The sequence below is a fragment of the Adiantum capillus-veneris genome, chromosome 5, assembly GCF_014529385.1.
Source record: "Adiantum capillus-veneris isolate H3 chromosome 5, ASM1452938v2, whole genome shotgun sequence".
Lineage (NCBI taxonomy): Eukaryota > Viridiplantae > Streptophyta > Polypodiopsida > Polypodiales > Pteridaceae > Adiantum > Adiantum capillus-veneris.
In genome coordinates this window covers 43321415-43465593 of record NC_140935.1, presented here as the reverse complement: position 1 = coordinate 43465593, position 144179 = coordinate 43321415, and the positions used below count along the sequence as shown (strand labels likewise).

The following is a 144179-nucleotide window of genomic DNA, read 5'->3' as shown; positions in this document are numbered from 1 at the left end:
AGAGAGTTTTCTAATGCTTTGATCATTTACTAAAGAGAAAAATTTCAACATCAAGTTTTGCTTTAGAAAAGAATACCTTAGTGGGAAAGTTCCTAGAGAAATTAAACTTATACTATCTCTTGTTTTTGTAAAGCAGAGACCTCATGGCAGCTAAAGTGTCTGTTGAATGCTTTGTTCATGGGTTTGAAGCATAGGAGATAGTATTTGATCATATAATGATCCATTACTCTCCATAGAAGAAAGATGATTTTTACCAAATCATTGTTCGAGGTTTCTTTCCAGGCGTTACTATAGAGGAAGCTTGGAGAACCTATGATCGTACATCTATGACTCGAGATGGCATACCCTTTCACCAGGTTTTTGTCAGAATTCAAAATGATCCCAGTCAATGGTTTTGTAACCTATGCCTATTACAGTTACGAGAAAAGTTGGGGTACTCGGATTCTCTCTACCTTGATTCCAAGTTAGGTTGTTGCTCTATTTGTGAAGATTACTGTAAAATCAATGCTTTAAAGAGCGTTGCGGGCTCTAAAAATATACAAAATCACAAAGAGCTTGCTTTCAAGCATCTGAGTGCGAAACAATCTTTCCAAATAATCAAATGTAGACTCGGGATTGATCATGTAATGGTCAAAAACAATTTTATTTGATTGTACTATGTGAAGAGTAACTTAGGTTGATGGCAAATTTCCATGTAATTTTTCACTATACCTCATAGCTTATTGTCTCTCTAGTATGGTTGTAGATAGTAAGCTAGATAGAGATTGTCTATTTTCATTGTTTTTTTAAATCAAGAGTACTTCTAATCTACATGGCTAGGTATTAGAGATGTACAAATAAAAGAGCATTAAACCTTTTCTATTTAATTGTCACATTTTATCTGTCGAACCACTATACTTTTTTGTAGACATTGAAATGGAGATTACTCATGCTATACCTTATGTTATTGCAACCAATGGGGTGCCAACTCCTCAAATAGTGTTAGTATCTACATTACCAAATGAAGAGGATATATTATCGTCTCCTCCTATTTGTGATGTATGTGCGGAAAAAAGAGCAGCTCAAAATATCGAGAGGATTTCAAAAAGGCAGATTATTGACAACCTTGAGGAGATCAAAGCCCCCTGCACTAGAGTTGATACAATGCAAACCAATGTCTCTGGCATGATTGAAACACTTGGCTCTATGTTGGATATTGAAAGCAAAATTCTATGGAAATTGAGAGAAGAGGCAAAAGTAGTGCGTGTAGAGATTGGAGAGTGAGGCATACATGCCAGAGAAACTTTCAAAAGTTGAAGAAACTCAAAAGATGATATTAGCATCTATTGAGAATCTGCACAAAGAGGTTTCAAGAAGTCAATGTGGACCAAAAGGTAGAAATCAAGATAATACTTTGCAACACATATGACAGAATTCAAGAGTATTGTCAACAAGTTGGGTGCCTTGACAAAGGTCTAAGATTCAAAACTTTCAGAAATCCGACATACTTCAAATCAATTAAGTGCTTTAGGTAGATTGTGTCTACATAAGCCACATCAAGTTTCTTAACGTCCTAATCCACACAATGCCACAAATATATAATGCTATGTTGTATCCTCATGAAACTTTGTTTTCAGGTATTTGTACGCTAGCAATGCATCTATTGTATTCAATTCTATGTAGAAGAGAGACTTTGATATTCTAATGTTTATTAATTGTTTGCCATGTTTCTTGTTGATTTATGTATAAAAATATATATAGATTATTATTAAGCAAAGTAGCTTATGTGACGTATCTATTTGCATGTGAATTCTTAGATGGTATCTAGACCACATATATTATTAGTTGGTCATGTACGACATAGTCGACTATGTGATGAATCTCGAAGGGCAAGATGTCAAATAGCACGAGAGGGAATGAGGCATTCACCTAAAAATACTATTGGTACTTTACTAGGGTGCACTGAAGGACAATTTACCTAATGTACATGGAAGAAACTCTAAATCCATGGATATCGATATAACTGAGAACATAATAGTTCGATGTAATGAGGAGACCATAAATCCTATTGTTATATTTGAAGAGGGAAACTATTCTAAAGTGACAAAGTATTGTTTGTCAACCCGCTTTGATTACCCTACTTTGCCTCTTCTACATCACAATACTTTAGCATCTGTTCTTTTCAAAAAGTGTGTGTTACACAACTTGGGAAGCTTAGATTTTGTTTACTCTAAATGTGGAGCAAAGGCTTGGAAGGATGAACGAAAGACTATCCAAACATTTGTTGGCAAATATTGTTGCTCTGATGGAAGAGTTAGGCTACTTCCATTGAATGAACCACCAGTGGAATTGAGAGATTTGATGAGTTCAACCTCAATAAGAAGTAGACAGTTTTTACAGAATGTTCGGGGATATAATAATGTATTGGCATTTGCATCTCTTGGTGCCCATATTGACGACACTATTAATTATGGTGGGAGAGGTATATACACTTTTAAGGTGCACGGCTCAATTTATCATAATATTGGTTCTTTGGCACTAGTTGAAGGTTGCAATGAGGTCCCACGCTTTGCCCAATTATAATTTTTTGATAATGAACATGAGTTGAATAACAGATTGCATCATGTTCCAAATTTAGATCGTAGTGTTCTAGACTATTTACAATCTCTGATGCACATAGTAAATCCCTATGCCAATGCTCTACAGTGTGCTGCTTCTATGTGTGGAGATGTTATTGCTCTCAACATTAGGATGGTTATTGAAGAGCACCGATGTAATGTTTGGCAATATCTTGCTCGAAAGGGTTCTGAAGTTGCTGCCATTGTGTGCCTGGAGAAGGGGATGATAGGAATATTGGCCATCACAACATTGTGTTGAATTTTCAACATGGAGGCTTGAAAAGAGTCTCCAGTATGCATAGAGCATATATGTCTTTATTGCATGTTTTGTTGCTTCCAAGTGGAGAAGATGGGTGGCATCCTTATTTAGAGACTAGCAATGGATAAAAGGTGAGTCAAAAGCAATATTATACTTTTCGCTTACAAATAAGAGATGATATAATGAAATGTTTTCTTCGAGGGGATAGGCTACTACAAAAATATATTGTTGATGCCTTTAGTACTATGGAGGAGTCACGACTATTGTGGATGAGAAGTAATCAAACAACACTTCGTGCTAAAGTGTACCAAGGATTGGTTGACATGGTTGAAGCTAGAGATGGCTTAGAGAGGGCTGAAGGTCAAAATTTTGGCCGGAGAATTGTATTGCCTTCTTCTTTTGTTGGAGGTCCAAGGTATATGTGTCAATTATACCAAGATGCAATGGCAATTGTTTGTAGTAAAGGTAAACCATATCTCTTTATTACATTCACATGTAACCCACGATGGAAGGAAATTGATGATGCTATACTACCTGGGCAAATCAATCCTCTTGATATCATTGCACATGTGTTTTATCAGAAGTTTCAAGATATGATGCATTTACTCATCAAGCAAGTTTGGGGAGGTCATTGGGCATGTCTCAGTTATAGAGTTCAAAAGTGAGGTCTCCCTCATACTCATATATTGTTGATATTTGCATCAGAATACAAGCCTGTAGATACAAGTCACTATGATAAATTGGTTTTTGTGTTGAGCTCCCTGATAAGAATGTGTTCCAAAATTATTTAATTGATATAGTGAGCCACTGTAATGTTCATTGACCATGTGGTCCTTTGAACCAAAATTCTCCATGCATGGTTGATGTAAAATGTAGATTCAAGTTTCCACATACATTTAGTACGTCTACGACTGTAAATGAAAGTGGATATCCAGTGTATCTAAGACAAGATGATGGAAGGTTTGTTCCATCAAAAGATTACAATTTGGATAATTGTTGGGTTGTTCCTTATGGCCCTCTCTTATGATTGAGGTACAAAGCCCACATTAATGTTGAGATTTTCTCAACTATCACTACTGTAAAATAACTTTATTAGTATGTTTATAAGGGACATGATCGGGCCGCTGTTGTTTTTCAAGATTCTGAAGGAGTTATTGATGAAATCAATAGTTATCTCAATGCACATTATGTTTCTACATCCGAGGCTATGTGGAGAATATTTGGCTTTGACATGCACAATGAAAAGCCATCTATTCAACGACTCCAAGTACACCTTCCATCACAGAATATGGTTACATTCCAAGATTGTGATGATATATTAGACTTGATGAATAATGAGCAAAATAAAATAACTACCTTGACAGAAAGGTTTGTTGCAAATCAAAACTATCCAAAAGAAAATAGCCTCACATATGAAGATTTTACAAGTGCTTGGGTTTGGAATAAAATGAAAAAGATATGGTCTCCAAAACAACATGGAGTTTCTATTGGAAGAATGTATAATATCATCCCAGCTGCTCGTGAAGTTTATTACCTGCAAATGCTACTGAATATTTGCTAGTGATGTGAATTCTTTGAAGACTTATAGACATATGATGGTCATTTTTATGCTACATATAAGGAGACATGTATAGCTAGAGGATTATTGCAAGATGATGAAGAATAGTTACTTTGCCTCCAGGAGGCCTCTTTTTTTCAAAATGGAATGCAATTGAGATAGCTCTTTGCAATCATATTGGTCTTTTGTGAGCCACTACATCCAAGTGCTCTATGGGACTGATTTTGTAACAATGGGGATAACAATGAGACTGCTTTTTCAAAGGACGAGCAATACTTGCTCCTCAAAACAAAGAGGTTAATTCAATCAATGACTATGGATTGCAAAAAATGTATGAAGACTCAAAAGGGTATCTTAGTGCAGATTCAATTTGCATGTCTGAGGAAAACACACGTTTGTATACAGTGGAATACTTGAATAGCCTTACACTTAGTGGTGGTTTTCCACCTCATGCTTTGGTCTTGAATGTAAATGCTCCTATCATGCTATTGTGGAATTTAGATCCAAGACGTGGATTATATAATGGAACTAGAATGATATGCAAATAGTTCAATCGCGAGGTAATTGAGGTAGAGATAATAACAAGATCAAATATTGAGAGAGAGTCTTTATCCCAAGGATAGATTTTGTTGTCGGAACTCATCAGGGACTTCCATTCCAAATGAAGCGTCATCAACTCCAATCAAGCTAGCTTTTGGAATGACCATCAACAAAGCACAAGGACAAACACTGGGAACTCTTAGTCTATATCTTGCATCATCAGTCTTCTCTCATGGACAACTATATGTTGCAATGTCATGTGTGCGAAGTGTAGCTGCTGTGAGAATTATTGTTAACACTAAAGACACTCAAGCGGAATCATGCTATACTCCAAACATTGTATTCAAGGAAGTATTGCAACTAGCAAATTCATAATATCAAGTATAATATTGACATATTGGCTTTCACTTACATCAAAGTATTTTCCACAAATAAATCCTCAACACAATGCATTGTACATATTGGGACATATCACTGAATTTATTCAAGGTATTTCTCTTTTTTTTTCTAGGTGGCCTATTATTTTCTTAAGAAGAATGGTTTACACATTGAATTATTTTATTGAAGATCCACCACAGTGGAGGGGAAGAGTTCAAGCTATGTTTTTTGTGACCTTATTCGATACCACCCATATTATATTGTAAGAGTTTTTATATGGAAAAATTGTATTTCTAAGTTTTCATACGGTGCTACATAATATTGGATGTGTTTGCAGAGATCATTATTATCGAGGATTTTTCATTGTAGGAGTTTATGAAATGCTATATTTACATAGAGATATTGATATGGCTATGGAAGCTCTCGGATACTACCATGTAACCACTTCTTTAGATCAAGAGATTCAACAAATTCAAGTCAGTATTTGGTATGTGAATGATGAAAGACCAGTTAATACACAACAAGTGGGGGTTGCTGGAGACCGCACTACACCATATCGATTGAGAATATTCGTGCAAGTTGAAACACCCCCCCGTATCTTGCAGTATGTATATAACATAGGTCCTTGGACTTAGAATACCTAAGGTGGTCTCTCACAGACTACACTTTGGACGATAGCTTTTTTGTATTGTCTTTGTTACATTCTATATTTTATCGATGCATATTAGTGAAATTATATGATATTTCAAAGTATTTTCTCTCGCTCTCTCTCTCTCTCTCTCTCTCTCTCTCTCTCTCTCTCTCTCTCTCTCTCTCTCTCTCTCTCTCTCTCTCTCTCACACACACACACACTCACTTTGGCATGTCCAGAGTTATGGTCTATGGAGCACATAGAGTAGGGAAGCACAGAGCTCCTCGCTCGGGAGAACGGCCAATTGTATGCACCATGCCGGATGAGACCAAACGAAGGATTATCCTTGATAATAGTTGGATCTATTTGAGGGATACAAAATGTTTTGTATGTGAAGATTGCACTATTAAGCAGCAAAATATGCGTCGCAAGACATATGATGAAAAGAATAAGAAAAACAAGGAGATCTCTCACGAAGCAAATGTGATCAAGGAGGAGGCAAGTCTCTTGAGCAAATAGAGATGTGTGACCTATGAGACCAAGTTACAATTGAAAATATGATTTTGGAATTGTAATGGATACCCATGGAATGCGGGGGTTGGCATTGATGAACTAGCAAGCAAAACCGATGTTGTACTTCTTTTTTATACTTGGGAACATGATACACAAAGGATTACCGGTTTGGAGGATTAAAATGTACATTCATTGATGTGGTTAAAGAATCTCAAGCAACAAAGAGGACAAGGAGGGGTAGCATGTATGGTTAAGAAAGGACTTGAAGATTTTGTATCAATTGTGAAAGATGACAAGTACAAACGTTATGTATGGCTGAAAATTACAACACCAAAAAGAGCACCCATTTTTGTAGCCGGTCTCGCTACATTCCTCACCGTGATTCCCTCTTTTATGCTTGCATGGATAGAGATCGGCCATTTTTTGATCTAGAAGAGGACATTGCTTATTTCAAAGGCAAAGGTGATTTGGGGATATGAATGCTGGTACAAAAACATTGCAACATGATACTCAATAATTTGATATGCCATACTCAATAATTTGATATGCCATACATTTCAAGGGAGTTGGAGGAAGTTCACTTGTATGACTGTACTTCAATGGATGAGAAAGAGCTGGATCACTATGTATGGATTTCAAACGAGCACCAATGTACATTGAAATGGTTGAGCAAAAGTTATGGATGACAAAGCTTCAATATGATGCTCCATTGGAAACTAAGTGGGAAGCTTTCAAGAAAGTTATTTGTTCTTGTGCCGAAGAATACTTTGCCATAAAGCATCTCCATGGTATCAACAGATAGATCACACAAAAGGTGGTTTGATAAAGAATGTCAAGATGCTCAAAAATCCTTGATAAAGCTTGATGCAACTATGGACAAAGACAACTATCAAAGTCATTTGCATACATACAAGGCATTGATTCAAAAGAAGAGAAGAAGATAGAAGTAAAGCAACAAATTTTTCAAATCCAAGAAAAGGCACATGCATGTGGAAAATTTTGGAGAAACTTGAGAGGCAAGCGGGTTAAGAATTTTGGTAACTTGAGTCTTGTGGATATGTACACACATTGTAGGTAATTATATGAGCAAGCAAATGCTGAAAAAATACCATTTTATGGTTCACTCTCATGTATGCCCTCTTTTTTTTACTATTGAGGATGTATGTGGTGGGCTTGAAAAGTTGGCCACTCGCAAAGTAGGAGACCTTCAAGGTATCAATCCGGAGATGATCAAATGGACGGGAGATTCTACCCATGAGTGGATGTGTGATATGTTCAACCTTGCACTTCAACATGGTATGCCTTATTATTGGAATACTAATTGGGTTAAGCCTTAGCATAAAGGAGGGGATGTGAAGAATGTAAACAACTACCGGACTATAATGATTGGGTCTCTTATGGAAAAGTTATTTGGGTGCATAATGGAGATGAAATTGAGTGATTGGTCTGAAGAGAATGAAAAACGTGCAAAAGGACAAGCGGGTTTTTGTCGATGACATAGCACCATTGATCATCTTGTCACTCTTCATGTTCTCATGGAGGAAAGTTGGTTGAAAGGTAAGCAATTGTATTGTTGTTTTGTGGACTTTAAGAAATCCTTTGATATGATTCCACGTAACAATTTGTGGAGAAGGATGGAAGAACTCCAAGTGCCAAGTGAGTTTATGCTTGCAGTTTCTTGAATCTATGAGAAGGTGATTTGTCAATTGCACATGGGAAGAGAAATTTCATAAATGTTTATAAGCACTATTGGGGTTAAACAAGGATGTCTGTTACCACCAAGTCTCAGTTTGGTCTATGCATCGATCAATTACAACAAATGGTACTTGACTTTATGCAAGAAGAAGGCATTGAATAGATCACTATTTGCAATGCGGTAATCATGCTTTTGTTGTATGCATATGATGTGTAGTGCTTCTAGCACACACTTTAGAAGCTGCACAAAAGCTTACGATTGTCCTTGAGAACTTCTGCTTGCATAGTGGGCTGATTGTGAATGAATCCAAAACAAAGGAGAACTTTTGCTTGCATAGTGGGCTGATTGTAAATGAATCCAACCATAAGGAGAAGCCATGCATTGTGTACATCAATGAGACACTTGAAGTTGTTGAGAGCTTTAAGTACCTTGTCCTTGAGGTTTCGTCCAATCACAAATGGCATAAATGTGCCATGCATCATTTGGAAGTGGGAAAGAGAGCATATTATGCATTTGAGAACATGTGTAATGCGAGAAACATCAAGTGTTGGGTTCTCAAGAAGTATCTTTTTGATGCATTGGTGACACCGATTCTTCTTTATGGAGTTGAAGTGTGGGGCTGGAGTATCTCAAAATCTACTTGGAAAGAGTTTGAGAATTTCCAAAAGCATTTTCTTGCAAACTTTCTCCAAGTTAAGACACAAACACCATGTATGCTCCTACTTCTTGAGTCAGGATCTCTTCCAATTGAGGTTATGGGCATGGAAAGGGTTGTGGAGTACATGATGAAGATGTGTCAAAACCCCTCACGTCGACTTCTACAATTGCATGGAAAGCAAGTAAAAAAGTTCAAAATATGCATAAAAGCAAGATCTTGAGCACGGGATGAATGCAAGACTTAAAAAAGTGGTTTGAGATGGGATGCATTACACTTGCTACATGATGCTTCAATTGACTCCCAAGTGAATGAATCTTTTCTACAACGCCAATGTATTGCGGCTTGGGAGGAATCCAGTGGGTCATGCTTCATACATTACACGACTCATATTGCCCCCAACTACAAAACCATGTTCTTCGCTGAAAGAGAAAACCATACTCACACTTACATGCCTGAGCCTATCCCCTTGTCGGAGATTCGCACTATCGCAGCCATTCAGCTTATCTCTCATTTCCTTCATCCGAGATAGGGTGTTGGGGCAATGGAGAAGAGTCAAAATGACTGTGCACATTATGCTCACTGCATGTCTGAGAGTCTGAGTACCACACACTACTAGAGTGCTAAGCTTTTGGTCACATCCAAACTTGCTACTCTCACATTTTTAGCCATGACTTTGACCTACACACTTTCCTCTCCCAGCCACAGTGTGGTCTCTCCATTGCGACTCTCATCACCACAATTTTGGAGCATTGAGAGTCACTCATCATCCATACACATACTACATCACATGTCACTTTGGTCCCATAGGTCATATTTTACCTCCGAGGACGATAATAAAATCTCTCTCTCTCTCTCTCTCTCTCTCTCTCTCTCTCTCTCTCTCTCTCTCTCTCTCTCTCTCTCTCTCTCTCTCTCTCTCTCTCTCTCTCTCTCTCTCTATCTATCTATCTATCTATCTATCTATCTATCTATCTATCTATCTATCTCTATCTGTACATTGACTTGCAAACCCTAGCAGCAGCCTCCTCCTTTCTTTGCCAACATGCCCCTAGGCGAGGGGCTGCCCTACGGGGGGGGTCCCCGGCTCTATCTAGCACTACCCTGCTCCAAATCCAACTCCCGTAGCCCTCAGCACTTCCCCGTTCCGCCACTATAGCACCACCCCCTGCTCCAGCGGCACCCTCACGGGCCCCCTCCCATACCCTCACAGGCTTGCATCCCCCAATGGGCACTGTCTTGCATCCCCCACACACTCCACCCCGCCCTGCTTTTCAAATCTCTTCACCTTCAAGCTTTGACAGAGGCAAATTAAAAACTCCTTAGCGGCCTTTCCCACCCCGAGCATACGGACAACCCACCTTCGGGTCTCCTAAACAATAGCGATGGCCACCCCAGCTTCATCCTGCGGCAAGCTCACATTTGTAGAAGTCATAGCAACAACACTAAAGCAGGACAACATTTTTGGCCTTCAAACTAAAGTTGGAAATCTTCGCAAAGAGAATGAGGAGCTCAAGCAAATACTTGCTGCCATCGAGAGACAGTGATAGCCGTTTTTTCAGCTCTTAGTAATTGCCACAGTGAGTTACCTCACCCTACCAAAATCACCCAAACACTGTGGCTATCCCTACCATTTCACTGTACATAGGCGTGCGTGAGTCACGGGACTTTTCCCATATCTTCTTAAAAAACCCTCAATGAGCTAGTCATTGGGCTAGTTGAGCCAAAAAAATAAAAAATATAAAAAATATAAGTATATTATGGCCCATGCGTATGTAAATATTTCTTTGTATATAGGGCCTAAATAAAATATTTTTTCATAATTATTTTGGTATTTATTTAAATATTTCTACCTAGGTGTGTGTTATTTATGCTCTGTACATTGCCTCACCATTACCACAATTTTTCTTACCATTTTTCATACTCTTTATTCCATATAGAAATATTTTCATGTAAGCTTCTCTTATATTTGGTGTAACTCCACCCCAACAAAAATCCAAAAAAACTAGTTTTATTTATGTGTATATTTTTTCACTATTGTGATTTTTCCCTTCCTACATCTATTTTGTTTTTTTTTCTAAAAAATTAGAACACCAAAAATATTTATCTTTTTATGGTAGCCTCATAATGAGAGAGATTTCTTTTGACCCCTTTATATTTTTTTCCACTTATATTATTTATATTTGACATGTACATATTTTTTAGACCCCTCAATATTTGATTTTCTTAGTTGTACTATTCACTTATATCATAATCTCAACAATATCTTCAATTATAGACCTACCAAATAAGGTCAAGGGTAGGTGGCATGCATACATGCACTATGGAGGGCTCACTCTTGGAGGTATTCAAAAGAATCATCCAAAGAAGGACCCCACAAAGACCTTGTGCAGTGGAAAAAAACGGTCGGTTTTGCTGAATTTTTAAAGTTCACTTGCTCTCTGAATTTGAAAAGGTGATACAAACAAAAGTTGTAGCTCGTGGCCTGAACTTTTGCCTCAAATTTTTTCATATTTTTTTGAGCTACCAGCTGTGATCTATGATTTTATTAGTGGACCCCAGTTTTCCCATGCTATGCAGCCACACTCTCTCTTCCACTTTATCATTTTCCTCTTTCACATACACTTCTCCACTCATCATCCCCACCTCTCTCACCACTCCTCTCTGCACCCTACTCACCTTCTCCTCAACCTTGAAGAATAAGAGAAACCATGGTGAACTCATACCTCCCACACACAATTCCATTTCAAAATTGACCACCTAGTCTCATTTTTCCTCCTCCAATTTACCCATATCTATCAAAAAAACCACAAAATTCAGCCTCTTCTCTTAAAAGACAGCATCATGGTGGTTGATTACTCAGCTTCAATTACCTTGTCTCTCAAGGAAGGTCAAGAGTGGAGAAAAAATGTACCGTCAAAGCTAGTGGACCGTCAACAAGCATCAAAATTGGCCCTACTCAAGATACTTGGAGCATCAACCTTGTAAGAAATCCACCTTTTCTTACCTCTTAAGAGTTTTTCTTCCTTATTTGTATCCTACATGGATACTCCCATTGTAAATATCCAATTCCATTTGTAAATTAATACTAACTATACTAACACTAACCCACTATGAAAAGTCCTATCACCTCCATTTCTCTCCTCTCTCTTTCCCCACCAACTTCTTGATAATTCCAAGCAAAAGAAATTAGATAAATGGCTGAAAATCTAACCCAACCATGGTTAGAGGAGTAACCCTAGCCTTCAAAATTGCTATAAAAGGAGGGTGTGGCTAGCACAAAAGGGGGAGCCATAAGCAAGAGCACTATGCTATAGCTTGAGAAGCCAAGCTCAACCTCTCTAGAAGGAGCTCTTGAGTGGAAGCTCATTGTCTTATGCATGTGCATGTGTTGTAATAGGGGATTAGCAAGGGAACTCTATGCCATTTGTAAGAGAGAGAGTGTTCATTCAATTGAGAGTAGGAAATCTATCATTTCTTCTACTAGTGTAAGCCCAACATTTGCTGAATCAAGGAGGGTGGATTTGGACTAAGCTTGGATACTTTGTCTCCCTTCCAACGTGAAGTAATGGACAACAATGATGCGTAAGTGTCTTGGTGTTTTTTGTTAAGTTCTTGATAGCTTGTCTCTGGTGTTGTCATCAATCTAGCCATAAATCCCACATACTGTAAGAGGGCGACAGGGTGGAGAGGACTCCCCTGGCCTTAAGACAGTGATTGGGGTGGTTTTTTCTTGTGATGCGTTGTGGTGAAATTTACGCAAGCTATGTTGAACAAATACTAATCTCACTTTGATTTGTCATGGGAGATTTGTAAGAAGGTATTAATGCAACAAGCACCCTCTCCCCCTTTTTATCTCTTTCTTACATATATATATTTATGTTTGCTTGATCATTAACGATACACTTCAAAGCAGCCCGAGCACCATCTCTCTCTCTCTCTCTCTCTCTCTCTCTCTCTCTCTCTCTCTCTCTCTCTCTCTCTCTCTCTCTCTCTCTCTCTCTCTCTCTCTCTCTCTCGTGTTTTAGTGTGTGAGAGTATTCCATTTGTGTTAGGGTTAGTGTAAATTCCTTGCTTGTTTGTGGGTTGCTCTGACGATTCTCCTCTTTTGCGTCCTAGTTCGCTCTTAAACTAGGTGGTGCCCCTTGTGTAGTTGGGATTTGGCTGGGGGTTTGTTGTTTTGGTTTGTGTTGTGTTGTGCCCCAGCCCCATTGAGCAGCACGGGAGCCTTGAAGGGTGTCTAGAGGTTGCTCTTCTTGTTGCCCGCCTCGGACCGCTTCAAATTGGTGCCCCCACTGAGGACGGCTTGTGTATTTTTGTGTAGAATCAACCTTTAGCATAGTCAAGTAGTTTGCATGAATCACGAAAATTTGTATGATCCCTTCATTCCCATTGCAAGGCAAAAGGTACACATAATTGTTAGTACTAAGTTGCAATTTCAACGTGTCATTCGTAGAATTTTAGGTCCTCTTAGGTTGGCGGAGATAAACGCTTCAGTAAATCCTTTTATTTTGTCTCTCCTTAGGTACGACCTTAGTTTGGACGTGTATATTTTTGTTTTGTTTTAAGCATTAGGTCATGCATAGACCATGGATAATGGCCCAGGAATAGAGGTTTTCCCCTTCCATTTCACTCCACACATTAGAATAAACATTGCAATTAGTGGGAAAATCCATTTTCAACAACGTATGGTGTTCATGTTTGGTGCCCAAAGAGTAGGAGAAATTCTTGCATCACCAAACCCTGTCATTCTACCTCTCATCAACTACCACACTTCTTTTGATGTGCATGTGTTCATTTTATTTTAAAATGAAGTGCAGCCTGGCAAAATAGTGTGTATGTTTGTTTTTCTTTGTCCAAGTTGTTACAAGAAACAAAAAAACGATCATTTGTTCTAACTGGGAATGTGTGTGCAGTGAAAGTTCAATCCTTAGAGATCTAGCTCTATTACCAATTGAGTTGCAGGAGCAAGTAGTAAGGCGTCTTCCTCATAACAAGAGGGTGGTGAAGTTAAGACGGAAGGTCCTACGCGTGGATTCCATTTTCCTCTTGTTGTTGGGCACTAAGGAAGACCGCGCATTCATCCAACTAGTGTGTGCCCTAAGATTGGTAAATAGAGTGAAATTTGGCGTTTGGCGAGTGCATTTCACCATTGAGGAAGACTCTTCAGGAAACTTGCGGCCAGAGTTCATGCTTCATAGACTCACATTTGGTGAATTTTTCCCTCATTTGCGTCTTATTAATAGTCTTCCTTTCGCTTTCAACAAAGGAGATAGGGAGCTATTCAGAGCTTGTCTTAATAAAGAGAGCATAGAGAAGATTGCAAATTTGTATAAATTCTCATCCTTCTCTACTTTCTATGACACTTTGTTCATAGAGACATTGTAAATCTCTTTATGCTTTTGAATGATTTAACCATAATCCTAAGGAGTTTTTGTCCAGGAATTTTGTAACACAAGTGGAGTCTTTAAATCTTGCAAACTTGATTGGACTTGATGAGGATGTTCTTTATGAAATTGTGAGAAGGTTGCCTCACTCCGACTGTGTGGAACTCGAAGGAAAGGAGCTCCTAGTCAATTGCTACTTTCTCACGGCCTTCGACGAGCATGAAGATCTAGTTTTTATACAAATCGCTTGTGCGTTGGGAATTGTAGAACAAGTGCAATTTATCACTTGGGACGTGGTTGCTCTTTTGGATCCAGAAAATGAAGTTCTAGAGATTTCTGTTTATCGCCTTAGCTTTGAAGAATTTCAACCCTTCTTAGAGCTCATCAATAGTCTACCTTTTTGTTTTGATCAGACAAATCGAGACCTCATTGAAGCTTGGATAGCTGAAGAAGAAAACCTAGAGTGGTATTTTCTTACTTCTTCATTTGCAGGCGAGTGGTTCTAAATCTCTATTGTATCCCTTATTGTAACTCGTGTTGTAATCTTTCATAATAATGGAGAGCCAACGCCAAATGTCTGGATATCCTCTTTTCTTTGGAGAGCCTGGAGAGGATGCAGAATTATTTTTAGCAAATTTCAAGATGTCTTGCCGTATCAAGAGGATAGTAACCGATCAAGAACGTGTAGAAATGTTTGAGGTGGTCCTTAGGAAAGATGCTAGTACTTGGTTTGACTCTTTGCCTGAGGAAGTTAAGGGGAATTACACAGAAGTTTTGAATCGTTTTAAGAGATACTTCTTTGATCCCCAAAACACTCAAAAACTATGGCAAGACATTGTTTCTCATAAGCAAAAAGACTTCGATGACTACTACTTGTACAAGCAAGAGTTTCTACGTCTTTGGGCTCTATGGATACGAAATGTTGCTAACCCTGGTGATGGTGCAGAATTTTTAAAGAAGGAGAGGTTCATAGCCGGACTCTTTCCTGACCTTAAGGTAAAAGTTGAGGCGGGTGCACCTACTACTTTTGATGCAGCTAAAACTAGGGCTGCTGAGAAGTATAGGAAACTCAAGTGCTTAAGGGGAGAGGTTCCAATAGAAGGTCTTAGACCCAAAGGTAAGTCACAAGCATCAACATCTAGGGAGCTTCCTGAGGTAACGGCTGAAGTGATTGAGAAGTTAAATGAATCTTTAAGCAGCCTGTCAATTCACCTTGCACAAGATGTAGGTCCAAAGGGACAAGCAAAGAAGTCAGAAGAGAGAGAGCCACGAACTAGGAGAGTCTTGCAATGTTGGAATTGCGGAGAGTCTGGACATGGGATGTATAATTGTCCTTGGCCCCGTGGAGAGCCAGGGACACCTAACTTGAATTACCCAGTGATGAATGCAAGAGAAGGAGCTGGTCAACAACCAAGGCTTCTACAAAGGCCAAATGGACCAAGACCACCTCCACAAGGGGTAGAAGGAGTTCCACCTTTGCCAGATCCAAATGTGCATGTGGTAGAGGTGACAAATTCAAATGAGTTTGACATGGAAGCCAATGGCATTAAGCGTGGCCGAGGAAAAGGTAAAGAGAAAGAGGGTGTCCCATCACAGAGTGACCGTGGACAAGGCAAGAAGGCAAAGGAGACCAAGGAAGCTAAGAGGACTCGACATCGTATCAATCTCCAAGACTTCCCTCTTGGACATGGTATGGCTCCATACAACCTGTTGGAAGACATGCGAGGTAAGGGTCCTGATATCTCATGGCCTCAGTTTCTTGCATTATGCCCACAAGTTAGGAGGGATTTAACAAAGGCAGTTAGCACTAGGAGAAAGGTAAAAGAGAGTTTTCCTGTTGTCAAAATTGCACATGCTGAAATGAACGAGGATATTACACCTGTGCTAGATTGTTACATAAAAGGAAGATTGGTTAGGAAAGGTCTAGTGGATGGGGGTGCACAAATTTGCATCATGACAGAAGGGCTCATGCAAAGACTAGGCATGCACATCCATGAGACACCTGAAATCAAAGTGAAAATGGCAAACAATAGCAAGGCTAGGTGCGTAGGCATTTGTAAAAATGTTTTTGTGGAGGCCTTTGGCATTAAGAAGGTAGTGGATTTTTATGTTATGTCAACCAAGGGAAGTGGTTATCCATTTATCCTAGGAAGACCATGGCTAATGAAAATGCGAGCTTTGCAGGATTGGGAGAGTGGGAAATTAATTTGCAGGAATGACAATCATAAGAAGGTTGTCTTTGACATGAAGGAGCAACGCCAAGAGGAGCTCCATGAAGAATCATCTCAAAGTGAGACGGAAGAAGGTTGGACCGATAGCACTTCAGAAGAAGAAAGTAGCGGCAGCATTACTGAAGAGGAGTCTTACATCAAAGTCATGGGGGTAAGGTTTAAGCCAAGCAACCAAGAGACCTCTTGTCAAGGCTTGGAGGAGGTAGGTCCTCAAGAGAGCGAAGGTGTTCAAGATGAAGGGATGCTGGCAGGTATGCTATCAACAACACTTACAAAGGATGAAAGAGAGGAGTTCAAATGTGTGCTAAGGAAGTTTCCTAGGCTTTTTGCTAAAGACTACACCGACGTGCGTGGGGTAGATGTTGTTCAACACAAGATTGAGTTAAAGCCTGAGGCCACACCTAAAGCTCAGAAGCTACGAAGGCTAGGAGTTATAAAGGAACAGGCTCTACTCAAGGAGGTAAGGAAGCTTCTAGCAGCAGGTTTCATTTATCCAGTAGAGAATTCAGAGTGGGTCTCTCCTGTTGTTGTCACTCCTAAGAAAAATGGCAAGTGGAGGGTGTGTGTGGATTACCGTCCCCTCAATGAGGCAACAAAAAGAGATCACTTTCCCCTCCCATTTCAAGATGAGATACTAAATGAGGTAGCTGGTCATGAGAAGTACACTGTGTGTGATGGCTACTCAGGTTACTTTCAAATAGGGATTGCATTGGAGGATCAATTGAAAACAACCTTTATCACTCCTTGGGGTTGTTATGCTTTTAGAGTCATGCCATTTGGTCTGACAAATGCTCCTGCAACATTCCAACGTTTCATGAACATGGTGTTTCAAGCATTCTTTGGAAAGTCAATTAGGGTGTTCATTGATGATTTCTGTATTCATAGCTCAGAATCATTGCATCTACAAAGGGTAGAAGAAGGTTTAAAGAAGCTCTACGACATGGGAGGTCAACTCAACCCCGACAAGTGCCACATAGGTGAGGATGAAGTGATCTTGCTCGGTCACAAGGTTTCCTATAAAGGCATTGAGGTGGATCCTTCAAAGGCAAAGGCTCTTATTGAGCTCCCATCACCGAAGAGTCTTAAGGAGGTCATCTCTTTCATTCAGAAGGTGAAGTATATGTCACGCTTCATTCACTTAGCCTCGGAGTTGCTTCATCCTTTGCAAAAGTTGACACAACAAGTAGAATTTGCATGGTCTGATGAGCTTGAAGAGTATTTTTGTAACATTAAAGTCATTTTGTCAGAGCTACCAACACTCATGCCTCCTTGTTGGGAGTACACATTCTTTGTTAGCTCTAGTGTTGGAAGGGAAACAATTGGTGCTGTGTTGCTACAACAAGATCCCCACAGTACAAGGATGCGACCCATCTACTTTGCTAGTAGGGTCATAAATGCTTTGGAGAGAGACTACACAGAAGCAGAACTCATGATGCTTTCTCTCATGTTTGCGGTGAGAAAGTTTAGATCCTACCTGCTACCAAAACCTTTTGTAATTCTCACTACAGAGAATTTGTTCCCTTGGGTGTCATCTCAAATGAATCTTAGTACTAGGATCTCAAAGTGGATTATGGAGTTGCAAGAGTTTCAATACTCTTTTAAGGTAGAAGATAGTGTGCGTGCACAATTGGCAGGGATTCTCACTTATAGGGTGCATGAAAAGGAGATTAAGGTGCCTGAAGTAAAGACCCTACCATTACCACCACCAAAAAGTATTCCTAATGCTTTTACCTTGTTCTTTGATGGAGCTTTTCGTCGAGCCACAGGGAAAGCAGGAGGAGGGCTAGTGTTGCTCAACCCAAGTGGAGAGGTGGTCATGAAAGAGAAGTCCAATCTACCAAGTTCAGCTAGCAACAATGAAGCAGAATACGACACACTAATTCATGGTTTGAAGATGTGCATTGGCCAAGGGATAAAACGTCTCATGGTAAAGGGAGATGCACTTCTCATTGTTAAATAGATTTTAGGCATTTGGGCATGCAAGAATGAAAGCTTAAGGACAAAAGTTCATGCCATTCGTAAGATGTTTAATCAGTTTGAAGAAGTGCAACTATATCATATTCCGAGGAAACAAAATGAAAATGCCGATTTACTTGCACAACAAGCAGTTACATGTGTTGAGAGAGAAGTGCAGGTCATCATGGTGGCAGCAGCTGTCAAGCAACCGAGATACCAGGGATTGGAGTCATTGGCTCCCATTATTGGCTACATTTTGGAGGGTGAGTTTCCACAAGACTTCACGAAGGCTCAAAAGAGGAGACTCATGAAGAAGGCAAGCGCATATCTCTTCCTAGAAGGCTCCCTCTATCAAAGAGGGAGGGATCAAGTATGCAGAAGAGTACCAACTATTTAGGAAATTCCAGCCATTCTAAAAGGTTTGCATGAAGAAGCATGTGGTGGTCATTTTGCCCAAGAATTAACTGTGAAGAAGATTTTGCTTGTGAGGTATGTTTGGCCAAGTCTGCATGTGGATGTCCAACATTGGTGTAAAAGTTGTCACAATTGTCAGGTAAATGGGAATAGAAGATTGGTTTATGGTCCAAGGCAAATCGTGCTTGCAAATGGACCGTTTGAAAAGTGGGGCATTGATGCTATGGATCCTCTGCCTAGGACAAAAAATGGTAAACTCTACATTCTAGTGGCTGTAGACTATATGACTAGGTGGGTGGAAGCACAGAGTGTGGCAAAGGTAAATGAGAAAACAGTGAGCAAATTTGTCTACACTCACATTTATTGTAGATTTGGCACACCTTTGGAGATTGTTTCTGATAATGGTCCAGGGTTTAGAAAGGGATTGCTCACAGAAGTCTGTGAAGAACTTCACATTCTACATCGTCACAGTACACCCTACTATCCCCAATCAAATGGTTTGGTAGAAAAAGCTAATGGTGTCATTGCAGGCATCATTAGAAAGATGGTGAAAAACAAGACAAAGTTGTGGGATGACTTCTTGGATGGTGCCTTGTGGGCGTATCGAACCACATATAGGGAAGCCACGGAGTTCACACCATTTCACTTGGTCTATGGTCAAGAGGCTTTACAGCCAATTGAGCTAAACATTCCAACAATGCGACTTCATGGCAAATCAGCACAAGATGATCAAGAAGCATGGATGGATCGACTTCTTACCTTAGCTTGAGCTTGAGTGGAAAAGAGAAGCAGCATACGAGTGCTATAAGAGGAAAGCCACACAGACAAAGGAGAAGCTTGACAAGAAACTGAAGGACAAAGGCATCAATGAAGGAGATCTTGTGCTAAGGTATGACAATCGACTCGATAATCGTTTTGATGCCAAATTTGAAACAAGATGGCAAGGGCCATACATAGTCAAGAAGGCTTTCAATTCAAGTTACTATCAACTTATGGACTTGAATGGTAAAGAGCACTCCAGGAAAGTAAACGGGTATCGCTTGAAGCCCTATTTGAGTCGCCTTCTACCAAAGGATCTACCAAAGATCTGTCAAAAGGCCACTGTCTCATGTAAGTATTGTTCCATGAAGCATGAGTGTAACACAAACCAAAATTCCAAGGGGCCAAACAATGAAGATCTTGTCAAGGACTCTGAAGCACTCTCTTTGGAAAAGATTCTTTATGATGGTACATGAATATACCATCATCCTGGGGGAGGGCTAATGATAGCCGTTTTTTCGGCTCTTAGTAATTGCCACAGTGAGTTACCTCACCCTACCAAAATCACCCAAACACTGTGGCTATCCCTACCATTTCACTGTACATAGGCGTGCGTGAGTCACGGGACTTTTCCCATATCTTCTTAAAAAACCCTCAATTAGCTAGTCATTGGGCTAGTTGAGCCAAAAAAATAAAAAATATAAAAAATATAAGTATATTATGGTCCATGCGTATGTAAATATTTCTTTGTATATAGGGCCTAAATAAAATATTTTTTCATAATTATTTTGGTATTTATTTAAATATTTCTACCTAGGTGTGTGTTATTTATGCTCTGTACATTGCCTCACCATTACCACAATTTTTCTTACCATTTTTCATACTCTTTATTCCATATAGAAATATTTTCATGTAAGCTTCTCTTATATTTGGTGTAACTCCACCCCAACAAAAATCCAAAAAAACTAGTTTTATTTATGTGTATATTTTTTCACTATTGTGATTTTTCCCTTCCTACATCTATTTTGTTTTTTTTTCTAAAAAATTAGAACACCAAAAATATTTATCTTTTTATGGTAGCCTCATAATGAGAGAGATTTATTTTTACCCCTTTATATTTTTTTCCACTTATATTATTTATATTTGACATGTACATATTTTTTAGACCCCTCAATATTTGATTTTCTTAGTTGTACTATTCACTTATATCATAATCTCAACAATATCTTCAATTATAGACCTACCAAATAAGGTCAAGGGTAGGTGGCATGCATACATGCACTATGGAGGGCTCACTCTTGGAGGTATTCAAAAGAATCATCCAAAGAAGGACCCCACAAAGACCTTGTGCAGTGGAAAAAAACGATCGGTTTTGCTGAATTTTTAAAGTTCACTTGCTCTCTGAATTTGAAAAGGTGATACAAACAAACGTTGTAGCTCGTGGCCTGAACTTTTGCCTCAAATTTTTTCATATTGTTTTGAGCTACGAGCTGGGAGCTATGATTTTATTAGTGGACCCCAGTTTTCCCATGCTATGCAGCCACACTCTCTCTTCCACTTTATCATTTTCCTCTTTCACACACACTTCTCCACTCATCATCCCCACCTCTCTCACCACTCCTCTCTGCACCCTACTCACCTTCTCCTCAACCTTGAAGAATAAGAGAAACCATGGTGAACTCATACCTCCCACACACAATTCCATTTCAAAATTGACCACCTAGTCTCATTTTTCCTCCTCCACTTTACCCATATCTATCAAAAAAACCACAAAATTCAGCCTCTTCTCTTAAAAGACAGCATCATGGTGGTTGATTACTCAGCTTCAATTACCTTGTCTCTCAAGGAAGGTCAAGAGTGGAGAAAAAATGTACCGTCAAAGCTAGTGGACCGTCAACAAGCGTCAAAATTGGCCCTACTCAAGATACTTGGAGCATCAACCTTATAAGAAATCCACCTTTTCTTACCTCTTAAGAGTTTTTCTTCCTTATTTGTATCCTACATGGATACTCCCATTGTAAATATCCAATTCCATTTGTAAATTAATACTAACTATACTAACACTAACCCACTATGAAAAGTCCTATCACCTCCATTTCTCTCCTCTCTCTTTCCCCACCAACTTCTTGATAATTCCAAGCAAAAGAAATTAGATAAATGGCTGAAAATCTAACCCAACCATGGTTAGAGAAGTAACCCTAGCCTTCAAAATTGCTATAAAAGGAGGGTGTGGCTAGCACAAAAGGGGGAGCCATAAGCAAGAGCACTATGCTATAGCTTGAGAAGCCAAGCTCAACCTCTCTAGAAGGAGCTCTTGAGTGGAAGCTCATTGTCTTATGCATGTGCATGTGTTGTAATAGGGGATTAGCAAGGGAACTCTATGCCATTTGTAAGAGAGAGAGTGTTCATTCAATTGAGAGTAGGAAATCTATCATTTCTTCTACTAGTGTAAGCCCAACATTTGCTGAATCAAGGAGGGTGGATTTGGACTAAGCTTGGATACTTTGTCTCCCTTCCAACGTGAAGTAATGGACAACAATGATGCGTAAGTGTCTTGGTGTTTTTTGTTAAGTTCTTGATAGCTTGTCTCTGGTGTTGTCATCAATCTAGCCATAAATCCCACATACTGTAAGAGGGCGACAGGGTGGAGAGGACTCCCCTGGCCTTAAGACAGTGATTGGGGTGGTTTTTTCTTGTGATGCGTTGTGGTGAAATTTACGCAAGCTATGTTGAACAAATACTAATCTCACTTTGATTTGTCATGGGAGATTTGTAAGAAGGTATTAATGCAACAAGCACCCTCTCCCCCTTTTTATCTCTTTCTTACATATATATATTTATGTTTGCTTGATCATTAACGATACACTTCAAAGCAGCCCGAGCACCATCTCTCTCTCTCTCTCTCTCTCTCTCTCTCTCTCTCTCTCTCTCTCTCTCTCTCTCTCTCTCTCTCTCTCTCTCTCTCTCTCTCTCTCTCTCTCTCGTGTTTTAGTGTGTGAGAGTATTCCATTTGTGTTAGGGTTAGTGTAAATTCCTTGCTTGTTTGTGGGTTGCTCTGACGATTCTCCTCTTTTGCGTCCTAGTTCGCTCTTAAACTAGGTGGTGATATTCCATTGCAAAAGATATATCACAATCATAAGTCTTATATTTCACACGAAGAGTTTGAAGTTTTGAAATTAATTATAAAGTTTATTAATGAGATTTGTTGGAGTGATCCTCAACCATCCAACTCTAGAGTAGAATATGAGTCAGTGTAAACATAAACACTGAGATAATTGTAAACATTGACATGATGGAGCTCTTTATACTTTTTAACATTGTGCTTATGTTTTTTTCCAAGTATTTAAGTGTATGTTTTGCAAGTGGACATGTTAATAAATCTCAATCTCTCTCTCTCTCTCTCTCTCTCTCTCTCTCTCTCTCTCTCTCTCTCTCTCTCTCTCTCTCTCTCTCTCTCTCCACACTTTTCAGCTTTGAAATCTAATGTTGTCATCTTTTCTTGCAGCCAAAAAAATGGCTCACGAAATTGTGAATATTTTTCCAAGTGTAAAAACTCTTATTATTGATGCCTTTGAAGAAAGTTTGTTACCTACTAAGTGGGGAGGCAATGGGCATAGGAAGTGATCAAACACAATTGCTCTGCATGTGGGTCACATATAGATGAAGAGTTGGATACAATTTACATTAGGTTGCTTGATCTCCCTATTTCTTTCCCAATCTTAGGCTCATGGTCTTAAAACAAGAGCTTCGGTTGATTTGTCATTACAAGATTTACTTGAGTTGGATCCAAAAAATAGATCTAAGAGAAGTATGCCGAGCTTCATGTCAATATCTTGATCATGTTGAAATAGCATGACTAACAGTGCTATGTAGATAAATTCCAAAGCCTTTTTGGCAATGATGTAACTTTTGAAATCTTTTTGATCGAAAAGGTACAAAATCTTTTTTGGTTTGAAATCTCTCTTTCTCTCTCTCTCTCTCTCTCTCTCTCTCTCTCTCTCTCTCTCTCTCTCTCTCTCTCTCTCTCTCTCTCATTGAAGGTAGAGGGAGAAAGGGCAATCCATATGAAATGTTTGCAAGCATAAGTGAAAATGCACGACACAAATGCACAATAATCTTCTCTCTCCTCTCCCTCCTCTCTCTCTCTCTCTCACCCAACCTGGAGTAATTGGCATTTGACAGCATGTAAACAAGTATCATGTGAAAGCTAGTACTATATTAAAAAGAGAGGGGTGGCCTCCACGTGGCTACAAATTCCTACAACCACAGGTCTTCCCCTCCCTTTGGCAATGTGGCATTTTTATGAGTGTGCATGTTCACATTATTCAAGAGTGCCACTCAAGCTGCTACAGGTATGCACTGAGCGCAAGCCTCCTATTCTCAACCTGCAGCTATATATCAACTCCTCCTTAGTGGCGTCCGCAATTCAAGAGGTGCTCTCCTCAAAAGTTCTCACAAGTCAAGACGAAACCTCCTCCCTCCTTGAGAGGAGCACAATAAACCCGCTTCCTCCTCTCTTTTTTACCTTGGGCTCCATCTAACCCTTTCTTTTATTTCTCTCCAGCACTGTCAGCTTCAACCTTTCACATTGTTGATGTCGTAGATTGGTGTGTGGAGGCACTACAGAGCTACTGCAGGCAAGCCAGTAACACTAGCTATCTCCAAAAACAAACATTGTGCATGTTTCCAGTGCCACGTTGGAAGCCATTATGGCTTAATAAATGCATGGTATGCTAACCCTTTGAATTGCTTGAACAATGAAACATACACACAGACACACAAACATTGTGCATGTTGCCAGTGCCACGTTGGAAGCCATTATGGCTTAAGAAATGCATGGTATGCTAACCCTTTGAATTGCTTGAACAATGAAACATACACACACACAGCCACACACACATAGGCCTTTTAATTCCATTTCATCGTTCGTCTCCATTGCGGAGTGCAATCTTCCGTTTTTCTTCAATGAGTTTCAAGCACCTGCCTGAGGCGGCACCTTACATATGTGTTGGAATTAGGGTCGCAGAGAAACACACAGCTTGGAGAAGACGAAGGAAGCTCAAGGCACAAAATAGAGAGTTTGTTACTCAGTGTGCAATAGAAAGATAGATAGGCCTAGAGTGATGGGCGTATATACAATGCACAGGGGAAAAAACCTCCTAAAGAGGGAAAAAATGCCCCGGCGGTCCTAGTGTGTTCACACACATCACTACCACATGTATATGGTAACAAATCCCCCCTGGAGTGATGCGGTGAACGAGAGCTGGCACATGAGTAAAGGGAAGTTCCATGCCCTGAGGACAGGATCAGTCCACAAAGGGGAGTAAGCCCAAAGCTTTGCCGAAAGCTTCAAGCTTCTCATGAGACAATGCCTTTGTGAAAAGATCTGCAAGGCCGCCCTGTGTTGGCACATAAGCCAAGCTGATCTCTCATGTTGAGAGCCTCTCCCTGACATAGTGGTAATACACCTCAATGTGCTTTGTGCAAAAATGAAAAACTGGGTTCCTCGCAACTGCCAATGCGCTCTGACTGTCAGTGTAGATAGTGTTGGCAGTGTCCTATCCAACACCCAAATCAGCCATAAGGTGTCTGAGCCATACACACTCAAACGTAGCTGTGAAGACTGCCCTATACTCAGCCTCACAACTCGAAGTGGCCACAGTAGGTTGCTTCTTGCTCAACCATGATATACATGAACTGCCAAGCATGAAACAAAAACCACTTGTGGACACTCGCGTGTCAAAACAACCAGCCCAATCTGAGTCCGAAAAAGCATGTAAGTTTGGTGGCAATGATTCCCCCTTGGGATAAAACAAGCCAAGATTTAAAGTGCCACTAAGGTAGCGGAAAATCCTCTTAACAGCCTGCCAATGCTTAGACCCTGGGCTATGCATAAATCTACTGATCTGTGAGACTACAAACTGAATATCCAGCCTCGTGTTGCATACATAAATGAGGTAGCCAACAGCAGTTTGGTAAAGAGTGACATCAGTAGGATTGCTAGCATCATGTAGACTCAACTTCAAACCTGTTTCCATGGGAGTGGCAATAGGTTTGCAATCCTCAAGTCCAAACTTACATAGCAATGTCTCTATGTAACTTTTCTGACACAAGGCAATACCACCATCACATTACTTAAACTGTATACCCAAGTAATGATGCAACAGCCCGAAATCTTTCATCTTGAAAGTAGTATTCAAATCAGCCTTAAATTCAGCAATATGTCTCTCATTTGGTCCAGTGATCAGCAAATCATCAACATAAAGAACCACAATGAGAAGTACATCACCCTCACGCTTTACATACAATGTGCTTTCTGTTGGATTGTTACGAAAGCCTCGTTTAACCAAATGAGTGTCAGCTTTCTCATACCAAGCACGAGGAGATTGCTTCAACCCATACAAAGCCTTCTTACATCTGCACACTTTGTCTACTTGTCCTTTTATGACAAAACCGCAAGGCTGCGTTACATAAACTTCCTCAAATATGTCACCATTCAAGAAAGCAGTAACAATGTATGATTGATGTACACCCAAACCAAAATGAGCTGCCAATGCACATACAAAACGTACAGTAGTCATACAACAAGTGGGAGCAAAAGTCTCTTCATAATCTATACCTTTTTGTTGTGCATAACCTTTTGCAACAAGTCGAGCCTTATGGCAATCGATCTCACCATCCGGCTTGCGTTTCAACTTGTAAACCCACTTCGTACCAATGGCCTTTTTTCCAAGAGGCAAATCACATAAAGTCCATGTGTCATTTTCTATAAGTGCATCATATTCTGATTGCATGGCAGCCATCCAATTTTTTGAATTCTGTGCTTCATCAAAAGACAGAGGCTCCTCAACATCATGTAAGCTAGACACAGCCAAAGCATAACAATCTGATGCATAAGATGCATGGCGAGAGCCTGAACGAGTACGACTAGACAAAGGTGCATCCAATTTACTGTCACGCAAAGTGTGCACCAGCCATTTTGGCATACCTCTAGCCTGCTCATTTTCAGCCCTTTTCTCATCAAGTACATCATGTACTTCTACATCAGTAATAGGCTGATCTAAAACATTTTTAGAAACCCCCATAGGTTGTACATTTGCCTCATTGGAACTTACATTCGTATTTCCACCACTGAAAAGAGGCAACAAAGTGTCATAAATGTCCTGTGAGCTTACATTACTGTCTCTAGTACATGACAGCAAGGGCTGAACAGAATCTTCCTCAAACACTACATCCCGAGAAACTAGAATACGTTTTGTTTGCGGATGATACAACCTGTAACCTTTGCTTTCAGCACTATAACCAACAAAAATACATTTGACAGCCTTATCATCCAATTTTCTGCGCTGCACTTGTGGCACCAAAACATATGCCAAAACAACCAAAAACATGCATGTTCTCAATAGAAGGCTTTCTATCATGCCATGCTTCATATGGAGTACTAGACTGCAAAGCTTTCCAGGACACATGTTAAGTACGTAAGTGGCACACATGATGGCCTCAAGCCAAAAAGAATGGGGCAAAGCTTGACTTTTGACCATACATCGTGCCAGTTCCATCAGTAACCTATTTTTCCTCTCAGCAACACCATTTTGCTGAGGTGCATAAGGCACTATACATTGGTATTTTATCCCACGACTAGCTAGAAATGCATTAAATTCATGAGACATATACTCCCCCCCTCGATCGGAACAGAGGGTGCCCATAGTACATTTTGAGACATTTTCAGCCATACCAAAAATTGTTTGAAGCACATAAAAACTTCGGGCTTCGCTTTAAGCAGAAATACCCATGCATGCCTGGAGTAATCATACAATGAAAGTCACGAAGTACAGGTAATTGCCCAAGGACGGAGTTTGCATGGGCCCACAAACATCAGTATGCACAAGCTACAACCTGCATGTGGCCCAAACTGAACCATCCTTTGGAAATTTAGAACGCTGCATCTTACCCAAAATACAGCCTTCACAAACATGTTTGACAGGTGCTTCAAGAGGCGGCAAAGACGCAACCATATCAGATTTCTGCAAACGTAGCAAACTAGCAAAATTCAGATGACCAAAACGTGCATGCCAAAGTTTTGCATCTGAAATAGCCTTTGAATCTGAAACAACATTTGCAAAATTTTGTCCACACTTGTCATAGAAAGTGATCTTATACAGCCCACGGCACAAAAGCCCAGATGCAACAATTTCATCACCAAAACTGAGATCATGAACTGTACATCTGTCATCCACAAATTTGACTACAAGTCCAAGTCTAGCAAGTGCGGATACAGACAAGAGATTCTTCTTGATCCCAGGTACATAAAGTCCATCAACAAGTGTGAAGGAACTGCCATTAGCAGCAGTGAGCACAACTTTCCAACTCCCTGAGGTGGATAAGAGGCATTGTTGGCACATGTGACTGAATTCCCATGAGGGATAGACTCGAGAGAGGTAAAAAAATCACGATGTGAGGTAATGTGCTTTGTAGCACCACTATCAAAATACCACAAATGGGAATCTGTAGCAACTGAGAAGCATGCATCATGGACAGCAGGATTGTAAGTGCACTCTGCGCTAAAAGCACATTCTGCATCAACATCAGCAACACAGTCTCCTTTCACAGAAGACTCAACAATGGTTGCATTTGTAGTGGAACCAGCATTTTCAGTGGAACCACCCTCTTTCTTCTTAGCCTCTTTGGCCTTCAACTTAGGACACGACTTGATCAAGTGATCATTGGCTTCACAATAATGGCAACGCATTTTCTTTTTGCCCTTATCACCAGAATTTCCAGACGAATTGCTGCCAGCAGAAGCGTTAGGAATAGAATTTTTTCCACTCGGGCAGAACAACCATAAGAAGTGGCTGCATTGCTGTTACCACCCTTTTTTTGAGAAGCAATAAAAGCCTATTCAATTGCACGTTGTCTAGTCCTGTTTTTTTTGGAAAGTGACTCTTGCAATAGCAATGTGCATAATGCATCAAACTTGACAACTTCTGGATTTCCTTGGGTCATAAGTCTCCAAGTACTAGCAGAAGTCTGGTAAGAATCTGGTAAGGCATCAAGAGCAGTCTGCACAAGGGAACTGTCTGAAATAACTTCACCTGCATAAATAAGCTGCTCAATGATATCCTTGACACTAGCAAGGAAAGTGTCCATATCATCTTCCTCATGCATAATCTTCGACTCCAGCTCTTTACGCAGCAAAGCAATTTTAGCCTCATTGCGGCTTGCATAAAGACCTGCTAGAATATCCCAAACCTGTTTTGCAGATTTTACTGAACGGATGTGAGGAACAATGGTGCGCTTCACAGACAACGCAATCAATGCATAAGCATACGCATCCTTAACATCCCAACGAGCTTGTTCTGCCATAGGCAAAATAACTCTAACAGCTGCAATCCTTGCAGCAAGACCTGCAACATCCTCAACCTCACCTACATCCTCAGAACCAGGACGTACATCAATTTCCTGCACAATGTTCCAGACACCCTTTGACACAAGAACATGTTGCATCATATAAGCCCACATAGGGTAGTTGTCACCTGTCCTCAGCAGCAAACATCTTGAACACATCTGTGTTGTTGTTGTCAGCCATGGTAAATGCTACACTTGATGTGAAAACTGCCCGAAAATAGGAGAAACGGAGCGAGAACAACCTGTGCTATATAGCACAAACCGTAGAAGACTTTAAGGCACCTGTTATGCAAAAAACGGCACTGACAGAAATTCTGCACAAAATGACGAAATAGCGTGTGCAGTACTGCCTGTAGTGGAAATGGAGGCCCAAATGAGCTTGCCAAAGCTCACTGAAATCGGAGAAAGTGAGCAGGTGTGTGCTAGAGTAGCTGGCGACTAAGCCCGGGAGGACATGACCTGCTCTCATATCAATTGTTGGAATTAGGCTTGCAGAGAAACACACACAGCTTGGAGAAGACGAAGGAAGCTCAAGGCACACAATAGAGAGTTTTTTACTTAGTGTGCAATGGAAAGATAGATAGCCCTAGAGTGATGGGCGTATATACAATGCACGGGGGGAAAAACCTCCTAAAGAGGGAAAAAATGCCCCGGTGGTCCTAGTGTGTTCACACACATCACTACCACATGTATATGGTAACAATATGTTGAAGGGCCTCCTTTCTACGTTTTACACACATCACTACCACATGTATATGGTAACAATATGTTGAAGGGCCTCCTAGTGATGTGTTCACACACATCACTACCACATGTATATGGTAACAATATGTTGAAGGGCCTCCTTTCTACGTTTTACATTCAGTTCTAAGAAGAGAGACATCCAGCTTTGATGGTCGAGGCTCATCTATCTTTCACGCCCTCTTCTCAAAAGGTTCTGTAGGAAAGTCTTCAACAAGCTTGAGTTCCTCAAAATCAAGCATGCGGCTCCTTGAGGTGCCATTAGAATGGGTGCCATTAGAATGGATGCCATTCGCACCCTCAGAGAGAGAGAGAGGGGAATGGCATAAGCTAGACAGATGGGGCTGCTGCAAATGATATATTAACATCTTCAAAAGGCCAAAGTGACCTATGAGGGACAAAAGATTTTACAAATGGTGAATATGATACAATGTCTGTGAAAGACTAAAAAACTAAAAACTGAACTGAGCTAAAGTGAAATGAAAAGCCATCACAAAAATTACATTTTCACCTTGTCCTTTCCGTCTTCCACCATGTTGGAGTCATGCAGGGACTCATTCAATCTACGAGCCCAAGGCTACAAGTTATAGACTTTATATAATGAAATACCTATATTTGTACCTCCAAGCTTTGATGGCCACTAAAAGATGTTGCAAAACATTCTCACCCCATCCTACTTGAATTTGACTTCACACTGGTAGTCAAAAAGGGCACCACAACCAAAGAACAGATCATCACACGTTGAACACTTCCATAGGCCCTCTATCGAGCTCATGGCAGCATGGGATTATTATTTGGCATATTCCTTGTCCATGGATGCCCATTCCGTAGTGTATGTGAATCATGAATGTGTACATCTATATCTATATATTATATTTAAAAGAGAGGGGTGGCCTCCACATGGCTGCAAATGCCTGCAACCATGGATCTTCCTTTTTGCTGACCTTTCCCCTCCCTTTGCCAATGTGGCATTTTTTGAGTGCACACACTCACATTATTCAAGAGTGCCACTCAAGCTACGGGTATGCATGTGGTACAGAGGGCTTGGTCCTAATCATCCAAGAAATCATAGAGACTAGAGGTCTCTCCATGCACTTCCATCCATCAGCCCGGCTATGGCGGTCCATTGGTGGGCCCTAAATCTGCATTCCATAAAGCATAGATGATGTGACCAAAGTATCAAAAATCCATAGTTTTGTTCGAGGTTCCTAAAACTAAAACTGAACCACACAGAGAGAGAGAGAGAGAGAGAGAGAGAGAGAGAGAGAGAGAGAGAGAGAGAGAGAGAGAGAGAGAGAGAAGGGTGGGGAAAGGTCTGCTATGTAAATGAGCGTGGGGTGTGTGTCTGTGTCTTTGAGTGTGTACTGTGGATGGGTAATGGGTGTGTGGCACACACAAAAATCTACATCAACTACTAGATCACACACACACACACACACAGAAGGGTGGGGGAAATTAGTGATTTGTAAATTAGCATGGTGTGTGTGTGTGTGTGTGTGTGTGTGTGTGTGTGTGTGTGTGTGTGTGTGTGTGTGTGTGTGTGTGTGTGTGTGTGTGTGTGTGTGTGTGTGTGTGTGTGTGTGTGTGTGTGTGTGTGTGTGTGTGTGTGTGTGTGTACCATGGGTGGTTCATGGGTGTGTGGCACACACAACAATCTACACCAAGTACTAGATGAGAGAGAGAGAGAGTGCATACATGAGATGATCAATCGTGCATCCGATGGCAAAATGAACACATCCTATTGGTCGTCACTTTGCGCACATGAGCTTCTTCAACCAGTGTTCATTGCCAACGGACATATTATTGATCTTCAAGGTGCAGCGCAAGCAAGAACCAGCAAGCTCCACGTAATCTGTGTGCACCTTTTGCACACTTGCAAGTTATTTCATGCAAGCTCCCACCATGAAAACACAAGGAACATTTGTTGACTGTGATGAAGGGGGTGGGCTCGATTGCGGTACGAGCGGTGGAGACCCGTTTCTCGACATGTAGGGGTGTGGTGGGCCTTGCTGAGCTGGAGCGACCTCCTTCACCAAACAGCCTTTGCGAACTTTGCATGTGTGCAACATGAGAGAGAGAGAGAGAGAGAGAGAGCGTTATTAGAGGCAGGAGCTGGAAATGTTTACATGAGTGGTTGGTGGCACACCAACCTAGCTGTTGCAAAGAGCCTTCAAAGGAGTTTAAATGTTTTTTAAAAAATTACCTAGCTGTGGGGCGAACTTTGAAATTTTGAATGGAGAGAGAGAAAGAGAGAGAGAGAGAGAGAGAGAGAGAGAGAGAGAGAGAGAGAGAGAGAGAGAGATTGTATCGCTAGAGAGAGAATCTCATCGGTGAGCATTAAGAAACATGTAGGTAGAGAGAGGAGAGAAAATGATTTTGATACGTGGAAGAGGCCGTCCTAGGCAGGTGGCTCACCTCTTTTGGCATGGCTTGGGTGGGTGACATCAACAAAATGCACCCCGTTGACATTGCCTCTCTAGGCACTACATGTGGCCTAACGCATGCAAGGGTTCCTATGGAAATTTACACAATGGTGCTCAAGCCCATCGCCTGTCAGCTCATCTAGTCCACCTTCATCCATTCGAAACCCTTGCATGCTTATATCTCAATGGATGACGTAGTCCATGAAAAGCAACCGCTTAATGTAGCTATGTGGTCCAAACGGTAGGATCAAATGCAACATGCGGTCTCACTCTCACAAGGAGCATGCTTCAAATTTGACTTTTGCAAAAGTATCTACAGGACCAAGGACACGAGGTGGCCTTCAGAGAGAGGCATACAAGTAGTGGCACTCTTCCAAGCCTAGAGGAGTACATTTTGATGTGAAAAGTAACATACAGGTTTCTCTATAAGTGTAGCCATTGACTTGGGCATAGAGCTAGAGCAAGAGAAGCTTGAAGATTTGTATTTTAGAGATGAAGAGTGCGTGTGTGTGTGTGTGTGTGTGTGTATGCGTATGTTCGTGGTGCGGATGTGGTGAAGTGTGTGCACAAGAAGGGGAGAGGGAAAGAGTAGACCATTGTGTGGGTGGAGCAAGACTCAAATGAGGTACTCCTTATTGTTGTATATATGTACAACTAATAAGGTGGTCAGTGGGCAAACGCCCATAGCCTGGGCGATCGGGCAAGGCACGCCTTTACCCCAACAATCTCCCACTTAAAGGTGAATGCGCCGATAAGTGGGTCCTACTAGCAAAACTACTAGTATATACAAGAAAACAGGGGAGAAACTCTCTCAACCTATGCCCAATAGCTCGCTCAGTTGATCTACATGCAACCATATCGGCTCTAGAGATAGGCGAGCGTGAGTATCCATGCTAGAGCTTGATGTAAATCCCACTGACAACTACATATGTTCTGCAAAACTCCACTATGAATCATGCTAGTGTCATTCACTCTATGATTGACAATCCCTGTTGCAAATGCTTCCAATGCAGCTCCTAGGTCAGGCCTCAACACTAGTAGGTCATACATGAGATGCCTGAACACTGACAAAATCTGCACAAAATTGGTTGTCCTAGCCTCCCTTGTGCTATCTGCATGTACTACATCATCAGGACTACTCATCTCGTGTATGGATGTGCCAACACCTACACTGGGATGGCTACATCCCTCTCACCCATAGAAGGAATTGTGTGTCCTGGCACCAACTCATCAGCCTCTAGCATGAGCATATCAAATAACTCCATGTCCGTCATCTCTGCGTGTGTCTCTAGGGAGAAACTCCACTCTACCTCTCCCAGCACAGACTCTGACAACACCTATTGTGTCTCACTAGAGCACTATCGCTCTACATCTGTCTCTACAGAGTCTACTGGCACGTCCTACACATCTAAAATATTGTATCATGAGCATGGTAGAGCTCACCCATGAAGGAGGCATGTCTTCTCTCTTGCTTAAAGCATGCCAACAACAAAACCAAGACCATTCCATCTCCTATTTCACACACATCCTTTGGCAATCATTAATGTCACGTAATTAGGCTAATAACATTAATTATAGCGGAATTAAAATGATAGTAGTGAGCATTTCATTAAGAGAATTCCTAATGAAGATAGAGAGAAAAATCTTGATTGAAGATAGCAGTACAAACATTACACCTAGCTAGCTTGGCATAAACAATACTTGTAAAAGAGAGAGAAATAGAGAAATTAACAACAATTGAGGACCACATTTGTTTGGAACCAGTGATCCCCCCTCCAAAAGGCTCAGTGTATTATATGTTCTCCCCTGAAGAGAGACTTGGTACAATACAATCGTTGTGTTACTTAAGACATTCTCAATGCCATAAAGATGAAAAGCTTCATGCACCAATATTATGCTCAAAAAAACAATCGACTTACTTGCAATAAACAAGAACTCGTCCCCGATCTCAATCCCAAGACCTCAAACACCTTCAAACTTTGGAGAGAGTTGGCAGTTAGTGAGGGAGGTGAAGAGGAAGAAGATGTAACATACAAGAAAGAAGTATTATCCTCACATATTATCACTCTTAGAGCATAGCTTAGCATACTAATGGAGATTGAGGAGATGATGAGCATGCTTTGAAGCTTGACTCTTGCTTGGATTTGCACTCCATATCCAAGAGATGTAGGCTCTCTCCTTCTCAAGCTTGGAGAAGGAGATGACTTTTTGCTTAACACACAATGAGAGTGTGTGTGTGGGGACTTGTGATCTACAAATGAGAGAGAGAGAGAGAGAGAGAGAGAGAGAGAGAGAGAGATTGACCTAGCTTGAATACACGAGCTTAAAGCTCATTGGCTCAAGCTCGGGGCTAGCCAATGGGAGTCCCAGTTCATTTCAAGCAAGGGATGTAGCATTGTTACAAGTGTCCTTATTTCCCCCTTTGAGAGAGTGCTTAATTCATCAATTAAATGAAGCTAAATTCTTATTAGCTCTCATGGTCAACTGGGCAATAGGAATTAAGCTTGCACATGGTCTGCTCAATTCTCATTGGACCCCTTGGTACACTATCTAGTAGGAATAAAAGGAGATCATAATTCGTATTGGTTCATTTAATGGCCCATCCAATAAGGTTTAATCTTGTTATTATAAAGATTAATTCTCATTGGTCCTTCAAATTGTCCATCCAATTGGAATTAAGCTTCAGTGGGGGAAACATGGCTAGGAGATTAACAAGTGTCCTATATGCCTTATATGAAAAGTGGTGAGTGTGTGTGTGTGTGTTTGGAGAAAGAAATTCTACTTGCATTTGGTTAAAACAGTCAAGAGCTTTCTTGCAACAAGCATGTACATGTAGGAGAGGATTCACATCAAGAACTTTTTGTGCTTTCATGACAGTACCACATTTGACATGCATATCAACCAAGACACCACCAAGCATGACATCTTTCAGCAACAGTCCCTAAGCAACAATATTGGCAATAGATTTTGCATACATATCGACCAACACATTGCCAAGCACCACCTGTTTCTCCAACATCCCCTCACTAGAAATTTGATTGTGAATGCATACGTATCAATCAAAGCATTGAAGAGCACAACATGTTTCTTCAATAGTCCCTAACTAGCAATCGCATATTGACTTTGCTTCACTTATGTGAACTTCTTGGATAAGGCCACATGAATTCAAGGTGCAAGAATAGGTGATTTTATTTGGAAAAGGACATCTTGAAGACGATTCCCATCACTAACGTCATGTTTTTTCAATAGTCCCTGACTTGCAATCTCATATTGACCAAATCATTGCTAGGAACCATTAGGAAAAAATTGAACCCCCTTGGGGCCATGTAAGGATCCCTAATTTTAAGGGATTAAAGGTAATTTTGTAGGGGATGGAGGGAACAAAGACAATAAATAGGGCTACTTTTGTAGCTCTCTCTCTAACTTCTCTCTAGATAGGGGAGGGGGAGAAAGTAGGGAATGAGGGTGGTAAAGTAGGAGGAATAGGGGGGATAAAGTAGGAGAGAGAGGGGAGTAAAAAGAGAGAGAGGAATAAAGGTAGAGAGAAGAACCATTCTCTCTCTACCTATCACCAAACAAAGAGAGTAAGTAGTTATGACAAAAGCTACTTTTCAGTTCGTGCATCAATTTACCCCCAAAAAATGAATTTTTTATAAAATCTTCAAATGGATCTTTTAAGCTTTCAAAAGGTCCCTATATATATTTATTTATTTATTTATTTATATATATATATAATAGTATTTTTTTAGAAGAATCTAGCTTTTATAAGCTCCAAATCTAAAATTCCTTGGGTCCCTCTCTACATTAACTCCAAGAATAAATAGACAATGCCACATCATCAAAACGTCCATCTAATAAAGCCTAAAAATTGAAATTTTTAAAATTTAAAAATTTCCCTCCTTTGAGCTCAAAAATTGAACCTATATATGAAAAAATATATTTTTAAGTCTTTTTATCCCAAAAATTGTCTGTTTATCCCAAAAAGTATATCTTATCAAAAAAAATTCCCATCATAACTTTTCACCATGTCTCTTCGCGACATAACCAATGAATCACCTGCGCCCTCATCTACTAGGTCAACTAATGTCAGTCTGCGTCTACCAATCGAATTTGCTCCCACAAAAAAAAATGACGAGAAAGCATCTCAACCGGCATCCGTACGACGGTTTCGAGGAGAAACCAATGTTGACTTGTGGCTTGATGGAGGGTTGTATCCAAAAGATCCGCTCGTGGGTTGTCATCCGACATTCCGTACACTCCCAAGCTTAATCAAATATGTGGTAGAAGGAGAACGTGGTCTTCTTGGGTATTGTAAGAGATTGGACTCCAATCACGCACGTGCGTCGGCATATTTCCGACAACAATGTCAAGTGTTACACAATCATTCCACAAATCTCCAACAACAACTACATTCCACAGAGAAACAACTCAAAGATCTTAAAGAGGAGATGAAAGCTACAGAAACAGAGGTAACTAAGCTACAGATTGCAATGATGCACCTAAAAGCCACTCCATTTGGCATGCGTGAGCGTAAGAGGGAGTTCTCTTCCATTGAAAACTTAGCATCTAATGGAGGGGCACATAAGAAGCGGATCACGACAACCAGGTATTTTTTTAAATTCACAGTGTTTATAACTCTCAAATAATTTTCATCAATTTGTAACTCGGTTCACCTTTTGAAATAGGACATATATACAAGATGTGTGTGGAAGTTTTAGACAAGAGGACCGTTGCAACCTTCTCCTAGGATGCATCTCAAAGGAAGATATACTTTACATCATAGGTTGTGAAAAGGCCAAACACATGAAAGATGCCATCACAAACAAGATCCTAAAAAAGATCTCTAACCTTGTGTCTGAGGATGATGTCCAGAGAGCTTGTGATGAGGTTGGGATCAGCACAAATGCATACCATGCACTTCATGGATTGATGAAAGATGCATTACGAGAGCAAGGCATCACCGAGAATTTATTTCCTATTCCACAAAGGGTCCGACTTGCAAAAAAAGCAAACAATGATCTCGTTCGGGAATCCCTTGGCGAATACGAACACATTGAAGGATCCATGGTGTACTCTTCCACGAGTGCCAAGTCACGTGGTAATATAAAGGGAGGCAATACTATTCCTAATGGGACAAAGTCTTTTAGTTATCATCAATTCAACAATATTTTTGTTAACTTGAAACGACTACAACAAGCTATGGTTAAATTTTATGCTTTGTCTCCACAAGGTAATACAAGTTGTAATGTTGTTTTTTATTTGTATTGAATATCATTTAGTATAACAATTCAATTCTTGTGTTGTTTCGTACTTGGAGAGAAGCTCATATTTATTCTTAAGCTAGATGAATGTCAAATTGTCAAAGGACGGAGATTGGAACGTATGAGTGTGACACTCATGAATGAGGCAATGTTTTTTGCAAAAGTCGATGCTATCGGTGATCATTCTCAGAAACCATCATTTAGTGTACAATCGAAAAAAGAAATATGGTGGTTAGGAGCTTTTGAAGTTCCGAAGGAGACTCATGAGATGTTGGCATGGGTCTTCTCTATGATCCCGTGGATCACAGAGGTTATTAAGGCACAACTAGAGGGAGAAAAGCTAGAAGTAGATGGAGTAGGTACATTTGATGTTGAGTGGCACTTAGGAGGTGATCTAAAAACAATCAAATGTGTACTTGGGTGTAAACAAGGTGCTTCATCACTTCTTCCTTGTCCATATTGTGTACGAGGATACAAGAAGAGTACTTGTGGCTCCACGTCTTCAAAGAAAAATGTCAAGGGAAGTCAGGCAACAGGGTCAATGGATGATGATGCAAGGGATTGGGTGTGCTCGGTGTTGAAGTGTCCTATCATGGAGGTCCCCAATCGGTCGACAAAAGATAAAACATGGCATCCCATTATCAATTTTCCACTTACAAATTTACACTTTTGCACTTTGCATGCCTTTATGCGTATATTTGATCGCTTGTTAAAGCTTCACATAGAGTACGCTTTCACAATGAAACCACTTTCCAAATCCGTGGAAGCCATTGGAATAGTTGAAACAATTCTAAATTCGATTGGATGTCATGGTGGCAATGTTTCTATCATCGGTGAGGTGGATAATATGCATGAAGTGCCACAAAAAGTATCTATGAATGGTGTGAAAGCACGTAGGTTTTTCAAGAAACCAGAGATGTGAAAGGAGAGGGGTGAAGAGGATGCTCCATGGGAAGCGCTTTGCAAGTGTACGACTGATCAAGATTCAAATCCCGTGCTTGTAAATCTGCGTAGGCAAGTGTGGCACCACTTGGAGTTAGTGCTTCAAATCATGTGGAAACCCCAAACCACGAGCGAGCAACAAAATTTGTTCAAAGATCACATTTCAAATTTCACTAAAGCATTTGTGCAAGCGTGGGGAGAGAGCAATATCACCCACTACATGGTAAGTTACTTTGTTCAGTTCAAATTTTGATGCCATACATAAATATTTATTTGATCTAAGCATTTTTTCTTGATGCAGCATATTTTGTATGCGCATGGAGCATTCTTTATGTCAAAATATGGTTCATTAGACATGTGGAGCACTCAAGGAATGGAAAAATCACATTATCGAGCCAAAGGTGTTTACTTTAAAAATACACATCACGGTGGTGGAACTACGAGATCCAACTACATGAAGGAGATGTTTGATTGGTTCTTTCGTTGTTTTTTGGGGAGATTTCATGCCATAGAGCGAGCGCGAAAGTCAAGTCTTGCCAAGGAGGTTAGGAGACAATCTCGACTTACTGCTAGAGAGAAATGGAGAAACTCCATCGGACCCCTTAATCATGCTAGGTGGCGTGAAAATCGCCATAGAGTGGGCAAACGTTGGTTACCCAACATGTAAAACAAATGATGCTATGCAATGTAATGTTTATGTTTGTAGATGTCTTTGTTGAGTTGCATATAATACTTCTCCATTTATCTATTTTTTGTTTTTTATATTTTGATGATATTAAGAGTTTTTTTAAGTGGCCTGGTCAAGTGTGAAGAGACCTTTTTTTTTTTAAATAGAGGGCTTTTAGTGAAGAAGGAGTCTCATTTTCAATCTTGCCCCTTCTTACACCATGGCACGCACAAAGCAAACAGCAAGAAAAGATCAACCTTTTTTTGCTCACCCTAACTCAACCGTCCAAGGTGCTCAAAAACCACCTTGGATACACGCACAAGAGCTCATAGAAGAGATGGAGAGAGAATGGTCAAGTGAAGAGCAACAAGACGGACAACCTTCACGCAAGAAGAAACGGGTAGTGACATCAGACACAGAAACCGAAACGGACAACGAAGCACAAAGCCCACCATGGAGCGGACAGGAGATCCCAAGCAATCATCGAGTTTCGGCCGAGAAGACATTGCCACGTGGCTTCGGCGCTTTGCCGTCAGATCAGCCTAGAGGTGATCATGGGTTACTAAATGAAGAGGATTTTGAGGATGTAGCAGACGAGCCAGTTGGAGCGCAAGGTGGAGTTGAAGAGCCAGTCGGAGCACATGGTGGCCTTGAAGATGCGCAAGCTCCCCCTCGCAAGCCCTCTCGTAAAAAGAAAAAGTTTTTCAAGGTTCGCCCTCGCAAGGTCCATGTCCCAGATCCTACCATCCCTCAACAACGGGCTCCTGATGTGAAGCGACGCATTCCAAAGGCGTTGCAAGAGATTTTTCACTATCAAAAAACTTCAGACCTTCTCATACGCAAGGCACCATTCGCATGTTTGGTAAAAGAGATCATGCAAAGTTATCGAATGGCATTTCGAGTTCAAGTTATCGCCGTAGAAGCTCTGCAAGAAGCGGCAGAATATCATCTAAATTCTATTTTTGAAGACACCAACTTGTGTGCTATTCATGCAAAACGGGTGACAATAATGCCCAAAGATTTAGCTCTTACGCGTCGAATCAGAGGACAAAGAGATTGAATTTGACTTTTAGGCAATTTTGCCAATGTAAAGATATCTTTTTGAAATATAACGAGTCGTGGATTTTTCAAATATAACGAGTCGTGTACATTTGTTTTAAGTGATAAGTAAAGCTAACTAGAGAGAGGAAAAGAGAGAGAGAGAGAGAGAGATGTGGATAAAAGAACTGTCAACCAAGTTTGGTTGATTGAATAACCAAAATAACATTGTATTCTTATAATTTTGGTATAAATAAGCTTTAATTAGGCTGTCTAGAGGCCTGCCGCAGAGGCGCGCGAGAAGTCAGAAGTAAATGTTACTTCTGACTTCTCGCGCGCCTCTGCGGCAAGCCTCTAGACATCCTAATTAAAGCTTATTTATACCAAAATTATAAGAATTCAATGTTATTATGTTTTTATTGATGGAGATTGGACTGAAAAAAACTCTATCATTGACACCCAAAATTGACCACAAGGAGTGTACTCCTGGTGGATTATCGCAAAGCCGTCCTGGGGAAGCTTGCCAAGGTAATGCGCAAGAGACGACTGCCATCCAAAAGCTTGGTGCCTACCATCTCCTCCCCGACCTGCATGCTCATCCAGCTCCACAACATTCTACAAAGAAATCAATAGGTAAATAAGATTTCAGAATGCAACAATGAAAATTAATGTAATCACAAAACAAAAATCAATTAATACCTCTTGATTTTCGTCGTCTTCATCGTTTATGCCTTTGCTATCAAGAGAAATAGATGAATTGGGAGCCATAGCGACACTCTCAAGTTCATCTATATGAACAGGCATAGGAGTGCGTTGGGCTTCAAGCAATGCGTGTGTAGCTACAAACTCATCCTCCGACACAGATGAGTGCGGTGCATCTGTCACCGCCACCATTGCCAACTCCACTGTATCTACCACACTCTCTCCAAGGGGAAGGAGGCTTCGATCCAAAGGATCGGAAGAGGGGTCAATGGCAGAGGACTCTATAGTGGCACAGAGGATGGACAGACACTCATCCATGCGGATGTCAAAAGTCTTTTCAAGATCATGTAAAAACAAATATTCCTCCCCATCTATCACAATTGGGAAGAGGTGTTCAAAAAAAACCTCCGGAGTTAATGTCTCCTCCGGCGCATTTGCAGCGGGCTTAAAGGATGCTTCTGCACCCTCATCACCCATGGACTTGGCGGCATCCATGACACCTCCTGGGTAGGTTAGGGCAAGAATATTGCCCTCTTTGCTTGCATCCTAGGACGTTGTAATGGGCTCCTTTGTGTCCTTGACGACACCCCCAAGGCGCAAATGAGGCAAACTCACCTCAGATCTTTCAGGCTCCTCCGCAAGAAGAAACACAAAAGTCGCCAAGCGACTTAGAAACTGGGTGCCGACCTTCTTCTTTTTCAAACGTGAATCTTCAATGTACTGACCTGCCTCACCCGCAATTGAACAAAATTGTTGAAGTCGTTGGGTGAAAGGCCGATCCCCTTTGTGTATGTAGCGAAGCAAATCGCATGGAATCCACAATTCCCCTTGTCCGACAATTGGTACGGCAAACTTGTCGATGTAAAATTCAAAAAATTCTAAGATAGGCTGAAAAGATTGGCTGTTTAGGTGAATAGTTGCATTCACATCAGGGAATTCGGTGAAGAAATTGTGAAGATCGTCACGATCTTGCCACTCGGTTGTTTGTAAAAACGCTTGGAAGCGTTGTAACTCCGTGGCTACGGGAGGGGTGGAGGAGGATGCCATAATTCTAGCTCTTAAAGTAGGAATGCAAAGAGTGTTGGAGCTCAAATGAGAGTGTGAACAGGGAAAGAGTGTGAAAATGGTAGGGTTTAGGAGGCCCCCCCCCCCCCCCCCCCCCCCCCCCCAAAAAAAAAATCAATAATTAAAATATTAAACAATTTTCATTAAGTAACACAAATAACAAGAAGTTATAAAAAACTTACAAACTAAATTACAATCATTTAACTCAAAAAACACATCACTACAACTTTAAGATAATGTGCATCGCCAAAATTTGATACAACCATCTGCTTGAACTTACAATTGTGATATTATAAAAACATTAAGTACAAAACATAACTACTCTAATGATAAAATCAAATTCTCTTCCGTCGTCCACACCTTTTCAATTTGAATCGTGCTCTCCATGCAGCTACCAATCTAGCAAAAAATAAATAAATTAGCATACCCAACTTAGAGCAGGGAATAATCAAAAAAACATAAATATAACATAATTAAGAGAGAAAAATCATTCACCTTACGTCGTCCGATGCAAATTTTTGTATCTTCTCGATGCTCTAAACCCATTATCACTAAGTGCTCCCGCACATTGGCCAATGTCCAATGCTTGTTCACTTGGACGGTTTCAACGGCACCACTCGACAATTTGATTGCAATATCAAATACCTCAATTGTAGCATCGGTGGATTGCAATGGAATCCATTCACCAAGCTTGCACATCCACCTTTCATAGAAGTACCGCACGTAAAGAGTGGAGCGCACCTTGATGAAACGGATAGCAATGCCGAAACTTCCAATCTGACACCGAAAGCGATCTCCGTTGTGAAGTCCTTCAAGATACCCCCACTTCTCCCCAAGGATGGCTTCCAATGTATCGTATTGTAGATCTTTGCAAACATACATAGTATTTGTATGATGGAAAGGCAAAGATCCAAAGATGCTAGCGAAGACATGAGCAGGACAACACCATCCAAGCCCAACTGAACGCGAGGCTTTTCCAAATTTTAATGATGCTCTCACATCAGCTACAATCTTGGCTTTCAAAGACATTACAGTGAATGCATCTGGCTTTGGCCACTCCATGCTACGCAAGGTTGTAGCCTCCAAAGGTTGTAGCTCTCCGTAGCCTTCCTCATCTGTAGGTACAATGTACTTGTGGGTGTAGAAGAACACCCTCTGTCGTGCAAGGTTTGATGAAGTTGTGTTGGAGAAGAGCATATCCCCAAGACTTGCATGCATGGCCGTAAATGTGCCTGAAAGGCACGAGAGTGGTTGCTCCTCCACAAGGCTAGAAGGAAAAACATCTACATAGAAACAAAACAGTCCGTGAGATGTAAAAAGTCCATTTTTTTGTTACCACCAAAACCATTGAAGTGCAAGGGACATACAATTACAAGGAAAATCCCTTGGGTTGGTGATCCCTCGTAGACGGATGTGTCCAAACATGAAAACATGTTGAACGATTGCCATCGTACCCTTGTCTCTTACTTGCTTGAAGCCTAGTAGTCTTCCCTTCCAATGGAGATCAACGTTTGTTCTTTCACGAACACGATGGGGACCAATTGCGGAAGGTTGCATGTAGACCCACGCACCTTCTTGAAAAAGCTGAGGTTCCCATTGCTGCTCCTCATTCTTCGAGTTGTGGAGAACCATACTTTGAATGATGGGTTTGGGGCGTCTATTTTGACCATTGTTTGCCATGGATGCTTAAGTGGGAGCTTGAAATTGTAATGGAGAGCTTGGGGAAGGAGGAGGGAGACAAAGTTTAGAGAGAGAGTGGGAGCTTACAGTTGTAATGGAGAGCTTGAGGAAGGAGGAGGGAAACACAGTTTAGAGAGAGAGTGGGAGCTTAAAGTTGCAATGGAGAGCTTGAGGAAGGAGGAGGGAGACAGTTTAGAGAGAGAGTGGGAGCTTAAAGTTGCAATGGAGAGCTTGAAGAAGGAGGAAGGTGTAAGAGTTTAGATAGAGAGTGAGAGCTTTGTGTTATGGAAAGGGGCTATGGAGGAAGGGAGTCTTGGAAAAAAGGTTCTAAAGTGAGAAAATGACTTTTTGATCATAGGGTAGGTTTGAGGGGAGTTTTGGATGGAATATTTTGAATTTATTTATTTTTTTAATTTTGAAATTTTAGGGTTTTTGCAAAAACATATCTGTGGACCCACCACTCCCCCCCTCCTTTTTTCCCCTCCCTCTTTTACCCATCCACCTCCCTCTAGGATACAAAGCAATAAATGAGTGGACAACCCTATTATTCTCTCTACTTTCTTAGGTTCTAGACTTATATACATTGCTCTCTTCCTATTGGCTGGAGCCTAATTAACCTTAATCCTATATGGCCCAAAGAGAGTCCACATTTTTCCTAATGCAACATGTGTCTTTGCTTTGCATCTAGTTCAAAGAACCCGTAGCTTCCTTGCCACATCCATGTTGTGCATATCCAGCAATCAACATGGTCCACAAGACATCCCAAAAAGGATGCCCATCAAGAACTTACATGCTTTTTGTGAGGGCACAACATTCAGCATGCATATCAAGAAATCTCATCATGAATACTCTCACCCATGTCAACGTCTTGAGGCCTTCAAGGTGAAAGCATAGGTGATTGTATAGAGCTTCATTGTCTTTTATGAGGCCAGCGTTGACAATTGCATTTAGGGAGTTTTCTTTGCGTCTAGTGTACAGCTATGAAAGTTGCTGCTATGCGGACTCAAACCGGTCATGCCTACAAGATATTTCACCAACCCCAAAGACCAAGGAGCTACTTTTTGTACTCGAGAGTTATTAACATCTATGTAACTATTGAGAACCAAGGAGTTTCTACCCTTGACTTGCAGCAATGTGTTATGCATAAGGCCACATGCCTTCAAGGTGCAAGCATGGGTGAATGCATTTGGGGAAATTCCTTTTCCTTTGCATCTAGTAAGATCAAAGAAGAGCTTCATCTTGATCACTCTCATAATTTTGTTATAATGCCTTGCCTAGTCAAAACTGTCAGCATGATAACTTTTTCAAAATTCCTTGCCCAATCAAAAACTTCAACCAAGTATGTGTAATGCTCTTTGTCTAGTTAAAATGCTATATTTTTCCATGATTCTATCAAAAGGTATTTGGCCCTCATCCAATAGGCCTGAGTGACTAATGCCCTTGTGTCGCATCGAACCAAAAAAAAAAAAGCACAGCTTCCTTGACCAACCCTTGCCGCTAGGCATATCCTCCTCTTGCAAGAAACCTCGCTTCACATCTCATTAAAACGAACCATAGATTCCTTGCCACAGCCGTGCTCAACATATCCTGCAGCAAACCCGCTGTAGGAGACCACATCCTTGCCACAGCTAAGTTAGGCCTATCCTACAATCAACATGTCCCAAGAGGCAACATTTTAGGAAAAAATCCCATCAAGAAAGTCTTTTGTGCTATTATACAGGCACCACATTTGGCATACATATCAACAAGAGCATTGCCATGCACATGTTTCTCCAATAGCCCCTGACTAAAAAGGTGATTGTATCTGAAGAAAGACCTTTCCTTCACGTCTGGTAAAAACATCTCAGTGGTTCCTTGCCATAGCCATGTTGGGCATATCTTGTGAAAACATCTTAGCCACGAAGAAAGGTCTTTCCTTGGCATCTGGTGAAAACATCTCAGTGCTTCTTTTCCACATCCATGTTGGGCATATTTTGTAGCGAATACATTCCAAGAGACAACATTTTGGACAGAAATCCCATCAACAACTTTATGCACTTTCATAAGGGCCCTACACTTGACATACATTTATCGACCAAAGCATTGCCAAGCACATGTTTTTCCAACAACTTCTAAGTAGAAATCTCATCATGAATTTTCTTCCCCATGTGTAGATCTTACAGAAGGCTAGAGGCCTTCAAGTTGCAAGCATAGGAGATTTCATTTGAAGAGAGGCCTTCCCCTTGCATATGGTGAAAACAGCCCAACCTTCCTTGCCACAGTCATGTTCATGTTGGGCATATTTTGTGCCTTCGTGAAACAACCCACAACACAGGGTTTTAGTCCAAAAAAGAAATGAAAAACTTGTTGCTATTGAACCCTCATCATGCTCTTCATGTCTATGCTTGAGTTGTGCAATGAATATTTCTTCTTCACTAGATCATGCCACAACCATGTTGCAAAAGCATGTGTATTAATCGTCCTATGGGCCCAAAATCGATAATGCTTACGCGATATTCATCAACCACAAATATTGACATGTCTAGAGTTTCTTGCATGCAATCTTGTTGCTTTGAGTTTGCTTGAGTTTTTGGCTCTTGTGTTATTTGCGTTGAGTTTTCTGTGCTCTGTGTTGCTTTGCTCTGGCGTTTAGATTAAGACAGGTAGCCATTAGGAACTTTATGTGCTTTCATGAGTACGTCACAATCCGCATACATATTAAATAGAGTATCGCCAAGCACAACATCTTTCTCTAAGAGCACCTAACTTGAAATCTCCTCGTGAATTCTCTCCCCCATGTCGAGGTGTTGTATAAGGCCACAAGCCTTCAAGGTGCAGTCATAGCATCCATTAAATGTAGCACACTGCTTCCTTTCCACATCCATAATGGGCATCTTGCAATCAAATCACTCCAAGAGATGACATCCCAAAAAAGAACTGCATGCACAAGCGGGCCACTATTACTATTGGACAGGGCTGTGTTGTTGACAGGGCATCGTTGAATTTTTTATGCGACAAAATAAGCTCGGCTATTAAAATAGACCAGATCTTCCTCATCACAGCCATGCTCAGCATATCCTGCAACCAACTCGCTCTAGGAGACCACATCCTTGCCATAGCTAAGCGCAAGGCCATGGCTATGGTAGGTGATGACGAGGAGCTGTGGCTATCTTGAGAGCATGTCGAGAAGGAAAGGAGTGAGCAAGAAGAGAGACTCAACAAAAATAACACGCTACATCAATTTGTTTTAGAAAAATTTACATATATGTAGAGTTGAAAAATTACCATGCAAAAACTCCACTGCCCTTGCCTTCATTCTATAGAGCCTATTCCCACGGATACAAGGCTTGAAACCCAACAATCCCCCCCTCAACCCCAAACTATATTGACCATTCGCATGATACTTTGAGTTTTTGGTGTACTCGTCAACCGTGAATTTTAGATTCTCTCAACCACATGGATCTGAGTTTATTCTTTTTGAAGCATTTATTGGAGGGATGATTCATCTTACCGCAGTGAATACAAGGATTTTTTTTTAAACAATCCTTCGTTTGATGATTGTTGCACCCACATATGACACAAGATCTGGTACTATCGGATGGTCTGGTGGAAGCTGAGGTAGAAGCACAATTACTAATTGCATATGCACTAAGAATAATGGAAGAACTGGCATGGGATACTCTTTTTCCTTCTTCCTGCAAAACATTAATTATACCATCCAAAGAGGGCAGCGGATCTTTCTCTTTTAAAACAGTGACAATTTGATGGAATTCATCAAGAAAGCTTTTTAGCAAACAGCTGTAAGTTCTTGATCTAGAACTGTGGCTTCAACATATGCAAGTTGATTTTTGATACTCTTCAGTCTATTAGCTAAAGATGTTATGTCTTCGGTAGCACACATAGTAAGAGAGTATAACTCCATTTTTAAATTCATTGTGGAATATTTCGCTTTAGCACCAAAGAGTGTCTCTAGCTCTATCCAAGCTGCACTTGAAGAATTGATATCATTCAAATAATGAATAAAGTCGTCTTCCAGAGATGTTAGAATATTATCTAATGCTTTCTCGTCCTTGCGTTGTTGCTGGGCAAATAATGCTCTGGTAACTGCAGTCATTGTGTTTGGTTCGTCTGTTGAAAGAGGTTTCACGACACTCCATAGATTTTTTCGCATCAGATAACCCTTTACCTTTATTTTCCAAGTGTGAAAGCCAGATCTGTTGAATTTGTCAACTTTCGATGCCATATTGAAGTCTGTAAGAAGTCTAGTTAGGAGGGCTATTGTTGGTTATTGCACCATCTTGCAAAACGTGTTTGTCTTTGTCTTCGTGTTTATATGCTGAGAGGTTGTCAGCATCAATGCTCAAGTACCACTTTGTCGCCTACATTAATTGCCTTTGACAAGCTAAACAAGTAGCTATGTAGGCCAATTTGCAGCAGCTTAATCTCTGCACAACGTTTCAATAGGTTGCTGCAGCGTTGAGTTTACCCTCACCGGATTCAATCTTGGCAGGCAGTGTTCCAAAACGCTATGTAGAGAGGACTCCTTGCCTTGCTTGCCGAAAGATACCCACCTGTGAATGACGGCGTTTCAAAATGCCCTCATGTTGTTCCCTAGCCAACCTCCGTGTTGCCTTCTAACCGACATCACCTAGAGCTCTACAATGCTAGCCACAAAGATGGCATTTTGAGATGCACCACACCACGCCTGCAAAGACTGTATGGTGCTCTGATACCTCTTTGTAAGGACACGGCTTGGCGGGTGACAAGGAGGAGCCAAGGCTACCTTGAGAGCGTGCAGGAAGCAAAGGAGTGAACGAGAAGAGAGACTTCAACAAAAATAACACGCTACATCAATTTGTTTTAGAAGATTTACATATATATAGAGTTGAAAAATTGCCATGCAAAAACTTCCACTAAACTGCCCTTGCCTGCATGCTATAGAGCCTATTCCCATGGGTAGAGGGCTTGAAACCCAACACTAAGTTAGGCATATCCTATAATCAACCAGTCACAAGAGGCGACATTTCAGACAAAAAGCCCATCAAGAAAGTCTTTTCTTGCTTTCATATGGGCACCACATTTGGCATACATACCAACCAGCACATTGCCACGCACATGTTTCTCCAACAACCCACCAACAGCTCCTGACTGCATAGGTGATTGCATTTGAAGAAAGGCCTTTGCATATGGTAAAAACATCTTAGTGGTTCCTTGCCACATCCAGCATATCTGGTGAACACATCTTAGCCATGAAGAAAGGCCTTTCCTCCGCATCTGGTGAAAACATCTTAGTGATTCTTTGCCACAACCATGTTGGACATATCTTGCAGTGGATACATTCCAAAAGACGACATTTTGGACCAAAAACTTATCAAAAACTTTATGCGCTTTCATAAGGGCCCCACATTTGACATACATATATCGACCAAAGCATTGCCAAGCACATTTTTTTCCAATAACCCATAAGTAGCAATCTCATCGTGAATTTTCCTCCCCATGTGTAGATCTTGCAGAAGGCCAGAGGCCTCAAGGTCCAAGCATAGGAGATTGCATTTAAAGAGAGGCCTCCCTTTGCATATGATGAAAACAGCATGGCCTTCCTTGCCACGTCCATGTTCACGTTGGGCATATCATACGCCTTTGAGACACAACCCACAACACAGACTTTTAGTCCGGATGAAAGAAATGAAAAACGCACTGCTAGTGAACCCTCATCATGCTCTTTGTGGAATAATGCTTCTTCTCTAGATCATGCCACAGCCATGTTGCACATGCATGTGGATTAACCGTCTTGTGGACCCAAAATCGATGATGCTTACAGGATATTCATCGCCCACAAATATTGGCATCTTTGGAGTTTCTTGCATGCAATCTTGTTGCTCCGAGTGTGCATGAGTTTTCAGCTCCTATGTTATCTGTAATGAGTTTTATGTGCTCTAATACGAAGAGAGGATGCCATCAGGCACTTTATGTGCTTTCATATGGACATCACAATTGGTATACATATCAATTAGAGTACCGTCAAGCACATCTTTCTCCAATAGCCCTTGACTTGTAATCTCCTGGTGAATTCTCTTACCCATGTCGACCTGTTGCGTAAGGCCACATCTTCCTTGCCACATCCATAATGGGCATCTTGCAATCAAACCACTCCAAGAGATGACATCCCAGAAAGAAATTACACGAGCGAGCGGGCTGCTGCATTGCCACAAAATAAGCTAGATGATTTTATTTTATGTGTATTTTGAAATGGGATGATGGGATCTATCGCTAGCGAAGCAACACCATGCTATCCTTGGTTTCACAATATTGGCTTCGTCTTTTTTTTTTGGGTTGATACCGTATGGTGAGCTCCCAATATTTTTAGGAGCATGCGCAGTGCGTGCCCTCATAGAAACACATCCTCTCTCTCTCTCTCTCTCTCTCCCCCGCCCCGCCCCGCCCCGCCCCCCTTCCCACCCACAAACAGTCACAAGCAAGGAGAGAAAGCTAGCAAAAGACTACTCGGCCATCACTATCCTCTCAACTTTCAAGGATTGCAGGATAAGAGAAAGCAAGCACAGGACTCTTCAACATCCCCACGGCGAACTCTGCGAATGCTCTCAACTCGGAAGGCCAACTTGTGAACACTCATCTCTCTCATTGTTCGTGATGCAAGCGCCATCCTGTTTTCACAATATTTTTCACATTGTGACTTACCTCAACATCATGAGCTTCTGTGAGGGAGGTGCCGCATACGTGGCTAGGTACGATTGGGGGCAGGGGACCGCCGGCCCGGTGGTCCCCTGCCCCCAATCGTACCTAGCTAGGTATGCAGTGCGTATCGAGCAGAAGCTCATGATGTTATGCATTGTATGAAAAACATTGAGAAAGACTCTGTTTTCCTACATGAGAAAATTTCTGGATCTTCTTGTGCATACTCCCACCCACCATGGCAATCGAAAGCGAGCAAGAAATCTCTACCTCATCTACAAATTTATACGACCCGATCCTTGCCACCCTCACACTTCCTACCCTTCTTGATGATCTCCCTCCAGATGTTCAAACCCGCCTCACCTATCACTTCAGAAGACTCTCCCCCCATTGCTCTGCTTGTGGCTCCTGTACCCATGTCCGCTTTCGTTACTTCAATAACAGCAACAAATCATTGAACTTACAACCTAGATACCAGTGCAAACATCCCTCTCATGCTAGAAAAAATGGGATCACCTTTACATTCAATAAGAAACTTCAGACCCACAAAATGACACGTCTTGAACATGCAGTGCAAAGAATAAACCAAAGGAAGAAGGGGCGAAAATCAGAATCCCCCAAAGAAGAGCAAATCCCAAGCAGAGGCCCACATTTTCATCCAGAACACATAAACATTTCAACTAGTTATCTTCCATCAATGCAGAAATCAGATTTCTTTTTGGACGATTGCTTTCCGGAAGGACAAGGGACCATCCTCGACGGACTAACGAAAGAGATGAGAGACAAAAAACCATTCTACGAATTGTTGCTATCAACACCTCTTGATGAGGATGTTTATATTTGCAACATATCAGAGGAATTCACACTCTTTGATGGTCTCTTGATGATGTTTAATTTAGGGCATAATCAAGGTCATCAATGTAAGCCGTAACAATCGGGACTAACCCCATAACATTCAGGGTTCTGTAACCCCGCAATAGTAGGTGTTTATGGTGTATATATAACAATGTGGTCCTACCAATGCCGAATCCACAAGGGGGCTCAACTATTACCATTGCTAAAAGGTTGGCTATGACTTAGATGTGATATATGTACATTTTAAATGTTCATCCAACCAGTTGGCTAAGGCTTCGTGACAAGTATCTATATATACAGATTCACGTCTAGCCAACGTTCAGAAAGCTGTTTGTACAACGTATACTTTATTTGCGGAAAACAGAGGTTATGCTTCTAGATGTTTGATGGGATAAAGTCATCATGTATCTGCTAGTCATGGTATGTAAAGAGAGTTTTCATAACCTCAACAAGTACATGAGATGGCTACTTAAAACGCTGCTAGGATCATGCAAGGAGAAAATATGTAGGGCTACATTCCTTTCATTGTTTGTAATAAGGATCATCGGGAAACAATTGGTGAATATGCCAAGAATGTTGTGCTTTCAGGTTAGATCTAGGTAAAACTCTTGTTATGAACACTCTTAGCCTTTTGTCAACACACCGAACATCTTTGTTCATGCACGAAAGAACGAGGGCATGCAGACTACGTTTGCAAAAGCCACATCGAGATCATAAGCCAACCACTTATCAAATACCTTAAAATCGTAGCCCATAGTCAGCACAAGTGTCTCCATTCCAGCATAGAATAAAAATAGATGCAATCTACCTTTTGTGATGGGGACATCAAGATAACCCACTGGTTGTGTGACAAAAAGGTGGTTCATAACAAAAAATTGAAAAGCCTCAAAAACCTAAAACTATGGTAGCTTGTTAGTGTGATGGGATTTGTTTCACTTGATCATTGAAATAGTTCACCTGTCCAAACCTGCTATTATATGTTTCATGGTGATCCTTTGTTGTTTGGATAATCCTTACTACATACAATGGAAGAAACACAGCTCTAGTTTTACGTGCTCATTGCTCACCAGTGAAGTGGCCAATAGTAAATTTCCTTCTGCGCATAAATGGAGACATTTGATCTGTAGATAAAATGTTCTCTACACAGCATGATTTGGCTTTTCTGAATGTTTGCCTAAAACACACTCAGCATGTTGTAAGACAAAATGTTCCCTTCACAACATGAGTTGGCTTTTCTGAATGTTGCCTAAAACACATTCAGCATGAATGGAGACGTTTGATCTGTAGACAAAAATGTTCTCTTCACAACATGAGTTGGCTTTTACGTTGCTAACTACATAGAATCAATGGAGCTAAGAAGGTGTTTATTCACTGAGCTGTTTTCTTACGATTACATTCATACGTTCTGTAGTTAAACGCCCTTGAAAATTAGTGTTAGGAAACTGATTGATTGTAAACAACGAGGACCACCTTAACTCCTTAGCCCTAGATCAACAATTCGAGGGAAATGTAAATAACCAGGGAACACAGTCCAACTTTGTACAAAGGACATCGAGATAAACCCAACACTGGTTATGAACAACAAACACCTTCACAGCCCTTTGTAAACAAGACACATGTCTCCGTGCAGAACCATGGATTGTACTCTACATTAGTGAAAACAACAGCCCTTTCAGAAGGCCATAAAGCCAGAATGTCCAGCCTCGACGATATCCCCAAAACTCGCTATACATTACTGTTTTCCTTCTCAAAAGCATGTGTTATAAAGCACCTCACGCAGGGAAAGTAGAGGCTTCTGCACACTCTTTGGGCGTGGGGGGGGGGGGGGGGGGGGGGGGGGGGGACTCAGCCAGTCTGGAGAAATGCTGAGAAATCAAGAAATGACCATTCACATCCCTAGCGTACAAATTTAGTGGCATAAACAACATTCAATTTGGCCCGGGAAGATTGAAAAAATTTAGTTAGATTTCAGAGTTGCCAACCAACTGCTCAATCAACCCTCTGATGCATCTTACTTGAGAGGGAGATGGCAGACAATCTGGTTGGCATGAAAATCCAAGTTAGAAAAACTTTCTACATTCATGACTGCCTTTCAATCATGTAAATGGCAAAACATAATCAGGGGTCTCTATGAGACATGTAGCCTAATCCAAACTTGCCTTGCAAAAAGAGGTCGCAAAATTACAAATGCGCCATTTGCAAAAAAAAATTGGGTCCATCCATTGGACCACACTGGAGGGAAGATTGGAAATCCTTAAGGGCTTTCACTATCTGGCTGAATTCTGGTCGTTTGGCCGGACTGGTCGACCAGCACTTCTTCATGAGCTTAGCTATTTCTTTAGGGCAGTGAGGAGGAACAGCCGGCCTTGAGTTCTGGTCAAATATCAACAAAACAAAGAGCGTCATACTTCTGTCTTTAGACCCATTCACCTGTTAACAGCATGCTAGAAGACAACAGAAACATGCTTTATATGCATAGTATTGACTAAATACTACGGCATCCCCACTAACGTGGATTTAGACATAGGTACCAGTAAATGCTCACACATGTCATACATCAGCACAAAGATCCACATACTCACTCTCTGTCATAATGAGGCCTAGCACTAAAAGAAGCATTAAAAAGAGAAAAAAAATGCACAAAAATAAGGTGATTATTAGGGCATACGCACCACAGAATACAGAAACAAGTTACTCTACACAAGCAAATTGTGCATGTGCCGAAGAGCAAGGAAATAGCAAGCATCCAATCTTAATGAGTATTACCTTCTGTGAAACCGCAAAGGCGGCTTGAACAGGAGTCATGTCCTCGTAAGGAGTTAGACATGTCAAAAGTTCCCACAGGACAATAGCGAAGCTGTAAACATCAACTTTCCTTGAGCATGGCTTCTCTTTGATCATCTCCGGAGCCATCCACCGACAGGTGCCGGTGTAGCCTTTCATGCTATCTTTGTGACTTTCAAGACAAGAAACCCCAAAATCCGCAACTTTGATGTGCAGATCTTCAGTCATGATGAGATTGTCTGACTTGAGATCCCTATGTATTATGCCCTGTGAATGTAAATATTCCATTCCGCTCGCTGTGTCGATAGCCATGCGAGTGACCAGCTCTATAGGAAGCGAATAAGGCTCGGACTTATGCAGAAATGTCTTCAAAGATCCTCCTGGCAAATACTCGGTTATGACGCAAAACACAGGTGGCTTTTTGCATGCCGAAACAAACTGCAAAGGCACCATTCCAGTCAATCCACCAACTCTCTCTCTCTCTCTCTCTCTCTCTCTCTCTCTCTCTCTCTCTCTCTCTCTCTCTCTCTCTCTCTCTCTCTCTCTCTCTCTCTCTCTCTCTCTCTCTCTCTGTGTGTGTGTGTGTGTGTGTGTGTGTGTGTGTGAGAGAGAGAGAAGTTACAGCACTTACTTCGAGAATGTTGCGGTGGTGAAGCCGAGACAACAAGGCCACTTCATGACAAAACTGTTGATCAAGGCGGGCTGCAACCGCCTCATCTTCTGGAGGAGGCATGATAAGCTTTACCGCAACAGCCTGCTGCTTGTAGAACCCATGGTAGAGCCTGCTGTAAGATCCTGATGCGAATTTCTGCCCAAGTAAGAGCTCAGAGAGATCAGTCATGTAATGATCAGGAACGTTACCACTGAGAACAGGGACCGCATCCTCTTTGCCGCCTCCATCGAGGTAATGCGACCAAGAGGTCACTCGGCTAAACGTCTTCTTCGAATGTTGTCGCTTCAAAGCCTTTGGGCTCTCAGGTTGCTGCCTCTTTCCATCTGCAGACCTCTTAGAACTGCTTGATTTTGAGAGATTACATGAACTCTTGGACTCCTCGTCTACAACCATGGACTTGTCACCTCCCCAAAAACAACCCAAGGTGTGGCTATATCGTAAAGCAGCCTTCTTGCACAATGACTGCAAGGCGCGACAAACAATGCTTCCGCCGGTTGAAGATTGCGCAAGCTTTGCCTCATAAGTTAGCCACGAGAGATCTTCACCTATGTCCATACCTGAATGAAAACCCTAACTTCTTTTGACTTTTGCAAGACTACAAAAAGGCTGTGTGCGCACAAATCTCCCAGAATGCATCTTCAGGCAATGCAGGCATCTGATTGTGGCTAGGGAAAACCTCACCAAGGTACATTGTGAAATAAAAGCCCATGAGCGCAGTGGAGAGGGGCATCAGACCCCAACTATTGTAGTCAGAGCTGTACTGTATGCGAGCATGCCCACTTATCCGCAGGAGGCAAACCTTGCCCTTGCTCTGTGTTTCCTAGATGAAGGTCCCTTCTCCGCAGTAGGCACCTGCCCTTGCTCTGCGTTTTCTTCTACACAGATGGCCTATGGAGATGAAACGCCTTTCTCCGCAGCAGGCGCACCTTGCCGTTGCTCTGCCTTTACGTCTACACAGATGGGCTGTAGAGATAAAGCTCGAAGTCGAAGCTGGGGAATTTGAGGAGGGCAGAAGACCAGGTGGTGGCGATGAAACTCGTGCAATGTTGGATCTGTTTGCAGATACTGCGGGCGTTGGCGCGGAGGTAAAGATGTGGGTGCACCGTGCACGCACGCAAAAGCTTCCTCTCTCTCTCTCTCGCTCTCTCTCGCTCTGTGAGGCTGTGAGCTGCCTCGTCGGCTCTTCTCCCTTTAGCTTTCCTCTCCCCAAAATTTCGGAAAGCCAGAATTATAAATATGAGCTATGTATCCGACTTTTTTGCATATCGTAATCCGTATGCACGATTCGTATAACCGAGCTTCCAATCAAGCGTTTGTTCACGCCAACCTGGTCTTACATAGGCCCCAGAAGCAAAAGTGTTTATGGGCCAACCATAAGGGTGCCTCCGCACAGGCAGGTTTAACCACAGCCTGCTGACGCAAGCTAACTATGCCCTCCTTGTTCAACTCTGCCAAAAACGGCAGAGTTGGAGATCGTGAGCTCTACCCCTGCCTCCTACAGCGAGTAAATGGTCTGTGCACAAAGCTGCTCCCACTTCTATTAGTTAAAGGCCAAAATTTATCACGCACGATAGGGGTAGCACCCCTGCCTGTGCGAATCTGCTCTAAACTTAACATAATTTGTAACTTGGCACTACCTTTCGAAAGAAAGGAAGGGTGTATGTCGGGGGAGTTTCAACCCATGTACAGCAATTCAAATTCTAGAAGGTATGTTTTATTTTCTTCTCTTTAATTCATAAGGTAACGGGGCCAAAATAGTGGCGGCCCCCAACTGCAACACGCTTAACCGTCAATGATGAAACACTCGACTCTGCAATCATACAACTGCAAAACAGGAAGATGGTTGAGGTGCATGCCTCGCTGCGCTCAGATCCCGAGTTCGAAGGCGTGTTGTTACTGACCCTCGCATGCCACAGTACTCTACTGTGCCAATTTTGCAAATCAAGTGCGAGCTTGCAGCGAAGGTGAGAGCAGATCTTTTCGTGCATGCTTTATCGGATTGGAATGAAGGCAAAAATGCACACGACTTGGCTCATACCTCTCGAATGGAGGAATCTGCTCTTTTTCGATATCGTGCCATAGTATTGTCCCCTCTACCCTAATCGTTTCTTTTTCTCCTCCTCCTCTTCCTCCTCCTCCTCCTCCTCCTCTCTCTCTCTCTCTCTCTCTGCAATGAAAGGCAGTGCCAATGTTTATCTACAGACGCCTTGTTAATTTTGGCCTCTCGCAATTCTCTCACTAAACAACCCGAGTCAAACAAGGAACACTTCGTTCATGCATCTATTGCTTATACGGCCTTTTTCGATAGCAAATTATATCTAAGCTCCAAAAAGGCCCTAGCCACCCGCTTTATATACTTTCGAGGAAAACGCCATGAAACAATGATGTCCATCAGTCCATGGGATAGCTCGGACCAAGAGCGCATCAACGACTTCATATGACCATGCAAGTTCCACACTCGACATACATAGTGATTGACTTGTCGAATATGTATCCTTCTCACGCAAACCATAGTCCACCCTATCTGCTTTTTCCATCATACCACGTGCCTTCAAGATGGTAGCACAAGTGATCGCATTTGGAGAATGGCCCTCTCTTGCAGCCAAGAAAACAACATGGAGCTTCCTTGCGGTGACCTCATGAATATGTTCCAATACATCCAATCGAAGAGATGACCTCTCATACCAGAAGATTGCCAATGACTTTTTGTAGTCTAGCAAAGTACCCCACAATCAGCCTACATACGGACCAATAGAGCTTCTTTGCCCTACCCATCTATACTAAGTATAATGGGGGGAGGGATTTCGGGGCCCCCTCCCTGCCACGTGTCAAAATCTCCTTCAAGCGACAGGTGTGGCCTGCAGCTCCAGGAGCTCAACGATACACACACACACACACTACAAATACTTCTCTTTAAGATAGTATTTTAAATAGTGACAAATTAGTGAGGTAAAAAAAAAGACATTGACAATAGCGTAGTTCTTCATGTCGGGCCACACCTATTGGTTATATCTAGCAATTAATGCATTCCAACATACCACATCTTCTTCTTCTTCTTTTGAAGAGAGTGGAATTTGATTAAAGAGATCACCGAGAAAGGGATACAATGAAAGAGAGGGGGGGGGGGAGGAGGGGGGGTTAGCCCCATTACAAAAATTAAAGAGACAATAGCTCTTTCATTCTAAATCTATTGGCTTGGTAGTAGAGTGGCACAACCTTATTCCACTGTTGCCACTTGGTACATTTTTGGATACAAGACACACATGCACATTCATAAGGGGCATCTATAGCTCTATTACATAATTGAAGTGTTGACTGCAGGTAGATCATACTTAAGAAGGGTCATAGGAAAGAAGGAAGTGTGCCGAAAAACTGAAGCATTTCTCTAGAGCCATATGAACCAAAGGATGAAACCTCTCTAGATATTCCATGGGGGGGGTATCCAAACCCTTGCATTTGCCCAGCAAAAGATCCTTGAAGTCCAAAATCTTGCGAATTATTTTAGAGAATGACAGATTGAAGAAATTGATTTATAAATTTGTTATCCTTGCAGTTGAACTAGATGTGAGCACAATCTTAAGCATATATATTGCATATGGTGCAAACACCACGGTTCTCTGTCTCCAGTCTAGATGCATTGATGAATGATGAGCCACATTAGCGTGTTGTGTCTATGGGATGTTGGGTAAGCCCATAGACATTTAAACCTGTAGGACCATTGCTTAGAGCTCCAGCCTACCTTCCATAACTTGTTGAATCTTTGCTTAAAAGCATTTTCCACACCTCCTTTGGGGTGAAATTGCTTGTGAACCTGAGCAGCTATGTAAGATATTTTTCTTCAAACTTGGACAGGTTTGGCAGGTACCATGAACTTGCCCATGCACTTTTTGGCTCTTTCTTGTCACCATGCAGTGATGGAATATTCCCTTATTTGAGGTGATTTAAGTTGCCCATTTTCAACAATATCACTCCATACTCTTATTCCAGTCTTGAAGCATTTGTGCACTTTCCTACAAATTCCAACTTTAGCCTTACTTGCAAAACACCAAACCAGATGGAGTCTAATAGAAAGGACAAATGATAAGCAAGAAATTTCTTGGGAGATATCCAAGATGATTTGATAGTATTCCATACACTCCACCTTTTGCACACCAACTTGGAGCCATAAGGGATAAATGGGGCACTAGCAAGAAGGGATAATTGGTCCAATCTTTATAGTTTTGAAGCTTAAACTTATGTAGATCTCTTTTCAAGAGTAGTGCCCAGAAGTCGTTTGAATTTGCAACTCTACATATCCATTTTTTTACCATCTTGATTGACAAATACTCTTGTTTGAGGATGCAAAGACCTCCTTTCACTTTGGGTAAGCAGCAAATATCCCAGGGGACCTTGGAGACTTTAGGGTGGCCACTGTCTCCTCCCCATAAAAAGGTCCTAGCAAGAGAGGTCACTTGCTTCAATTGCTACTTAGTTGGACATCAACATGACAAAAAGTAGATTAAAGAAGGAAGCATATAGTGATTGAGTACAAATGCCCTAGATGATGCTGCCATTGTTTGATCTTTGTCTGAACTTGTCAACAATACATTCCCATGTTTGGCCAAAGGTGATCCTGAAGCCCATAGGGATACCCAGAAGTTTGAAAACCTGTCCATCCTTGATTTCCATGCAACCAGGTTCTAAGATAATCTAAGGCACCTGGCCCTTTGAAGACTTATAACCAGTCTTAGCATGATTAATGATAAATCCATTGGCCAGACAGAATGTATCCAAATAGGCCCAAAAGTTCTCCACTAAATCTTTGTCATTGGACGTTAAATAATTAGTATCATCCGCAAATTGCTACAAAACCAGATCTTTAGTTGCTCCAAGGATTTTGATGCCTTTCATAAGGCTATTTTCTAGGGCATCCTTCCATTATTCTTAGAGACGTCCACAGCTCATATATACTCTATCCAATCTTGCTGCTCTGTAATGGAATTGGCCTATTTAACTTGAGAGTAGAGGAAATTAATGAGAGTACTTTTGAGAAATAACTTTGTGAGCATAACAGGTGAACATAATTGAAGATAGCAACATAATCATAGCAATTAGTTAACTTGGCATGAACAATACTTTTGCAAGAGAGAGAATTTAGAGAACATGACAACACTTGAGGACCGGATTTATGTGGAGTCGGTCCCCCCTCCAATAGGCATTTGTATTATGATTTCTCCCATTAAGAGAGACTCGTTACAATACAGTCTTTGTGTTCCTTGTGACCTAGGTGATGCAATGAAGATGGAAAGCTTCATGCATCACAAACATAACATAAACTTGAAGAAAGCTTTAGCTATCCCAAGCCTCAGTCCCAAGACCTCAAACACCTTCGAAGGTGGAGAGAGCTAGTAGGGAATGAGGGTAGGGAAGAGGAAGAAGAAACATTTCGTAGGAGAAAGAATTAGTTCCTCACTTATCATAACTCTTGTTGCTAGCATACATAATAGCATAGTAATGAAGAAGAAGGATATGGCAAGCTTAAGCATTGAAGCATGGCTCTTGGTTGGATTTGCACTCCATAGCCAAGAGTGTTGGTGTAGGCTCTCAACCTCTACTTGCTTGGAGAGGGAGCTCTTGCACTTTGCATAGCACACAAGGAGAGTGTTTGTGAGTGTGTGTGGGTGAGTATACCCCCTAAGCAACCCCCTAGCTTGCTTGGGTCGACCCCCCCTTGTAGATCATGCTTGAAGCTCATTGGACCCCTCCAGGCCTAGCCAATCATAAGCAGGAGGCATTACAAGCAGTAGGGGTAGCCTTGAGACAAGTGTCCCCCTTTCCCCTTTGAGAGAGAGGGCTTGATAAATGCTAAATCAATTAATTAAATCTCCTAAATTACTATTGGACCCCTTGGATGGCCAACCAATAGGCTTCAGGCATCTCATGAAGGTAACATAGGTAGGGGCCTGACATGTGTCCCTGCTGCCTCTTCAAGCTTGGGCCTTCCTTGTGTGTGTGAGTGTGTGTTCTCTCTCTATCCCCTAGGAAAAGGGCTCGGCCCCCCCCTCTTGTAGGGATACTTTTGACTTTTGGTGCTCAAGCACCTTAGTCATCAAGCATGACAATGCACTTGAACTAGGGGTGTTCCCACAAGCATCTCAGGCAAGCATGTCAAAGCACCTCGAGCACCTTAATCAAGTAGAAAGTCAAGCACCTCAAGCATGTAGCAGGTCAAGCACCGCAAGCACCTTAATCAAGCACCTCAAGCATGACAAGCACCTCAAGCACGACAAGCACCTCGAGCTTGGGCCGGGTTCCCGCCTCAAGCTCAGCCCTAGCTTACCTAAGGTCAAAAGACTTTTACACACATTATTGGAGGTCTTCAATGAAGCTAACCCTAGGGTCTTATGCTCCATTAGTTAGCCTTGCTCTTTGATAGACCATCTCTCATTTGGGCCCCTTTACCATTGGCCCCGTGTTGAGATAGATCTATAAGCACATATCTATATCTTAACACTTGTTCCCGTTTATTCTCCCACATTAAGTGATCAATTTAATATGAGAAAATCATTTGGGTTGGTTAGATATTAGATTTCATGACATGCTCTGTAATAGCTTCCATGTTGCTTGGTGGTCCAAGTCATGCCAGTTTGTTCAAAGATATCCAAGAGATTCAACTTTGACATTGCCTTTTCCTAACTAGATTTTTCCTTTCCATTGATGGATTGCCCAAGTTGATTCCACATGTCTAGCAAAGACCACATCTTGAGAAGCTCACCAAAAAGTTTCTTTGTTTTCAAGAGTACACCACATTTGACATACATGGGTTGTTAGCATTGAAAACACTAACGTTTTTCTTGACAGCCTCTAACCCTTAATCTCACCATGCATATTGTCAACAATGTCGACTTCTTGCACAATACCACATATATTCAAGGTGCAAGCATAGGTGATTGCATCTAGAGACAGGCCCTTACTTCACAAATGATAAAACATCCTGGAGCTTCTTTACACGTGTTGACATAACTTGCAAAATCAAAGATCCCTGAGATAGCATAGATGGATGGAATCTCATTAGCACATTGTTGTGCTCCTTGCAAGTGCACCTTACCTGACAAACATATCGACCAATGTGTCCTCATCTTTGTCCTCCTCTTTGCATAACCTATAAACATTGCATCTCAAGAGATCATATCATGGATCAAAATCTCGTTATAATCCTAGAGGGTTCACTTATAGGAAATCATATATATCATGTACATTCTTAAAAAAAACCTTATGCTTACATGCTATGAGATAATAAAATGATCCCTTTTTCTTTTTCTTTTTTGCAAAACTCACAATTGTGAGTGATTGTGTCATAAAATCTAATATCTAACCAACCCAAAAGATTTTCTCATATTAAATTGATCATTTAATGTGGGAGAATAAATGGGAACAAGGGTTAGAATATAGATGTGTGCTTATGGATCTATCTCAACACGGGGCCAAAGTTAAAGGGTCCAAATGAGAGCCTTGGCATATCAAAGAGCAATGCCAACTAATGGAGCTTGAAAGACCTTAGGGTTAGCTTCATTAATGACCTCCAATGGTTAGTGTAAAAGTCCTTAGACCTTAGGCAAGCTAGGGTTGTGCTTGAGGTGGGAACCTGGCCCAATCTTGAGGTGCTTGTCATGCTTCTTGACTAAGGTGCTTGAGGTACTTAATGACTAAGGTGCTCCATGACTAAGGTGCTAGAGGGGATTAAGGTGTTCCAAAAAGTCAGAGCAAGGCCTACAAAGGAGGGGGCCATCCATGAGAGTAGGGGATGGGCTTGAGTGTCCACTCTCTCATCCAAAGGGCACCCCTTGCTCAAAGAGGCAAAAGGGACACATGTCAAGCCCCTAGCTAGGTTGCCCTCAGGGTGTGCCTAAAGACTATTGGTTAACCTCTAAAGGGGTCTAATGATAATTTAGCTAATTAAATTAATTGTTTAAGCATTTATCAAGTCCTCTCTCTCAAAGGGGAAAGGAGGACACTTGTCCAAGGACTACCCCTATTGCTAGTTATGACCCAGGCTTGTGATTGGCTAGGCTTGAGAGAGCCAATGAGCTTCCAGCAAGGCCAAAAAGAGGGGGTCAACCCAAGCAACTCGGGGGCTATCTTGGAGGGTATACTCTCCCACACACACACACTCTCTCTCATTGTGTGAAGTGAAAAGTGCAAGAGCTCCATCTCTTTCTCCAAGCTAGTTGAGAAGTTGGGAGACTACACCAACACTCTTGGCTATGGAATGCAAATCCAACCAAGAGCCATGCTTCAATGCTTAAGCTTTCCATCTTCTTCTTCATTATTACTATGCTATGCTATGCTATGCAATAAGAGTGATGATAAGTGAGAAACTATCTCTTTCTCGTATGTTACTTCTTCTTCTTCTTCCCTACCCTCATTCCCCGCTAGCTCTCTCCACCTTTGAAGGTGTTTGAGGCCTTGGGAATGAGGCCGAGGATGGTTAATGCTTTTACAAAGTTTATGTTATACCCGTGATGCATAAAGCTTTCCATCTTCATTGTATCACCTAGGTCACAAGGAACCCAAAGATTGTATTGTACCAAGTCTCTTATGGGAGAATCTATAATACAAAAGCCGGGGACTAGCTTCACATAAATCCGGTCCTCAACTATTGTCATGTTCTCTAATTCTCTCTTGCAAAAGTATTGTTCATGCCAAGTTAATTAAGTATAATGGTTGTGTTGCTACCGCTAATTAAGTTCACCCTCTATGTTCTCAAGTAGTCTCATAAAAATGCTCACTATAATTCTCTTAATTCCGCTCTTCTCAATGTTCATAGGCCATTTCCATTACAGGTTGTATTAGAATGTCAAAGAGAAAATTAAGCTCGTGTTGAGCCTTGAGGTATTGAAATTACATATAATTCAAACTGTTATCAAGAACGTTGTCAAGGGCTCGTCCAAATGGCACATGTCGCCCTAAACCAGTCATTCAAGTTGTGACTTTTACCTATCACACATATAAGCTTCTCACTTTCTTGTACAATCGTTGAGAAGCTAGCCACAGAAACTTACGAGTTTCTCCCAAAATGCTTTATAAGCCCCTTGAGTAAATATAATCTTCTAAAATTTTCAAATTTATACCAAGTAAAATACCCCTTATCTTGAACTCACATAGTACACTTACATTTTTGGAGGTGCAACATTAAAATCAAAAGTACACCACAATGAAATATATATTGCCCAGAGCATTGTCTGCTTTCTCATCATGAATTTTTTTGCCCATAACAACTTCTTACACAATGCAACATGCTTTCAAGATGCATGCATAGGTGATCTCATTTGGAGAGAGGCCCTTATTTTGAAGCTCATAAAAAGTGTAGTTCGAGGATATGTCTAATGGGAAGCTCATCAACACCTTGTTCTGCTCCTTCCAAGTGCATGCACTTGGCATATGTACTCGCAACACACTATTCCGACAATCATTATGTATATGATTGGGCATTCTTCTTATAGCACATGCTTTTAGTGAGCTCACTAAAAGAAGGTTCTAAAAGAGCCAAACGCTTCCTAGCCCATCCCTACTAGGTAGAGCCATTAATCAATGCATTCCAAGATACCACATCTAAGATAGGACGCTCAAAAAAAACTTTCGATGTTTTCTAGATTGTAACAAATTTGACACAAATGTGGATGAAAGGTTCTAACCCGTCAACTTACTAGGCCAAATTCTTTTCTTTTTGGGGGCAAAACTCACAAATTGTGAGTGGATTGTAAGAAACACATCATAATATTATAGAACCAACCTCAAGCTCGGATCGAGCCTTGAGGTACAAAAGTTTACAAGCTGGATGTTTATCGTCTCGCAGAGAGGCCTATCACCACCGAATGTGAACAAAATTTCTAAGCTTTACTTACTATCTGTTGACAACAAGGCATGAGTAGTCCTAGACTAATCATCCGAGTTTTGCTTGCGTCCGAGCATCCATGAGTTTTGTTTGAATGGAGCGCAATACTAGGCCAAATTCTTAACAATGCCCACGTCTTCGAGAATACCATATTCCTTTAAGGTGCAAGCATAGGTGATCACATCTATAGAGAGGCTCTTACTTTGCACCTTTAACACTAGTTTGATACCCAAACAGAACACTTAAGTGTCCTTGTTTTACAAATTTAAATTAAATGCTACTTGCATTAGATAACTTATTTAAGAAAACCCTTTTGATATGCTTAAATATGTTAGCAAGAGGGTCTTTTAAAAATATAACCTTGCATTTTAGAATCTACCATGATCAGGAACTATACTCATCAAGTTAACCCTCGTAAGACTGTGATTGATGGTTTGAAGAAATCGACTTTATAAGCTCAAGAAAAAATGAAGCAACCTTGTAAACTAAATTAGGTGTCTTTTCCACAATTTTGCTATAGATAATTGAAAGTGTTATGTGTTAAAAAATTGAGTTGGAAGTATATAAAATAATGAAAAGTTCTGTGTGTTTGATATAGCCATTTCAATCATATCGTTGTATACAAAATATGTTTTTGATGTATTTGTGAGTTTTAGAAAGTGATACATTGCTTACTCTTTCCATTGAGGACTCAAGGTGGCAAGTAGAAGGGCTTTGGTATGCAAACTGTATAAGAGAGAACTTTGATTTTTTCATTCTTGAGACATAAGCATTCAAAACCTCAAATAATATCAAACTTTCTATGTAGATCAACTAAATGTATCAAAGTACTTAGTACATACACAATTGGGGTGCCCAAAACCTTGGTTTTAATTTTATTATGGAGAACTCAAAATTTTCAAGATTTTTTGCACCATAAAAAATTCAAGATAGAGTTCAAGCAGCGAGATATAATTGAGTTGGGGAGCCCAAAAAATACGTATTTTCTCGGTTTCAACATATAAAGTCATTTGTAGTTGTCAAATTGCACTAAAATAACCCCAATTCCACCAGGGGACCTTTGGAAGACCAAAATTATGCTCTTATTCAACATGTGCTCAAGTATGAAATTATGTCTATAACTTGCGTGTGACTTGGAAACTTGTCTTTAAAGTGCATTCCATTGTTTTGTAACACTAAGTGCTAACACTTTTCTTTTATAAACATAAAAAGGGCCATCTCTACAAAAAGATATAAGAATCTTATGATTTTTTTTGGCAAAACAGCTTGAAATTTTAGTAAAATTTATGACTTAGAACTTACCAAAATTCTATCCGTACAGATTGTAGTTTGACATGTAGAAAACTCCACTGTTTGCTTTCCCTCATAATCAACCTATGCTAGAAGCAAGGTATAAAAAACTTTTCTAGCTTGACAAATAAATTACCAAAATTTGGAAAGAAAATAGGACACTTTAGTTTATTAGGACACTTAAGTGTCCAATTACAGAACTAGTGTTAAACAACACCTAGAACTTGGCCATGTCCATGTACTTTGTATCGGACAAAAGTTATGAGTACACAGGCTGTGCGTCTCTATATCCATAGCCTTTGAGCAACTCTCTTGAACTCTCATATCTAAAACAATAGGTCAATGTTTATCAAATCACCACCCAACCTTTTTATATATATCCCCTAAACTACTAGCGCCCCTTGGATAGGGCACTTTTCCTGACATTTAAACCAACACACACACACACACCCTCCCCCTTTCCACCAAACAAAAACCCAAAGAAGATCTTCCATCCTCGCAAACAAGATTGAAAGATCTCACCAAGCCTTGACTTTTTTTAGCATTTTCTTGAATTATTTTCATGGGTAGAACATTTACACTATTATTTTTCCTTGTTTGGTAGAGTTGCCAACCCTTAACTCCAAATGATTTCTTTCATCGTATGATTATCTGAAAACTTTGTTAAAAAGCCAAACCAAAGCGAAAATTGTTAGAAGCCTTATAAAAGACCAAGTAGGTAGTCCTAAAGGAAGAAATACAAGCAAGGCTTGTAGTAGCAACACAACAATTTTGGTGTCCCTTCTATTGAGCTTTCATTCATTGGGTAACATAAAAATTTGTATCTTCTACTCCCTAAGTTAGAGGTGCTCGAACAAGGTTCGCTAAGGTTTGGCTATAACCTAAGGAACCAAAACAATAAAATCAAAACCTTTTCATACAATCAATTGCAGTAATATTGTTAGATTCTACTACTACAAACAGATATGGAAGGCTAGGAACGGTCGGATATTCAACAACACCATGGAAAGAGCCAAGTTCACAAAGATAATACAAAAAAGCAAGGGGACAATCCTAGCCTTTGAAAAGTATAAGAACTCTGATGAATGGAACATGCAAATTGGCACCGCAGTAATTGACTCTCATAGATAAGGACCCTATGTTGGCTAAGGGGTGGCTCCCCTAGTAGCCGACGTATCAGTGACCTCTTAGAGATGTCATGGCTCGGCACAAGCATGACAAGAATTTGTAATCAAGATGATTGTCAATTTAATCCAATACGAACCCCCTTTTTAGGATCAATCTAATTGGAGATGCTTGGTATCATAATTATGGGACGTAAAGTATCTAAAGTAGAAAAAAAGTTATTAGGATCTTCTTTCTTGTTGTGTGAAAGCTCATTTTCAAGCATAAATTAATCACAAACCACATGGAATGATAAAAGGACCTCGTAACCTAAAGTAGATGTCACCATAAAGTCTCATGTAATGCTCCCAATAGACAGTTGTGAAAATTGAAACAATCATGTTTAGTGTTTGGTTTCAAGTCATATCAAGGAAGAGTTAGAATGTCACCAAATTAATACATCTTGTTTTTATGTTTACTAGTACGGCCGGCCGCCTTTGGCGGCCTCTCTGTGTGTGTCTTTCTCTCTCCCTGTTTATCGTGCACAGAGGATTTTTGGACTGTAGCCTTCATTTTACAGTTTTCGATACGTGTAAAGTGCACTCTCTTTGCCGTTATAGAATACATATAGATGAAGCTATTGAACATAAATGTGTAATTTTGTATTAGTAAAATTACCAAAATACACCTAAAGTTATGGAAATTTCCAAAATAACCTTGTAATTCCGAAGCTCCCAAAATTCCCCTATATTTTCTTTACCTAGATGGCTTCCATTTTCACATAATTGATTCCTTGCATAAAAAAATACATCCATAATCTGTTTTTAAAAAAATTATAACCATTGCACCAAGAAATGTGACATTTGCATGTGAAAAGCATGAGTTATTTCATCACAATTTTTTTAATCAAAAATTCTAAATTTTGATGTATTGAAAGAAGTCTTTAAAATTTAAGGGGAATTTTGGGAATTTGAGGGAAATGTAAGGGGTGAATTAGGAATTTTGGTAAAATTCAAGGACATGTTGGGAAGATTTGTCCAATTTTGAGGGGCATTTTGGAACTTCCAATATTTTGAGAATTCCAAAATTACAAGTATATTTTGGGAATTCCAATAAATTTGAGGGGTGTGTTCTAGTAATTTTACCTTTAGTATTTATGAATTAATATGTTCAAGATCAAATATAGTTCTTGTCATTCTTTTCTTTTTTTCAAAACTCACAATTGTGAGTGAATTACATTATCAATACCAAAAAAAGTATAAATTTTTTCCTTGCTCGTGACGAGCCATGACAACTACAACAGGACATAACTACGTCGGCTGACATGGGAGCCACCCCATGGAAAGGAATGAGCCCACATCTTCATCCAAGCAAGTTATTCATAATAGTGCTAAAGGTTCTGTTCCACTCATCAGATTTTGTTTGTTTCCCAATGAAAAAGGGGTCAAAGAGATGATTCCAATCTTAGAGAGCCAAGAAGATCAGTGAGTCATGGAGTTGTGGAAATACCATGTCAGCTCTCCCCACTCCAAAGACTCCATTGCCTTGTTGCATTTTCAAATGAGCTCGCCAGTCGAGCCCCTAAGTTTAAGAACGGTCCAATGAAGGGTAATAAGTTTATCTTGCACTTCCAGCCCTTTCCACATGCCACCTTTTGAGCATAATTTAGAGTTGTCCATCATAGGCCTGACCATAATAACCGAGGCCTAGTCTTGCTTCGTTATTGTAACCACAAACTTAGCACATTGGTCCTCCGCATAGATGCTAGGGTTAAGAATCCCTAGACCACTCCACTGGTCTTGCAACTGTCTCCCAACTAACCCATTGCAAGGGAGTAGAGTCTTTATAAAGTCCTTGTCATTTTATTTTATTCTATCCTCCCTCCACCTCTTTGGGAGCCACTTCATGAGAAAGATCACTTGGAGGTGTTTGTCATAAAATCTAATATCTAATATCTAACCAACCCAAATGATTCTCTCATATTAAACTGATCACGTAATGTGGGAGAATAAACGGGAACAAGGGTTAAGATATAGACATGTGCTTATAGATCTATCTCAACATGGGGCAAATGGTAAAGGGGCCCAAATGAGAGATGGTCTATCAAAGAGCAAGGCTAACCAATGGAGCATAAGACCTTAGGGTTAGCTTCATTGAAGACCTCCAATAATGTGTGTAAAAGTCCTTTGACCTTAGGTAAGCTAGGGCTGACCTTGAGGCGCAGGAACCCGACCACAGCTCGAGGTGCTTGTCCTGCTTGTCAAGATTGAGGTGCTTGATGATTGAGGTGCTTGAGATGCTTGGGGTGATTAATTATTGAGATGCTTGAGGTGCTTGACATGCTTGAGATGCTAGGGTTGCACTTAAGGTGAGAACTTAGCCCAATCTTAAAGTGCTTAACGGCCAAGCTTGTGGTGGGAACTGGGCCTATGTATGAGGGGCTTGAGGTGTCAAAAAGTCAAATATTCAATCCCTACAAGGATGGGGCGAGCCCTACATGAGGGGGGATGAGAGAGAACACCCACACACTCACACAAGGCATGCATGGTACAAAGAAAGCAAAAGGGACACTTGTCAAGTTCCTCCTCATGTTGCCCTCATGGTGTGCCTGAAGCCTATTGGTTGTCCACCCAAGGGGTCCAATAATAATTTAGGAGATTTAATTAAATGATTTAGCATTTATCTAGCCCTCTCTCTCAAAGGGGAAAGGGGGACACTTGTCTCAAGGCTACCCTTGCTGCTTGAATGCCTCATGCTTGTGATTGGCTAGGCATGGAGGGGTCCAATGAGCTTCAAGCATAAGCTACAAGGGGGGATCGACCCAAGCAAGCTAGGGGGTTGCTTAGGGGGTATACTCACCCACACACACTCACAAACACCCTCATTGTGTGCTATGCAAAGTGCAAGAGCTCCCTCTCCTTCTCCAAGCAAGTAGAGGTTGAGAGCCTACACCAACACTCTTGGATATGGAGTGCAAATCCAACCAAGAGCCATGCTTCAATCCTTAAGCTTTCCATCTCCTTCTTCTTCATTACTATGCTATTATGTATGCTAGCAACAAGAGTTATGATAAGTGAGGAACTAATTCTTTCTCCTACGAACTGTTTCTTCTTCCTCTTCCCTACCCTCATTCCCTGCTAGCTCTCTCCACCTTCGAAGGCGTTTGAGGTCTTGGGACTGAAGCTTGGGATAGTTAACACTAGGTTGGTAATGGGACACTTTTATGTCCTGGGACACTATTATGTCCTGTGAAGTGACCATTTTCCTTGAATTATGTCAAGAGTTTCAAAATGGATTTTGAGGTGCTATCTATCTAGAAAGTTGTCTCATGAGCTGAAAAAAACTCAACATTTTTTTGGAATATCAATTCCATCTTTAACATTGTCCTTGCACAACATTTCACAACCTAAACTGTGTGAAAAAACGGGTCTTGTTTTTGGCTTTTTTTTTACTTTTTGCAACTATACCACTCTAGAATTCGTATTTGTGAGGTCTATAATGCTAGAGAACTATCTTTAGTAGTCCTCAACATGTCCTGATGCTTCTAAGGAGAAATAAATATTAAAGTTGTAAGTTATGACCAAATTACAAAAATTATCAAATCCTGTTTTTTAGCCAATTTTAGCTCTTCTATGATTTTTTTGGTGGATTTCATGATATCCAAATTCATTTTTGATTTTCTATGTCGCATATTGTAACATAAAGCTAACATTCCTTGAGTTTTGGGGCACCTAATACCCTATTTTGCATAGTACACAACGATGGTTGATTTTTTCAATTATGGAAGAAAACGAAACATTGTAGGATATCAAGTATAGCTTTTTCAATATTGCTAGTTTCTTGTGACAACTACATGCATTTTGTAGGTAGTAACCATATCTAGTCATAAGGATCAAATTTGGCTAGATATTGAATAGTTTCTATGGGATTCTACAACTCATAATGTTCAACCCAGTTTTTTTCATGTTTGCTGTATTTAACACTTCATCTTTGTCCCCAAGATTCCTCTTGGTAAGAGATATATTATTCTTTTGACATGCTTCATGGCTCCTTATGAACATAAAGGACAATAGGGAACTAAGAAAACATGCATATATTATTTGTATTGAGCGTGGCTATAGAAACTTTGATGATAGGTTTGCAGAATGGTAAAAATTCAACTTTTTTGTACCTATTTATTTTGGCAAAACAAAAAATAGTGAGTGAGAATCAATCATATGTTCTGATCACCAACCCATTGAAGTTAACTAGGGAATTTATCTCAAGTCCTACAAAAATCCCTAATCTTATTTTTATGCAACAAAACGTAAGAAACGACTGTTTTGATGAAAATTCACTGGTCCATCAACTTTGGAGGCTGGGTGTGACCAAAAGATGAGAAATTTTACAAGTTTCTTATTTTTTCCATGTTTAGTAGTCCTTGAACTATAACCTCATGAAAGGATTTTACAAAATGAGTGGATCTACTATGGTTTTGGAGGTTTTTTAAAAACCCTGAAAGGACACTTTTATGTCCTGTTAGGTTACCAACCTAGTGTTAAAGCTTTCTTCAAGTTTATGTTATGTTTGTGATGCATGAAGCTTTCCATCTTCATTGCATCATCTAGGTCACAAGGAACACAAAGATTGTATTGTAACAAGTCTCTCTTAATGGGAGAAATCATAATACAAATGCCTATTAGAGGGGGGACCGTGGAGGGGGGACCGGCTCCACATAAATCCGGTCCTCAACTGTTATCATGTTCTCTAAATACTCTCTCTTGCAAAAGTATTGTTCATGCCAAGTTAACTAATTACTATGATTATGTTGCTATCTTCAATTATGTTCACCCGCTATGCTCACAAAGTCATTTCTCAAAAGTACTCTCATTAATTTCCGCTACTCTCAAATTAAATAGGCCAATTCCATTACATTGGTATCAGAGCATTTGGTTTCTCTTTTCTTGCTTAAGGAGAGAGGTCCTTAAGTAGCCTATAAATGGTTGATGTTGTTAATTATATTAGGGTAAGTGGAACTGGGATCTATTATCGATTTTGTTGAGCCCACTACGTGGGGGATGGTGCACACCTCGGGAGGTTTGGACTTAATAATGGAGTCTTTTTAGACTTGCCTACGGCTTTACTATTATTGAGCCATAAGAAGTCCGAAAGGAGCTAGCCCTCGGCAACTCTGCTATGTTAGACCTACTCCACTACTCTCTATAATTAACCACTTCGAGCCGTGGGTGTAGATACTTAAGAGCCGATTTTCAAAGGCTAAGAGGAGTGGCAACTAAGGTTTTGATTTGCCAAAGCATACACTAAGTACATACATAAATTTTGTTAACATGGCTGACAATAATCAAGAGAGTAGAATGAACATTGATAGCTTTGATTTTGCACATGAAGGTGCTAATGATGATGCTCCCATGTTTGTGAATTATCTCGTCACTAGGTTGCAGCAAGCTATGGGCAACCTTGCTTTGCAAGCCGCAGTTACTCAACAACTTCGTGCTTATGGAATTTCCCTTCCTCTTCAAGAGAAGAGAGACCTTAGGAGGCCTCTTGAAGAGACCCCCAAAAGAAGACTCTCTCCCATTCGACAGGAGGCATCCAAAGAGCAAGAAAGCAATGAAAGTTTAAGTTCCTCTGAAGATGTGGCTCCACGAAGATGGCGGTCTAGACGATCGCCCACTCCTCCCAAGAGGAAAAGATCAACACATAGTCCTTCTCATCATCACTCTGAAAGGCAAGAGAGGAAACAAAGGAAGAAAAGGGCTAGGAAGAGGTCACCCTCTTCTCGTTCTTCTTCACCTTCCTCCTCTTTCGACGAAAGTTATGGCTATTCTCCTAGAGAATACAAGAGGGGAGGACATCGCAAATCATTTCCTGCATGGCGAAGGTCACAAAAGCTAAAGAAGTTCAAGGAGGGAGGAAAGAGTATCTCTTTTCTCACCTATGATGGCACCTTCGGTGCTACTGACAAAGTGTTGGCCTTCATCCAACAATTTGATGCGTCCTTTGGAGATGAGGGCTTCACAGAGTCCTCCAAGCTACTCCATGTAGCTATGCACTTCCAAAAATCAGCTCGTCAATGGTGGGCTAGCCTTCGTGGAAATGGTGAAGCCCCAAAGACATGGAAAACTCTACGAGGTTCCATCATGAAGCAATTCCTTGCAAGCGATGCAAAGGACAAAGTGCTTACCGAATGGCGCAGCTTGAAGCTCCTCTCCCATGAGTCTATCCACAAGTACGTAGACAAGTTTTGGGATTTAAATCTCAAGGCTACTGTCTTTCGAAAGATAGACTTTGTCGAGCAAAGGTAGAAAATCTGTGCGGGATTACCTGAAGAGATGGCCGAATACATCAACTCTCAATGGCCTGGTACTATTAGCGAAGTAATCCATCACACCATGGTTGCTTCACGCATCAATTTCCATCAAGGGGCTAGACATAATGTCAAGCCCATGGAAAACAAAGACAAAAATGATGCAAAGGGGAAAACCAATGTTCAAAATACTTCCCAAGTCAATTCCAACAACAGCAACAATCGGACCAAGGAGAAGGGAGTTTACAAAGGAAAAAACAAACTCTCCCCTGAAGAGCTTGATGCTTTTCGCAAGGACCATAAGTGTTTCAAGTGTGGGGAGCAAGGACATGGCTATCGTTCTTGCCCCAAGAAGAATACTCGCAATGAGACTCCTAGGGCTTCCACCATCGAAGCTCCAAAAGAGGATGCTCATTGCAAAGGATCATCACTTTCCTATGCTTTGGGAAAGGTAAGAGAGCATGATGCCTTCATCTTGTTTGACCCTGGCTCTACTCTCAACTTCATATCAACGGAGTTGGCCACCAAGTTGGGCATTCAAGCTTTTGAGATGGGAGATATAGTAGTAGCTAATGCAGCTTTCAAGGGACGACAAGCCTCCATTAATCCTTTGATTGGGAAGTTGAGGCTTCATGTCCAAAGCTATGTCGACAAAGAAGAATTCTTCATCTCTCCTCTCCAACATGAGGATGTTATCCTAGGGGCACCATGGTTTGATCGCATGGTTGCCAACATGAAGTTCCCTGAAAGGAGAATCTACTTCACCTACAGGGAAATGAACATGTATATAGATGCTAGTGAGCATGGTCGCACTATCCCACTTGTAAATCCTCTTGCTTTTGATAAGTCAATGAAGAGCTCAGTTTTTGCGTACATGATTTTTGTCAAAGAGTCTCTAAAAGATACTAATGTTTCATCAAATGTAAATGGTAGGAATCAAGAAGAGTTAGACTTGTCTAATTTTCTAAAAGGATTCCAAGATGTGTTCATCGATGATATCCCTATGGACTTACCTCCAAAACGAGGGGATAATGACCATTGCATTGAGCTCCTTCCTGGAAGCTCACCACTTGACAAGCCTCCTTATCGAGTCTCACAAGCTTAACAAGAGGAGATCATGAGGCAAGTACAAGAGCTGGTAGACAAAGGGATGGTGAGGCCTAGTTCCTCTCCCTTTTGTTCTCCAGTCCTTTTAGTGCAAAAGAAATATGGTACATATCGTATGTGTGTGGACTATCGAGCACTAAACCATATCACTATCAAAAACGGATTTCCCATACCTCGGGTAGAAGATCTGTTTGATAAGCTACAAGGCTCTACCTACTTCAGTAGGATTGACCTTAAGAGTGGCTATCATCAAATAAGGATAGTGGATGAAGATATCTTAAAGACCACGTTTCGCACAACGTTTGGTCTTTATGAATATCTAGTTATTCCTTTTGGCTTGACTAATGCACCAGCTACGTTCAATCGTTTGATGGAGAAAATTTTTAGACCATACCGCAAATTCAATGGAGTGTTCTTTGATGATATCATCAAAGAACACTCCAAGTCTTTGGAGGAACATAAGCAACATCTCCAAGTGATGATATCATCAAAGACTTGGAGTAGATGATATCATCATCTACTCCAAGTCTTTGGAGGAACATAAGCAACATCTCCAAGTGATTTTTCAAGCATTGAGGGAGAACAAGCTTTTTCTCAACCAAAAGAAAAGCGAATTCTTCTTTCAAGAGATTCAATACTTAGGTCATATTATCTCTAAAGATGGTATCCGAATGGATCCATCAAAGTTAGAGGTAATAAAAGCATGGCCTAACCCAAGAAATCTACATGAGCTAAAAAGCTTTGTTGGTATGTGCACATACTATAGACGCTTCATAGCAAAATTCTCTCAAGTAGCAGGACCACTATACGACTTAACTAAGAAGAACATTAAGTTTATATGCACTGCTAAGGAGAAAAATGCTTTTGAAAAGCTCAAAGAGAAGCTCACTTCCCAACCAGTCCTCGTGCTTCCGGACCTCTCAAAGCCATTTGAGGTCCAATGTGATGCTTGTGGTGATTGCCTTGGAGCATTTTTGCTTCAAGAAGGGCATGCCATAGCATATGAGAGCCGAAGGCTCGATATTGATGAACGAGTCTTGGGCATTTATGAGAAAGAGCTTTTAGCTGTTCTACATACCCTAGACACATGGAAGCACTACCTATTGGGGACTCCATTTATCCTACGAACCGACCACGAAAGTCTCAAGTATTTCATGACGCAAACCAAGCTTTCCGACAAACAATTGAGGTGGGCAAATTTTCTTTCGTAATTTAATTTCCATATTGCTCACATAGCTGGCAAGCACAATCAAGTGGCCGATGCACTTTCACGACGACCCAAAGTTAATGCGGTGTCTATAGCTACTCACAATGATTCATCCTCTATGATAGATGAGTATGCTACTGACCCTGACTTTAGAGACATAATGTCAGCCCTTGCTTTGGGGAAGAAAGAGGAACCATTCACCTTGCAGGATGGTTATCTTCTCCACGGCAATAGGCTATGTGTTACCCATTCCCTTCGTGAGAAAGTTATGTATGAATCCCATGCTCCTCCATATGTGGGACATAGAGGTATTCAACCTACTCTCCGAGGAGTAGAGACGTACTTCTATTGGCCTACCATGAAAGTGGACATACAAGAGTATGTTTCAAAATGTGTACTATGCCAAAAGACCAAGTATGATAGAGGGAAGCAACCTGGATTACTCCAGCCATTGTCTATCCCAAATTCACCATGGGAGAGTATATCCATGGATTTCATCTTTGGATTATCCAAGTCTATCCATGGGAATACAGGAATATGGACAATAGTTGACAGGTTTAGGAAGCAAGCACATTTCATTCCTGTCAAAAAGACTATTAAGGCACATCAAATGGCAACTCTCTTCATTTCTCAGATTTGCAAGCACCATGGATTACCCACATCCATCGTGTCAGATAGAGATCCTAGAATGACCAGTAATTTTTGGAAAGGTCTCTTTGAAAATCTAGGAACAAGATTAAATTTCTCTTCGGCCTATCACCCACAAACGGATGGCCAAAGTGAGATAGATCAACGCTCACAATGGGAAAAGTACTTACCTCTTGTAGAGTATGGCTACAATAACACTGTACATACTTCTACGGGAAAAGCACCTTTTGAGATCATTGAGAGCAGACCTAAAAGTCCCTTGCTACTCAAAGTACATGGGAAGATCTTCGTCGCCGATGAGTATAGCCGTGACCTACAAGAATCTTTTCAAACGATTAGGGAGGCTATATCCATCTCTCAACAAAGGCAAAAAGCTGATGCTGATAAGCACAGAAGAGTCTTAATGTTCAAAGAAGATGATTGGGTCTTACTCAAGTTTCCTAAGGCTCGATTAAGGCAAACGAGGGGCAAAAATCCTACGGGCCATCAAAAGTATTATGCTAAAGTAGCAAAAAGATACTATGGTCCTTTCCAAATCTTGAATCCCATCAATGAGACGGCTTATCAACTCAGGTTGCCCAACCATTGGCTCATACACAATGCCTTTCATGTAAGCCTACTTAAGCCCTACAAAGGAGAGCCACCAATTGAACCAATTATTGAAGACCCTCCCGAAGTTGAAGACCAAGAAGAGGTGCGACAACCCAAAGCGGTCCTTCGGCATGAAGACAAGGTACTACGACATGGTAAGATTATCCGACGGTATCTTATTAAGTTTAAAAATTATCCTTTTGAAGATGCTAGATGGATGCAAGGAATACAGCTTAAGGATAGTATGAACCTTGTCAATGCTTACAATGCTACATTAGAGTAAGCAAATGTACAAATTTCTTTTAAATGACTCGTGTTTTTGTCTTATTGGACTAGTCCTCTTTTTAATTGTGCAAAAATTTAACTAGTATGCATGCTTAGAATCATGTTTGTGATGACGACGTCTCTCAAACACCAAGTAGAATTTGTCACTCTACTTTGGGAGAATGAAATGGAATAAAGAGCAGACATGCTTGCGGCAGCTATGTCTCCCAAGCACCAAATGGATTAGTCATCCATCTTGGAAAGATGTCATAGGGTAAAAAGGGATCCTCTACCCGCTAAGTAAAATTGACTAATGACTAAGGCTTTATCTCTTCTACCTCATAGTCGAGGACGACTATGATTTCAAGAGAGAGGTAATGTCATAAAATCTAATATCTAATATCTAACCAACCCAAATGATTCTCTCATATTAAACTGATTACTAATTAATGTGGGAGAATAAACGAGAACAAGGGTTCAGATATAGACATGTGCTTATAGATCTGTCTCAACATGGGGCAAATGGTAAAGGGGCCGAAATGAGAGATGGTCTATCAAAGAGCAAGGCTAACCAATGGAGCATAAGACATTAGGATTAGCTTCATTGAAGACCTCCAATAATGTGTGTAAAAGTCCTTTGACCTTACGTAAGCTAGGGCTGACCTTGAGGTGCAGGAACCCAACCCAGCTCGAGGTGCTTGTCCTGCTTGTCATGCTTGATGATTAAGGTTCTTGAGGTGCTTGATGATTGAGGTACTTGAGATGCTTGAGGTGCTTAATTATTGAGATGCTTGAGGTGCTTGACATGCTTGAGATGCTAGCGTTGCACTTAAGGTGAGAACCTAGCCCAAGCTTAAAGTGCTTAACTGCCAAGCTTGTGGTGGGAACTGGGCCTATGTATGAGGGGCTTGAGGTGTCAAAAAGTCAAATATTCAATCCCTACAAGGAGGGGGCGAGCCCTACATGAGGGGGGATGAGAGAGAACACCCACACACTCACACAAGGCATGCATGGTACAAAGAAAGCAAAAGGGACACTTGTCAAGTTCCTCCTCATGTTGCCCTCATGGTGTGCCTGAAGCCTATTGGTTGGCCACCCAAGGGGTCCAATAATAATTTAGGAGATTTAATTAAATGATTTAGCATTTATCTAGCCCTCTCTCTCAAAGGGGAAAGGGGGACACTTGTCTCAAGGCTACCCTTGCTGCTTGTAATGCCTCTTGCTTGTGATTGGCTAGGCCTGGAGGGGTCCAATGAGCTTCAAGCATGAGCTACAAGGGGGGGTCGACCCAAGCAAGCTAGGGGGTTGCTTAGGGAGTATACTCACCCACACAAACTCACAAACACTCTCATTGTGTGCTATGCTAAGTGCAAGAGCTCCCTCTCCTTCTCCAACCAAGTAGAGGTTGAGAGCCTACACCAACACTCTTGGATATGGAGTGCAAATCCAACCAAGAGCCATGCTTCAATGCTTAAGCTTGCCATCTCCTTCTTATTCATTACTATGCTATTATGTATGCTAGCAACAAGAGTTATGATAAGTGAGGAACTAATTCTTTCTCCTACGACCTGTTTCTTCTTCCTCTTCCCTGCCCTCATTCCCTGCTAGCTCTCTCCACCTTCGAAGGTGTTTGAGGTCTTGGGACTGAGGCTTGGGATAGTTAAAGGTTTCTTCAAGTTTATGTTATGTTTGTGATGCATGAAGCTTCCATCTTCATTGCATCACCTAGGTCACAAGGAACGCAAAGATTGTATTGTAACAAGTCTCTCTTAATGGGAGAAATCATGATACAAATGCCTATTGGAGGGGGGACCGGCTCCACATAAATCCGGTCCCCAGCTGTTGTCATGTTCTCTAAATTCTCTCTCTTGCAAAAGTATTGTTCATGCCAAGTTAACTAATTGCTATGATTATGTTGCTATCTTCAATTATGTTCACCCGCTATGCTCACAAAGTCATTTCTCAAAAGTACTCTCATTAATTTCCGCTACTCTCAAATTAAATAGGTCAATTCCATTACATGTTTATTTAACAATACTCGATACAAACCACTCTTATGGTCCTCTCACTGATAATTTTTAAGTTTCTCCGTGTTTGTCTTTTTTTTTTTTTTTTTTAAGTTTAAATTTTTTTGCCTTTTATCGAAAAGCCTTGTGCAAAGGATATGACATGGCTTTGTGTATCATTTTGTGATTAATGCAAGCTCAGCTGAGCATTTAACAAAAAATAGATTTTCCAAGAAGCAAACTTGAGATGCAAGCTCAGCTGAGCATTTAACAAAAAATAGATTTTCCAAGAAGCAAACTTGAGATTGATCTTATGGATGCCATGGCTCAGTTGGAACATGGATGCTTATGTAGTTCTTTTTGTGTTAATTAAATTTCTACTCACGGTTGGTGAGTATTGCCAAACAAAAAGAAGTTGGTAAGATTTTAGTGCACTCCTTGATCTATCCATACCGCTAAACAACAGAGCTTTTCTTAAATTAGTTTTGTCTTGGGCGAGCAAAAAATCGTTTCTCTAGGCTAATTCCAGTCAAGTGTGGAGCAAGGCAAAAGATCGACAACATCTAGAAGGCCAAATGCGACGAGAATGATAAAGTGTTCCTTTGGAGACTTCTCTTCGGTTTCATCCCCACCGAGGACAAGACTAATGCAAGAGGGCTATCCGAAGGTATATGTATCATATGCAAGCACCCGAACGAATGCCTCACGCACCTATTATGGGGTTGTTAAAAAATCGGAGCTTTCACGGGTGCTATCTGCAAATGGGTGTACACTCATTTGGGAACTCCTTTCTTTAGACGAGACCTTGCTTTGGGATCTAAACGCATCGACAATATGGAGCTTCTGACGGACATTTGCATCGTAAGAGCTATTGTGCTGAGAGCAATTTGAAACTCTAGAAATGAATTACTTTTTCAAAAGAAGGAGGATCCTTTGGACCCCAATGTTGTTCTTGAATTGTATCAGTGGAAGTTGTTGTGTAAAAGGAAGGGGAGAGAGAGAGAGAGAGAGAGAGAGAGAGAGCATAGAATGTGAGCTTCATATATAAATGTAAACAAGCTCTCGCGTGGATGTTTTTTTGTTATGGAGAACCGGCCTCTGCAAAGGATATGCAAGGGGAGACTATAACCTTTTGATATTAATGCAATTCAAGCTCATATGAGCATTTAAAAAAAAGAAAGATTTTAGTACACTCTCATTTTTTGTTGTGTAGTGACTATGGGCTTACTTAAGCTTCACTTTTATTGGTTCATGGTTCATATTCCGTATTTTGAACTGTACCAATGTTTGTGGTCTTTGTGTTTCCAACAAAGTCTTTGTGGCATGAGAGAAAATGTGCATTTCTTTTTTACTGATTAGTTTTCGTGTATCCTTTGTCATCTCCTTATTGGTTTCCTTCTTTTTTGTGTCATAGGCATATTATTATCGTTGAGCTTGATATTTTCTTTTATTTATTTATCACTTTTTGTTCAAGGAAAGCTTGAAATTATTAAACATTAATGCTATTGTGGTTAAAGTTCTTATCACAAAACATCATTAGTTTTTGGTTATGACAAGGGAAATAATGGGAAAGTGCCCAACTTTTCTTTTGATGCTATTTGCAACATGCTTTTCACATGAGCAATTTGTACCTCATTTTATGTGAAGGGAGACTCTCTAAGATTATAACTTTATCAGTTCCACCTAAAATGCACATGCACTTACCCATGCAGAGACAATCAGTCCATAGTCATTCAACTATTCATAGAATGCTATAAATGTACCCAACCTTCATTTTGTACAATCTAACCCTATAGTTTTTGCCTCCAGAGGTGTTTAAGGGCAGTGGTGCTCGAGCATTTTGATTGGTTGTCGTGTTCATTTTTTACTACAATGCCAATGTATAATTATGCAACATTTAACTATGTACATCGGAGATCAAGTTAATTTGTACTTACAATGCCTCGAAATGTTGCTCTCACAATTGTTGACCCTTTGGAATCCCCATTCTTCTCTGCGCAAAAATGGGACAAAAAGAACAGCTTCTCGTTATAGGAATCGTGTAGCTGGCCAACACTGGACGAGGAACAACTCTCTTAGACAACAACTTGCACAATCTTTTTTAGTACTTAGCAAACTCCTTCACATTCAACAACCTCAAGACACTAAGAATATGTACAAAGTACCAATGAATGCCTTTTGGTCTTGCAAGCTGATCATGATTCTAAGAGCATCAAAATAATTGAAGCAAGAACGACTAAGACCCCCAACAAGAGTCAATAAAGAGCCCTTTTAGATGTGCAAGTCGATCATATTGCAAGAGCATCAAAATAATTGAAGGATGTACGAATAAGACCCCAAGCAAGGAGTCACTATAAAGAGCCTTTTGGTTGTGGGAGTTGATCATATTGAAGAGAATCATGATATTTGAAGGAGTCAACAAAGATAATATAACACATGAAGCAACAAAGAGTCCATTAGAAGTAGCCATGCTCTAAGAACCATTTTGTTGACCTTGTTTTTTAAGGTCAAACTAATGAGACAACCGGGATTATGGCCAAATCAAATGGTTTTAGTGGGAGTTGTAACTAACATGGCCATTTCTTACCAATTTTTTTTTTCAATCGAGATATTTACACTACAAATTGGGATATGTGAGCACTAAAAGAAGCTCTAATTTAGGAATAGATATTTGCAATTGACCATTGTAGCCATTCAAAATTGGAAATTACTAAATTATGTTGCTAGCTAAGCACCTGCGGAGTAGCACAAGCCATAACATGAGGGTTTGACCTATTACTCTACAAAAAAAGTGATAGATTTACGGCATTAAATGAAAATGAGCATTTATTGCCACAAATAAATCAACCAAAATGCAAAAATTCAATATAATAATCAAGTAAGGAAAAACATCCAACAAAGGTCAAGAAAAGCCAAAAGAAGAAACAAACCTGCCATATAAAATAGAGAAGACAATAAATCCACATGTAGTTCAATTTCAATGGCACTATTAGAATATGCAAAATCCTTAAAGAAAGCAAAGGAAGGAAGGAGAGAGAGAGAGAGAGAGAGAGAGAGAGAGAGAGAGAGAGAAATGATATGAGCACTCCATAAATTCTCCTCTCATACAGAAGTCAACTTCTTCCTTCTACGTGTACTTAGGTTATGGATAAAATGTCATGCTCAAACTGAATACACTCACTTGGGTTAAGGAATAGGAATTTCCCACAAACTCTATTTAAAATAGGAGAGTAACTGTTTCAATAATAATGGGTTAATAATTGTTGCCCTCCATCTGCAAATGAGATAAAGCTACACAAGGTAGACTTGAAACCATTGCTCGTCATGCATTTATAAACTCACTAATCTACAATTCATTAACACCACAATCTACAATTCATTAACACTACAATTCCTATTCATTAAGGAATAGGAATTTCCCACAAACTCTATTTAAAATAGGAGAGTAATTGTTTCAATAATAATGGGTTAATAATTGGTGCCCTCCATCTGCAAATGAGATAAAGCTGCACAAGCTAGACTTGAAACCATTGCTCGTCATGCATTTATTAACTCACTAATCTACAATTCATTTATAAACTCATTAATCTACAATTCGACATAGTTGTTTGCATTTAGGGTGTCCATTTGTCCCAATCTTGGCTAATTTTACTTGGTAGTTCATAAAAAATGGTTAAATTATATTAGTCTTCCTAAATCACAATAGTGTAAATCTCTCGATGTTATGTTTGCCAGTTTTAAAGTTGACTATTTTTGTCACCTCTCTTATCAAGAGGAATTTGATAAGGTTTTTTTTCATTAAAAAAAATTGACGTTCTAATTCCACGGATGCTATTTTCAAGAGATATTTGGTATCTCTTTGCTATGTTTACAGCCTTGCAGCTAGGAACTGTCTAAGTTTTATACTTTTTGCTTTTACATTTTCTTTTGGTATTATTCCTAGCTTGGAAGATCAATAGTTCTAAAAGTTAGAAGGTGGCTGCTTTTGTAGTTGGAACCATATCATCTATATGTCTATGGGTATTTGATGTTCGTTTGGAATTTGTTAGGTTATCAGCATAGTCAAAAGAGAAGATGAATAACAATGCTAAGAAGAGGGCGAGCAAAGATGAAGTCACGTACCATAAAAATTGGGTTTATTTAAATCAAAGTTTACATATAAATAACCTACAAATCCATCTATCTCTATCTGCATGTATTATTAGGCACTGAAATTGAGTATAGTTTAAGAGATGGATACCATGTTGTGGATATACATGACTACGCAGCAATTCACATATCAATGGTTATTCACTCTGGCTTAACACAAGTTGTGGGTAGGTTGTAGATTTTTAAAGTTGTGGAGACTGATATCGGTGAATTGTGGAGTCCTTTATAGTCATCAAGCTGCTGCTCTATTTTTAACCAAGCTCTATTGTAATCTAGCACTTAGTGCTCACTTGTACTTTTGGATCATGATCTAAATACATCAATTGTCTAGTCGAGTTGTCGAGTTGTTTCTCTATTGTAGCCAAGCTCTATTGTAATCCAACATTTAGTGCTCTATTGTACTTCTAGATCATTATATGGATACATCAATTGTATAGTCCTTTGCAGTTGTTGAGTTGTTGCTCTATTTGTAGCCAAGCATATGTGCTTTTAGTTCAATTCATTATTTGATCTCCTTATGTTCATCTAAAGACTTAATATGTCTGTCCTATTCAAAATGATCTGACATCTGACTTTGAAGTTCCAACCTTGAATAGTAGTCAGAGTGACCAGCTCATTCCATTTCGGCAATCATGGTGGTTATATTTAGCTCTTGACACATCTAGAATTTAGGGATAGCAAGACATTCAGCAAGAGGAAGGAGACCTACTACAATCTTTGTTGAGTATCAAGACCATATCAGCACGGTGAATGAAGAATTGGAGCAAAGCTTTGATGATAGACCCCGATCCAAAATGAGGAAAGCGATCTCAACCTTGGAAGGAGAGGTATTGAGGGACTTGGGGACTCTCAGCATTCAGCTCAGTCCAAGAGAAGGCATTCAACGAGGGTTGAAAGACACTCTGATCTGCATGGGTCTCAAAAGTCAGACTTGAAGGACAAAGAAAAGGTACAGACTGATGACAGTGATGGTGGTAGTTATAGCAGAAGGGCAACGTCACATGGAAAACTAGATCACAGGAATGAACTTGACACTCTAATTGAAATGGATGATCACTATAATGATATATCGAAAGTTGAAACTAACCATTACAAGAAGCACATGCATAGGGAGAGAAAGTATGATCACAAACCATTTCCATGTCCATTTCCAGTAAAAGGTGGTAAGTGGTGGAAAGCAACCATGTGCTGGATGTAAGCCTTCAATTTCTCCTTTTGCATTCAACTACATGAGTAGTGCTTTGATGGAATCTTGGATTTTTGATGCAACCATATGATGAATAAGAGGATGTACTTTGTGAGGGCTCTACAAGGAAGAACACAGTTAGCTTACACATCATTATCCATAAGGCTCGATCAAACCATAGGCCATTGCCATCTTTACATAAATCCCCTCCCCTCACATGATCACATGCACAATTAATGAAAGGCCTCTTAACATTCCAAAGTTGTGTACTCTCCATGTTCTATATATTATATTACACCTTTGATTCCTTGAAGGCATACCATCAAAGGTACACATGGAGAAGGGACATGCGATGACAATGGATTCTTTGATGTTGGACATGTTAGATGATCAGCTATATTGCAATCACAGCTTAACAACTCTTTCTCTATCTCATTTAGTTGGATGAGCAAAATTTGTTCATTAGTAGGGGCTAAAAGTGCAAATTTACTAAATTCCCAATCTTCATGGTTGATATCAACTAGATAATATCCAATATTCTATCTGCAAATGAAAGAATCAGTATAATTTTCAAAAGGTCTCTTCATTTTGTTGAGGTGTGGGGTGGAGAAGGTGAAATTCTACTGCATAATAGCCTCTTCATCCTTGTAAAGTACATTGGGGAAGCAATTGCTAGGCAGGTTGCTTGACGAGGTTATGGTTTGTGGAAATTCTTGCAACACCTATCTTCTTCTTAAGTAATTCCCGTGCATGACTTCCTCCCATGTAGGTTCATGAATTTCCTCCCAATACCAAGTTAATGTTCCATCCACTCTTATTGCTCCTTGGCATCTTCATCTGCTATTTTTTGTAGATTGTTAGCAATTTCTCTAATTCTAGTGATAGCCAAAGATGGGCTATCCATATCCATGGCACAAATTTTGATCCAAGTGGGGGTCTCTAGGTGGGATAACAACAAAAGTTAAAAACCTTCATTGATTCCAATTTTTGCCACATTCAATGAAGCTCAAGAAGTCAAAGCAAGAGAAGTGTGAAATTATTCAATAATTCCCATACTACACGGGGTAATTACAAGTGGTAAGGGTGCAGACATGTAAAGCAAGTGCCAATATTGATGCCTACCACCATCACAAACAAAACACACAATTAGTTTTATAAGAAAAAGATCGGCAAAAGACATATGTCATGATACATGCACAATTGTTATCCATGTCGATCTTACTCGACATCACTAAGAAATAACCTAATTTTCCATGGTAGTTTCGTCGTGCCAAGTGTATGGTTGTGTACACACACACACTCCTCATTCCACTTTGCTCTTCTAAATTGTTGTAGTCTATTTATTTTGGAGATTGAATCCTTCCTTCTGCCTTGATAATATCTAACTTGTAGGTCATAAATCACCTATGGCGGTTTCACTTCCACCCTTTTATATAGCATGAGTCTCTCTCTCTCTCTCTCTCTCTCTCTCTCTCTCTCTCACACACACACACACACATTCACTTTTTGTTGTAGGCTATATACTCCGCCGATGGTTTACTTTGATGGGACCACCCATCCTCCAATGCTATGGGACCCCCCATCTTGCCGCTTGAACCAAGGATAATTCTCCTTCGTTAATTTGCTTGATAGTTCCACTAAATTGGGTGCACTTATGGTGACTATTCTCTTTGTCCTTCTATAGATATTTGACCAAATCATGGTAGCTCTTTTAGTGTTCTCCTGTAGTTTTGTGCCGAATACACCGTCTAAAATCTCCTTGGGGGGCATGATCAAACCTATTTGTAAGTCTTATGATATGTATTTTTACTCCTTCCATGGAGCCTACTTCTTTCCTTCTCGGAGTTTTGGAATTTCTTGATAAGCTACTAGGGTCTCTTATCTTTGTCTAACTACAAATTTGGTTACTTAATGTCTTTTCTCAAGTGGTTGCATCTAGAGTATGGACACATAATAATGTCACTTGCCTTCATCTTGATGATGCTTTCCTTTTCTTTCCCAAGTTCAAGGAGCCTTATTTGTATGCCAGACCGTTGTGAATAGGCACTCACACATTACCTTGAAACACTTTTGGTGGCTTTTTCTACCCTCATAGTCTTTGGATTAATTATGAAGCTTGTCCTTTGGGGTGGGGTGGGGGGGGGGGGGGGGGGGGGGGGTGTGCACTATGCAATCATGTTAATGTATCTCGTGAGTTCAACATGAGGGGTTTTAAAATGCAAAATTTTAGGTAGTTTAAAAGAGATACACTAAAATAAAGGGGTTTTGTATTCGAGTTTTAAAAACATTCCTAAAATAAAGGACCATTTTATTCATTCAAACATGTTAAAGAGGGGTTTTTTTAATTATGCCACGAACACAGATTATATAGGGAGTTACTGAATAATGAACCCCCTGAAAGCTTGGTATGACTACCCCCTAGGGGTGCACCTTGTAGGTATGTAGGGATATCACATGTGCTCAACAGGTGGACGTTTTATACATCATCTTAGTTATAGATTTACACTTACAGGAGGGAAACTTATATTCAATTTTTAGAAAGAGCTATTGGTTTTTGAAGAAAGAGAGGTATTTTTATTCCAACCCACAAAATGTGTGAAGGTAGTCTCTGATCGCACGTGATATAGAGCATTTTGTAAGGTGCACCCCCCGAGACTTCCCCAACCTTATCCATCTTGCTTCTTGATTGCAACATTTTAAGAGACGTAGTTTTAGCTATGTATAGGAAATTGATTGCATGTGAGGGTGGAGTATACCTTCTTTATTAGTGCCATCTGCCTTATGCATGCCTCATATCAAATCAGTTGGGCATACTCAACAACAATCCTGCTCTACACATTTGACTTTTATCGGTCTAAATTCATAGATTTGATGCAAGTCTTCATCTACAGCTCTTCACCCCTAGCATCTTATTGAAATGATTGCTTATGATCTTGGGCTTTCAATCTCAAATGACTTTGGATGCATCTATATATATCATCCTTCATAAGTAGGCTCAAGTATATTCTATGGTGGTTGTTTTTTGCTATAGTGCTATGAGTGGTTTTGGTTGTTGCCTTTGCTTGTATAGTTGTCTGCCCACATGCTTGGATCTTCAAAGTTTTATAGCTTGATGTATACTCCTTTCAACTCAATGCAGGTCCTTGATTAAAGCTACATTTTAATGAATGCATGAGAGTTGTGCTAAATAAGGATTTTTGGGCGATAAACATATGTTTTGATTTGTCTTGGATTGATTTTATTCATAAAAGGACAATTAGTCCTATTATGAATGCATGAGAGTTGTGCTAGATAGGGATTTTTAAGCAATAAACATATGTTTTGATATGTTCTTGGATTGACTTTATTCATAATAGGACAATTAGTGATTCCTTTATGGAACTACATCAATCGATGTTGTGGGTAGCAGCTATTATGACTATAATGCACAAGTTTGTACCTGGTGACTTCTCAGAAGCTGTAACATGGTGATTTGCAAACGTAACTTGGCTACCTCATGTATTTGATACTAGATGGTAACAAGTGATGCTATTGGAATTTTTGGTGAGAATAATGATAGCAAATTATTATGACAGTGTAGGGTATGACACGGTGAGCTGTCATGGGCATGATCTAGTATATCAATAAAAAATCACAGGTTACGATCAAATTCCTATATTCTTTTGGCCAATGGGTACCCTTGGATATAATCTCAGGTTGTTATGACTTGTTGTAATTGAATGCTTTGTTGCTTTTGAGGAGTATGTAACCTTAGACATGCTCTCAAACTGCCACCCTATTAAATCATGAATTGCGCATGATGTTGATATTTCTTAGGTGTAACGGGGCATCTATATTATACTAAGTATAATATAGATCCCTTCACCCCATTATACTTAGTATAATGGGGTGAAGGGATTCTGGCTCCTTCCCTCGAACACGTGGCGATAGCTGCGTGCACCTCCTCTCGACAGTGTTCCCTAAACTGTCCACACTGAGACGCGCGCGCGCGCGCGCGAGAGAGAGAGAGAGAGAGAGAGAGAGAGAGAGAGAGAGTGGCAGCACATGCGCGCAAGAGATAGAAAGACTCAAGCCTGCCAACTCCAGTTGCCTTGCCAGCTCGGCCTAAAGCACTGCCAACTCTAGCTTGCCACCTCGAGGTGCGGGCATTGCTATGGAACCTGCCCTTGAGCTGCGCTGTACACAAGCTGCCTCTCTTTGCATCCTGGAGCTGCGGCCCACATAAGCGCTCTCTCTCTCTCTCTCTCTCTCCGCGGGGTACACAGTAACACAAGCTCTCTTGAGCCGCGGGGTCTGCATCCTAGAGCTGCGGCCCACATAACGTCTCTTGGGATAGTTTCCTACGACGTTAAAATTCTCTACTTCTTCTCTTGAGCTACGGGGCCACACTCTCATTGCCACATAAATCTCTCTCTCCTCCCTCTTTCTCTCTCTCTCTCTCTCTCTCTCTCTCCCCCCTCGAGTTGCAGGGGAGTCACCACCCCTCCATCTTCTCTTGGCCCGACGGCCACATAAGCTAGCTCTCTCTCTCTCTCTCTCTCTCTCTCTCTCTCTCTCTTTGGGGGTCACTATGTCGCCGAAAACCAGAGGAGCCAGTGGACGGTTAAGTGGTATGCTCCACTGCAGCCTTTGGCTCATTGTGGCAGCAATGATTGTGATGGCGAGGATGGTGGTGAGACGATGGAAATGGAATCCTCCTTGATTGAACCATTGCAGGTACTGAGAGAAAATTTGGGGCACCTCCCATGTTGAAGAGAGAGAGAGAGAGAGAGAGAGAGAGAGAGAGAGAGAGAGCGTTATAGGGGCTTATGCAGGATGAAGCACAACAATGCAATCATCCCCAATGGCCGCTTCAAGAAGGATTGACAGTCTTACATAAGGACCTAGCCCACAAGGAAGAGGCTCTTGCCTGTCAGAAGGAGGTATCACTCAACCAGCTCGCATAGAAGCACATATGTCTTGCCTCTCACGAGAAGGCTGTGCATAACTTCCTTCCTTTATCCAACAAGCCCCACGCTACACCCTGCTATGCCTTCGCATTCCCGAGGTGATAACAAAGACCTAAATCCATTTATCATCAAGTCTCATCAATATTTTTAATTGATCAACATGCAGTTTTGTGTTGGGCGAGGTTAACCATGGACGAGTTAAAGTAGCACCACCCATAGGTAATGCAATTGATCATCAAAGGAAAAAATAAATGCAGAGAGAGTCTTCAATCAGATGTTGCTGCCATAACACGTGACCACAAGGTTTGCCCAAATTCGGTTGGAAAGGATGAGCAAGTGTTTGACGGGTGTTCGCAAAAAGGGAGCAGCATGAGCTGAGGACGATGAGGAATGCTCCGTGATAGATCTTCTGCAGAACATTGAAATGAAGGTTTTTGAAGCGATCCTTTTATTTTTAGGGACTGCTCATCTACAAATGGAGAATCAATAGTATTCAGACTTGATAAATAGCCAACGACAAAAAACACACTTAGTAATTTCACAAGAGTTGACAACAGCTTAGGGCATGGTCACGCGAGGCTTAGTTAGAACTAAGCCTTGACATCCTCTGGCAAGAGCTTAGCACGAGGACCATCTGCAGGTAGAGAGAGGAACAACAAAGCGCAAGCAAGAGAGAAAGATGGCGCTGCCCGATGCAGTGGGTGGGCATAGTTGTGTGACTTTGCCGTTTTAGGCATAGTTAGCCTACTATGCTGGTGGATGCCTGCGAAAAGCTACCTTGCGTCAAACCTTGCCGGCTCAACTTACATGAAACTAAGCTTTACGTGACCATAGCCTTATTGCAGTTAAACACACTCTTGAAAACTTCACAAGAGTCCAATCTTTTTATGGCACAATTTTTCTTTTGGAGAGAGATATGATTTTGCTTTGGTTTTATTGATAGTGCTGTTGTACGGTTTTGAAAAGTTTTTTTTTGGAAAAATTACCAAAATGCAGATGACACCAACTCCATAATAGCTAATGATAATGCTTCAGCTACTCAATTCTGGTGGTGTTTGGACACATTCTGCAAAGCCAGTGGTTCAGTAATTAACCACAACAAAACTAGTTTCAGAAGCTCTAATGGTTTTAGGTAGCTACTTCCTCGGGCTGCCAAGAAATTAAGAATGGGCAAGTGTTTAGGCTGCTTGGCATTCCAATGGGGTTCAAAGCTTTCCTTTGCTCAGAGATGGGATTGGGTCATTGAACAATTCAAACAAAAGTTGGGGAAGTGGCAGCAAGCCCACTCATCCATTTCAGCCAGAGTCTTTATTTTAAACCACTACTTGTTGCCCTCTCTCATTTATTTTTTGTCTTGCTGGTCTCCAGCTAAGTACCAGTTAAATCAAATCCTCTCTATGGCAAGGAACTTTTTGTGGGGAGGAGATTTTGCTCACAAAAGGATGCCCAAAGTTTAATGGGAAATTTGTTGTCTCCCAAAAGATAAAGGGGGGCCTTGAGTGCTGAACCTTGAGAGTATATCCACCATGCTTGCAGCCAAGTCGATCTGTTGGAATTAGGGTTGTAGAGAAACACAGCTTGGAGAAGACGAAGGAAGCTCAAGGCACACAATAGAGAGTGTGTTACTTAGTGTGCAATGGAAAGATAGATAGCCCTAGAGTGATGGGCGTATATACAATGCTTTTTGTACAAATTGTGAAAATCAGAGTTTGCAACTCTAGTTACCTTCCATCGGATACTGGATGCAACATAAAAGGCAAGAGATCAGGATTTTGCAAACATAATTTTCTTGATGTATTTGCGATCAAGCAAGCTAAATCATAATTGAAATTTTGTAGTTACAAGTCATATTTTTATAGAAGAAAGTGTTGGAATTAGGGTTGCAGAGAAACACACACAGCTTGGAGAAGACGAAGGAAGCTCAAGGCACACAATAGAGAGTGTGTTACTTAGTGTGCAATGGAAAGATAGATAGCCCTAGAGTGATGGGCGTATATACAATGCACGGGGGAAAAAACCTCCTAAAGAGGGAAAAAATGCCCCGGCGGTCCTAGTGTGTTCACACACATCACTACCACATGTATATGGTAACAAATCCCCCCTGGAGTGATGCGGTGAACGAGAGCTGGCACATGAGTAAAGGGAAGTGCCATGCCCTGAGGACAGGATCAGTCCACAAAGGGGAGTAAGCCCAAAGCTTTGCGGAAAGCTTCAAGCTTCTCACGAGACAATGCCTTTGTGAAAAGATCTGCAAGGTTGTCCTGTGTTGGCACATAAGCCAAGCTGATCTCTCCTGCTGAGAGCCTCTCCCTGACATAGTGGTAATGCACCTCAATGTGCTTTGTGCGAGCATGAAAAACTGGGTTCCTCGCAACTGCCAATGCGCTCTGACTGTCAGTGTAGATAGTGTTGGCAGTGTCCTATCCAACACCCAAATCAGCCATAAGGTGTCTGAGCCATACACACTCAAACGTAGCTGTGAAGACTGCCCTATACTCAGCCTCACAACTCGAAGTGGCCACAGTAGGTTGCTTCTTGCTCAACCATGATATACATGAACTGCCAAGCATGAAACAAAAACCACTTGTGGACACTCGCGTGTCAAAACAACCAGCCCAATCTGAGTCCGAAAAAGCATGTAAGTTTGGTGGCAATGATTCCCCCTTGGGATAAAACAAGCCAAGATTTAAAGTGCCACTAAGGTAGCGGAAAATCCTCTTAACAGCCTGCCAATGCTTAGACCCTGGGCTATGCATAAATCTACTGATCTGTGAGACTACAAACTGAATATCCAGCCTCGTGTTGCATACATAAATGAGGTAGCCAACAGCAGTTTGGTAAAGAGTGACATCAGTAGGATTGCTAGCATCATGTAGACTCAACTTCAAACCTGTTTCCATGGGAGTGGCAATAGGTTTGCAATCCTCAAGTCCAAACTTACATAGCAATGTCTCTATGTAACTTTTCTGACACAAGGCAATACCACCATCACATTACTTAAACTGTATACCCAAGTAATGATGCAACAGCCCGAAATCTTTCATCTTGAAAGTAGTATTCAAATCAGCCTTAAATTCAGCAATATGTCTCTCATTTGGTCCAGTGATCAGCAAATCATCAACATAAAGAACCACAATGAGAAGTACATCACCCTCACGCTTTACATACAATGTGCTTTTTGTTGGACTATTACGAAAGCCTTGTTTGACCAAATGAGTGTCAGCTTTCTCATACCAAGCACGAGGAGATTGCTTCAACCCATACAAAGCCTTGTTACATTTGCACACTTTGTCCTCTTGTCCTTTTATGACAAAACCGCGAGGCTGCGTTACATAAATAAGCTGCCAATGCACATAGAAAATGCATAGTAGTCATACGACAAGTGGGAGCAAAAGTCTCTTCATAATCTATGCCTTTTTGCTGTGCATAACCCTTTGCAACAAGTCGAGCCTTATGGCGATCGATCTCACCATCCAGCTTGCGTTTCAACTTGTAAACCCGCTTCGTACCAATGGCCTTTTCGCCAGGAGGCAAATCACATAAAGTCCATGTGTCATTTTCTATAAGTGCATCATATTCTGATTGCATGGCAGCCATCCAATTTTCTGAATTCTGTGCTTCATCAAAAGACAGAGGCTCCTTAACATCATGTAAACTAGACACAGCCAAAGCATAACAATCTGATGCATAAGATGCATGGCGAGCGCCTGAACGAGTACGACTAGACAAAGGTGCATCCAATTTACTGTCACGCAAAGTGTGCACCAGCCATTTTGGCATACCTCTAGCCTTCTCATTTTCAGCCCTTTCCTCATCAAGTACATCATGTACATCTGCATCAGTAATAGGCTGATCTAAAACATTTTCAGAAACCCCCATAGGCTGTACATTTGCCTCATTGGAACTTACATTCGTATTTCCACCACTGAAAAGAGGCAACAAAGTGTCATAAATGTCCTGTGAGATTACATTACTGTCTCTAGTACATGACAACAAGGGCTGAACAGAATCTTCCACAAACACTACGTCTCGAGAAACCAGAATACGTTTTGTTTGCAGATGATACAACCTATAACCTTTGCTTTCAGCACTATAACCAACAAAAATACATTTGACAGCCTTATCATCCAATTTTCTGCGCTGCACTTGTGGCACCAAAGCATATGCCAAGCAGCCAAAAACACGCATGTGCTCAATAGAAGGTTTTCTATCATGCCATGCTTCATATGGAGTAATAGACTGCAAAGCTTTCGTAGGACACCTGTTAAGTACATAAGTGGCACACATAATGGCCTCAAGCCAAAAAGAATGCGGCAAAGCTTGACTTTTGACCATACATTGTGCCATTTCCGTCAGTGACTTGTTTTTCCTCTCAGCAACACCATTTTGCTGAGGTGTATAAGGCACTATACATTGGTGTTTTATCCCACGACTAGCCAGAAATGCATTAAATTCATGAGACATATACTCCCCCCCTCGATCAGAACGGAGGGTGCCCATAGTACATTTCGAGACATTTTCAGCCATAGCCATAAATTGTTTGAAGGACATAAAAACTTCGAACTTCGCTTTAAGCGGAAATACCCATGCATGCCTCGAGTAATCATCAATGAAAGTCACGAAGTACAGGTAATTGCCCAAGGACGGAGTTTGCATGGGCCCACAAACATCACTATGCACAAGCTGCAACCTGCATGTGGCCCGAACTGAACCATCCTTTGGAAACTTAGAACGCTGCATCTTACCCAAAATACAGCCTTCAAAAACATGTTTGATAGGTGTTTCAAGAGGTGGCAAAGAAGCAACCATGTCAGATTTTTGCAAACGCAACAAACTGGCAAAATTCAGATGACCAAAACGTGCATGCCAAAGTTTTGCATCTGAAATAGCCCTTGAATCTGCAACAGCATTTGCAAAGTTTTGTCCACACTTGTCATACAAAGTGAGCTTATATAGCCCACGGCACAAAAGGCCAGATGCAACAATTTCATCACCAAAACTGAGATCATGAACTGTACATCTGTCATCCACAAATTTGACTACAAGTCCAAGTCTAGCAAGTGCGGATACAGACAAGAGATTCTTCTTGATCCCAGGTACATAAAGTGTATCAACAAGTGTGAAAGAACTGCCATTAGCAGCAGTAAGCACAATCTTTCCAACTCCCTGAACTGGATAAGAGGCGTTGTTGGCACAAGTGACTGAACTCCCATGAGGGACAGACTCGAGAGAGGTAAACAATTCACGATGTGAGGTAATGTGCTTTGTAGCACCACTGTCGAAATACCACACATGTGAATCTGCAGCAACTGACAAGCATGCATCATGGACAATAGGATTGTAAGTGCACTCTGCGCTAAAAGCCCATTCTGCATCAACATCAACAACACAATCTCCTTTCACAGAAGACTCAACAATGGCTGCATTTGTAGTGGAACCAGCATTTGCAGTGGAACCACCCTCTTTCTTCTTAGCCTCTTTGGCCTTCAACTTAGGACACGACTTGATCAAGTGATCATTGGCTTTACAATAATCGCAACGCATCTTCTTTTTGCCCTTATCACCAGAATTTCCAGACGAATTGCTGCTAGTAGAAGCATTAGGAACATAATTTTTGCTACTCGCAGCATAACCATAAGAAGTGGCTGCATTATTGTTACCACTCTTACTTTGAGAAGCAATAAAAGCCTGTTCAACTGCACACTGCCTAGTCCTATTTTTTTTAGAAAGTGACTCTTGCAACAGCAATGTGCATAATGCATCAAACTTGACAACTTCAGGATTTCCTTGGGTCATCAGTCTCCAAGTACTAGCAAAAGTCTGGTAGGAATCTGGTAAGGCATCAAGAACAGTCTACACAAGGGAACTGTTGGAAATGACTTCACCTGCAGAAATAAGCTGCTCATTGATATCCTTGACACTAGCAAGGAAAGTGTCCATATCATCTTCCTCATGCATAATCTTCGACTCCAGCTCTTTACGCAGCAAAGCAATTTTAGCCTCATTGCGGCTTGCATAAAGACCTGCTAGAATATCCCAAGCCTGTTTTACAGATTTTGCTGAACGGATGTGAGGAACAATGGTGCGCTTCACAGACAACGCAATCAATGCATGAGCCTGCGCATCCTTAACATCCCAGCGAGCTTGTTCTGTCGTAGGCAAAACAACTCTAACAGCCGCAATCCTTGCAGCAAGACCTGCAACATCCTCAACATCGCCTACATCCTCAGAACCAGGACATACATCAATGCCCTGCACAATGTTCCAGACACCCTTTGACACAAGAACATGTTGCATCATATAAGCCCACATAGGGTAGTTGTCCCCATCCAACCTGTCCTCAGCAGCAAACATCTTGAACACATCTGTATTGTTGTTGTCAGGCATGGTAAATGCTGCACCTGATGTGAAAATTGCCCGAAAATAGGAGAAATGGAGCGGGAACAACCTGTGCTATATAGCACAAACCGTAGAAGACTATAAGGCACCTGTTATGCAGAAAACGACACTCACAGAAATTCTGCACAAAATGATGAAATAGCCTGTGCAGTACTGCCTGTAGTGGAAACGGAGGCCGAAATGAGCCCAAATCGAAATTCTGAGCAGACCAAGCTCTTCGAGCTTACCCAAAATTTTTGTTGACCTGCGAACGCTCGCCAAAACTCACTGAAATCGGAGAAAGTGAGCAGGCGTGTGCTGGAGCAGCTGGCGACTAAGCCCGGGAGGACGTGACCTGCTCTGATACCAATTGTTGGAATTAGGGTTGTAGAGAAACACACACAGCTTGGAGAAGATGAAGGAAGCTCAAGGCACACAATAGAGAGTGTGTTACTTAGTGTGCAATGGAAAGATAGATAGCCCTAGAGTGATGGGCGTATATACAATGCACGGGGGGAAAAACCTCCTAAAGAGGGAAAAAATGCCCCGGCGGTCCTAGTGTGTTCACACACATCACTACCACATGTATATGGTAACATGATCTACAGAGCTTCAGTCTCAAAGGATTACTGGGCTGCTCTTATCAAAAGAGATATTCATAATTTCAGATGTGCCAACTATAAATCTTGATCTAATTTTCGTCTCAGGGAGATCCTGCTATCAACTCTCAATCTTCAGCTTGTAGGCTCCAAACTGGTTAGAAGAATGTGGCTGGCCTGAAATGCAGCCAAAGCTCAGTGGAATACCTCAAATGAACTCTTTTCTAACCACTCCTTTTTTCTTCAAGATTCTATATGGTTTGGTTTTTATGCAGGAAAATCCTCTGTGCTACCATGCAGAAAAGCTCACAAATGTCATAAAGCTGGAATGAGGTACTGGGAAGACATTCTCCACCAAGGCAAACTGAAGTCTGAAAGACAGCTTCACCTTCAATTCTCAATCCCCATCTCCCTGGCTAAGTGGTGTCTGGTAACTTCCAATTCGAAGTTAGGCTTGTTCTATGTCCCTCTTAGAGATAACCAGGCAGCTACCTGAATTGGCAAGCTTACTGAAGAGGTCTACAAACAATTCTACCCCAAGCCAGGTGTAGAAGAGGACATAAAGAAAAGACTCAACAAAATTTGGAAGATTGGCTGGAGTAAGAAGCAATGGACCTACAGGTTTAAATGTCTTTGGGCATTCCCTCTGGAGATTAAACATTCCACCGTCATGTGGCTAATCATCCATAATGGCATTTGGACTGGAAGCAGAGCAGTGAAAGCAGGAGTTAGTGATGGTTCTTGCTGCAGATGCCATAATGCAGTGGAAGACAATCTACATCTTTGGTTTAACTGTAAAGCTAATGGGGCGATTCTAAGATCGCAGAATGTAACCAGTCAAATCAATCTTAAAGCTATAGACTTCAAAGACCTGTTATTGGGATGCTGCAGGGGTCTTGACATCCCACTTTGGTCCATCTGGAGAGGATACTTACTTTGGTACATTTGGAACCATAGGAATGCTGTTTTGTTCAATAGCCCAACAGCCTACCCCTTTTGTCTCCTTAAGTCTGATCTCAAACAGTCTGCTCTCAAGCTGTGTAATGAAGTTAAAGAAGCTTTACCACAAGGCTTAGCTTTATCCTTTGTCTTAATGTCTACCCGATGGCAAAAATGGAGTTCAGTTGCCTCTATGTTTTACCACCCTGCCAGATTCCGTATGCTCTATCTCTTGTAATTGTCTCTGAGTAGTTGGGGCTGACCCTCCCCCTACTTGTGGGTCTTATTCTCCCCATTGTATCCCTTCCTTTTAATACAATTCCACTTTTCTCCCCAAAAAAAAAGCCCCTCTAATTTATGGAAATTCTTAAAATACCCCTCAAATTTCAAAAATTCCCAAAATCCCTTGTATCTATTTTAGTTGGATTGTTCATGATTTCCTAATCTTTATTCTTTTTTGACAATGGAGAATCATTTTCTAGTGCTTAGCATGTAATTTGTCACAAACTACCTCCCAAACAAAAGACAATGATGTCTAAAATTAATGAAGCAATTCATCTCCAAAGCCTACATAACCAGCTCAAATTCTAGTTTTAGTATCTTGTATTGATAGACAATCAGCCTTCTTATGAAAAGCTACAAATTTTTTTATCTTTAAATTTACTCTAACAGCCAGGGGTATTTTGGGGATTTATGACAAAATACGAGGGGTATATTGGGAATTTTTAAAATTTGAGGGGTATTTTGGGAATTTCCAAAATTAGAGGGGTATTTTGGTAATTTGCCCTTTTTTTTGTGTGTTGCCATAGCAACCCCTCAACACTAAAGGGCACGGGAAATTTTTGAAGCTCAAACGGTGGGATCCACGACAGCGAAGTCAAGACACGACGATCGAGACGTGCGTAACCATAGGATGCCAGGGTAAACTAGGACACGGAAAGGTAAACTTGGACAAGCAAAGGGGGCTCTCCGAGTTTATTTATCATTATTTGGTTTGCCCATATGTTAACTTCCCTGTCGCGGGTGTAGCGGTTAGAGCATTGATCTCTCATGGTGGTGGTGCGGGTTCGAGTCTCTAAGCTTGTGATCGGCGCCCATTTTTTTTCGCCATCCATCCGCCTCGAGATTCCCCCATTGGACCCCCACCGCGGATCCCATCTCTTTTCTCCCGTGCCCTTTAGTGCTGAGGATAGCAACCCCTCCCCATGACATGTGTCGCAATTTGCTTCATCCGGCCAGGGTGCCCTGCAACTCAGAAATAGACACACATAGAGAGGTTCCTGACAACTTTCTGTGCGCGCGATAAAGGGGGGGGGGGGAGAGAGAGAGAGAGAGAGAGAGAGAGAGAGACGGCTAGCCATAGTAGTTTTGATTAAGTTTCGCAATGGATACGTACTAGTACCTATCCGAAATATTGAAAAATCGTTTTTTATTGTGAAAGAACAACGGTCAAGGTTTGCTGGGCAATGCATGTTCTGAGCATGTGAAAGGGGCCCTTTTTTACGGACCGGACCACGGACTTTCGTTCTGCCAACCAGCAGAGCCTCAGCAGTTGATGCATCAGAACGTACGGCCCACCAGCTCTTTTGTCTCTTGTTCTCTTCGAATCCACGCGCTCCATCTGGTGCCATTCTATTCGCTCCATCATCCTTCCTCATTGGCCATGGGCCATGGCCCACCTCCAATTCTCGATAATCCTTTTGTCGATCCTCATCGGACCATCCAGATTCCAAATTGGAACAGGTTTTGTTGTGAAATTGTGACCTCTGCCCGCTCTGGTTTTCGGCGACGTAGACTCTCTCTCTAGAGTCTAGTCTCAGCGTGGACAGTTCAGGGAACACTGCCGGGAGGAGGTCGGGGCACCAGCTATCTTTATTTCAATCAAAAAGCTCCTATAAAATGAGAGCAAGCACATGCAAGGCAGTTGATGATGCGTCTCGAGCACCACCCATTTCAAACTTTTGCAGCCCTCCACATGTGACATGTCACTATCGCCCAAAGTCAGAGATTTTTATATTGTCTTGTCCGTCCGTATAGTTTGAAACTAACCTAACTACCACCACCACCACCTGAGTTCATGACTCATGACTCACCCCATTGATCCCAAGTTATTCCAACGACCCATAGTAGAGTGGAGTCTCACTCCACACCCCACCTCAACCACGAACCACGCTTTGAGTTTCTAATTATAACATACTCCTCGCATAGCTCCCCTTCACACAAGTAAGTCTTGCATGAGCATGAGCATGAGCAAGGCTTTGGTATTCAAAAATAACCATAACCAATAAGAACTACATGGAAGAGTAAGGGTGATGACCCTAGGGGATTGAGCCAATATTAATGCTCTGTATTGTATTTTCCACGTTGCCATCATCGTAGAGCACTTTCCCCCATTCTCATCCATTCGTAGCTTGATTGCATGCCCTCCTTTCCTCTCCCCCCCCCCCCCCCCCCCCCCCCCCCCCCCCCCCCCCCCCCCCCCCCCCCCCCCCCCCCCCCCCCCCCCCCAATGGGGAGGGAAGGAGAATGGAACTCCAAGAGGCACTGCGAAACGGCCTTGTCACAACGCTCTTCTCTGCAAACACTAACCCTCACCAACACTCACTTGCCAACAACGCTCATGCCTATGTCTCAAACCCCCTTGTTCAAAGCCGCCCTATGTATAATGCTGCTTCAATAGCCTCTGTCATATCAACCTTTTCTATTGGCAATACCTTCAACAATAGAGGGAAATCCCAGCTAGATATTTCAACAACCCTCTTATGCTGCAATGGTGGTGCAACCTCCACCTAACTTCCAATATGGAAAACGAGCTTCATTCAAGAACCCCTTCGTCCAACTGAAACAATAGGTAAGTCTCCTCTATTTCAATCTCAAGAAGGCTTTGACAAAATTGATCAAGATTCTAGAGAAGTAGAGGCTGAAAAAGTCCACCTTAGTGGTAGCCCTAGAGCAAGGGTGTCTACTGAGTAGGAGCCTGCCCCTAAGGCTCAACCAGAAAGTGAACAAGGAACTTCCAACAGGGAGAAAATAAATGAAGTAGAAGACCCTATCTAGATGAGGAAGGGTCACCATCCCCACCAAAGAGCTTGAAATGTGGCATGCATGTTTGTAGGATAGGGTATTTATAGGGGTTTGCCATGGCATTAGACCGTCTATGGAAACTTTGAAGGCCTAGATAGCATGGTATTGGGGGATTTGTGTTTGAAAGGTGACCCGAGAAGGCATGAGGCCTTTGGCTGCGAGAAATGGAAGAGAGAGAAAATATAAACAAAGATAGATGAATTCCAATAGGAACCCAATAGGAGTACTATATCATTAAAATTGAAATAAACTGTACAAGATGTGGTCTAATCGACCTCTAACAATCACCCCGATGGTAATAAAAACTCTGAGTAAAGTTTAATCAATACCTCTAGCATTGACAATCAATCAACACCGCCACTTGCATCCTAGTCGATCACGATATTGGAGTCTTCTCAATGCATGTCCAAGCCCTCATAGCTGCATGCACTTGAGCCCCTTAATGAACATGGAGTGGCCCTTGCTCCAAACATCGATAACTGCCCAGAGCTCACCCTTACTTTCCCAAAGCGTCTCTTTTCTTCTCTGTCTTTAGCACTCCTACACCCCTGAACATGAAAATTGCTCGTCAATTCTTTTGCTTCATTGAACATGAAAACCTAGCTTAAATCCTCTGCACCCTGATGTCCTTGTATCTCCCAAATATGATAGAGAGAGATTACCCTCTCCCCTTCTTGCCCTACTGCTTCTTATGCCATAAAAACTCCTCCTCCCTTGCTATCATCTTTACCCTCATGTCATAAAATCTAATATCTAACCAACCCAAATGATTTTCTCATATTAAACTGATCAATTAATGTGGGAGAATAAACGGGAACAAGGGTTAAGATATAGATGAGCTTATAGATCTATTTCAGCACGGGGCCAATGGTAAAGGGGCCCAAATGAGAAAAGGTCTATCAAAGAGCAAGGTTAACCAATGGAGCAAAAGACCTTTAGGGTTGTCTTCATTAAAGCCTACAAAGGTAAGTGTTAAAAGCCTTAAGACATAGTCTTTAATTTTTACTCTTTAGTCACTAAGGTCCAAGCAGGCAAGGGGCAACTTGCTTAAGCTAGGGCTGTGCTTAAGCAGGGGGCCTGCTTGCTTACCAAGATCAAATATCTTGCTACAAAGAGGGGGGCGAGCAGGGCTGGAAATTGTAGGGCACCCTTGCTCTTCCTAGGGAAGGGGAACTTTTATGGTTGCTAGTCCCATGGGAAGGGTAATCTTGTGGTTCAACCTTCACGATGCAGCGTTAAAAATTTTCCACCCTTCCAATCTAAACACAATAAAGTTGTGATTGTGAATCTTGGCATTATAGAATGTCAAGTTACGATTAGCTTAGCCTTAAGCACAAATGTGTTGTCCTAGTACAATCAAACATATAAAATGAGATGTAGATGGTGGGCTGATGTTATTGCATTGGGAGGTCGGGACCAATCAATTTAAATGCAGGCAAACCATTCTTGAAACAAAAAACACAATGCCAATTCATATGCCAGGCATCAAAGAGGTAAAACTTGTGCGAAGATTTAAATGGGCTATTTAGCAATAGTGGTTGTCCGCTAAGGACAAAAACGCACCATTCGTTGATTGCATGCAGAGAAGGCAGATTGGCTATCACGCTTTATACTAAATAGTGGCTCCCAATGAGTATCTCCAAATGCTTCAAGTTGAGCGCACAACAGTGCATTAGTGAAAAATCTCAGGTTTGCAAAAGCACAGTAGACTCGAGAGCAAATGAAATTTTAGGCAATTATCATAAACCTCCTAAGACCAAGCTCAGAAGTAGTGATGTGTAGCCCCATTATCAATCCAAATAATATATGATAGAAATGTAGTATTCTGCATAACAGAAAAGAAAAGTCTCGATAAGGGACTCTCCACTCTCGACTCTAGAGTCGACACCCAATTTCCAAAGTGGGCACCTAGTTGTACATGTTGGATAGTGGCTAGCATGAAGTAACCCCTGCAGGGCAATTTGGGAGCTTGCCCTTCCTGGGGAAGGTTACTATGCAAGGACCCTTCATTGAGGAAGGGATACTTGACCAACATGCTCTTCTGAGTGAAGGGCTTCCAAATTTTTGCCATGCATGTGCAGGGCAAAACGCCTCGGGAAGGGCGGGCAGGGTTGCAATTTTCAGCCCTGGGGGCGAGCCCTACAAAGGAGGGACGTGTGTAGTAAGTATGCACCTCACCAAGGACCCATACTCTTATGAAAGGAAATGGGGCATCTTGCTTAAGCAAGGATTGTGCTTAAGCAAAGGGGGTGCTAGCTTAACCTCACAAGAGGGAAAGAAGGACACTTGTCAAGAGACTACACATCTTGCCCCAAAGGGAGCCAAGCTCTCATTGGCTAGAGGGATACATGGCCCAATAAGCTTCAAGGAAAGCCTAGGGAAGGGGGTCGACCTAGCTCTCTCTCTCTCTCTCTCTCTCTCACACACACACACACACACACACACACACACACACACACACACACACACACACACACACACACACACACACACACACACACACACACACACACACACACACATTTGAGCATCCCATGAGCTCTCTCACTCTCATTCTTCCCTTCACACACTCTTGTGAAGCAAGAACTCCATCTCCTTCTCCAAGCTTGAGAAGTTGAGTGCCTACTACCACAAGCTCTTGGCTATGGATGCAAATCCACACAAGAGAATGCTTATGCTTGCTTATCAATCTCTCTAATCTCCCATTAACACTATGCTAAGCTATGCTACAAGAGCTATGAGTGATTATGCGCAAGGGGTTATTGATTTCTTGTAGAGCTACTTCTACTTCTATCTTCTTCCTCACTCCCTGCCAGCTCTCCTCACCTTTCATTGGTGTTTGAGGTCTTGGGATTGAGGCTGGACATTTTCCAACTTCATGCTAATCATGTTTATTGTTGTTACCATGCTAATGCTTGGCGAGTGAAGCTTACCATCTTCATCTCATCAAGAAGGTCTCATGGAACACAAACAGTTGTATTGTAAACAAGTCTTCTGTCATGGAAAATTCTATAATACAAAAGCCTATTGGAGGGGGGACCGGCTCCAACTAATCCGGTCCTCTATTGGTGTCAATTTCTCTAAACTCTCACTCTCTTTTACAAGTATTGTTCATGCCATGTTAATGAAGTAATGTGTTAGTGTTGCTCTCTCCATCCAAGCACTTTCTTTCTCACTATAAATCTATACTCAAAAGAATACTCTAGGAAATGCTCAATATGTTATTCATTTTCCGCTCCAACTCAAGTTAAAAGGTTAATTCCATTAGATTGGTATCAGAGCATTTGGTTTCTCTTTTCTTGCTTAAGAAGAGAGGTCCTCAAGTAGCCTATAAATGGTTGATGTTGTTAATTATATTAGGGTAAGTGGAACTGGGATCTATTATCGGTTTTGTTGAGCCCACTATGTGGGGTATGGTGCACACCTCGGGAGATTTGGACCTAATAATGGAGTCTTTTTAGACTTGCCTATGGCTTTACCATTATTGAGCCATAAGAAGTCCGAAAGGAGCTAGCCCTCAGCAACTCTGCTATGTTAGACCTACTCCTCTACTCTCTATAATTAACCACTTTGAGCCGTGGGTGTAGATACTTAAGAGCCGATTTTCAAAAGCTAAGAGGAGTGGCAGCTAAGGTTTTGAATTGCCAAAGCATACACTAAGTACATACATAAATCTTGTTAACATGGCCGACAATAATCAAGAGAGTAGAATGAACATTGATTAGCTTTGATTTTGCACATGAAGGTGCTAATGATGATGCTCCCATGTTTGTGAATTATCTAGTCACTAGGTTGCAGCAAACTATGGGCAACCCTGCTTTGCAAGCCGAAGTTACTCAACAACTTCGTGCTTATGGAATTTCCCTTCCTCTCCAACAGGAGAGAGAGCTTAGGAGGCCTCTTGAAGAGACCCCCAAAAGAAGACTCTCTCCCATTCGAGAGGAGGAATCCAAAGAGCAAGAAAGCAATGAAAATTTAAGTTCCTTTGAAGATGTGGTTCCACGAAGACAGCAGTCTCGACGATCGCCTACTCCTCCCAAGAGGAAAAGATCAACACACAGTTCTTCTCCTCGTTATTCCGAAAGAGAAGAGAGGAAACAAAGGAAGAAAAGGGCTAGGAAGAGGTCACCCTCTTCTCCTTCATCTTCATCTTCCTCCTCTTCCGATGAAAGCTATGGATATTCTCCTAGAGAATACAAGAGGGGAGGCCATCGCAAATCATTCCCTGCATGGAGAAGGTCCCAAAAGTTAAAGAAGTTCAAGAAGGGAGGAAAGAGTATCTCTTTTCTCTTTTATGATGGCACCTTTGGTGCTACTGACAAAGTGTTGACCTTCATCCAGCAATTTGATGCGGACTTTGGAGACGAGGGCTTTACAGAGTCCTCCAAGCTACGCCATATAGCTATGCACTTTCAAAAATTAGCTCGTCAATGGTGGGCCAGCCTTTGTGGCAACGGCAAAGCCCCAAAGACATGGAAAACTCTACGAGTTTCCATCATGAAGCAATTCCTTGCAAGTGATGAAAGGACAAAGTGCTTACCGAATGGCGCAGCTTGAAGCTTCTATCTCATGAGTCTATCCACAAGTATGTAGACAAGTTTTGGGATTTACATCTCAAGGCTACTATCTTTCAAAAGATAGACTTTGCCGAGAAAAGGCAGCAATTCTGTGCAGGATTACCTGAAGAGATGGCTGAATATATCAACTCTCAACGGCCTGGTACTATTAGCGAAGTAATCCATCACACCATGGTTGCTTCATGTATCAATTTCCATCAAGGGGCTGGACGTAATGTCAAACCCATGGACAACAAAGGCAAAAATGATGCAAAGGGTAAGACCAATGCTCAAAATTCTTCCCAAGGAACTTCCAACAACAACAACAACAACAACAATTGGTCCAAGGAGAAGGGATTTTACAAAGGTAAAAACAAACTCTCTCCTGAAGAGCTTGAAGCTTTTCACAAGGATCATAAGTGTTTCAAGTGTGGGGAGCAAGGATACGGCTATCGTTCTTGCCCCAAGAAGAATGCTCGCAATGAGACTCCGAGGGCTTCCACCATCGAAGCTCTAAAAGAGGATGCTCATTGCAAAGGCTCATCACTCTCCTATGTTTGGGGAAAGGTAAGAGAGCATGATGCATTCATCTTATTTGACCTTGGCTCTACTCACAATTCATATCAACGGAGTTGGCCACCAAGTTGGGCATTCAAGCTTTCGAGATGGGAGATATGGTAACGGATGATGCAACTTTCAAGGGACAACAAGCCTCTGTTACTCCCTTGATTGGGAAGTTGAGGCTTCATGTCCAAAGCTATGTGGACAAAGAAGAATTCTTCATCTCTCCTCTCCAACATGAGGATGTTATGCTAGGGGGCACCTTGGTTTGATCGCATGGCTGCCAATATGAAGTTCCCTGAAAGGAGAATGTACTTCACTTATAGGGGAAAGAATTTGTATATAGATGCTAGTGAGCGTGGTCGCACTATTTCACTTGTAAATTCTCTTGCTTTTGATAAATCAATGAAGAGCTTAGCTTTTGCATATATGATTTTTTTCAAAGAGTCTCCAAAAGATCCTAATGTTTCATCAAATGTAAATGGTAGGAATCAAGAAGAGTTAGACTTGTCTAATTTTCTAAAAGGATTCCAAGATGTGTTCATCGATGATATCCCTATGGACTTACCTCCAAAACGAGGGGATGATGACCATCGCATTGAGCTTCTTCCTGGAAGCTCACCACCTAACAAGCCTCCTTATCGAGTCTCACAAGCTCAACAAGAGGAGATCATGAGGCAAGTACAGGAACTGGTAGACAAAGGGATGGTGAGGCCTAGTTCCTCTCCCTTTTGTTCTCCACTCATTTTAGTGCAAAAGAAAGATAGTACATACCGTATGTGTGTGGACTATCGAGCACTAAACCATATCACTATCAAAAACAGATTTCCTGTGCCTCGGCGGGTAGAAGATCTATTTCATAAGCTACAAGGCTCTACCTACTTTAGTAGGATTGACCTTAAAAGTGGCTATCATCATCAAATAAGGATAGTGGATGAAGATATCCTAAAGACCGTGTTTCGCACAACATTTGGTCTTTATGAATATCTAGTCATGCCTTTTGGCTTGACTAATGCGCCAGCTATGTTCAATCGTCTAATGGAGACATTTTTTAGACCTTACCGCAAATTCACTTGAGTGTTCTTTGATGATAACATCATCTCCTCAAAGTCTTTGGAGGAACATAAGCAACATCTCCAAGTGACTTTTCAAGCATTGAGGGAGAACAAGCTTTTTCTCAACCAAAAGAAAAGCGATTTTTTTCTTCAAGAGATTCAATACCTAGGTCATATTATCTCTCAAGATGGTATCCGTATGGATCCATCAAATTTAGAGGTAATAAAAGCATGGCCTAACCCAAAGAATCTACATGAGCTAAGAAGCTTTATTGGTATGTGCGCATACTATAGACGTTTCATAGCAAAGTTCTCTCAAATTTAGAGGTAATAAAAGCATGGCCTAACCCAAAGAATCTACATGAGCTAAGAAGCTTTATTGGTATGTGCGCATACTATAGACGTTTCATAGCAAAGTTCTCTCAAATAGCAGGACCAATACATGACTTAACTAAGAAAAATGTTAAGTATGTATGGACTGCTAAAGAGAAAAATGCTTTTGATAAGCTCAAGGAGAAGCTTACCTCCCAACCAGTCCTCATGCTTCCGGATCTCTCAAAACCATTTGAGGTCCAATGTGATGCTTGTGGTGATTGCCTTGGAGCAGTTTTGCTTCAAGAAGGGCATGCCATAGCATATGAGAGCCGACGACTCAATACTGATGAACGAATCTTGGGCATTTATGAGAAAGAGATTTTAACTGTTCTACATGCCCTAGACACATGGAAGCACTACCTGTTGGGGACTCCATTTATTCTGCGAACCGACCACCAAAGTCTCAAGTATTTCATGACGTAAACCAAGCTCTCCGACAAACAAATGAGGTGGGAAAATTTCCTGTAGCAATTTAATTTTCATATTGCTCACGTTGTTGGTAAGCACAATCAAGTGGCTGATGCACTTTCACGACAACCAAAAGCTAAGGTAGTGTCTATTGCTACTCGCAATGACCTATCTTCTATGATAGATGAGTATGCTACTGACTTTGATTTTAGAGACATAATATCAGCCCTTGCTTTGGGGAAGAAAGAGGAACCATTCACCTTGCAGGATGGTTATCTTCTCCACGGCATTAGGCTATGTGTTACACATTCCCTTCATGACAAAGTTATGTATGAATCCCATGCTCCTCCATATGCGGGGCATAGAGGTATTCAACCTACTCTTCGAGGAGTAGAGACATATTGCTATTGGCCTACCGTGAAAGTGTACATACAAGAGTATGTTTCAAAATGTGTAGTATGCCAGAAGACCAAATATGATAGAGGGAAGCAACCTGAATTACTCCAGCCATTGCCTATCCCAAATTCACCATGGGAGAGTATATCCATGAATTTCATCTTTGGATTACCCAAGTCTATCTATGAGAATACGGGAATATGGACAATAGTCGACAGGTTTAGCAAACAAACACACTTTATTCCTGTCAAAAAGACTATGAAGGCACATCAAATGGCAACCCTCTTCATATCTCAGATTTTCAAGCACCATGGATTACCCACATCCATCGTGTCAGATAGAGATCCTAGAATGACCAGTTCTTTCTATCTCTCTCTCTCTCTCTCTCTCTCTCTCTCTCTCTCTCTCTCTCTCTCTCTCTCTCTCTCTCGTATTATTTAATTATATCATTTGGACATGTGTCCTCTTTTTCCTCTTTGCGAGAAAGAACTTAATTATTTATTTTTTATGCATCTAAATTCTCATTGGACCCCTTAAAAGCCTATCCAATAGGATTCAAGCACATCATGAGGGTCACATGTGGAGGATTTTGACATGTGTCTTTTATGCTTCTTAAGTCATTTGGTTTGAATTGAATACTTCAAACACTTAGTCAATTAAGCATGAAATCTTTTATGCCTCTTGAGAGTTTATCTTTATATTGAACACTTCAAGAACCTTAGTCATTTAAGCACGAGAATCACCTCAAGCTTGGGCAAGGTTCCCACAAACACTTTAAGCACTTTAGTTAGCAAGCCAACAAGCACCTCCTGCTTGGGTAGGATTCCTACCTGAAGGTCAGCCCTAGCTTGCCTAAGGTGAGAAGGACTTTTTAACACTAACGTTTGGAGGTCTTTAATGAAGCTAACCCTAAGGTATTTTAAGCTCCATTAGATGCCCGTTTCTCTTTGATAGATTATCTCCTTTTGGACCCCTATTGAGATGTAACCATCTCTCCTCTTGGTCCCTTGCTGAGGTAAATCTCGAAGCACTTATTGCACATTGCTGTTTGGTAGACTATCTCCTTTTGGATCCCTATTGATGTGATAGATTGGGAAGATAGACATGCCAATTACCACACAACCATACCTATATATAGGCCCTTGGACCTCTAGCTCTTAGCTATATATAGCCCCTATACTGCATGTGTATTTGTTGGCCCTTGGCCAGGGCCATGCCCTCCTATAGTCTGACCTTGGCATGACATTACTCCCCCCTTGGAGAATCATTTTCGATTGCAAAAATAAATGTGGTAGGATCTTTATAATAACACTAATGTTTTCCACAGTGGTATCCCTCATAAATCTAGCTGTTTGTTTAATCAACACACGGTTCAGTAGGAGGTCCAATGAAATCAAGAATAATATCTTGATTTTGCACATTGTTGTCCATTTGCAACCATCTTGTGTTACTAGTTCCAATACAATCATAGTGTGTAGACTCCATTTAGAATGCACATGAGCATGCTAAACCAGTTATCACAACAAAGAGATACCCGAAAGAGAACCTCTTTTCACTTTCCTTGAAGTAACTTGATGACATAACTCATCAGCCAAGTTTAAATCCTCGACTTGTTCTCTAATTTTCTTAGTAAACAACCCCACCATAACTAGTGTTCAAGGTTGAGAACCTGACTTATACATGAAGAGACTATACCTAGTCGCAAACATGCTTTAACTTCTGGTAAGCAAACTCCAAGTAGATCATTTAACCGTAGAACAATAAATGTTGACTAATTGGATTGCTTGGTGCTAACGTGCGCACTTTGCATATCCTTTAGCACAAGATTACACTTTGTAATCTGCCTATCCCCTTGGATAATGAATAGTATTGAGGTGTGTTTCCCCTCGTTTTATGGACAGTCTTCCTAGATGACACGTAAATGGGAATCAAAATTTTGTACAACATTGCTGATGAATCAACAATGTCCTAAATAACCATCTTGGTTAACTTGAAAGTCCACAAGCACCCAAACCGAGTCATGATCTCTATTGGTGATTTGTAGGTATAAAAGTAATCTCATATAGATACTGCACATAGAGTGCAAAATGCTTCATAAGCAACTAATGTGATGAATATGCATGCCACTCCAAATCACGCTTTGCTAAACACTAGGGCCCATAACACCTAGTGTGCATGCATTTAGCAAAAACCAGATCTGAACCTATATATCCATGATCATCTTTGCCAATACTGATGGTGAATGTTAAAGAGGAATGCAAATAGTTTCGAATAGAAACTAAATACTTTATGTTGCAATCATTTGCAAGCCTTGCTAAAATGTTTGAACCATAATAGACGGTGAAACATTAATCACTTCTAGCCACAAACAATGAAACCTTTTCATTAACAACTCATAGCCTTGATATATACATAAACAACCACTCGTTAATGTTGTGTAGCTACACTTGTACCTTAACAAGTCATTCTGTGTATCCAATGATTTCTGGCCATTGAAATTGTTCCTGACACGTCGTACTGAAAACGGTCTATAAACGGATGTGACCAACACCTAGGGACATCATCGTGACACATAATTGAAGTAGCAGTGCCATTGTCAGTCCCAAAGACTCATATTCACCACATGTGGAACATGTCTTAACTAAGGATGCCTGAAAAAAGAACATCCTACAGGTACAAGATGTACTTGTGTGTGGAGGTAACTACAAACACTCTATGACGGGAGTGAGAGGAACCCTCATTAGCCTTGCTCCACAATGGCTAAACTGAACTCCTTGAGTTCCTAGACCGTGTTGTATCCCATGTGACAACATGTACCAAATAAAACCCTACAAGTGGATCCATAACTGCGTAATGAAAAAAATTATTTTGGACACTACAGCCCAAATTTCTAGGCTTTTACCCGACCTTGTCATCTTGCTGAAGAGCAAAAATGGATTAAAACATAGAAGTTTATGCATCCTACTTGGAAAAGGAAACAAAAACATAAAACCAAATCAGATGTGTACCTGGAGGGGGAACATAGTGTTCACTTATTTGTAGTGAAAGGCATCTGTCCAAATTTCCCGCCTGCAAAGGCCTAGGAACACTAACTGAAAATTAGTGGAATGCAAGTAGTATTGCACATGTAACATTGGGTGTTGCCTTTGCAATCCAGACTGGTTAAAAGCAACATTGTCAAACCCCTTGGTTAAATGTTGCATGAAAACTGCTCAACAAGCATCCAGCCCTTGGCCTATGTTCGTGACCCTCCTTCGGTTTTCCCGTGGCATTTCATTACTTTTGAAGTTGCAATATATCCACTACCCCTTGGCAGTTTGAGGACTTCTTTCCTTGAAAATGCAAGTGTTAAGGTTCCAAGAATTGACCATCAAACCTTACTAAGTGATTTAGTAATCACGCGCTGGGTCTTACCCCAAACTGTACTCATATAAGCACTCTTAGTGCTAATAGGAGTTCCACTGATGTTGGAGTCGTATTCACAACTAGATCTTTTGCACACCTAAAAATCCAAAATCTTGGGTTTTTGTTAACAATCTTGCTGTCTGAAATGTTGCCTTCATCTATACACCTTGGTATAGAGATAAGCCCGTACGAGTTTAAGACGTTCAAAAACTCAACTTGATCTTCACACGTAAAGTGTGTAGCGCTAAAATAATGCCCCAAAAATTTCTAATGGCAAGACTCTTGCTTGTCCATGAGAATTGATGGGTACTCAACAAAATGGAATTGAGCAATCACTAATGGATTACAAACAGATGGCTCTTAGCCAGGTGCCAAAAGAGGTGGCAATAGATGGCTCTTAGCCCTTCCTGTTACCGTATTGACATAGAAAGATGTCAATAAAACCATGCCTAGTTTCACCTTTCTTGCAGAGAATTAGGAGAGAGAGAGAGAGAGAGAGAGAGAGAGAGAGAGAGAGAGAGAGAGAGAGAGAGAGAGAGAGAGAGAGAGCGGTGGGCTAAAAATAATGCCCCAAAAATTTCTAATGGCAAGACTCTTGCTTGTCCATGAGAATTGATGGGTACTCAACAAAATGGAATTGTGCAATCACTAATGGATTACAAACAGATGGCTCTTAGCCAGGTGCCAAAAGAGGTGGCAATAGATGGCTCTTAGCCCTTCCTGTTACCGTATTGACATAGAAAGATGTCAATAAAACCATGCCTAGTTTCACCTTTCTTGCAGAGAATTAGGAGAGAGAGAGAGAGAGAGAGAGAGAGAGAGAGAGAGAGAGAGAGAGAGAGAGAGAGAGAGAGAGAGAGAGAGAGAGAGAGAGAGAGAGAGAGAGAGCGGTGGGCTGAGTAAACCCCTTGTTTTAATGTGGTGTATGTCCCTTGCATCGGCTCCATTGCAGACGATGTCTGTGTCATAGCTTATCCTACAAGCGTACAACGCTCTTGTAGAGAGGTACCATAATTGACATCTGGACCCACCTATCGTATATGTGATCATGACTGTACCAGAGTGATTGAGGCACTTTGCCTGTGAATATACATAAAAAATTGTTTTAACATGTTAGTTACTTACCTCGTCCTTGATATAGTAGCTAGTGTGATAGCGAAAGCATATACAATGATGGGTGTTGTACGTCCATCATACCAGTATGTCATGCATACATATCAAAAAATGGAATGATAAGCCCTTGGCTTCAGTGACAGTCTCAACCATGTGAGCCACTGGTATACGTGCCTTGCACGATTACACTGGCATGGATACATCACAATGCGCCGTTGCGTAAACTATGAACTTATATCCCATTGTGCCAAAGATGTGTGCTAAGAGTCAATCAATAATACCTTTGCACATAAGAGAAACCGTACTTCACATGAAGTCGGGCAAAGCACTTTGCTTTGTACATCAGCTTCTTATGGAGTTTGCCCAAGCACTTTGCATTGCGCAGAGGGATCTTTTGCAAAGTGAGAAGTTAAAAATAGACAAAACAAAAATAACTTGATGTTTACTAACCTTGGCACCCACTTATGGCTAGGTGTTTGGTAGTTCGCTCGAATTTGGCTCATAGCCTTATGTATTGTGCGAGTGAGTTAGCATAAGTATGATATACACCATCATGGAATGTAAAAACCTGCAAACATCTTGGCAAGTTTTCCCAAGTGTGTATGCAAAGAGCATATTCCAAACTGTGGAAATTGCGATGCCAAATACCAAAAGGGAAGCCTTGCTTCACATAAGTACAAAGGGAGTTATGGTGCACATAGCTAATAGATACTCTTGCAAATTTATAATGGCATAGTAAAAGAAATTCGACCTTGTTGAACATTCACAAATAATTACTTTGTTGAATAGACAATGTATTTTAAAACAAAAAAATACGTGCACCTCATACCTGCTTGGCTTGCTTATTGTATTCTAGAAAATTTCATAGACGGATGTGAAAAAATAGTTTGCCTAAGAGCCATGCCCGAGCAAAATTGCGAATCCAAAATACGACAAAGAAAAACCCCTTTTGGTTTCTCAAGCTATAACAAGTGATCTGAGACTTTGTCGTCTCGATTTTGGCTCATAGCCCTTGCACGTCTTACGCAATCGATTAACTAAAAACTCCATAATATTGCACCTTGCCTTTGGAGTAGTTACTTCTTCCGGTAGTATCAAGTCTAGAAATGCGTTGTCCCGCTCCCCTTGATATACTAGAATATTACCAAGTTGCCATGCCTTTGCATGATACAATGTGGTAGCCCAACTTTGGATGTTTATCTAACCACAGACTCTTGCCGCACAGAGGCAACCTTTGCTTTCCGTGCTTGGAATGCGGACAAATCTACAAGATTCCATGAAATTATAATTTAAAACGTTAAAATAAATTAACTTGCTTACCAATTCTTACGATAATGTATGTCATAACATCAAACAATTCGATGTATTGGCTCGTAGCCTTTGCTAACGTCGAGCTCCTTAGGATAGCAGCTAGAAAGTCATGAAATTGCCTATTAGAGGGCCGTGTCCTCATCTAGATTGCTTGAAGCACTCATTGAAATGGCCCTTGCCATATTTTTGAGGTCGTATCCTTGGATTACTCCCTTGTCGCATACTTATTATAACCCAAAAGATTATGTTGCATGTTCCTCAATTTTACTTTTGGAAACATTGCACTTTGGCCATGCCGACTTCCTTTGAACCCCTCATCAATTCCTTGATTTTTTGAATATGGTGTCAACAACATGCATGGTTTGCCTCGGCCCACGACAAAGTATCCCTTGCATTCCTTGCATGTCCTCTTTGCATGAGCTTCTCTGATTGTTTCACTTGAAATCTCTGCAATTTTTGAGAAATTACAGAAATTTAATTTGATTAGACCCTTTGATTGCTTTGGTCGTCTCTCTTGAGTTTGTTGATGGCGAGTTGAAGAGGGTTGAATGGGGGGGCTACCTCTCTTCCGCTTGTTTGATTAAAACCTAGACCCTAGTGTGAAAACGAGCTTCCCACAAAAACCTATGTAGTTTGCTGATTGCTGAGGAGGAAGGCGAGCTCGAAGCTCCTGCCACATGCACCCAACAATGATGCTCCAATGTAGAATTTGTTCGCTTTTTGCCCTGCAAACCCAGCAAGCCAAAGCGCGGCCGCTTTCATGCAGTTTGACTTTGATCCACACCCCGGCTAAGCCTGCCTTCCCATGGTCTTCTTGTCCTCTGTCAGCTCTGCAGGGACGGTGTCCCATGCTGTGTGTCGGGTTCTTGAGCCCGCCATGAAAATCCCCATATAAGGGGTTACTCTTGCGGCTCCACCTTGGATGGCCCTTCCATGCACGCCCTCATGGAAATGAGAGAGAGAGAGAGAGAGAGAGAGAGAGAGAGAGAGAGAGAGAGAGAGAGAGAGAGAGCATGCAAGGTTCCCCCTTCCTCCATAGCCCCTCCCTCCCCTGAGCTCTGATACCAGTGTGAGAGACTGGGAAGATAGACATGCCAATAACCACCCAACCATACCTATATATAGGCCCTTGACCCTCTGGCTCTTACCTATATATAGCCCCTATACTTCATGTGTATCCGTCAGCCCTTGCCCAGGGCCGTGCCCTCCTATAGTCCGACCCTTGGCATGACCGTTTGACATGCCACCATTTCTCCTTTTGGTCCCCTGTTGAGATAGGTCTAGAAGCACATATCTATATCCTAACTCTTGTTCCCCTTTTATCTTCCCATATTAAATGATCAGTTTAATGTGAGAAAATTATTTGGTAAAGTTAGATATTATATTTTATGACACTGCTCCACTTCAGTGTAGGTCACCTCTCCACGACTTATTACCCTGCTTTCAAAAAAGATAGGCTTAGATCTCCTTCTCACCTTTTGTAGCAATACTGCCCCAATAGCCATAGTACCTACCGTCACCGACAACATAAAAATAATCTTCTTGATCGGGAGGGCACACCATTGATAGCTGGCACAATATTTCTCACCCTATCAAATGATTCTTGAGCTTCCCCGTTCCATTCAAATACATGGACTTGATGTGCCCTCTTTTGAAGGGGATATACACATTCCAAAAACATCTAAAAAAACCTTGATAGATACTTTGATTTAATATGCACAAACGATGCAAAACCTCGAGCATTGGAGGGAGGCTCCATAAGGACTAGAGCCTTAACTTTTTTTGGATCCACCTCAATTTCATTCTGTGACACCACATGGCCTAGTAATGAGGCTCGAGGCTGTGCTAACTTTCACTTCTTGGGGTTCAATTGACTCCTTCTTCATCAAGCCTCTGAAAACATAGTTGCAGCTTTGAAAAATGATCCGCCCTTGAGCTATAGCAACCAATGTCATCCATGAAAACCCTGATAAACCTACCCAAGTAGGGACCAAATACCCTGTTTACCAATCTTGAAAAGTACCATAGGAATTTACCAACTCAATTGACATCCTACAGTAAGCAACAAAATCCCCATCGAGAGATAAATGTCCTCTTTAGCTTGTCTTCAAAAGCAAATCCTATCTAAACGTAACCTGAAAACCCATCCATGATGGAATACCTCCTATGGCCAGCTACCTGATTTAAGATTTCATCTTAAAATGGCAACGGATAGTGGTTTCTCTTGGTCAACGTAGTCAATGGCTTGTAGTCAACACACACCCACCATTTCCCATTTTTTAAAGGAGTAATAACCACCAAGGATACCCACTTAGATTCCTTCCCAGGGTATATAATACCTGCATCCCAATAGTTGGTTGATCTCCTGCACCAAAGGGCTTCCTTTTGAATTTCACTCAATCTCCTTAGCTTCTGCACTTTTGTGTTGTGACCTTCCTTGAGAACTATCTTGTGCTCAACACCCTTGGCTCCTTGCAGATCCTTGTACTCTGTCGCAAAAAATTTGGAAAGGAGGCACACAATTGGACATAGCCTTCTTTCTCATGCTTGGTCAAATCTTCGATCAACATATTGGCCACTTCTTCTGCACGTATGCCATGGACCTGTGGTTTCACCTTCTCTTTTGAATGAGAGTCCTCCACATTGACTCCAAACAAATCATCATTAATCTTCAGTAGATAATCCTCACTTTCCTCTTCTTCTGTCTATGTATAACATTCATCATAGGCCATCTCGGTCTTGTAATCATAGCTTATTGTGTCACCTCTGTCTCTTGCCACCATAGGGTGGAAACAACTCTCTTTGGCCTTTAGGTCTAGCACCACCTATCTTCCTCTCTCTTTATCAAGCAAGGTGAACACTATGCTTTCCCGATACTGTTTAGCACCTATTGTCAATAATCATGGCCTACCAAAGGTGATAGGGAACACATTATCACCTACTTTCATTACAAAGAAATCTATTAGTCACTCAATGCCCATCAACTTCATTCTTACATCTTGAGCCACACCCAAACACCTAGCTTTAGCATGGTTAGCCATCCTCATGCACATGTTTGACTTTGCCATTGCTTTGACACTTGTTTCCCTCATGGAATTTTTTATCATGATGCAAACTTGTGCTCCATCATCTATATATGCTTGAACCTACATTGTCTTTTCAATAACATCATCCACCAAAGAAAGAACATCAGTTGGGCTACCCACCTTGAGTGCACATGCACATTGCATTTAGCTTTTGGTAGCCTCGTGCTTACGCTTGTAGTAGACCACTGTCTCCTTATTTTAGGGTTCAAAGCCAAAAAACGACCAAAAGTTATGTTAGCCTTTTGGCCCTACACATCACTTACCTGATCCTATTTGGAGTAGACATGCCCTAGTTGGAAATCTGCTTGCTTGATCTTATGACACCTCCTCTTCTTGCTAGTTTTTGATTGCTCCCTACCCTTGTACATATTCTCTTTGCCTTTACGGTCTCTAGTCTCCCGTTTGGTTTTTGTTTCTCTTCCAGATCTTGCCCTTTTGTTGGCCAAAACTTTGACATCCTGCTTATCCACACCAATGATGTTCACCCTAGGGACTTCACCGCCATTTGGAGGATCTGGTTGCATTGGATTCTTGATCACCTGCTCTCTAGGGCCATTAAGATGTGCTTGATCCCTTCCTCTATCAAATAATGGATAGATACCACCTCTTTCTCTTGGCAAATGAGGACAGTCCGGTGCATAATGTCCTTCTTCATCACAATTATAGCACCTGCTAGACAACGGCCTAGTTTTACCCCTTGCCCCTCTTGGTTGACCTCTATCTATCCCCCTTAAGTGCAATTATTGCATTTATACGGACAAATCCTATACAATTTGCACCCAATTCTACAACACAACTACTACACCTTGGTTCCCATGATTCTCCTCATGATAGCATCATCCCTGGGACCCTATGGTCGAGTAGGAACCACCACTTTACAGCCTCACACTTCTTGCTCAATCTTCTTTTTTATTTTCCTGCTCTTCACCTTTGTAATTGCCACTGCACCATTACAAGTTCTCCGGCCTTTCAAAATCTACATTTCCCTCACTTTAGGATGTAGACACGCCATTAATTTATCCACCTTAAAGTAGTCGTCGTTGGCCAACTGCATGGCTACCACTAACTTTTCCCAACAAGCTTAAAAATGATCCAAAAACAAATCAAATTCCTCACCTACAGAGCGCTTTCAGTTTGGCATCCATATCAATTGGGGATGCTTCTTTGTCAAAATCATGTAGAAAAGGCACTCATAGAGCCTGCGAAGCAAGCTTATGCTTGCTGTCCAATGCTTCCTACCACACTTTTGCTTTGCCGCCCATCACCAAAGGAAAATTCTGCACCTTGTTGTTTTTGTTTGGCATACGCAATGACAACATATAGAGCTCGAAATCCGCAATCCACTCAACTAGACTCTCTTCACTTGTGAAAATTGGACTATAGCTTTCAGACACCATCTTTATCAAAAGCCTATTTTTCTTCACAAAATTAGGAGCAATCAGCATGGTCCTTAGTGGGGGCACTAGAAGATGGAAAAGGGGAAGGGGGTATGCACCTGGAACACACAATGTGCATCTCTATACAACCCATAGCAAGCCAATCCACTAGGGTTCACCTTCAAAATCCACACAATTTCACTTGTACACACTTGTTTTGCCACACCAACACGCACACACACACTTCACGAGAAGCTCCAACACCTGTCACACACCCAACACCTCTATTCCACATTGCTAACTCACACAAACCTCTCTCTCTCTCTCTCTCTCTCTCTCTCTCACACACACACACACACACACACACACACACACACACACACACACACACACACACACACACACACACACACACACACACACACACACACACACACACACACACACACACACACACACATACTTTTCATACACAGTCTTTGGTTCGGGGTTTCACTCAACCTCACCGCAATTGGAAACACAAGAAAAGCATATGAGTAGATGAAGGGAAGGGGAGCAGGGAATCAACATTGAGAAGGGGGAAAAGAGCAAGCTTCTTCTTGCAAAAGCTTACAAGGATTCCATGGTTTACACAGAGGAAAACACCTCTTACTTGCTCTCAAAAATATGTTTGACAAAAAGCCCTTTACAATAAACTTAAAGTCCTCTTATAGGGAGGTAATTTCTTCAAAAAAAGAACAAAAAGTGCCTCTTGCTTGTTTAACTCAAGGGCTCCTCTTTCTTGAAAGGGGGTTGATTTTATCCATGTGGAGGTACCATTTTAGCACCTTTGATGGGCTACCAATACCTCAGCATTCCACTCTCCCTCACATACTTTAGAGCTCACTTGAGTTCATTTGGGTTGTCACGGCGCCGTGACAACGCTTTGACTCTCCCTTTGACCTGAGTAAAAGGTTTGTGCCTTTTTGAATGCACGTGGGCACAACCGAGCTACCACATCATCATCCACAAACTGAGCCACCCAAAAAATGAAAAATTCATATGGCACTGCTCTGCAATCAATTGGCATGAATTTCACCTGCAATATCTTGATCATCGGTACTCCGTTTGATGAGCTGTTAATTTCAACTAATCCCATATAGTTCACATGACATTTCAAAACCTAGTCAAGGCCCAAAGTCACTTGTCAAGTGTGCTTCTCAATGCGTACAAGTGGGCCCATAAGTGCCCCCCCCCCCGGCAAACATTCAACTGGCCATAACTTTTCCTCTAGAGCTCTGATTGACAATCCAAGAAGACATGCATGCTCCACAACTTGCAATTTTTAGTATTAGCCACACTGAGCTAGCTCTAGCGATCTGCCCCCATCCGCCCTCCCTATCGAGGATCTGTCAAGCTTTCTAACTTTGACTCTGGATAAGGTTCTTCTTCAACTGTTCTCTAAATTAATTCAACATCTACTGGTTTGTCTCTTAGAGATGTTTTTGAACAACCTTCCATACTTCTAGAAAGGACATCAACTTCTTTGAAATGCAAAACCGCTTAATACAAAATCCATGCTGATAAATGGAATTGGCTAAGTTCATTAAGAGACTTGTTGTAACGATATTCCTGACCCCTATTGATGGACATTCATCTTGACGGCCCTTTCCGTTTCCGAGCTCATATGTGCACCTTACCTTTGGCCATGCCCTCACTTAGACACCTTGTCCTTGAGGCTCCATGATTGTGGATACCCTTTGTGTGGCTTGAATGCTTGTGCGATTAGCGTTGTGAGCGGGATGAAAACACACACAGCGCCTCTATAACGACCCGACACACACTCTTGGAAAGATACACACACACACACACACACACACACTATGGGGCACCACTCGACTTAGACAACACACCTGGCCGAGAGAGGGAACACACCTCTGGAGTGATAGGAGAGAGACTATCCACTTACCCACTCCACACAGACACACACACACACACACACACACACACACACACACACACACACACACCCCCAAAAAACTCAGCTCAAAAGAGGAAAATTTCTGATGTTTAGATACAATTGAGCTTGGGCCAACACCAATGGGGCAAATAGCTCACACAATATGGGTAAAATAAGCCAGATACAATCACAAACTAGAGTAGAAACTTCGCTCATAGGAGAAACTTACACAGAAAAATAGCAGGAAAAGAGTGAGGAATTTGGCAAAATGGACAGCGCCATCGCGTCCGGAACGGCCCAAAACCCCAGTCTACAATGTCAAAGTGCTCAAATCCGACCTCGGATGAGCAGTTTACGGCCAAAACAGGCTCCAAAAACCCCAAAAACACACCTGCGGCTGTTCCTCCTCTCTTCTCCACGTTTTTTCTGGTCTCCTCTCAGTTTTTTCAGTTCCCACACTTAGATTTATTAGTTGGGCACCCTTGGCCTTTTAGATGACCTCAAACGGACCCCGAACAGGCCAAAAACTGACCTCGCAATGCATAGTTGTCACCTTTTTTGCATCATCCGCACACCTGACACTCATTTCTTTTCAATACTGCGTCTCGCAACCACGTGAAGTGGCCCCAAAAAGTGGTCCTAATGATGACCTTTTTGCATAACTCTCACAAGAAAACACCACTTTGTGTCCGTATTCATCCACGTGCAAATATTGACCCCGTTCGGCCTCCTGACGCCACTCGATGCCATTTGACGCACCTGCTTACCTCATGTCGTCGGCCCACGGATAGCTTCCTCAAGAAGTTTTACGCGCTACCAACTCCTCCTTATTGTAGAAAAAACATAGTGGTACTGGTAATAGTGAAAATCGATGCACTATGTACACCCTGTCCTACCTGTACACATGTGGGCCCCACGTAACCACCTGGCTTTGAAAAATGGGCAATTGTTGATTTGATGCACCATGCATGTATATGTACATATGCGCAATCCCTTGCTCCAAAAAACTCCTGACATACTTTGCCCATCCCCTAACCTGCTAGATCATTCATGATCAGCAGTAGCAAAGAGCGATATGAGACTCGCCGCATCACAGGTCTCCTCATCCTTCACCAACATTGCTTGCTCCACAGACAGTTCATCTTGCTCCACCATCATCAATCTAGCATGATACAATTTCAGACGCAATCCATTTACCCTTGACTTATGTAGAACACCATCCAGGTTAGCCACCTGATATGTGCCATTTGGAAAACACTCCACTACCTTGAAAGGGCCTTCCCACTTAATTTGAAACTTCTTTTGGAAGGTGTTGTCCAGCTTACTTGTGTAGCGCAAAACCAAGTCATGCTTCTTGATACCCTTACTTTTGACCTTTTCATTTATCTTTGCTAAAGCCCTATCTTGCATCTGCCCATAATGTTCCAATGCACTCATCCTATCCAGCTGAACCTCTTGTAGCTGTAAGAGCCTCTCTTCGAATGCATCACTAGGTGGCCCAAGCAACTTCTCTAACATCTTGACCGCAGGCAACTCTACTTCCACAGGCAATAGTGCTTCTTTTCCATACACCAAATGAAATGGAGTAAACCCTGTACCTGTCTTCACCGAAGTACGGTAAGCCCATAATGCACTAGGCAATTCCAAATCCCAATTCTTTCCTTGGTGCTCTGTCACTTTCGAAAGAATCTGTACCAACTCACCATTGAATCTTTCATTTAAGCCATTACATTGTGGGTAATAAGGAGTGGTATGCTGGTGCCTAATCTTCATCTTTGCACATAAAAAATCTAGCAGTTTAGCTCTAAAGCCAGGTCCCTTATCTGAAAGTAGCTCCAGTGGCACCCCAAACTTGCAACATATTTCATCATACACAAATTTGCCACATCCTTTGCAGTGATCTGTTTTACTGCTATAGCCTTTGCCCATCTAGAAAGATAGTCCACTGCCGTCAAAATATAGCTTTTGCCCCTACTTGTGATAGGTAACGGGCCTATTGCATCAATCCCCCACTTTTCAAACACATCAAACGCCATAATGGTTTTTCGTAGCTCTGGCTTCAACACTCTCTTCCCAAATGCTTGACACCTATTGCAAGACCTACACCAATGGTGAACATCCTTGTGCAAACTAGGCCATACATACCCCTCTTGCAAAATCTTATGCAAGGTGATCTTTAGAGCAAAATGGCCACCACATGCGCCTTCATGATTCTCTTCCAACACTCTGTAAAGCTCCTCCCGCCAAGGTACACGTCTCAACATGAGATCAGCCCCTTTCATGTATAAGACATCACCAATCAATTTGTACCTGTATGCTCTACGCACAAAGCCATACTTCTTAGACTTCTGAATCTACTTTGGAATGATTCCTATTAGCAAAAACTCCTCTTCTTGATCCAAACTTTCCCGGACATGATAAAGAGGTAAGGTGGTCCTCAACACAAATAGCTCCCCAATCATGCCTTGAGCTGCTTCATGTGCCTCTCCATTTAGAGCATGTTCAATGTGTCTGATGATCCATGCTTCGAACCTTTTTAACAGGACTTTAATTCTGAAGCACATTTCCTTCAATGAGGTGTTCTTGCTCTTCCACACACCCAACACTTGCTTCACCACTAACAAGGCATCACCTTTTATGCTCAACCTTCAAACCCCATGCTTCAAACAAATGTGTAATCCGGCTTCCAGAGTAGCATATTCAGCCTCATTGTTACTATGAGCATCCAATTTGAACCCTCTCTTGCATACTAGCTTCCCCTCTGGATCATAAAGTGCTATACCCCCTGAAGCTGCATCATGGCTCTTTCTGTATGAACCATCAAAGAACAACACATGTGCATTGCTGATCTGTGGCACTTCTTCAACTACCTTTCTCACCACCTCTTCCTTAACAATAAGGGGATTCTCCTTGTAGGTCAACAAATCAGCTAGGGTAGCCCTTGTACTATCTTCCACTAGAAAAGAGAACTCAAACTCTTGCAGCTCAATTACCCATTTCTTCACCACATTTGACATGTTAGTACCATTAATTAACTGTGGCAAAAAGGCATAACTCGTCAAGAAAACAAAAGGCCGTGGTAGCAAGTAATGACGAAATCGTCGACAAGCAAATATTACACTGGCCATCACTAGCTCTACTTCGGAGAACTTTCTCTCCGCTACCAACTTCACTCGGCTTGCACAATACACTGGCCTCATATAATGGCTGCCCTTCCCCTTTTGCAATAGAATGGCTCCAATGGCATCATCCCCTACTGAGGGATTTACATAAAAAACTTTCTCCCAATCAGGAGCCTGCATGGCTGACAAACCCCCTAAAACCTCTTTCACCTCTTGAAACACTTCTTCACACTTGTCATCCCATTGCAATGGATCATGCTTTGCCACTTGTTGTAATGGATAAAGAATCTGAGAAGACAATGGAATAAACCTTGCCATGTACTTCACTTTCTGTATAAAGGTTGCCAATTGCTTCGTACTCGTAGGTGATGGAAGAAGAATAATAGACTTAACCTTGTCTGGATCAGCCTCAATGCCATTTTCTGACACCATGTGGCCCAATAACTTCACCCTTGGCTGTGCTAGATGACATTTCTTTGGATTTAGTTGTCCTCCACATTCATCATATCGAGCCAATACCATCTGCAGCTTCTCATGGTGTTCAGCCCTACTGCTATAAACACAGAAGTCATCCATGAAAGCTTTAACAAAACTACCAATGAATGGTTCCAACACCCAATTTGCTCTCTCTTGATAGAAGGAAGGTCCATTTGACAACCCAAATGGCAATACTGTGTAGCAATAGCAGCCCCATGGCGTAATAAAAGTTGTCTTTGTGCGGTCTTTAAGAGCAATCTTCAATTGAAAATAGCCTGAAAAACCATCACACACACTGTACCTCTCATAACCTGCCACTGAATCCAAGATCTGATCAATGAATGGAAGAGGATATGGGTTCTTCTTAGGGGCTGCGTTTAAGGGTTTAAAATCTACACAAATTCTCCACTTCCCATCCTTCTTTGGACTGAGTACAACTGGACTCACCCATTCTGTGGTCTCCATAGGGACTATGAACCCTGCCTTCAATAACTTGTCCACCTCTTCTCGCAAGGCTTCCAGTTGCTCTTGACCCATCCTTCTTAGCCTTTGCCGCACTGGCTTAGCACCTTCTTTCAGCTCTATATGCATCTCTTCGCCCTTGAACCCTCTGATCTCTTCATATGAAGTAATGAAAAAATCAGGAAAACTAGCCAGCATGTGCAAATATATATCCTTCTCCATAGTTGAGAGGTCTCCACTGATCATTTGTGTCATCAATTCCTGCTTCTTTGACAACTCAACCTTGGTTTGCATCAACCCTTCAATCACTTCATAAGGCCCTTCACTTTCATCTTCAACCTCATTCGCAAATGCAACTAAACCAAACTCTTGGATTTATTTGTCCATCAAAAGAAATGCAACATCAACATCCTCATCACTGCAGGTAGTGCTATCACTATCCTCATCTGTCACCGTGGAAGAGTCTTCATCACCACACTCATCCTCATCTTCATAAAGCTCCTCTAATCGTTTCCTTGTGTCCATATTATAAAGCTTCTTGGTACCTGTCTTTCCATAGAGGCTAATCGTACCATGTTGCCAATCTTGAACAGCTCCCACTGCACGTAACCATGGTCTGCCCAGTATAATAGGATATGCTCCCAACCCTGTTGGCATCACATGAAAATCAACCACTGCCTTTGCATCATATGCCTCCACTTCTAAGCTCTTTACAACACCCAAGCATTTTACTTTTTGATGGTTTGCCAATCTGATCCGAAACCCTGACACCCAAGCCACTGTGAGACCCATCTTCTCAACGCATGAGTGTGTTATGACGCATATTTGGGCTCCGCCATCCACATAACCTCGTCCCAAATTTTTCCTTTTATGCCACACATCTACTATTGGACAAATGTCTGGTAGCTCATCCATTGCCAACACCTTTACTGAACCTCTCTCTGGCTCTTTCTCCATTGGGTTAACCATCCTCTTCCACTGTCGCTTTAGCTTAGCTCTATAAGCTGCCCAAAAGTAACATCTGCCTTCCTGCTCGTCAGATCCTCCTTCAAGTCATAGCTTAATTGCCCATCCCCTAGTGGAAAATATGAAACATGAAACTTTCGACGAGCTCTCCTTTTCCTCTTGGCCTTGACATCCTCGCCTTCATGGCTCTTTCCTTTCTTCTTACTAGGACCTGGGGCACTTCTTCCTTCCTTTTCCTTTGCGGTCCTCTTCCCAATAGGCATCACTAATGTACCCTCTAGCTTTGATGCCTTCTCCAAGGTGACTACACTTAGCACTTTTGTCTTTCCTTTTTCCTCCTGGGTTACTCCACTGGTTCCTTCGTCTCCCTTAATTTCGATGCCATAATCATTTGACCTAGTTAACACCTGTCTTGGCAATGGATACATGTCTCCCCCCATATTAGCCTGGTGATTTAGAGAACAAAACTTGAAATATAAGTATGATCTCTAGTCACCTATGATTAATGAGAGTGATGTCTACTCTCTTGATGACATATTAGTCTGGTGTAACGAGACAGACTGAACGGGCATCCACCTAGCCGGAGGACACGTAGCCAGACACCACATTTGAACTCTATTAATTTTCCAAGCTAGTGTAGTGATACTCTGTGTAAATACTGATTCTAAAGTAGTAGGTCAATTCTTTGAGTTGTAATGTTGTCATGACATTTATAAAAGTCCATGTGAACTGGCCACTAGCCATTTAGAAAGCCCTAGGTATAAAGGTCAATAACTTTATTGTGAAAGGGGGCTTATCTTTAGAGGAGAAAGAGCTCTATTGTACATACGCTCAAGCTACAAAGCTGCTCCAAACTTGTAATCATCACGACTAATTATTGGGTAATCCATTTTCAGTTTTGAAACTTGCATTGTGTTCCTCTTTCTTTGCTCTTTCATTCAGGTGTAAGCATTGCCAGTTTTTTTGAGGTTTGTGACTATGTATTAGTGAGCCTAATCTTCAGATTTGAGTGCTTAAATCACTATCTTTAGTCGTTTTGACCATAGGAGAGTGTTCCTAGACCATAGGGCGACCTTTCTAGACTGATCTCTTGCAGTTTTCATGACCTTTTTCATGATGGATTGTGATTTTGGTACCTGGTTGGATTGCGACCAAACTTGGTAGGATAGTGCCCCATAGGTGTCCCAGACCTCCTCCTAAAGTTTCGTTGCATTTTGAGTCCGTTCGAGTGTCGAAATGGCGTGATGACCTAGAGCTATGAGAAAGGACATAGGAAGATTTTCCTGATCATTGAGTGTTGGTTTGATTGTAGAGTTGTTGTGTTTGCTTGTTAAGGTTTACTTCTTGAGATTGATGATCTCAAAGAGTCTTTGTGCCCCATCCAAGTCACTTCCCTGAGTATTGACATTATGTTAGTGCTAGATCGCTATGCTACAGACATCTGTCACGACGGCGACCTGCTAACATTGGCGTCGTTGCCGGGGATACGATCCTTAGATGGCGAGTGACCTAGTGCATATTTAGAGCATTCTTTTTTGAAGATTTGGCTTCCTTTCCATTTACACCTTAGCAGTGAAGTAGCTAGAAGTCGATGACTTGCTAGATCTATTCTTGAGAGCTAAAGAGGGTTGTGAGTGAGGTAGCCAATAGCATTTCACTCTTCGATTTTCTCTTTGCTTTTAGAATGCTTTACCGTTTTCCGTTTTAACTTTATTTTGTACCGTTTTGTTTGTTTTTGTTTCATGTTTCATTTTAGTTTTTAGGAGTAGGGTAAGTAGAAACTACAACCATCAAATTTGGGCTAAAAGATTGAAGATAAAAAGGGTGAGAATCATATTTTGGTTGAAATGACCATAACTCTGAAATTCTCAAAATTTGATGGTAGAGACCTCAAAAAGTGATCCAAATTCAAAATTTTGTGGATCTAGGGCATCAAGATACTCTATAGAAGCAAGCTAGAAAGTCTGGCAAGGTTCTATGGAGAAACATGGATTGCGATCCATGTACCCCAGAGACCATTTTGACAAAAAAGTGATTTGTGACACTGTGCATCAGTGGGATATTGCTCTGATCAAGTTTTCTTGAAAGAAAAACTCAAAAATCACGTCAAAATTAAACGTTAGGGCAAAAACAACAAAATAAGCATTTCAGGCACAAAATTTACAGTTTTTTCAACTTTTTGCGATCCAAATTCAAAAAAGGGTGAGATTTGGCTTGTGCAGGGAATAGAGAACCAGCATAACAAAATTCATGAAAAAATGTTGTCAAACATGGATCGAGATCCATGTACCTTTTATCATTCAGAGTTTATATTTGACAAGTGCATCCCTGATAACTAGTGGAACAATTTTTCCAAAAGGGACCATGTCAAAAAATTGAAAAAAGTTGGTCAAAATAGCCAAATACAAAAACCATTCAATAAACTACAAAGCAGATAGAAAAACTCACTTTTGACTGGAAGTTTCTTGTCCAAATTCAAAAGGAAGTGGTGAAGTAGACTATTGACACTGCAGGTAATCATCAGACTAAATTTGGTATTCAAATCTGATTGAACATGGATCGCGATCAATGTACCTCATAAAAAAATGTTGGTTGAGATTTGAGAAGTAGATAGTTGAGACATAGACACACACTTTTCCCAAAAGAACTATATGCAAAAAAGTAGCAAAAAGTGGTCAAAAGAGCCAAAAAAAGAACATTGTCAAAACTGTCACAGCAAACTATAGAAGTCAGTTTTGGTAGGGCAAAACTGATCAAAATCCAAAAATTCTTTGTGGAGCAAGCTGCAAAGATCATAAGCTATCAACATACCAAAATTCAGATCCAAAAGTGGTGGAACATGGATCGCGATCCATGTACTTTTTGGACATAAACTTTTCCAGCCTCTAGTAGAGACCATTGTGAACAAAATTCTCCAAAGGAGTTTTGTAAAAAAAGTCCAAAAAACTCATCAAAAGTGCCAAAAATAGTTCAAGGGTGAAAACCCTAAAACAGACATGTGAATTGACTTTTGCTTGACCTAATCAAGTCCAAATCACACAAAAACCATATAGCAGGGATCAAGAGACCAAGGGCAAGCTGTGAATCAAGTTTCATTACCATCTGACACAGAGGTACATGGATTGCGATCCACGTTCTAGACTGATACCAAACTTACACCATAGCTAGAGGACATCACGAGGAGTTGAGTGGTCTTTTCAAAATTGAATTTGGAGATCAAAAACCAAGTCAAAAAGCCAGAACTACCAAGCACTGCCAGTGCCAGAATTGACCTAACTTTCATTCTAGAGGTCCGTTTTCAAAGAAATTGATACCATAGGACCTCCTAATCATGTTGATGTTGATGGTACCAAGAGAAGTCAATTTGGACTCCAAACATAGATCGTGATCCATGTACCCATAGTGACAGCTTGACCTCAAACTTTCTAGATCATTAGTACATACATAAGAAAACATATGTCTAAGTCCAATTTTGAAAAAAAACCAACATATTTGGGTCAAAAGGGTGCAAAACAGGTGGCATACTAAAAACCGCAGTGCAGACGTAGTGTTGGCTATTTGACCTATCAAACCAAATCCAAAAACAAATCTAGCTTATGGACATAGAGTGCAACAAGCTACCAAGAGATCAAGTACATATGTGGTTGAACATGGATTGCCATCCATGTACCTCAGCTTCAGAATTTGATAAAATTTGGTACAGAGCTTGCATATGATCTTGTCTACATACTGCCAAAATTTTGAAAAATTTGGGGAAAAAAATTTGACAGAGGATCATGGATCGTGATCCATGTACCGCAGCATAGTGGGGGTATCTGGCTTGATGAGCTTATAAATATACTTGAGCACATCCCAAATCTCAATTTTGAGCTAAAAATACCTTCTGGAGACCAAGATACAAGTCAAAGTTCCTCTGTTCTGGTCCTAAGTGTTGGGGTATAAAGCCCAATGTGGTCGCCCAGGTAAGTGGGCGGGCCGCCAGGTATGTACACATATTCTTTTGTAAAAACCTAATAAGAACTCACTATGCTCTACACATTACAGTAGAGCGAGTTCACCATATCGTCGTGCTCTTCTTCTCGCACTCTTTCTCGCATCACACTTCCGCTCGTACTCCTTCAACTGGTATCAGAGCTCAGATCAAGGCTCGGGGTAAGCACTGCAGGAGGCTAGAGTCACCAACTTAGATTGGAGTGAAATTCGATAGGCGTAGACACGGCCCCAAATCTCGTGGGCAAGCTGGAAGGACTCGGTGTTGTCAGAATTTCATTCTGAGGTCATCTTGGTCACCGTTCGGCTTTGACAAAGGTCTGCGTAGGCCATTTTCGACTACGTGGTCTCGACGGGTGCAGATCGGACTCTGCAAATTTGGGGTTTTCGGCCTACGATTGCAGGTGCTGAGGATATCGACACTCCCAGAGTGTTGATTTGTGGCTGTCTACACATCGAAGGACGGCTCACAGTTCTTGGAGGTGTGTCACATATGACACGGGCACATCTACACACAGACTGTAGGCGACATCCACTAGTTCATCAGGTAGCTTGTGTTTGCTCCTTGATATTCCAGATTTCATCCTGACATTGCAGGTAATTCCACATGGGATGTATTGTCAGAGATGATGTATGTCTGTTGAGGGTTTGTTGGTTGTGAGTCACGAAGCAAACAACCGCCGCAGCGGTTACAGCATACAGTGGGAAATTTGTGGATGTATGACTTTGTGAGAAGTCTATGTACTGTCAGATTTACTGCAGCCTTTGTTGAGGGTTGAGTGAGGTTTTATTGAGCTGGGAGATTCTCGAATGTTGAGATCCTTTCGGTGATACAGGTCTTGGAGCGATCCCTCGAGCACCCTTAGATAGGCAGCTAGGATGTATTGACTGTGAGCTAGACAGTTGGGATTGCATCTTTGCTTTACTGCCGTTGAGGCATTGTCGCAGTCTATGCTTATAGGACAGTGACAGGACAGTGAGAGACAGTACAGGTGCAGGATAGGTTTACCCGCAGCTTACAGTGTCAGAGAGACAGTGTTTTTGAGCTGTTTTTGGTCTGTTTTGAGTACACCAGAGCCATTTTACAAAGGAGACTCTGCCGAAATTTATGCAGAATCTGAAGCTTTCTTGGTTCATTTGACAGGTTGATATTGGTTCAGAGGTCAGTTTACAGGGGAAACTCTGCCGAATTTTTCCAAGGAAAGTAAACCACTGTGAAGCGTAGCTATGGCTGGATCATAGGACACTTCTCTTTACAATATCAAGAAGCTAGATGGAACCAATTTCCCATTGTGGAAGAAGCAGATTTGGCACGTGTTGGTACAAAAGAAGCAGATAAAACCTATAAAGCTCAAGGGGATAAAACCAGAAGATATGGACGAAGATGAATGGAGCGAAATGGATGAATTGGCACTTTCTACCATTATGCTGACTTTGGCAGAAAGCGTTTACTTCAATGTAGCAGACGAGATGTCGTCTTATCAAGCATGGTTAAAGATGAGTGATCTTTATGAGAAGCAGAGTGCAGCTTCACAGGTATACTGTCTTAAGAAGCTTGTTGACTTGAAGATGAAAGAAGGGACACCTATGTCCAATCATCTGAATGAATTCAACACAATCTATAGTCAGTTGTCAGCTCAAGGTGTCAAGTTTGATGAGCCTATTAGAGATATGTTCCTGTTGATCACATTGCCGAAAAGTTGGGACACTTTTCGCACAGCTTTGAGTAATTATGCACCTCCAGATGGTTTGACCATAGCAGGTGTAGAAGGCAGTCTGCTTACTGAAGAAACCAACAGAAAGACAATGGACAAAGGCAAAGGAACAGCCTTAGTTGTCAGGGGAAGGACCAAGAAAAGTACAAAGGTGGAAAGAGGGATCAATCTCGTAGCAAGTACCGCATTGCTAAAGGCAAGAGTGACATAGAATGCTACCATTGTGATAAGAAGGGTCACATGAAAAGAGACTGCAGAGAATGGAAAGCGGAAAAAGGCAAAGAGAAAGCAGAAGACCATGGTGATAAGAACAAGTCTTCAGTGAAGATTCAAGAAATAAATGTGACAAACACTATTGCAGAGGATGATAGTCTAGTGTCAGAAGATATCTACTTCTTGAAAAATACAATGGACTCAGCTCTTCTTACAGCATCTGATGGAAATGCATTGAGTGACTGGATTATAGACTCAGGGACATCACTTCATGTGTCTCCAAACAAGGATTGGTTTACCTCTTATGTGACCACTAAAGATCATGTTCGGCTAGGCAATGGGCAGACATGTGAGATCTTAGGTGTTGGAGATGTTCAATTGAAGTTTCATAATGGCTCTTCTTTCATGCTGAAGAATGTGAGACATGTTCCCGCAATTACAAAGAGCTTGATAAGCACAGGTTTACTTGATGATGCTGGCTACGCACCACTTTTGGACAGAATATGTGGAAGATATCCAAGGGTTCTATGACAGTAGCACATGGAGTAAAGTTTGGAGGACTTTATATGATTTATGTATCAAATGTCTCTAAAAATGTAATCAATGTAACCGAGCAGCCGAACGTTTCTTTGTGGCATAGCCGGTTAGGACATATGTCCAAGAAGAGAATGGAAATCTTGTCTCATTCTGGTTATTTGCCTGGCTTGTCATTTAATGATTTTGAATTATGTGAACATTGTCTGTATGGTAAGCAAACACAGCTGCCACATAAGCATAGAAGCAGTAGAAGAGATACACAGTTGGCACTTGTTCATAGTGATTTGTGTGGATCTATGCCTAACCTATCTCTAGGGGGAGATTCTTACTTTATGACATTTATAGATGATTACTCGTGGAAAGTATGGGTTTACTTTCTCAAGCACAAGGATGAAGCGTTTAGTGTTTTCAAAATGTTTGTGACACATGTGGAGAATCAGAGTGGCAAGAAGCTTAAATGCTTACGCACTGACAATGGTGTGGAGTATGTTTCAAAGGCCTTTCAGGACTTTTTTGAGTCAAAAGGTATAAAACGTGAACTTACTGCTCCTTACAATCCTCCTCAAAATGGTGTTGCTAAGAGGATGAATAGGACCATACAAGAGAACGTCAGAAGTATGTTGTCTAATGCACAACTGCCAAATGGGTTTTGGGCTGAAGCTGTATCAACAGCTGTTCATCTTGTAAATAGATCTCCTAGTAAGGTTTTACAGAAGGATTCAGTGCCAGAGATGGTATGGTCAGGCAAAATGCCCTCATACAAGCATCTCAGAGTCTTTGGCTGTGAGGCATATACTCACGTTCCAAAGGAATTTAGGAACAAACTTGAGCCAAAGAGTAGAAAGTGCATCTTTCTAGGCTATGGTAATTCTGGTGAGATGGGGTACAGACTTTGGGATCCCGAATCCAGAAAGGTTGTCCGCAGCAATGATGTTCACTTTTATGAATCCAAATATCATTCTAAACCAGAGAGGGTTGAGGAGATTAGAAGAGTTGTCTTCCAAGAAGATGGACCTGCACGTGCAAGACAAAATGTCAGAGCTCAAGAGGAGCAAGGACAGGATAGAGTGGAACCACAAGTTGTGTCTGAGCCTGAGCCACCTATTGTGCGTAGATCTAGACGTGTCACGCGACCTCCTGATAGGTTTGTTCCATCTATGAATTATGTCATGTTGACTGATTGCAATGAGCCTTCATGTTACAAGGAAGTAGTGCAAATGAAGGACTCCGGGAATTGGCAATTGGCCATGCAGTCAGAGATGACAGCTCCGCATAAAAACCAGACATGGAAGATAGTTAAATTACCACGGGGCAAAAAAGCTCTACCCTTTAAATGGGTTTACAGGTATAAGATCACCGCTCATGATAGTCAGCCAAAGTACAAAGCAAGGCTTGTTGCCAAGGGCTTTAGCAAGAACAAGGCATTGACTTTGATGAAGTCTTCTCTCCGGTGGTCAAGATGACTACATTGAGATGCTTTCTTGCATTGGTTGCCATATTAGATTTGGTGTTCCACCAAATGGATGTCAAGACAACGTTCTTGCATGGTGATTTAGATTTGGAAATTTACATGCAGTAGCCAGAAGGGTTTGTTGAGAAAGGCAAGGAAGATTGGGTATGCCAGTTGTTAAAGAGTCTTTATGGCTTAAAACAATCACCGAGGGCATGGTACCATAAATTCCACAAGTTTATGCTTTCTCAAGGATACAAACGTAGTGAGTTCGATCACTGTATATATACAAATAAGGCTAAGGATGGCAGTTGGCTGATCCTTATTTTTTATGTGGATGACATGTTGATTTCTATCAAGCACTTGGAAGAAATTTCAGCTTTGAAGTCAAAGATGGCAAAATCGTTTGACATGAAAGACATGGGTGAGGCAAGTCATATACTTGGTATGCGCATTGAGAGAGACGGATCAAAGAAGTTGATTTGGTTATCTCAAACAGAGTATATTGACAAGGTTTTGCAACGTTTCAATATGGAGAAGGGAAAGGCATTGAGTGTTCCATTGCCACCATATGTGAAACTTAGCAAACAAGATTGTCCCGTGTCTGAGGAAGAACAGGCTGAAATGGATAAGATTCCATATGTGTGAAAGGAATATTGAGATACCTGAAAGCTACAAAGAGTATGCGTATATGCTATGGGAGTCAGGAGCTAAGTGTAAAGGGTTTTACAGACTCAGATTATGCAGGTGACTTAGACAACTGAAGTTCTACGTCAGGGTATGTGTTTACATTGGCTGGTGGAGCAGTATCATGGCGTTCTAGATTACAAGATTGTGTTACTCAGTCTACTACAGAGGCTGAATATGTTGCAGCATCAGAGGCATGCAAAGAATCAATTTGGCTTAATCGACTAGTAACAGATTTGGGAATCAAAGAAGAGATGCCTGTGTTATATTGTGATAGTCAAAGTGCTATACAATTGGCTCGCAATCCACTTTATCACTCAAAGACAAAGCATGTGGATGTGAAGTATTATTTCATCAGGGAAATGCTCGAGGATAAGCAACTTCAGCTTGTCAAAGTTCACACCACAGAAAATCCTTCTGATCTACTTACAAAAGGACTTCCATCAGAGAGCTTTGCGAATTTTTGCAAGCAGTTAGGTGTAGGGTAGTACATCACTTCTCTACATCTCTTGTATATTAGCTTGTATAGTAGCTTCTCTCACACTTAAAGTACCACATTGGACTTTAAGTGGGAGGTTGTTGGGGTATAAAGCCCAATGTGGTCGCCCAGGTAAGTGGGCGGGCCGCCAGGTATGTACACATATTCTTTTGTAAAAACCTAATAAGAACTCACTATGCTCTACACATTACAGTAGAGCGAGTTCACCATATCGTCGTGCTCTTCTTCTCGCACTCTTTCTCGCGTCGCACTTCCGCTCGTTCTCCTTCACTAAGACTGTGTTGAGTGCTGTTTCAAGTGTAGTTCACTAAAATTGCTCTAACTTTTTATAGACAGCTCCAAATTGAATCAGGTATAGCCAGGAAGAAAGCTTGTGGGCAATAGGACCTAGAACGACTTTTAGAGCTTAATTTTTTCAAGTTTCCTAAATCCAAACTTTTAGGGTATGTAGAACCAGTTTCCAGAGACCAAAAATCCACAAAGACCCAACTTTTGAGAGACCTTACCAGGGGCAAAAAGGGATAAGTTGCACTAACCCAAAGCGGTCTTGTCAAGGACTATCTTGAGAGTTTTAAGTGAGTATTAATCATGACAAATCATTCACTGCTAGGGTTGTCTACTCCATTCAGAGACATGAAAAACGCTGCAATGCCGACAATAGGGGATTGGGAGAATACATAGAGGAGAAGAATCCTCTGATCAACAAACTAAATGTGAGATTCATTAGAACCAATGAACCCATGTAAGTTCTTACGGATTACACTTATGACAGCTTATATAGATCCACAAATGGGGATCAATATACCTTCTATAAGTGTGTAGAACCCTATGCTAGAGAGATGCCATTCCATAAGAATCTCTATGCATTCATGTATGCAGATGCCCATAAAGTGCAAGTTTTGATGGTAGATAAGTATGGAAGGGAGTAAAACTTGTAGATTCAATTGATCTAGAGAGGTATACGTACAACGGTACTCCGATCTCTACTTAATATCAATAAAAAATTATGACAAAACACCCAACAAAGAGGATTTCACCAGGATTTTTCCCAAGACAAGAGGAGAGCACGAGAGACGTCTTTCCACGAGACCACAAATTGGCTAGATTAGTGACTGACCACAATGATTAAGACCATATAAAGTGGCTAATGTATTAAGATAAAATATAATGGGTCAGCAGATCCATATGCTCATGTATCGCTCTTTGAACAAGTTTTGAGAGCTTAAGAGATTGCAGATTTTCATACTCAGTATGAGGGAGTTGGGTTGACATTACAAGGAATGGCTTTAACGTGGTTCAACCTCTTAATAGAGATGATTTCCCAAACATAGCACAAATCTTACAAGAGTTTGTAGAGGAGTTCACAAAAAGGGGAATCAAACATAACATGGTGTCACACATCTACGCTTTCAAACAAAAAGCGAATGAAAGAGTGAAGGAAGATTTGCTTTGCTTCAACAGTACATAGATAGATGTCCTGAGAGAGAGCTACCACAAGATGAGAGATTATCAGTTCTCTTCATGGAGGGATTGATGAACAAAACTCTCAAAAAGGACCTGCATTTAAAAAGATGGACGACGTTTGAGCAAGTCACTAGAGAAGCTCTTTATCTAGTTGACAATTGCAAGGCCTACGGAGAGTTGACTGTAGATACAGACAACGCAACTAGTAGTCCCTCATCTCCAAAGAGCGAATCAACAACAAAGAGAGATGTTCAAACTCCTTGGGAACCAATCATTGATCAAGTGGTTGAGAGGGTGATTAGAAGAATAAACCAAGGCTACAAACAAAACCTAAATGCACGACAACCTCAATCGAAAAGATGTATTACTTGTGAAGGGGATCATCCCACTCCATGTGTAAAACTAAACCAGAGAGGCAACAAGTCTGTTGCACTTTTTTTTGGCCAAGGGATGGGGATTTTGATAGAGAAACAAAGCATCTGCATGAGATTTGAGTGTTGAAGCGAGCTTGAAAGGTTGTTTTATCATAATTTTCACGGCAATGATCTCACTTGGTCGGCTTTAAGGAGTTGTTTTGATAGGGTATGATATGCTTGGAAATGCTACAATGAAGTCCACAACCTTGACGACTAAAGATCGAGATCAGTCATTGCTAGAGGTGTACAAAGGAAGCTGGGCAAGACTTTGAAGAGGATGGCCACCAATGGCCGCTTATTGTTTTTTGCATATCATCTGTGACTTTATCGTATTGTGCGAGTGTGTGAGTGCAAGAGTGTGTGTGTTTGTCAAAGGGAGTTCCGAGAAGCCTTTGTCAAATATTAAAAAAAGTGCTCTAATATGTCTGTTTAATGTGCTACGAGATGGTTTGAATGTGCTGAGGGAGGCCGAGTGTCGCGAGGGGTCCACCAAGCTTATGAGAGGGGCAGCCTTTTTGCAAGACAAGGAGGGTCCGAGCAGGCCATTGCCGATTGGAGAGGGGCTTTTGCTCTATACCGAGGCCTGAGAGAGTAGCGGTATGTAGGCCATGAGGGCCTTGTGAGCATGCAGGAAAGCCAAGAGGGCTTAGAAGATCCTTAGAGGGCTGCAAGCCATCGAAGAGAGAGAGGTCTTTGCCTTGTGAATGGAGCATGATTTGCAGGTCAGCTGAGAGCGAGCATGTTTAGGAAGGGCAAGAGTGGGCTTGGCAGGTTGAAAACAAGCGAGGCCAAGGGCTGCTGAATCGCCACGAGAGTGAGCGGGTTAGCCTCTGCAGGCTACCAAAATGGAGGGGAGAGAGGCTTCCTACGAGATGATGACGAGAGAGAAGAGAACTCTCTGCAGGTCGTGAGTGAAAGAGAAAGATGAGATGGCTCAAAAATGGTTGCTACCGAAAGAGAGAGTTAGAGATGCTTTCTTTCTTTGAAGCTTTTGGCTTTATTAAAACCCACTAGGGGTGCTCCCATAGGAAGGGATTCGAGGAGGATTAAAGAGAAAGAGCGATTTGTCGTTGCTGCAAGTCGAGCTAGAGAGAGAAAGAGGATGCTTGGGACGCCTGTTCGGGGCTATTGTTGAGAGAGAGTCAGTGAGTTTGCCATGAGACTGTTGTGAGAGTGAGTGAGTGAGAGAGTACAATATCTGGTTCTAGTCTCGATTTTCGTCTCTCTTTCAAAATAAAGACAACATTCTCTCTCTTCCTTTTTGCTGAACTATTAAGTGATCATGTTCGTGGATAATCATTAATACAATTTGGCACCGAGACTGCATTGCACATTCCTTGGCAGCAGAGTTTAACAGCACATCTCGAGCCATATTTCCTTATTGGTGGGATTGGGTTGGGAGTTTGTCTTTTTGTCTTTGCTTGGTTTTTCTTGTCTGGTCCTGCTCCATGGCCCAGGCATAGAAAAATATCCATCAGTGGCACGCACGGTGGGACCCAGCTTCTAGAGTTCTCGCTTGAGCGAAGTACCTGCAATTCTCAGAGATGGAGCTAGTTTTTCCTTTTTGCTTGTATTTGATTTTTAGGTTGGTTTCTTTCCTCGCGGCCATATGGGATGCATTCATATCTAGGCAGGGGGAATCCAAAAAAAGGGTTATTTTGACGTCTGTTGCTACCTAGACCTTGAATATTGATGATGATGTTTGTGAGCCTTTAGGTTTTTATAAAATTTGGGATGAGTTTTTAGCCCATTTGAGCGATGAAGTGGATGAAGACGAGGGCATTTCCCTTGAAGATATTGCTTGGAGCGAAGCATTGAGAGAGAGTGCGACTCTTGACGAGTGCATATGGGATGTCTTTTTGGCCAATGTAGTGGATGATGCCACTTTTATTGAATTTTTTCTTTAGGAGGAGAATGTTGATGTACCTCTTGTTCTTTCCCACCCTCCCACCCTTGTTGAGGAGGTGTTGTATGGAGTGGGGTTTACACATTCTTCTGAGCATATCGATGATGAGATGTAGCCTTTACAAGGGGTCGGGTTTGTCACAGGGGATAAGCCTGTGATTGCAGCCACACATTTTGACGATGTTGTCCTTATTGAAGATGTTTGTGATGGTTCTAGTGTTAGCTCTCTTGATGTTTCTGATGGCAATGTGGTTCCTATTGAAAATGTTTTTTTGAGAGAGCAGCATGATTCTCTAGTTGCAGATCCCGTGGTTATTAATGCTTATGATGCTTTTAGCCCACCACCTATTCCCCAAGCTAGGGAGCGACCTATTGACCAGTGGATTGTGAAGTTGACACCCTTTGATGACGGTGGGGTTGTAACAGCTGACTCCCATTTACTGCAATTTGTGCAAGCTTGTAGGTTTGAGGGTTATGACAAACCTGATAACCTTATGAGTTTTTTCCTGTTTTTCTCACTGGGGTAGCTATGCAATGGTACCTTAGTATGATGCGTCATTCTCCACATTTGATGCAGACTTGGGATGGATTGGGTAGCGCTTTTGTTGCCAAATTCTCTCCTATTTTACCTTCTTGTTTAGTCTTTGGGACCTTGTTAGAATTCTTCCAAGGGGAGGGTGAACCAATTGCTGATTATATTCATCGTTTTCAAACTTTCACGTGGAAGCATTGTGATACCTATTGTTTTGATGAAAGGGTTTTGTTGGAATGTTTTCTTACGGGTATGTTGAGGGATATTCAATTTCATGTGAGGTTGTCTGATCCAAAGAAACTTGATGATGCATATGCACGTGCTAGGGTTGTGGGGGAGGCCTTTGAAGCTACCGCCCTAGCCATCCAATGGAGGGTAACATTAAAGGCTGAGAGATCCAACAGAGAGACTTGTTCGTCGACGGCGATGACATGTGCTTCTAATGTCTCTATTCCACCATATCTCACTCCAACACCTTTGCAAGCTAATGAGGCACCTGTTTTTAAAGATAACACTTATTATCTACCACATTGGGTACCACATGTGCCACAACGTGAGTTTGTTTCCCATCCAAGGGGGTTTTGACAAGATAAAGAGGGAAAATAATAGAAAAAGGGTAAAATTTAAATGGAAAAAGAAAAGCCCAATGGACAAGGCACTGGTCTAACCGGAAATTCTGGGTTCACACTAGCAGGCTAGTTTTCCCCGTAGGACGCCACTGTTGCACTTTTTTGGGGCCAAGGGATGGGGATTTCGATAGAGAAACAAAGCATCTGCATGAGATTTGAGTGTTGAAGCGAGCTTGAAAGGTTGTTTTATCATAATTTTCACGGCGATGATCTCACTTGGTCTGCTTTAAGGAGTTGTTTTGACAGGGTATGATATGCTTGGAAATGCTACAATGAAGTCCACGACCTTGACGACTAAAGATCGAGATCGGTCATTGCTAGAGGTGTACAAAGGAAGCTGGGCAAGACTTTGAAGAGGATGGCCACCAATGGCCGCTTATTGTTTTTTGCATATCATCTGTGACTTTATCGTATTGTGCGAGTGTGTGAGTGCAAGAGTGTGTGTGTTTGTCAAAGGGAGTTCCGAGAAGACTTTGTCAAATATTAAAAAAAATTGCTCTAATATGTCTGTTTAATGTGCTACGAGATGGTGTTGAATGTGCTGAGGGAGGCCGAGTGTCGCGAGGGGTCCACCAAGCTTATGAGAGGGGCAGCCTTTTTGCAAGACAAGGAGGGTCCGAGCAGGCCATTGTCGATTGGAGAGGGGCTTTTGCTCTATACCGAGGCCTGAGAGAGTAGCGGTATGTAGGCCATGAAGGCCTTGTGAGCATGCAGGAAAGCCAAGAGGGCTTAGAAGATCCTTAGAGGGCTGCAAGCCATCGGAGAGAGAGAGGGCTTTGCCTTGTGAATGGAGCATGATTTGCAGGTCAACTGAGAGCGAGCATGTTTAGGAAGGGCAAGAGTGGGCTTGGCAGGTTGAAAACAAGCGAGGCCAAGGGCTACTGAATCGCCACGAGAGTGAGCGGGTTAGCCTCTGCAGGCTACCAAAATGGAGGGGAGAGAGGCTTCCTGTGAGATGATGACGAGAGAGAAGAGAACTCTCTGCAGGTCGTGAGTGAAAGAGAAAGATGAGATGGCTCAAAAATGGTTGCTATCGAAAGAGAGAGTGAGAGATGCTTTATTTCTTCGAAGCTTTTGGCTTTATTAAAACCCACTAGGGGTGCTCCCATAGGAAGGGATTCGAGGAGGATTAAAGAGAAAGAGCGATTTGTCGTTGCTGCAAGTCGAGCTAGAGAGAGAAAGAGGATGCTTGGGACGCCTGTTCGGGGCTACTGTTGAGAGAGAGTCAGTGAGTTTGCCATGAGACTGTTGTGTGTGTGTGTGTGTGTGTGTGTGTATGTGTGTGTGTGTGTGTGAGAGAGAGAGAGAGAGAGAGAGAGAGAGAGAGAGAGAAGAAAGAAAAATTAATGCGCTGCCCTATAGGGTGTAAGCCCTGATACCTTCAAGCAAAGTGGAAGCCTACGAAGCTGCATCAACGAAAGGTTTTGAAGCCAAAGATAAGTTTTGTAAAGCTTGCTGTAAAAACAATATTTTCACTATTCAAATTGCTCAATAATTTCACAATATCTCGTTCTCATCTCGATTTTGTCTCTCTCTTTCAAACTAAAGACAACATTCTCTCTCTTCCTTTTTGCTGAACTATTAAGTGATCATGTTTGTGCATGATCATTAATACAATCTAGCACCGAAACTGCATTGCACATTCCTTGGCAGCAGAGTTTAGCAGCACATCTCCAACCATAGTTCCTTGTTGGTGGGCTTGGGTTGGGAGTTTGTCTTTTTGTCTTTGCTTGGTTTTTCTTGTCTGGTCCTGCTCCATGGCCTAGGCATAGAAAATTATCCATCAAAGTCCTAGAGAAACAACCACCTCTTTTGAATGATGGTAATGTAGGAGTCAACTACACTCAGCCAACTCACATGCCACAACCTACAAGAAATCAGTACTCCATGGATGGAAATACACTCATGTTCATAGTCAATCAGGAGTATGGTTCGAAGAACATTCTTACAAGGCCAGAACAGCCATCGGCTAGATGACCAACTATAAAACAAGAAGGTCCATGCTATGAGTGTGGAGGTGATCATTGGGCACGAAGTTGTCCAAACAAGGTCCACAAATAGAAATATTTTTATTATGTGATGGTTGTGGGAGAGACCATCTACGACAACACTGTGCTAAAAATCCAAACTACAAAGGGAAAGCAACAATAAATGTTGTAGGCGTAATGCCTTCTTCAAGTGGATTCGAGGTAGAACCCTTGATTCCTGTAAAGGTGATGACTTAAGATCAAGCTCAAGAAGCTGCCAAAAATGCAATCATTGAGGAGGAATCCACATTGCCTGTTCAAATAGAAATTAAGAACATCTCGATGAGAACAAGAAGAAAATCATGGAAAGCCAAACGAGACAAAATGAAAGTGAAGAGGCTCTAGGAGAAAACTGCTATGGAAACTCAACTGAATCAAACAAAAGAATAGCTTAGAAAAGAGCAAGAAAGCAAGAAAAATGCAAAGGACCTAAAGAGTCAAAGACTAACTCGGAGGTTCAATCTTGGTGGTGGACAAAGTCTTTGAGCCTTTAGATGCAATTTTGAAGGCCTATGAAGCTAGGCTAAAACCCAATCAAACCCAAGAGCATAGATGGTTGACATATCCTCATCTAGGGTATGAAAACAAGAGGTTGCAAATGTGAAAAGAGCTCATCCAGACGGGCCCCAAAATCTTACGGAACCACATGTTCTAGATGCTCCAAAAACAGAGGTGCTAATCTGCAAAATAAATACAGGAAATGGAGAGCCATGGTATTGTCAACAGAGAGCGGGAAGAATCGAAAGTTGATTCACCTTTAGATACAAAGGAAGTAGCCAATACCACAGATGGGGTGGGCTCACAATCAATGATTCCTATTCCGAAGGTAGAAGAACCCTGGCCAAAATCCTCATGGGAATTGATCAGAAACCAAAAAGATGGTAGTGCTACCTTACAGTCGGCACCTATTCTTGAAATAAACATGGATCATGAATTTTTTCCAAGGGATATAGGATCTCTATATGGGGATGCCAGGTATGTAGCATCTGAAGAGAGCGAACCACGCTCTCTTAAGACTTTGACATCTTTCATAGGAAAACTTGAAACAAAATTGGAGGTTAAAATTGTTCCTTCTCAGTGGAAAGCCACACCAAAAATTATAGATACCAAGAGATTGCGCGAATTAATGTCTTCTCCTATACAATGCACACTTTATCTCTCAAAGTTGCTAAAAATTAGACCGCATCTATGGGGCCAAATGGACAAACGCTTGGAAAAGATGGGATTGAAAATCCCTTCACATGACCAACTTGCAAACAAAAACATGGATGACACCTCGCCTAAGAAGCCACAGAAAAAGACAGTACTAGTAAATAAGGTGGGTGACTACTATGAAGGATAAGAAAGAAACACGCCTTACCACTTGAGTTCAAAGGAGTAAAGACGATTGCTATATTAGATAGTGGGACAGGAATTTCCATTGCAACCAAAGAAATGTGGGAAAAATGGGGAAAGCCTGCTCTTAGGAAAACTTGATTTAAACTACAAGTAGCATAGGGATACGTGGAGAAATCGATTGAAATATTAGAACAAATCGTTGTATCCTCGTGTGGCATAGGATATGAGCACACCATTACCATAATGAATTTTGACAAGAGCAGCAACTTTGACATCATATTGGGAAGACCATTCATGCGTCATCTCAACATGGTACAAGACTAGGGCTATGACTATATCTACTTGAGACACAAAGAGGTCACAACGAAAATCAGTGTCAAATATCATAGTTATAGAGATGTAGAGCGAACCCCGGGAGAAGATCTAAACTTTACTATGGATCAAGAAGATGATATATCAGCCAAGCTGAAAGAAAAAGCACATATTTGGAAGTATGGAGCTCCCAAGAGTGTAAGTCAGAGGAAGAAGGATTGTATTCTTGATCGACCTGTGAAGGACCCATACTATATTCCAGAACCTTTTCCTGAAGAAATGTTCGAACCCTTTGGATGGGATCAAATACTGCCGATTCTTGATGTCTGCATAAATGAGGCAACCAACACCAAATTTTGTGATGAAGATGGCTATGATATAACTCCCTTGTTTACGATAAAGGTGTTGAAGGAAGCAAATGAGATTTGTGAGTGTGAAAGCAGAAAAGGGGTATGGATGGCTATGTCATTGAACATGATGCCAAAGTGCAAACAAAGGAAGCAGAGCAACCACGAGAATGATAACCTAGGTGACCTGCAAGAGGAGATTCATGAGTTTCTTTTAGAATTTGCATCCTTAAGCATGTAGGCATGCATAGTCGGTTCTTGAAGAATAAGAGTCCATCTTGGATAGAATAGTCTTCTAGGTATCTGTTTTGAACTTGAGTTTGAATTTCTTGAATCAATGGACCAAATTTCTCATCAGTTTGGAGGGCGTTTTGAACTTCTTTTGGTAGGGTTGAATGAACTAGTGAGGTGGCAAGAGCCCCAACCCATCGACTTAGAGCATCTACAACTTGATTTTCCTTGCCCGGTCTAAATTTGATCTCAAAAGTGAATTCTTGTAGAAATTCAACCCATCGCCTTTGTCACATATTGAGATCTGGCTAGGTAAAAATCCACTTGAGGCTTTTCTGGTCAGTAACAAGCTCAAACATCTGACCTAAAAGATAGTGTCACCACTTCTTGAGGGCATGAACCACAACAAGTAACTCAAGGTCATGTGTGGGATAATTCTTCTCATGAATCCTAAGTTATTGTGGTTCATAAAGCTATGGGGTGGAATTCTTGTTGTAGGATCCCACCTACACCTTGTATGCAAGCATCCACTATCACCGTAGAGATTTTCTAAAATTTTGGGATCTTGAGGGCAAGTTCATTGGCCAAGATTTTCTTTAATTTTTTGAAGGCCATATCTCTATTATCAGACCAAATAAACGTTTTCTCTTTCTTGGTGAGTTTAGTGAGAGGGCCTGCGATGAGTGCATAGTTTTTGATAAATATTCTACACCATCTTGTGAGACCGAGGATTCCCCGAACTTCCAAAATAGACTTGGGAATCAGCCACTAGACTACGGCTTCCACCTTAGCTTGGTTGGCAGAGAGACCTTCCCTAGAGACTATAATCCCAAATATGCAACCTTCTCTACAAAGAAAGAGCATCTGCTCTGCTTGGCATAGACATGCTGTTCATGATCTTCTTTGGTCTTTAAATATAGAAGGATGTCATCAAAGAAGACTAGAACAAAATCATCTAGCTCTATCCTAAAGAGGTCAATCATGAGACGGTTAAATGTGGTAGGGGCATTGGTCAGGTGAAAGGGCATGACAATGAACTCATAATGCCCAAACCTTGTATTGAAAGTTGTTTTAGGAATATCTTCCTTTTTGATCCCCACTTGGTAATAGCCTGA

At 41.3% G+C, this 144179-nt stretch overlaps 2 protein-coding genes and 1 pseudogene across 2 annotated transcripts; 2 read left to right on the top strand and 1 right to left on the bottom strand.

Annotated features, from left to right (window-relative positions):
* Positions 1–36168: 36168 nt before the first annotated feature.
* On the top strand, positions 36169–36789 carry LOC147457213 (uncharacterized). Its single transcript, XM_086513289.1, has one exon. The coding sequence runs from the start codon at positions 36169–36171 to the stop codon at positions 36787–36789; it is 621 nt and encodes a 206-aa protein (XP_086369415.1).
* A 16133-nt stretch (positions 36790–52922) lies between these two features.
* Positions 52923–55692, bottom strand: LOC147457212 (serine/threonine/tyrosine-protein kinase HT1-like). The gene is made up of 3 exons (XM_086512171.1): positions 54441–55692; positions 53792–54247; positions 52923–53398 (listed from the first exon to the last, which is right to left on the bottom strand). The coding sequence occupies exons 1-3, from the start codon at positions 55035–55037 to the stop codon at positions 53207–53209; spliced, it is 1245 nt and encodes a 414-aa protein (XP_086368297.1). The 5' UTR covers positions 55038–55692; the 3' UTR covers positions 52923–53206.
* LOC147457211 (uncharacterized) lies at positions 55373–139162 on the top strand (annotated as a pseudogene).
* The last annotated feature ends 5017 nt before the right edge of the window (positions 139163–144179 follow it).

Excerpts from the sequence above, each read along its gene's own strand:
- LOC147457213 (XM_086513289.1), top strand. The coding sequence starts at position 36,169 with ATGTCTCTTCGCGACATAACCAATGAATCACCTGCGCCCTCATCTACT.
- LOC147457212 (XM_086512171.1), bottom strand. The coding sequence starts at position 55,037 with ATGGACATAGGTGAAGATCTCTCGTGGCTAACTTATGAGGCAAAGCTT. Across the intron at positions 54,248-54,440 it reads ACCACCGCAACATTCTCGAA|TTTGTTTCGGCATGCAAAAA; the intron begins GTAAGTGCTGTA and ends GTGCCTTTGCAG. Across the intron at positions 53,399-53,791 it reads CCTTTGCGGTTTCACAGAAG|AACTCAAGGCCGGCTGTTCC; the intron begins GTAATACTCATT and ends ATATTTGACCAG.